The sequence below is a fragment of the Bos indicus x Bos taurus genome, chromosome 3 (genome assembly GCF_003369695.1).
Source record: "Bos indicus x Bos taurus breed Angus x Brahman F1 hybrid chromosome 3, Bos_hybrid_MaternalHap_v2.0, whole genome shotgun sequence".
NCBI lineage: Eukaryota > Metazoa > Chordata > Mammalia > Artiodactyla > Bovidae > Bos > Bos indicus x Bos taurus.
Genome location: NC_040078.1, coordinates 17059815 through 17202676, shown reverse-complemented (window position 1 = coordinate 17202676; position 142862 = coordinate 17059815). Strand labels below are relative to the sequence as shown.

Genomic DNA, 142862 nt, shown 5'->3' with positions numbered 1-142862 from the left:
AAAAAAAAAAAAAAGATTGGAAATATTAGACTTCAAACTGTACCTAGTAGCAAGGAAATAACACTCCTCCATAACTCACTGGTACAGTATTAGCAGAAGAAGGCATGCTATAACAGAAGATTTGAATAAGATCCAGAGTCTTATAGCACAATGCCAAAAATGTCTAGCACACAATAAAAACTGACTCATCATACCAAGAACTAGGAAAAGCTCAACTTGAACAAGAAAAGATACTATTGATACTAACACTGAAATGGTACCAGTTGAGGGGTTATCTGACAGGGATTTTTAAAGACATTATAAAAATACTTCAATGGGAAGTTACAAGCACACTTGAAACAAATGAAAAAAATGGAAAGTCTTGCCAAAGAAATAGATAATACCCAATGGCTCAGTGGTAAAGAATCTACCTGCAGTGCAGGAGACCCGGGTTTGATCCCTGGGTCGGGAAGATCCTCTGGAGGAGGACAAAGCTACCCACTCCAGTATTCTTGCCTGGAAAATCCCATGGACAGAGGAGCCTGGCGGGCCACAGTCCATAGGGTCGCTAAGAGTTGGACATGAGTGAGCATGCATGCATACGCATACACAGAAATTTTTAGAACTAAAAAAACATAATAACCAATTGTAGAATGAATTTTAGAATTGAAAAATATAAACCTCACTGGATAGGCTCAATAACAAAATGAGATGACAAAGTAAAAGAATCAGTGACTGTTCCCCCTCAGTGTAATGCTTTTCTTTTCTCTGATTTTTAAAATGTGTTCTTTTCATCTTTGGTTTTCAGTAATTTTGACTAAAATAGGCTAAATGCCATCTCTTTTGTATTTGTCCTGATTGGCATTCTCTGAGTTAATTTTGTCTGTGGTTTGATGTGTTTCATTAACTTTTAAATATTTATTAGCCTATCTATCACCTGACAGGTTTATTCTTCCCTTATCCTCTGCCTCTTTTCCCTTCTTTCTGGGACTCTACATATTTGTTGGCTAATCCCACAGGTCTTAAACACTCTGTTATGTTTTATTCATTCTCTCTTCTTCATCTATTTCAGTTTGAGTAATTTCTATTGATTTTTTTTTTTAGTTGCTCAGTCATGTCTTACTTTTTGAGACCCCATGGACTCCTCTGCCCATGGAATTTCCAAGGCAAGAATACTGGAGTGGGTAGCAATTTCCTTCTCCTTCTATTGATCTTTAAGTTCCCTGATTCTCCTGCTGAATTCAGTAAAGCTGATCTGCTGGATTTTTTCATTTCAAATATTGTACTTTTTATTTTAGAATGTCCATTTGTTTCTTTTGTAAGAAGTCCATCTTACTGCTGAGAATTTACATCTAATTACCTATTTGTCAGACTTTATTTTTCTGGGCTCCAAAATCACTGCAGATGGTGACTGCAGCCATGAAATTAAAAGACGCTTACTCCTTGGAAGGAAAGTTATGACCAATCTAGATAGCATATTCAAAAGCAGAGACATTACTTTGCCAACAAAGTTTCGTCTAGTCAAGGCTACGGTTTTTCCTGTGGTCATGTATGGATGTGAGAGTTGGACTGTGAAGAAGGCTGAGCGCCAAAGAACTGATGCTTTTGAACTGTGGTGTTGGAGAAGACTCTTGAGAGTCCCTTGGACTGCAAGGAGATCCAACCAGTCCATTCGGAAGGAGATCAGCCCTGGGATTTCTTTGGAAGGAATGATGCTGAAGCTGAAACTCCAGTACTTTGGCCACCTCATGTGAAGAGTTGACTCATTGGAAAAGACTCTGATGCTGGGAGGGATTGGGGGCAGGAGGAGAAGGGGACGACAGAGGATGAGATGGCTGGATGGCATCACTGACTCAATGGACGTGAGTCTGAGTGAACTCTGGGAGTTGGTGATGGACAGGGAGGCCTGGCGTGCTGCGATTCATGGGGTAGCAAAGAGTCGGACACAACTGAGTGACTGAATTGAACTGAACTGAACTGAACCTATTTTGACCATTTTTTCCTCTCAATTCTTTATCATATTGCTAACTGCTTTAAAGTCTGCTAACTCTACCTGCTGGTTAATTCTTGATCTACTTTTTTAGGGGGCTGTGTGTGGAGCTACATCTAGTAATGTTGGGACTTTTGGTTTTACTTTCTTTCTCTAGAAGACTGTTAATTTTTGTTCTGGCAGGCAATTACATTATTAGTAGATCACCCAAATTTTATGAAGCTGTTTTCCTTGCATTATAGCTATTTTATGGGGAAAATATGTATTTTTGTTTTCTTTTTTAAGAATTGTTAAATGTCTCACATATTCGAGAGGTGGTATTGTGTAATTACAGTCTTAAAATAATAATGAAACAAATAGCTCAATTAAAATCTACTCAACACACATCTTAAGAAATAGATAATAACCAGTAGTTTGGAAATCTGTTGGGTACCTCTTTCCAGTAACAACCTCTAATTCCACTTCACTTTGAATTTATGAAAATCATTTCAGTAAATATTGACAATATGTGTAATATATACCTATATCATATGTTCCATTTTGACCACATTTTTATGTTTACATAAATGAATTCATACTTTGTTATCTTCTATGATATGCTTATTTCACTCAATATTAAGTTTTGAGATACACCGATTTTGAAGCATAGAACTAATTTTCATTGACTTTCACTGCTGTATAGTATTCTGTGTTGTGCTATGCTTAGTCACTCAGTCATGTCTGATTCTGCGACCCCATGGACTGTAGCCTGTCAGGCTCCTCTGTCCATGGGGATTCTCAAGGCAAGAACACTGGAGTGAGCTGCCATGCCCTCCTCCAGGGGTTTAGTAGTCTACCTTTGGCTATAGCCCAGTATATTTTATTTATTCATGGTACTGTTGATGATACTGAATTATTTCAAGTTTTAGAATGCTACTGTAACATTTTATTATATATTTATTTGTTACATGTGTAAGAGTTTTTCTAGAATTGGCAGAATTGCCAGATTTTAGACACCCACTCCAGTACTCTTGCCTGGAAAATCCCATGGACGGAGGAGCCTGGTAGGCTCCAGTCCATGGGGTCGCTAAGAGTCAGGCACGACTGAGCTTCACTTTCACTTTTCACTTTCATGCATTGGAGAAGGAAATGGCAACCCACTCCAGTGTTCTTGCCTGGAGAATCCCAGGGACAGAGGAGCCTAGTGGGAGGCCGTCTATGGGGTCGCACAGAGTCAGACACGACTGAGGCGACTTAGCAGCAGCAGCAGCAGACTACATACATCTTAAACTTTATTCTTACCAATGCCATTTGTTCTTCAAAGTGGTTGTTACAATTTAAATCTCCATTAGGAGATGGAAATGGCAACCCACTCCAATAGTCTTGCCTGGAAAATCCCATGGACGGAGGAGCCTGGTAGGCTACAGTCCATAGGGTCACAAAGAGTTGGACATGACTGAGTGACTTCAGTTTCACTTTCACTTTTCACTTTCATGCATTGGAGTAGGAAATGGCAACCCACTCCAGTGTTCTTGCCTGGAGAATCCCAGGGATGGGGGAGCCTGGTGGGCTGCCGTCTATGTGGTTGCACAGAGTCAGACACGACTGAAGCGACTTAGCAGCAGCAGCAGCAGTGCTACATAAGAGTTCCAGTTCTTCCACGTCCTTATCAGTCCTTGATATTGTCAGATATTTTAACTGTTACTAATTTAGGCATGCATGCTAAGTCACTTTAGTCATGTCTGACTCTTTGTAATCCTGTGGACCATGGCCTGCCAAGCTCCCCTGTCCATGGGATTCTCCAGGCAAGAATACTGGAGTGGGTATCCGTGTCCTCCTCCAGGGGATCTTCCCGACCCAGGGATCAAACCTGAGTCTCCTGCAGCTCTTATCTTGGCAGGCAGGTTTCTTTACCACAAGGGCCACCTGGGAAGACCAATTTATGCATATCTTTAGGTTTTAACTTTAGGTTAATTCTGCTGTTGCTTTTCAGATGTCTCAAATTATATAGTTAGCTGATTATCAGCATAATAACTAATAAGACTAAGTTTCTTCATATATTTATTGGCCAGTGACGTTTTCTATTACAAAATACCTACTCATATATTTTTCCCATTTTTCTACTAGGTTGACTGCCTTTTTCTAGTTGAATCATAAGAGTTCTCTATATTCATGAACAGGAATTTGTATTCCTGGAGTGAAAGTCAGGTTATTGCATATCATTTTTGTGCACTTAGAATACTAATAATTTTCTTTAGCATTTTTGTATCTGTATACACTAAAGAAACTGGCTTGCCATTTTGTTTTATTGCCTATTTCTGGTTTTGATGTCAAGAATAACCTAGCTTTACAAAATGCATTCACATATGGGTCCTTCTTTCAATAAACTATAAGAATTTTTATACATCTAGAAATTTCTGGAACACTAGTAGAATATACTAATACTAATACCACACATCTCTTCTGAAGCAATGACCTCTGACTCCATCTATTTTGCCCCCATTCTCTGCTGAAAGGAAAATCTGACTTAATTGACTACAATTAAAAGAGGGTCATGCACACATTCATAATGCTAAAGATTAGCCTTTCTGGTCAGTTTCTTGTCTTTTCTGGATTTATCTATTATGAATGCTTTTACTTTTTTTGCTACTCTTCTCCTGGTCTTTTGCTCCACATTCAGAGCTCTGATTTCATACGCACAACAATGCAATAACAAAGACAAAATGTACAAAGCACTTTCACAGCTATATCCCTCTTCGACTCCTGTGATGTACACAGAGTGGAAACTATTGTCATTTTATAAATGACACTGAAGTCCAAAGTAGTCTAACTCATTTATCTAAGGTCACTCCTCAAGGCTGCATTTGGACCTGGAGCACTGGCTTGGATGACTTAAGATCCAAATCCCAAATGCAAATTCAAGAGAAAGCTGTGTGTGCTTATACAAGTTACTCAGTATCATCTCTGAACCTAAATTTCTCAAGTGTAAAAAAGAAGCGATGAACTAGATCTGCACTTCTAACTCTTTGTGTGCACATAAAACTTTGTTGTTTTAGACATGCACTCAGCCATGTCCTACTCTTTGTGACCCCGTAGATTGCAGCATGCCAGGCTTCCCCTGTCCATCACCATCTCCCACAGTATGCTGAGACTCATGTCCACTGAGCTGGTGATGCCATCCAACCATCTCATCCTCTGTCATCTCCTTCTCCTCCTGCCTTCAATCTTTCTCAGCATCAAGGTCTTTTCTAATGAATCAACTCTTCGCATCATGTGGCCAAAGTATAGGTGCTTCAGTTTCAGAATCAGTCCTTCCAGTGAATTGTTGATTTCATTTAGGACTGATTGGTTGGATCTCCTTGCAGTCCAAGGGACTCTCAAGAGCTTTCTCCAAAACCACAGTTCAAAAGCATCAATTCTTTGGCACTCAGCTTTCTTTATGATCCAATTCTCACATACATACATGACTACTGGAAGAATCATAGCTTTGACTGTAAGGACTTTTGTCAGCAAAGTAATGTCTCTGCTTTCTAATATGCTGTCTAGGTTTGTCACAGCTTTTCTTCCAAGGAGCAAGCGTCTTTTGATTTCATGGTTGCAGTTGATTTCACTAGCTGCAGTGATTTTGGAGCCCAAGAAAGTAAAGTCTATCACTGTTTGCATTGTTTCAAAGTCTGTCATCTATTTGCCATGAAGTGATGGTACCAGATGCCATGATCTTCGTTTTTTGAATGTTGAGTTTTAAGCCAGCTTTTTCCACTCTCCTCTTTCACTTTCATCAAAACTTAACCAAAGTGATAATAATAAATACAGATTTTCAACCTTTACCTCTCTGAGAGTCTGGAGTGGAACTTAGGAATTTAAATTTTAAAGAGTACCCACAGTATTGCTGATATGTATTGACTTAAAACAAATAGAAAGCCAATTATTTGTCCAGGAAAAATGGGTTTATTCAGGATCAGCAAAGAATTGCCATTTGGAGGTTGCAACCACAGCAAGCTATGTGCATGTCCCCACATGGCAAGAAGAGGAAAATGCTTTTCTAGAAGGGGGAAAGGAATTCGGGAGGGCTGTAGCAGAAAAGAATCCACTGGAGGAACTGAGAGTTAAAAATATAGTGACTTTTCATTGGCTAAGTTATGACAGTCTCTCATTGGCTGAACTCTTGCCAGGCAAGAAGAGGAAGTTTTTCTTTTTCCAGTGGGGTGCCACTGTTGTTGTAAGGCCTAGGAGCTCCCCGTTCTGGTCTCATAACTTTATTTTAAGTTTCTCTTTATTAATTTTCACACTCAGATGATCCAAGGTGCGTTCTTTAAAAAACACAGTTGATTTTACCTCAGAGTGCCTCCATCTCTGACAATGGCTTGTTCTAAGATTTGACCTTCATAGGGCAGGGATGTTGGTTAATCTAGTGTTTTGTATCTTGGTGGCCAGGGGGTGAGACACAGCAAAAAGCTTTCTCAATGTGGTGTGAGAGAACTGCACTAATTTCCCCAAAGCTCCTTTTCAATCACAAAATGCAGATAATCACTCAAACATAGAGGAAAATATGATATGAAATAATGTAGGTACAAGTGCCCAGCTCATTGTTGGTGCTCAAAAAATATTAATTTATCAAGAGAGTTTAAATGTGTGTTTTCACTTCTATTGTGAGCTATCCCTTCCTTTAATCCCAAGTCTTCAGCTTCTCTCAGAAGGCCACCCACACCTTTCACCTGCTTGCCCCACCTCACACTAATCCCACTCACACTCTTTGCTCCCCAATCATGTCAAATGCTACCCATTCCAAGATACTCAATGGTTTTTCTTGATGGTTTCATATGAACCCTTCTCATCCTTCACCTGGTTACTTCCTATTCTTCGAGGTTGACTTTCTCAATGTCCCAATCCCTCACCTATGTTACCTTAGGGCTTCATATACCTCCATGGTAGCACTTACCAGTCTGCATTGCTTGCCTATTGATATGTTTGCTGATAATCCAACATATTAGTGTTGGATTATCACTTAGAATAACCCTGACTGACAGATCAGTAAGAGTCCACACTGACCGATACCAGACTTGCCATGAGTGACAAGCCAATCTTTGTTGCATTAGGACTCTGTAATTTGGAGGGCTTTGTTAGCTAGTGATGGAGAAGGCAATGGCACCCCACTCCAGTACTCTTGCCTGGAAAATCCCATGGACAGAGGAGCCTGGTAGGCTGCAGACCATGGGGTCGTGAAGAGTCGGACACGATGGGGCAACTTCACTTTCACTTTTCCCTTTCAACATTGGAGAAGGAAATGGCAACCCACTCCAGTGTTCTTGCCTGGAGAATCCCAGGGACGGGGGAGCCTGGTGGGCTGCTGTCTATGGGGTTGCACAGAGTCAGACATGACTGAAGTGACTTAGCAGCAGTAGCAGCAGTTAGCTAGTGAAGTCTATCCTGACTAATTCAATTTCCAACCAACAGCATAGCAGAAAAGGTCCAAACATATATGGTGGAAAGTTCAAATTCATACAAAGAAGAGAAGGGAGTTAATATCTGACATCAATTCTGATGCGTGAGTTTTCTAACACCACCAAGTGATTCTCTGACACAAGAGTGTCCTAACAATTCAACTCAATTCTGACACTGAGTGTGTGAAAGTCACTCAATTGTGTCCGACTCTTTGTGACCCAGGCCAGAATACTGGAGTGGGTAGCCATTCCCTTCTCCAGGGGAATCTTTCCAACCCAGGGATTGTACCCAGATATCCCACATTGCAGGCAGATTCTTTACCATCTGAGCCACCAGGGAAGCTTCTGACACCATCTATCTGGAAATAGCATCACAGCTCACTGGTTAAGAGTCAGTCCTACAAGACTGCCATACTACCACCACTTCAGATGCCAATCACACACGCAGATTGTTGCCTACACTATAGATTGGAGGTTCCAATGACCTCCAGTTGGATTCAATTACTAATACCTTGCTAGAGTGGCTCCCAGAACTCAGAGAAGCATTTTATTTACTAGATTACAGGTTGATTCAAAAAGGTGTAACTCAGAAGAGCCAGATAGAGGAGATGCACAGGGCATGGTATGGGGAAAGGGTACAGAGCTCCTGTGTCCTCTCCAGGGTGCCACTGTCTGAAATCCCCACATGTTCACCCACCCAGAAGTTCTCCAAAGCCCAGTACTTCTGGGGATTTTATTTTATTGGAGTATAGTTGATTTACTTCCCTGATGGCTCAATGATAAAGAATCCACCTGGCAATGCAGGAGAGATGGGTTCAACCCCCGGGTCAGAAATATGACCTTGAGAAGGAAATGGCAACCCAGTCCAGTATTCTTAGAATGAGAAAGACTAGAAATCTCTTCAAGAAAATTAGAGATACCCAGGGAACGTTTCATGCAAAGATTGGCACAATAAAGGACAGAAATGGTATGGACCTAACAGAGGCAGAAGATATAAAGAAGAGGTGGCAAGAATACACAGAAGAACTATACAAAAGGATCTTAATGACTCAAATAACCACGATGGTGCAATCACTCACCTAGAGCCAGACATCTCGGAGTGCGAAGGCAAGTGGACTTTAGGAAACATCATTATGAACAAAGATAGTGGAGGTGATGGAATTCCAGTTGAGTATTTAAAATCTTAAAAGATGATGCTGTTAAAGTGCTGCAGTAAATATGTCAGCAAATTTGAAAAACTCAGCAGGAACCACAGGACTAGAAAAGGTCAGTTTTCATTCCATCCCAAAGAAGAGCAATGCCAAAAACTGTTTAAACTACCACACAATTGCACTCATTTCACATGCTAGCAAAGTAATGCTCAAAATTCTCCAAGCCAGGCTTCAACAGTATGTGAATGGAAAACTCCTAGATGTTCAAGCTGGATTTATAAAAGGAAAATGGAACCAGAGATCAAATTCCCAACATCTGTTGGATCATAGAAAAAGCAAGGGAATTCCAGAAAAACATCTGCTTCTGCTTCATTGATTATGCCAAAGCCCTTGACTGTGTGGACCACAACAAACTATGGAAAATTCTCCAAGAGATGGGAATACCAGACCACCTTACCTGGCTCTTGAGAAACCTGTGTGCAGGTCAAGAAACAACAGTTAGAACCAGACATGGAACAACAGACTGGTTCCAAATTGGGAAAGAAGTACATCAGGGCGGTATATTGTCACCCTGCTTATTTAATTCATATGCAGAGTACATCATGTGAAATTCTGGGCTGGATGAAGCATAAGCTGGAATCAAGATTGCCAGGAGAAATATGAATAACCTCAGATATGCAGATAACACCACCCTTATGGCAGAAAGTGAAGAGGAATTAAATATCCTCTTGATGAAGGTGAAAAAGGAAATTGAAAAAGCTGGTTTAAAACTCAACAGTCAAAAAACAAAGATCATGGTACCTGGTCCTATCACTTCATGGTCAATAGATGGGGAAACAATGGAAACAGTGACAGACTTTATTTTCTTGGACTCCCAAATCGCTGCAGATGGTGAATGCAGCTATGAAATTAAAAGACGCTTGCTTCTTGGAAGAAAAGCTGTGACAAACCTAGACAGTGTATTAAAAAGCAGAGACGTTACTTTGCTGATGATGGTCCACATAGTCAAAGCAATGGTTTTTCCAGTAGTCATGTATGGATGTGAGAGTTGTACCATAAAGAAGGCTGAGCACCAAAAAATTAATGCTTTTGAACTACGGTGTTGGAGAAGACTCTTGAGAGTACCTTGAACTGCAAGGAGATCCTAAAGGAAATCAACCCTAAATGTTCTTTGGAAGGACTGATGCTGATGCTGAACCTCCAATACTCTGGCCACCTGATGCAAAGAGCCGACTCATTAGAAAAGACCCTGATGCTGAGAAAGATTGAAGGTTGTAGAAAAAGGGGACAACAGAGGATGAGGTGGTTGGGTGGCACCACGAACTCAATAGACATGAGTTTGAGCAAGCTCCAAGAGATGGTGAAGGACAGGGAAACCTGGCATGCTGCAGTCCATAGGGTCGTAAAGAGTTGGACACAACTGAGCAACTGAACAACAACAACCAATATACTTCCTAGGAAATCCCATGGACAAAGGAGCCTGCTGGGCTATATAGTACATGGGGTTGCAAAAGAGTCAGACGGGACTTAGCAACTTAAGAACAACAATAGGATTGATTTATAGTGCTGTGGTGGTTTCAGGTGTTCAACAAAGTGATTCAGTTATACATATAGTCATTATTTTTCAGATTCTTTAGCCATGTAGGTTATTATAGAATACTGAGGAGAGTTACCTGTGCTATATAATATGCCCTGGGAGGTTATCTGTTTTGTATATAGTGGTGTATGTATGTTAATCTCAAGCTCCTCATTTATTCTTCCCTCTCATGTTTCCCCTTTAGTTCAATTCAGTTCAGTTCAGTCGCTCAGTCGTGTCTGACTCTTTGCGACCCCATGAATCACAGCACGCCAGGCCTCCCTGTCCATCACCATCTTCCGGAGTTCACTCAGACTCACGTCCATCGAGTCAGTGATGCCATCCAGCCATCTCATCCTCTGTCGTCCCCTTCTCCTCCTGCCCCCAATCCCTCCCAGCATCAGTCTTTTCCAATGAGTCAACACTTCACATGAGGTGGCCAAAGTACTGGAGTTTCAGCTTCAGCATCATTCCTTCCAAAGAAATCCCAGGGCTGATCTTCAGAACGGACTGGTTGGATCTCCTTGCAGTCCAAGGGACTCTCAAGAGTCTTCAACACCATAGTTCAAAAGCATCAATTCTTCGGCGCTCAGCCTTCTTCACAGTCCAACTCTCACATCCATACATGACTACTGGAAAAACCATAGCCTTGACTAGATGGACCTTTGTTGGCAAAGTAATGTCTCTGCTTTCAATGTGCTACCTAGTTTGGTCATAACTTTCCTTCCAAGGAGTAAGCGTCTTTTTTCCCCTTTATTAACCATAAATCTCTTTTTGTAATCTGTAAGTCTGTTTCTGTTTTGTAAATAAGTTCATCTGTATAATTTTTATTAGATTTCACTCATAAATGATAGCATATATTTGTCTTTGCCATGTCACTTAGTATGATAATCTCTAATTCTATCCATGTTGCTGAAAATTACATCATTTCATACTATTTTATGGCTAAGTAATATTATATTATATATATGTACCACATCTTTATCCATTTCTCTGTCAATGGACACTTAGGTTACTTCCATATCTTGGCTATTGTAAATAGTGATGTGCATGTATCAGAGTGCATGTATCTTTCTTATGTTTTCTCTGGATATATACTCAGAAGTGAGATCGGTGGATCTTATGGTAGTTCTATTTTTAGAAATATCAAATGTGTAATGGACACTTTATTACACAGGCTTGGTTGGTTAAACATTAGCCATTGGTGACTGAACTCATTTTCCAGCCCCTCTACCCTCCCTAGAGATGGGGGCAGCACTGAAAGTTTTTTTGTTTTTTTTTTTTTTATGGGGGGGCCTGGGCCCGCCCTCGACCCTGCCCCCTCCTGCTTTAGGTCCCGGTAAAAGGCCAGCACTGAAAGTTTTAACTCTTTAATTACATGGTTTGCTCCACTGGCAAGCAAACCCCAACCTTAGGTGCTTTCTGCAAGTCCCCTAATTAATATAGCAAAAACACTTTTAAAGCTCTCATCACAGGAAATTCTGAAGCTTTTAGGAGCTCTGTGTCAGAATCAGAGATGAAGAACAAACACATATATCTTATAAATCACAATGTTACAGAATATAACTTTATACTAATTGGTATCTGAACAGCTGTGGACTTAATTAAGTCCTCCTCTCCAAATTCAAATGTGGAAACCCTAACTCCCAATGTGACAGTATTTGGAGATGGGACCTTTGGGAAATAATTAAGTTTAGATGAGGTCATGAGGATGGGGCCTTTGTGATGGGATTAGTGCCCTTATAAGAAGAGGTGGGCTCTCTTTTCCTCTCTCTACCATGAGAGGACAAAGCAAGAAGGTAGCTGTCTGAAAGCCAGGAAGAGAGTTCTCCCCAGAACCTGATCGTGGTGGCACTGTTAGGGGAAGCACACTGACTGAAACCCACCCACCTTGCCCAGGCACAGTAGTAACCATTTGTGTGAGTTATTCTATTACAGGAGGTCCTGGTAAGGAACACAGAACTAATAAGTCGTCACTAACCAGAAGAGTTCAGGAAAGGTCAAAAGGAGACAGCATGTGTCCAACCACCTCCCAGAATCCTTCTCGCTGGCATCCATCTTGGCTGAGCAATCTGTGCACCACCAGGAAGAACTCTGAGTCAGAATGATTGGTCAAAGATAACCCAGAAACTAATCCCATTACCATAAAACCCAAGACTGTGAGCCATGTGGCAGAACAGTCCTTCTGGGTTCCTTTACCCTAATGCTCTCCACCTGGGCACCCCTTCCCAATAAAGTCTGTCTTCTTGGACAATTCATTTTTGAGTGTTAGCCCACTCTTGAGCCCTGGAAGGGGTCCCGCCTCCTGCAACAGCACCATTACTTCAGACTTCCAGCCTCCAAAACTGTGAGGAAAAAAAAAAAAATCTGTTGGCTAAGTCACCCAGTCTGTGGTATTTTGTTATGGCAGCCCAAATTGACTAAGACGTGGACTTTGTAACTACTTAGTAAATATCTCATATTATTTGATAAATGAATAAATAAAACCTTCCCTAAATTCTACAACTATCAGGAGAAGCAACACCAGAAAGTTCCCTACAAAACTGTTCCATCCGCTACTGAAGAAAGCATTTGGAGGTAATAAGCTCCTGATCACTGGGGATGTCAAATAGGGCCGCTTCTGTGGTGGATTGTACAGGTAAATGAGTAAGTTGTGTCCAACTCTTTGTGACCCCATGGACTGTAGCCCACCAGACTCCTCTGTCCATGGGATTTCCCAGGCAAGAATACTGGAGTGGGTTGCTATTTCCTACTTCAGGGGATCTTCCTAACCCAGGGATCAAACCCATATCTCTTTACGTCTCCTACATTAGCAGACCAGTTCTTTACCACCAGCACCACTTGTATGTGGAAATGTCATATACACATTTGTAAAATTGTCAGATGTACCAAAGAGCCAGTATGATGTGCCAGAAACAGCCCAAGATGTGCAGCAAAAATTATTCTATTTGGGGACTCAGGATATGCAAGGCTATGTGACCTATGTGACCTATGCAAGGACAGATCACTCAACCTATCTCAGTCTCTGTAACAAAGAGCAACAAAGTCCACCTCACATGGCCACTGTGGATCTCACAGCTGTGGATCTCGCCTGCCCCCTGCTGGTGAATGGCGGTACTGCACATTATTTTCCTCTTGGAGCCTCTGGCGGGCTACACAGTCCATGGGGGTCACAAAAGAGCTAGGTCACTGAAGAAGACCTAGCGACCAAACAACAACCCCAAGTTTGAGGTCTCCTTCCCACTCTAGCAAGTATTTGCCTCATTCAGTCTCAGGGTTGCACAGGCAGCCTCATGGGTGATTAGCATTCTCTGACAAAGGCTCAGTGGGATCAGTCACATTTTCCACACACATAAAAAAAGGGGCTGGGGGTACAGTGTCCCCTGTGTCCGTAAGACTAGAGGATATTATACTAAGGAAAGTGCACTGGCTTTGAAGTCAGCCAGGCTTGAGTCTGCAGAGCTGTGCCTTTTCCAGCTGAGCCACTTTGGGTTCTTCATTGGCACTTATTGAGAGCCACTTGGTTACCTACTTTCTGAGGCCACTTGGTCTTTTAAGAAAATATCAAAATATTAAGAGAAATAGAAATTCATTAGCTGAGACTTTTGAGTTCAGTGGGAGAAGGAAAGGGTGGGATGATTTGAGAGAATAGCATTGAAAGATAGGTTCAGTTCAGTTCCATCGCTCAGTAGTGTCTGACTCTTTGCGACCCCATGAATTGCAGCACGCCAGGCCTCCCTGTCCATCACCAACTCCCAGAGTTCACTCAAACTCATGTCCGTCGAGTCGGTGATGCCATCCAGCCATCTCATCCTCTGTCGTCCCCTTCTCCTCCTGCCCCCAATCCCTCCCAGCATCAGACTCTTTTCCAATGAGTCAACTCTTCATATGAGGTGGCCAAAGTACTGGAGTTTCAGCTTTAGCATCATTCCTTCCAAAGAATACCTAGGACTGATCTTCAGAATGGACTGGTTGGATCTCCTTGCAGTCCAAGGGACTCTCAAGAGTCTTCTCCAACACCACAGTTCAAAAGCATCAATTCTTCAGCGCTCAGCTTTCTTCACAGTCCAACTCTTGCATCCATACATGACCACTGGAAAAACCATAGCCTTGACTAAACGGACCTTTGTTAAAATAGATAACCAGGGGGAGTTTGATGTATGAGCCAGAGCATCCAAAGCTGGTGCTCTGTGACAGCCTAGAGGGAGGGAGGTGGGAGGAGGGTTACAGGATGGAGGGGAACCATGTATGCCTATGACTGATTCATACTGATGTATGGCAAAAACCATCACAATATTGTAAAGTAATTATCCTCCAATTAAAATAAATAAATTTTAAATAAATTATGTGTGTGTGTGTGTGTGTGTGTGTGTACTAAGACCAAAAAACAATTTCCTTTTGCTAAGAAGGTTGTCACTCCATCATTGTGGAAAACAGAGTAAATTTCTCACAGCCATGTTATAGACACAAATGAAGTTAAGGCCTGGACAGACTAGCTAAACTATCCAAAATCACCAGGTTTACTTTTATTTCTATTGTTATTGTTGTTAAACTGTGGGCATCACCTTAAACTCAAGGAAAAACCCATAATGTTAGAGGAGGGGATGGTAGGTGCAGAAACAGGAAGCCAAAGGAAAAGCTAGGAAGCTGTTTCCCATAGAAGAAGACAATTCTATTCCAAGGAACCCCCATGAGAGTCTCTAGCTAGGGACTAACACAGACTGAGCCCCCACCCACAAAGTATCAGCCAAGCAGTTTTAGTCTGAGGGTAGCCCTGTGTCTTTATCCATGGTGACATTCAGCTCTCATTTTCCCACTCACTCACACAAGCTAATAAGCAACTATGACATTCAGGAACTCAGCTAGACACGGAAGACACAGAAATGAATGGTGCACAGGTCTTAGCCCTTTCTAAGTTCAGCTTCCAGTGGGAATACAATCAAGTCGACCAACAATGCTTTTAGTTCATTAATCATGCCGCAAATGTTTATTGATCCCTTAAAAATTGAGGCTGTATTATGAAATATAACAGAATGTAGTCTGTCCTCAAAAGCTCACAGGGAAATTAGAGAAATAAGTCAAAATTCAACACAACTCAAAAAACAATAGCTCCCAGGGTGTCAGATGAGGGAATTTCTGTCTTGGATGACTGAGGAGGGATGAACAGAAGACGTGATGTTTGTGCTGGATTTTTAAGAACATTTATGTTACCAGGCAGAAGAGCAACGGGAAGAACGCCCAAAGAGACAGAACAGCACATGCAAAGCACAATTAAAGGCACTGACCTGAAGGGTCTGGTAAGTTCAGGGAACAGTTATGTTGGCTGAGTCAGGAGAGAAACAAGGGAATGAGGAAGGGAGTAGATGGGACTAGGGGAGCTGAGCATGCAGAGAGAAGGGCCTGGTGTGCCAGAACAAGAAGTTTCGACTGTATCCTGTGGGTAGAAGGAAACAGCAAGGCCTAACAGAGAGTTTTTTGTTCCTTTGCTTTCCTTTTGTTTTTAAGAAAGGTTATATCATCCATAGGATGAGAAATGAATAGCCAATAATATGACTCATGAAGTACTTGGGTGAGCAATGATGACATTAACTCAGGACTTGGCATGAGAAAGAAAGTGAGTAGAATGAGGGGACGTTTCTGAGCTCAAAACTAGAAGACTTCCAGCTCATGGCTTGTAAATAATAGTTCATATTTGCTGAGGCTTCTTATGCTCTTGGTTGATATTAGCACTCCATCTGCATTATCCCATTCAGTCCTCACAGTAGCTTAGACGTCGTGCACTAGTATATTCTATTTTGCAGATCTGGGAACAGAGGCTTAGATTTGGCTCTGTCCAGCGTATAAGTATTGAACCAGTAACAATACTGCCTTCCACAGTGGATGTGGGTGGAAAAGAGGAGGGAAAAGGGATAAGGAGTTTTCCAGCTTGTAAAAGGCTTTTGGGAAGGAAGGTGCATTCACTGTTGGGCATAGGCACCGGGACAGCGGCCACACCGGCCACTGCATGTGTGACATAGACGCCGGGACAGCAGCCACACCGGCCACTGCATGTGTGACATAGGCGCCGGGACAGCAGCCACACCGGCCACTGCATGTGTGCACCTGGGGCTCAGCAAAGAATCGTGGCTGGACCCACAGAATTAGGCTTTCTCAATAGACAAGAGATTAAAACTATGACAACAGGTGAGCTGGTCTGTGCACCAAGAGAGGAGACCGACAAGAAGGACAAGGACAGAACTCTGGAGAGTGCTGACACTCCAAGCAGCCGGAGGAAAGGGCCCTGTGGGGGAGGATGATCAGAGGCAGTCAGCGAAGCAAAAGGACAGCAGCAGAAGCGCGCCCCCTCACTGGGGCGCCTGTCACTTTGGGTTTTCTCTGCCAAGGAAGTTTGTTATAATCTGCAAACCTGGATTTCAGAATACAATTCCAACTATCAATCAAGTGAACAAAAAAAACACCCATGGCCTGTAAGCCCCTTGATGTTTCTCTGTTACTCCCAAGGTAAAATTTCAATGAAAACATTGAAATTACACCATTGTAGGGCTGATCTCTCAGAAATGCCACCTTTCATACCTCCCCTTTCATAAGAGCTTTGATTTCTGTTCTTAGGACCAACCCCAGCAAATGACAAAAAATAAGTCTCCCCTGATGCCACATTGAGCCGTTGGTGTAGAATGCTGTCAATATGTGCTTCAAAATCAGAAATACAATGTTTTCTTCAAACACAGGAAAAACAAAAAAAAAAAGGTCTGTGTTCACAAATGGTGGGACTGTCTATGTAGAAAATCCCAAAGAATTGACCCAAGAAAATAAATAAATAAGCATAGCATAGTCACAGAATATAAGGTTAATATACAAAAGTTAATTGTTTTCCTATATACCAGAAATGAAATGAAAATTGAATTATACAATTTACAATAGCAGCAAAACTGATAAATCATTTAAATATAAATCTAACTACATAGGCATAGGATGTACATGCAGAAAACTGCACAATTCTGATGAAATAAATCAAAAAATGACCTCAGTAAATGGAGAGATAGTCTGTGTTTGTAGATTAAAATTTTGTTAAGATGTCCATTCTTCCCAACTTGATCTATAGATTTAATGCAATCCCAGTCAATATTCAGCAAGCTAATTTAGAAATATTGCCAAACTGATTCTAAGGTTTAAACAGAAAGGCAGAAGACCCAGAATAGCCAACATAATAGTGAAGACTGTGTGGTACTTGCAAAAGAATGGATACATAGATCAATAGAACAGAAGAGGGAGCCTGGAAATAGACCCACACAGGTAAAGTCAGCTTACTTTTAACAAAAGAATAAAGACAATTCAATTAACAAGAGATTGTCTTTTAAAGAAATTGGGCTGGAACCATTAGATAGTCTATATGCAAAAAAAAAAAAAACCTAACCTAAATACAGACTTTACACCTTTCACAAAAATAACTCAATATGAATCCTTGACCTAAATGTAAAATGCAAAGCTATAAACCATCTGGAATAAGATAAAGAAAACAATCTATGTGACCTTGGGTTTGGCAATTTATTTAGACATGACATCCAAAGCACAATTCACAGAAAAAAACTTAAAAACTGGACTACATTAAAATTAAAAATTTCTACTCTAAGAAATGGGCTTCCCAGGTGGCGTTAGTGGTAAAGAACCTGCTTGTCAGTGCAGGAGACCTAAGAGACGAAGGTTCAATCCCTGGGTTGGGAAGATCCCCTGGAGAAGGGCATGGCAACCCACTCCAGTATTCTTGCCTGGAGAATCCCATGGACAGAGAAGCCTGGGGAGCTACAGTCCATACAAAGAGTTGAAAAGACGCTTACTCCTTGGAAGGAAAGTTATGACCAATCTAGATAGCATATTCAAAAGCAGAGACATTACTTTGCCAACAAAGTTTCATCTAGTCAAGGCTATGGTTTTTCCTGTGGTCATGTACGGATGTGAGAGTTGGACTGTGAAGAAGGCTGAGCACCGAAGAATTGATGCTTTTGAACTGTGGTGTTGGAGAAGACTCTTGAGAGTCCCTTGGACTGCAAGGAGATTCAACCAGTCCATTAGGAAGGAGATCAGCCCTGGGATTTCTTTGGAAGGAATGATACTAAAGCTCAAACTCCAGTACTTTGGCCACCTCATGCGAAGAGTTGACTCATTGGAAAAGAGTCTGATGCTGGGAGGGATTGGGGGCAGGAGGAGAAGGGGACGACAGAGGATGAGATGGCTGGATGGCATCACTGACTCGATGGACATGAGTCTGGGTGAACTCCGGGAGTTGGTGATGGACAGGGAGGCCTGGCGTGCTGCAATTCATGGGGTTGCAAAGAGTCAGACATGACTGAGTGACTGAACTGAACTGAACTGAACTGAGTGTCTTACCACTCTGTGAATGACAATGATAAGAGAATGAAAAGACAAATCCCATACTGGGAGAAAACATTTGCAAACCATGTATCTAATAAAGGACTTGTACCCAAAATAAGCAAAGAGCTCTTAAAACTCAACAAGAAAACAAACAATCCAATTTTTAAATGGACAAAGTACCTAAACAGACATTGCATGCACTAAAAAAGAGATACAGATGATGAATAAGCATATGAAAAGATGCTATCATTTGTCACTAGGGAATGACAAGCTAAAATAATAACAAGATACCATTACACATCTAATGGAATGCCTAGAATCCAAAAAACTAAACTGATGAGGATGTGGAGCAATGGAAACTTTCACTCATTGTTCAATGTATCGGGAACACAAAATGATACAGCTCTTCCGTCACAAAATCAGGGCTTCCCTTGTGGCTCAGCTGGTAAAGAATCTGCCTGTAATGCGGGAGACTTGGGTTTGATCCCTGGGTTGGGAAGATCCCCTAGAGGAGGAAAAGGCTACCCACTCCAGTATTCTGGCTTGGAGAATTCCATGGACTCTGTAGTCCATGGGGTCACAAAGAGTTGGACATGACTGAGTGACTTTCACTCACTCATTCACTCACAAAATTAAGCTTGGGCTTACCATATTATCTGGCACTCATTCATCTAGGGATCCAACTGATTTGAAAACATATCCAAACAAAAACTTTCATGGAAATATTTATAGCAGTTTTGCTCGTAATCAGCAAAAACTAGAAGAAACCAAGATATCCTTCAATAGGTGAATAGTTAAACAAAATGTGGTATGTCCATACAATGGAATATTATTCAGCAATTAAAAAGAAATGAGCTATCAAGCCAGGAGAAAACATGAGTGACCCTTAAATGTATATTAATAAGGGAAAGAAGCCAGTCTGCAAGAGCTATATCCTATATGCTCATATGACATTCTGAAAAAGGCAAAACTACAGAGACAGTAAAAAGATCGGTGGCTGCCCTGGGTCCAGGGTTTTGGAAGAGGAGTTGAATAAGTTAACTACAAAGGATTTTCAGGGAAGTGAAACAATTCTGCATGATCTGCATTTATAAATTATGACTGTGCATTTGGCAAAATTCATTGTATTGTTCAGCACAACGAATGCTCCTAAATGCATGCAAACCTTTTTTTTTTTTTTTTTAATCATTTAGGCACAATTCCAAGATAGAACACATGTATTTTCTTTAACCTAACGGTGTCCTTTGGAAGGACTGATGCTAAAGCTGAAGCTCCATTACTTTGGCCACCTCATGCAAAGAGTTGACTCATTGGAAAAGACTCTGATGCTGGGAGGGATTGGGGGCAGGAGGAGAAGGGGATGACAGAGGATGAGATGGCTGGATGGCACCACTGACTCGATGGACATGAGTCTGAGTGAACTCCGGGAGTTGGTGATGGACAGGGAGGCCCGGTGTGCTGCGATTCATGGGGTCGCAAAGAGTCAGACACGACTGAGTGACTGAACTGAGTTGAACTGAACTGTATCACAAATGTATGAAACAGCCTAAAGTTGGAGTATGAAACACTCCTGAAGGGAGTGTCTGCTGGGTGCAAAAGCAGGTGAGCGAGGCTGGAGTGCAGTGAGAAAGGGGAGAAAGAGTAGGAGATGTGGTCAGAGGCAAAACTAGGAGTGAGGTTAAGTAGGACCTTTCAGGTCATAGTAAAAGGACATTGGCTCTTACTTTGAGTGACATGGGAGAGAAACCATCAGGGGGTCTTGAGTAGAGGAGAGACAGATCTGACCTGGTTGTATCTTAACAGGTTCTCTCTGGCTCCTGTGTTGAGAATAGACTCCAGGGCTAGGGGACGGGCTTCCCCAGTGGCTCAGCAGTAAAGAATCTGCCTGAAGTGCAGGAGACACAGGTTCAATCCCTGGGTCAGGAAGATCCCCTGGAGGAGGGCACAGCAACCCACTCCAGTATTATTGCCTGGAGAATCCCATGGACAGGACAGCCTGGCAGGCTACAGTCCATAAGTGTCACAAAGAGTCAGATACAACTGAAGCGACTGAGCATGCATACTGGGGGGCAGCAGGGTCAGGGAAACCAATTAGAAAGTGGAGAGTGAAAAAGTTGGCTTAAAGCTCAACATTCAGAAAATGAAGATCATGGCATCTGGTCCCATCACTTCATGGCAAATAGATGGGGAAACAGTGGAAACAGTGTCAGACTTTATTTTTCTGGGCTCCAAAATCACTGCAGATGGTGACTGAAGCCATGAAATTAAAAGACACTTACTCCTTGGAAGGAAAGTTATGACCAACCTAGAGAGCATATTCAAAAGCAGAGACATTACTTTGCCAACAAAGGTCCATCTAGTCAAGGCTATGGTTTTTCCAGTGGTCATGTATGGATGTGAGAGTTGGACTGTGAAGAAGGCTGAGCACCGAAGAATTGATGCTTTTGAACTGTGGTGTTGGAGAAGACTCTTGAGAGTCCCTTGGACTACAAGGAGATCCAACCAGTCCATTCTGAAGGAAATCAGCCCTGGGATTTCTTTGGAAGGAATGATGCTAAAGCTGAAACTCCAGTACTTTGGCCACCTCATGCGAAGAGTTGACTCATTGGAAAAGACTCTGATGCTGGGAGGGATTGGGGGCAGGAGGAGAAGGGGACGACAGAGGATGAGATGGCTGGATGGCATCACTGACTCAATGGAGGTGAGTCTGGGTGAACTCCGGGAGTTGGTGATGGACAGGGAGGCCTGGCGTGCTGCGATTCATGGGGTTGCAAAGAGTCGGACACAACTGAGCGACTGATCTGATCTGATCTGATAGCATTTCGAGTGATAGGGGATGCTGACTAGAACCAGAGTGTAAACCAGGGAGGTGCTGAGAAGTGGCTGAATTTAGAATTGTAATCCTAAATATATTTTGAAGGGAGAACCAATCAGATGAGGGAAATGAGAGAAAGAAAGGAGTCAGTGATGGCCCCGAGAATCTTCGGCTGTGGCAGCTAGAAACAGGACATTGACTTGCTGAGCTGGGGGAGATAGCAGTGGGAACAGTTTCAGAGGAAAGAGCAGAGAGTTCAGATTTAGACATCAAAGTTGTCGATGCTACTAGAGATTCAAGTGGAGATACACGCAGTTAGAATTTGAACCTAGTCTTAAGGAAAGGTGTTTAGTCTATAAATTATAAATTCAGCAGGTATAGGTGATGAGTTAAAAGAAGGATTCCAAAAGAGCATTAACAGGAGGAGACAGAGGAGAAGCAGAGAGCTGGATTTTGATAGCAGAGGGGACTCAGCACCTTCTGAGGCTGATGTGAAGGAAGAAAAAATGTGAAGAACAGCGGGTGGGAATGTGGCTGCAATTTCGAGGTCACAGGAAGTTGAAAGATGTCTTGCAGGATGGGTCCCAGTTTTCTCTGCTGAGAGTAAGAGGGGATGGAAGCCTGGGGAAGGAAGTGAAACATGGGAGCATTTGTGACGACAGTGGGAGCAGAAGCTGACCAAGAGCAAGTAGGAAATTTGTCTCAGGACAGTGCTGGAAACCCCTCCAGGAGCTTGGGTGGGGCTCCTCTCCGACCTCCAAGTCTCAGGACGCGCTGTCTTGCCACTCCACACCCTGATGTGCTGATTGGTCTTAAAACCAGAAGTACCAGGACTCCAACACCCAACACACCTCTGCAGCCAGCACTTGCATTTGTAGCCCTTTTCCCTTCCTTCCTGCACCTGTGCTAGCTGGGCAACCTGCCTCCTCACCCAGCAGGTCCAGACATTCAGATCTGGCCAAGATGCACCAACTACACACCCACCAGGGACTTCCCATGCCCCGGCCCCAACCAGGAAGTCACCTACTGGCCCAACCAGAGCAGAACTCCAGTTTCCTTCTGTTGCTGTTTCCTCATGCACCTTCCTCCACCAAGAGCCTCTGGAATTAGAGCCCTTACTGGGACCCTTAGACCCCAAAATATCTCAGATCTGGAAAATGCCCAGGTCACCTGATTTAACCCCACAGTCACAAAAAAAGATACTGAGGACATTCATTCAGTCCCCAAGTATTTATTAGGCTACTATTATGTGTCAGGGGTACACCAGGGAGGTCCCTGTCCTCATAAAGCTAACATCCATTGAGGAAGATGGGTACAAATCAAATAACAATAGAATTAAAGATTCAGTTCTGAATCGTGCAGTGCTGGGAAAAGGCAAGTTTCTGAATGAGTGTATAGCTCATGGGGAGCAGGGGTGGAGGAGGGTTTCTCTCTGAAGGCATGATATTTAGACTGGGAACTGAAGGATGAATAGAACTTGATGGAGGGGTGGAATGGAGAGGGCAGGGAGGACATTTCAGACAGGGTTAAGCCCTGAGGTCCATACCCCATGACCACCTGACATCAGTTCCCTGGTGGGTGTCCTCCCTTACCTTGTTCCCACCTATCCCCTGATGAAGACCTCCCTAAGCTGAGGGTGGGGGTGGCAGGAAGGCAATATTGGTTGCCTTTAGCTTGCTCAGTGTGAGAGATGAGATTAGTCACTAAGTCGTGTCTGACTCTTTTGCAACCCTGTGGACTGTAGCCCACCAGGCTCCTCTGTCCATGGGATTTTCCAGGCAAGAATACTGGAGTGGGTTGCCATTTCCTTCTCCAGGGGATCTTCCTGATCCAGGGATCAAATCTGCATTTCCTGCATTGCAGGTGGATTCTTTACCACTGGTAAAGAATGGGTATTTTATACTTCAGCTTATGTGTAACATTGCAACTTCTCCCTCTCATTTTCCTTTAAATACTAATCTAGAAAATTTCATTATTACCTAAACTTGACAGAGTAGAAAACCAAGATGATTAAATAAGTATTGTTGGATTCACGGGAACTAGAATCTAAGCCAAGATTTCCTGTGATTTTTAAGCAACAGCCTGCCTTTAACTTCCTCAAACACTAGAAGCGTACAGATCATGAAGCTCCATCAACCCTCTACATGCCATGCATTCATCAGAAAAGTCCTTGTACGTGTCATATTTAGCTTATTATATAAATAAATGCTATGCCCATGTGCCTGCTTCAGTAACAGGTGAGTGTGCCCATAGTTAACTTGAAGAATTAAGGAGCCATGGTACTTACAATGTGAACCCCATCACATGCACACGAAAGCACTAAGAGAGGGAAGCTAATTAAGAACGGAGTTAAGGCATATGCTTGCCTTTAGTGAAAAACAAAAATAAAAATTCCAAATTTGGGATGCATGAGAATATTGGTGGTTTTTGAAATGATGCCTGTGGGTGCTCAAAATGAAAATAGGCTAATGATAGCAATGAACAATAGTATCTGCACACCACACATACACACACACACACACCCCACATACACACACATTCACACATTTCAGCCATAATTCCTCTCTCCCTCCAGCAGAGATTGAACGAGAGTATCTGTCACCGTGTTTGTGGTTGTCGTAATGAACAGCAGAGACTTGTAGCCAGTGGAGGTGGATTCCTGGAAAGACCATACAAGGCAGTAGTGTGCATGCAAGTGGGCACTCAGTTTAGTTCTGTTGCAGGAAAAGGGACCCCTTCCAGGGCCCGAAACTGGGCTCTTGTCTAACACTCGGAAAAGAATTGTCCAAGGAGACACATGCTGACAAAGCAAGAAATTTTATTGGGAAGGGCACCCAGGTGGAGAGCAGTAGGGTAAGGGGACCCAGGAGAACTGCTCTGCCGTGTGGCTCACAGTCTCAGGTTTTATGGTGATGGGATTAGGTTTTGGGTGGTCTTTGGCCAATCACTCTAATTCAGAGTCTTTCCTCGTGGTGCATGCATCGTTCTTGGGGCGAGGGGCAGAGTTGTTAGGGGAAGCACACTGATTGAAACCGCCCACCCTGGCCAGGCACCATAGTAACCATTTGCATGCGTTGTTTTATGACAGGAGATCCTGATAAGCAATGTGGAACTAATAAGCCACCACCAACCGGAAGAGTTCCAGAAAGGTCGAAAGGAGACACCATGTGTCCGTCCACTTCCCAGAATCCCTCTCGCTAGCATCCATCTTGGCTGAGCGATGCATGCACCACCAGGAAAGACTCTGAATTAGAATGATTGGCCAAAGACCACCCGGAAACTAATCCCATCACCATAAAACCCGAGACTGCGTGCCACGCGGCAGAGCAGTTCTCCTGGGTTCCCTTACCCTCCTGCTCTCCACCCGGGTGCCCTTTCCCAATAAAATCTCTTGCTTTGTCAGCACATGTGTCTCCTCGGACAATTCTTTTCCGAGTCTTAGACAAGAGCCCAGTTTCGGGCCCTGGAAGGGGTCCCCTTTCCCGCAACAGTTCTGGAGCATGTCTTCTCAGTCACTCATCTGTGAAATGGGGATCACAGTGCCCCCCTCACAGGTTCGAATGGGGCACTGTATGTAGGAGGACCTGGGGCTCATTGCCCAATATATGTGGATGTTTGGGGAATGATACTGAAGGATTTGAATAAAAATGCTGATGATGAAGAAGTAAATGATGACTCACAGAGGATGATAACATTAAAATTCAAAAAGATTTCAACAGAATTTTACTATGAAGAAACACTATTAAGAGCACACTAAATCAAAACACGCTAGAGTCCTGCATTTAGGTTGAAAAAATGTGCCTGCTGAGGGAATAATGGGGTGAGAGATGGGTTAACAGCAGTTATGATGGAACAACCCACTGGGTCAGTGGGGCTGTCAATGTGACCGAAAGGTAATACAATCTTGGACTGCAATGCTATTATTATTGATGTTGCTACAACATGAATTCAGAACTACATCATTTATATAGTTTTACATGTATCACCTTATTAATTGAAGAATATTGTTAGATCAAGGGAAGTAACTTCTCCAGTGAACCCTGAGTCAAGGGATCCTTGGGTGTTCTGTCCACTTCTAGTCACTAGCTGTAAAAATAGTATGAGCAACCAGAGGATAGCTTGATTTGTGCAGACAAAGGAACAGAAACTCAGCTCAGCAGCACCATGCATTAGCCGTGTAATCTTAAGAAAGTGACAGTCTCTCCAAGCTAAGCCTCAGCTCTTTCAGCTGTCAAATAGGAATGACGGCTCCTATCCTACTAACCTGTCTTGGGGATTAAATGAAATCACGTGTATAAGGTACCTAGCAGAGTCCAGAGAAAGGACCACTGAATGTTATTGGGAACCCAGCCCTCTCTATCAGCCATGTTTGGGTATCTGTTTCCAGGGTCTACTGCAATCTGGTTTGATCCCAGGCAAGTTGCCTCCTGGTCCCTCCATCTTCACACTCTGCATCCCCACCCCAATGTGATGAACCAGTGAGAGCTCAGTGGGGCCTGCAGAGAAACCAGCTACACTGGCCACCTGCTGTAAGACAAGTCAATAGACAACCACACCTCCTGTCCCCCCAGACCTTGGGATTCCATGTGTCTGGATGTTTCCTGAGCATCTGTTGCAGGGATAAAGTCAATTCTGACTCCATGTTGGAAACTGTTTCTTTGACTTGCTTTTATTGTTATAATTATACTCAATGGCTTGCCTGGAGGACCCTGCCCCTCTGCTTGACTGTAAACTAAAGCCTTTGTCAGGCTTATGGAGAGATAGTTTGTCCCTGCCCACCTGTGAATAGAAGAGACTAACACACCGCTTCTGAAGGCTGGACATCCCTTGGAGATGTTTTGCAAGACTGAAGACCCTTTCACTTTATTTCCCCACTGCATCTCCCTCTCTATTCTGCCTTTTGACTTTAGTTCCTCATTGTTTCTATCTCTCTGATCGATAAAAGAAGCTGGCATTCAGATCCCAATAAGATGGTTATTTTGAGGTGCTAGCCTGCCATCTTCTCAGTCTGCCAGCTCCCCAATGAAAGTCCCTTCTTTGCCGCAACACGTCGTCTCTCAGATTCATTGGCCTATCGCGCGGCAAGCAGAAAGAGCATGGACGCGATAAAACTACTATGCACCAGGAGCAGACAGACATGAACGCAGTGAGCATGATCTCCACTCTCGCGGCCCTTGTAATCTGGTGGGGAAGAAAGACAGATAATAAGATATGCACCTACACAAAGAGAAACACATGAAATAAATAAGGACAGAGTGCCAAAGAAGAAGAGAAGAGATTACTAATTTGGGGGCCTCGAGAGATGGACTCTCAGAAGAAGGGACATGTGAGCAGAGTGCTGAGGGTGCGTAAGAGATGCCCCAGCTCCCCTCTGTTGACTAAAAAAAATATAGTCACAACCTGAAAGTAGAGAGTTATTTTATTTTGTGGGATGTTTAGGACTCCAAGCCAGGGAGACAGCATCTCCATAGCTCTGAGAAAACTGCTCCAAGGAGGCAGGGGGGGACGTCTGGCTATATATAAAAGTTGGCTACGATGGGAGCAGGCAGTCTGAACATCAAATATCAGGTATCAAGTTAAGGAATTTAGCATTCTATATGGAAAGATGCAGTCCTCTGGGCTCACAGAATCCATTCCTTTCATATGCTTCTCAGCTATCTGGGGCCAAATCCTGTTTCCTTGTTTACCTTGCTTCTTGAAATCAGGGTGGAAGAGATGGGAGTGGGCAGGGTGGCAGCATCCACCGGATCACAGTTTGGGGAGCTCTCATTCACATTTGAAGGCCAGAAATCGCTAATGGCTATGCCATTTCTTGTTTATTAATATGGCAAGAGATATTTTCATTTCACACCTCTCAGCAGGCAGCTTCATCAACCTTGGGTGCAAAGGCTCTTGGCCACCCTGAGAGAGAACCCCCAGCTTCCCACCTTGGGGATGCACTTCTTAATCCAGCCCACTGCAGAAAGTCCCCCCAGAGTCCCTGCCACCCCTCTCAGGGTCTCACACCCCTGCCCACCACTCCTCCAGCTAATCACACCTTCCTCACCGAGCTGGCTCCTCTTATTAAAGCCCTGTCCTAAATCAGCTGCCCCAGCAGAACCTGCTGGGCCAGAAACACACCTGTCCATTCTTTGTGGCTCTAAGCTTCCAAAAAATGTGTGCCTTCCCCAGAGCCACCCCACCCTGGCCTTCCACCCCGACTTCCTCCTTTCCAGCAGGCCTGGCAGCCCTGGGACAGAGCAGAGCTTGGTGGAGGGCAGGGTCTACAGTACTCCAGCACCGAGCCCATCATCTCCTCCACGCCACCGCAGCCTAGAGGTTGATGAGAGCAAAAGAGAAAGGGCGAAGGCAGAGAGATACAGCAGTAGAAGGGTGTCAGAGAGAAAATGAGAGGTGTTGAGAGATGAAGAGGAAGGCAGCATTTGAAAAAGAGAGAGGGGGGAGGCAGGAGGGAGACAGCGGGACACTAGTGAGACACACAAGTGTGGGAAGAAAGAAGCCAGCGAGATGGAGGAAGAGCCAGGGAGCACAGGAGAGGCTGGGCAGAGACCTCGGGGAGGGAGCCTTTCCTGAAGGGCCAGCTCGTGGGGAGCAGCCTCAAGGCCCCACAGCGAAAAGGTTACAGAAGCCTCCAAGGGCTGGGGGAGCACTGGGGCTGGAGAAACTCTTCCCCCCAATCTCACACCAGTGGAGAGGCCACGAGAGTGCGGAAGCCACAGAGGGTTGGGAATTAAGATGGAATTAATCTGTGGCCTCTGATGTGTTACAAAAGTGGGTGGTTCCTGGCAGCAGGCAGACACTGGAATTTTCCACTCTGTGACAAACATCCCAAGACCAGCCCGGGGAAGGGCTGCCGCCCTTCTGGGCTGGGAACGCTGCCTCTGCTTGCCCTGCCCTGTACAGATGGGGCTCTTCCCTTTCCATTCCACAGACAGGCAGGTGCCACACCCCCACCCCAGTGCACCAGCTCTGGGCCAGGGAGGTGCAGGCACAGGTTCAGAAATCCAGGTCAGAAGGGAAAAGAGAGGGGAACAGCAATGAGCCACCAAGAGGAACATGCAAACGCCCCGGGCACCCAGTGGAGGGAGATGTCATCTCTGGTCTGGAGAAACAGGAAGCATCTGGAAAACTGGTGGAAGTGGGGGAGTCACAAGGAGTGCAGGGACAGGTGGGCAAAGGCCCCAAGGTGGGCAATTGCGGGAGGAGAATCTGCAAATTGCCACCTAAGTCTCATTCTGTGCAAAAGGGTAGGTTGGAGTGATTGTGGAAAGCCCTAAATGCTGTGCATGCTAAGATGCTTTACTTTATTCTGTCGGAAAGGAGGGGTCATATGTGATTTCAACCAGAGAGGTGCAAGAAAGGGGCTGTGCTCAGAATCTGAGGATTCCTAGGACTTCCCTGGTGGTACTGTTGTAGCCACACTTCCAGGAAACAAACTCAATCAGAAAGACAATGCAGATAGTGGAGTGCACTTTATTACACCGGAGGGCCCAAGGCAGAGTCTCTCTTAGCCAAGGACTGCTGATCAGTCTTTGTAAAAACCTTGTATACCCTAAGTGTATAAGGTTCACTGAAACTAGTCTGAACAAAGGAAAAAGAAAGATACAATCAAAGTTAACCCTGATTCATATGCCTTAAGCCTAGGTAGTTAACAAGACAATTATCAATAGGCTTGTGGTCATACCCCAATAAGCATAATAGAATGTATGATTCTATTCGGTTACACAGATAATTAGGGTATTCTTTTAGGCGATGGAGAGCCCTGGGGCTCTTCTTTCCGGGGGCCTGGTTTTCCAGTTGGTATGTTGTTTCCATAGATACTGGGCATATAGCTCAAAGTCCACAGTCTGGCCCAAGATGGAGTCCTGCTTTCAAGATAGAACCTGTTCTGTTTCCTCCTTCAGTACAGGGATTAAGACTCTGTAATCCCAGTGCAAGGGGCCCAGATTCAATCCCTGGTCAGGCAACTAGATCCCACATGCTGTAACCAAAGATTCTGCATGATGCAGCTAAGACCTGGCACAGCCAAACAAATAATCTCATCCCTTAAAGAAAGATCAACAAAGTTAAAAAAAAAAAAAGAAGAAGAAGAATCTGAGGGTTCCTCTTTTATTTAACTCACTGAATGAACTTAAGTCATCTGCCCTCTTTGGTTTCAGTTTTCTGGAAAATAGGCTTAAATCGAATTAGTATCCCAGAATCAGATAAAAGTTTTTGTGGCTTTTTTTTTTTTCTTTCTGAGCTTACAGTTGTGGAAAACAACTAACAGATGGGCTTAGAGGCCCTCCAGCCCTGAAAGTCCAGGGTCGTGAAGCCACTGTGTCCTTCCCGTACCAAGGGCTCCTTCACCTGTGCCCGACCTGTGGGGCTCCTCCCTGCTCTCACCAGCCTTTGCCAACTCCCCAGGAGGCTGAGACTGATGCCCACAAGGGTGTATCCCTCCTGCCAGAGTCAAACAGCAGTAACAGATTGCAACCACCACAACAGCAGCAACAAGAATACCATGATACAACCACTCAACTTTGGCAGGATCACATTATATCCAACCATGAGTCACAGGACTCTAAATTCACTTAATCCTCACAGCTAACCTCTGAGGAGGGATGTTAGTATGAACTCCACTTTTTTTTTTTTTTTTTTTTGGCCACCCCTCATGGTTTGCAGGATCTTAGTTCCCTCACCAGGGATCAAACCTGGGCCCCAGTAGTGAGAGCTAAACATCAGACTACCAGGGAGTTCTCTGAATCCCACTTTAAATAATTAAAGGGGAGCTGGAAAGAATTTCTGCACACAAAGGACTCTGAAGAGGCAACTGAGTGGAATTGGCTGCCTCAGGATTGACCTTGAAAAAGCATTTTCCTACTGAGTGCTCTGGTTTCACCTAGATTATGTGTATTTAAGACTAATAAAAGTAAATAATCTTGAAAAGACAATAATTCAGACCCTGCAATAATGCTGATTTGAGGAGGCCTTGATGAGCACTGATGGAGATGGGGGTGTCTGCAACCCACCACCACTCCCACCCCCAGGAAAGCCTGCCTGGGGCAGGGGCTGGGGAGGCTAGTGAGACCCTCAGGCCAGGAATGTGCTTTGAATCAAAGGCCAGAGACCTTTGGAGGGTGGTAAGAAAGGCAGAGAAAGCTGGAGGGCAGCTCTTTTCTTGGGATCATTTCTCATCACACATCCACCTTTTTGGCCACTCCCTGTAGGAAGGGCTCTGAAACTCACCCTGGAAGTTGTAAGAGAAGGGGAGACACACTGTGGCAAGTTGGGGAGGTTTCACCCCTAAGAAAGGACTGGGTTGACCAGAGCTTCTGGTCCAGTGACTCCCATCCCAAGGGGGTCTCCTCCTAGAGCAGCCTTCCCTCTCCCCCTGGCTCTGTAAATCAGAAAGGGGCATTGAGACCCCCCAGGCCTACTTGACTCTCTAGATAAACAATTCCTTCCCCTGCTTCTGTGCCCAGGTGGCCTGAGGATAAAGTGAATCCAGTGAGATTGGGGGACAGTCTTTGAAAAGCATGAACAGCTGTGAAAATGCAAGGTTGAACCTGCTTTGTTCTAAGAGCTGTGAAACACTCTAAAAGCAAAGACTCGTGTGAATACCAAAGGAGGGGGTGGGGAGTCCGTGTTTCTCCCCTTCTTCCTCCTTTCCTTGTTTCCAGATCAGGAAAAACTAACCACTAGCAGGGATTTTCCAGTTCCTGTGCTTCTAGTAAAGAGCAGTCAGTGTTTCCCCCACCTGAAAGGATGAGGCTTCACTTGGGGCAGGAGGAGCCCAGGGAGGGAGGCTGCAGAGCCCCCAAGCTCTGAGTCCCACTCAGCTTGATGCCTAGCGGACCCAACCAGGGAAGGACAGAGAGCAGTGCTGTGTGGACACAGCCTCTGCCCTCAGGGAGCTCTGGGAGGATGGGGACACGGGACTCTGGAGACAAAATAACCACTGCAGTTGAGCAACCAGAGCAGCTCTGAGTCTCAGACTGGGAGGCAACAGAACAGAGAGAATGCTGGTGGGATGATGTATCATCCAGCAAGTCTTCCCCAAAAGGGGGATGATAAGCACATTGGAAAGGGGAGCAAGGACTTGGTCCACTCATTCATTTATTCATCCATTTCTCCAATGAATACTTGTAGCACCTTCCCTGAGAGCTCAGTTGGTAAAGAATCCACCTGCAATGCAGGAGACCCCGGTTCGATCCCTGGGTTGGGAAGATCCCCTGGAGAAGGGAAAGGCTACTCACTCCAATATTCTGGCCTGGAGAATTCCATGAACTGTGTAGTTCTTGGGGTCACTAAGAGCAGGACATGACTGAGTGACTTTCACTTTTCAGACACTGCTGAAGAACTGAGGACACAGACACAAATGAAACTGGACAAACTCACAACCCAGTGGAGAGAATTTCTATAAACAATCACTGCCCTGAAATAAGGGCTGCATCCGAATATGGACAAGGTCGTGTGTGAACAGAGAGGAGGGGCTGGGATGTTGACCTGGATCACGTGTGAGGCTAGGAGCTGCCAGGCAGACGGTGAGCGAGGAAAGGAACAGGCCGAGCTGACTCCATCTTGAAAAAAAAGGAACCTCCATCTTGCATTTTCAGTGAGCTTTGGACTATGTGCCTGGTAGCCATGGGGCTAACATACCTATGGCCGAACTGGCCTCCTGGACTGATAAACACCAGATTCCATACCAAGATTTCCCGTCACCAAAAAGAATGTAGTAATCCCCTGTGTAGTCAATCACCTTAATCTTTATGGAATCCATTGGTGTAGGCTTTAATGCATAACCAGCTGACCCTTCTGATGGTGAATCATGGCTGTAACCTGATTGTATCTCCCTTTAACAGTTTACAGGCTAGGTTTAAGGAATCTGGGGGTGTGGACTTGAGTAGTAGACTTAAGGTATATAAGGTTTTCACAAAAGTCGGTCAGCATCCTTGGCTAAGAGGAGACTTTGCCTTGGGCCGGCTGGTGTAATGAAACAGCACTCCACTATCTGCATTGTCATTCTGAGTGAGTTTGTTTCCCGGAATGCATGGCTACAACATTGGCAGGGGAAGGCACACCAGGAGAGGGGTGTGTACAAAGGGACAAAAAGGCTCAGCTGGGTGAGGAGGTGGGTGCTGGGGAGAGGAAGGTGAGGAGGGAAGGAGGCTGGGTGCAGACTCAGAAGGCCGGAATGCCCCACTATGGAGTTTGATCATATGGAACTGATCCTACTAGTTAGGAAATGATCATACTAACCTGAAGCAGAAGAAACAGGATGGGGCTGGCAGGGAGGGGTTGCAGGTATTGAGCCAGGATGGAAGGTGAAGAAGGGGAGGCTCAGAAGCCAGGGTTGGGAAGGGGGTGGTATTGGAAGGAACTGGGGTTCCCTCATTGTCTGAAATGAGGCCAAGTCTTAATGATGTTGTACAAAGCCCGTCCAGGAGACAGAATATCGGTCACATCGCTGTGCCCCACCAACAGGTAGTTGGGGACCAGATACCCCTTGACCACGGAACAGTGGATCAGGCTCTGAGCTGCCTCCAGCGCTGCAGCATTCGGTGGTTTTTCTGCAAAACACATTTAGCCAAGCAATCACTAGGGTCTCAAGGTTACTTGCTTTGGGCAGGGACAAGCACCTAGCCCAGTCTCCCTCTATCCCCGTCAACACCATAGCCAACAAATTCCTGTAAGTTTCTGCAGCCAGGCACATTGGGAAAGCAAGGTCATTGTGCTCCCTGATTCTGCCTTCTAGCAAGTTCAAAACCTCTCTGAAAAATAACTGCAGCTCAACACACCACTTCTCAACAGTCACCACAGGGCAGACATGGCAGCACCAGACCGTCCATTGCTTGTCCATAAAAGATAGTGGTGCTCCCCAATGCTGTTGCCATGGCTACCAAGGAAGAAGCTACATTTGCCACCAGTGCTATGAAAACACCAAAGTTTGCAAAAGATTTTTTTTTCTCTCTTGCTCCATGCTTGCATTGGGCATGGCTCTAAAGACAGATAGAACCGGGTATTGGTACAGGTGGATTTGGAGGAAATGTTCTGCCTGAGAGGGACTCCTGGGGACCTGCCTCTTGCACTGAGAGTCCCACTGACACTGTCGGGCACCACAATGCATCTTATCCCCATTGCTTCCCAGATATTTCACATAATACTTCATCATCCAGAGTCCCTCTGCTCCATGTTGACCCCTTACCTACAAAGTTGCCTATGAAGGCAATTCCTAGGCCAATATCGTTGTATCCGTATGTGTGTGAGCCTTCGGTATGCCAGCCAACTCCTTCATACACACCACCATCCTGGCCCACAAGGAAGCTAAGGTCAGGAAAAGGAAAAGGAGAAAATTACTCTGGAGAGAACTGGCTTCATTCACTCCTTGAATCATCAATTCATCCTTTCATCCACTTACTATTATTACTATTACCATTACTATACTCTTACCGTATGTGCCAATGTGAACAGAGACAAAAAGGCAAAAGAAAAAAAAATAAATAGTCCCTGAACCTAAGGAATGAAGACAGACAGTGTCAAGCAATGATGAGAGCAGCATCAGTCCACTGCCACATGGTTACACTAGTAATGAAAACTGATTTGTATTCTGATCCTGTTGGCCACTAATTTCTTGATGTTTTCTCTTCCCTGGTTCTCCTCCCCTGGGACTCTGGTCTCATCCCTTCTCTCTTCTCACTCAACATATTCTCCCTGGACAACCATCCAGTCTGATAATTCCAATTGTTGTTGTTTTTTAGTCACTTAAGTTATGTCCAACACTTTTGACTGCTTTTGACTCATATCCGCTCATGGCCTGTAGCCCCCCAGGCTCCTCTGTCCCTGGGATTCCCCAGCCAAGAATACTGGAGTAGGTTTCCATTTCCTTCTCCAGGGGATCTTCCCAACTCAGGGACTGAACCCGCGTCTCCTGTGTCTCCTGCTTGGCTGGCAGGTTCTTTACCACTGAGCCAGCTGGGAACCCATAGCTCAATTACAAGCTCTAAAAGCCAACATGTCCAAACAAACCCATCTTCTTCCACAATTTCCTCAGCCAGAAAATTGGGCATCAGACTGAATGCCTCACTCTCCCTCTCCGAGCCCCATCCAATCAACATTCATGGCTTGTCAACTATTTCTCCTGTTTTAAATTTCTCCACTTACCTCTATGCCAACAGCTGGTATGCTGTTCCAGGTCACCATCACCTGTTGTCTGAATTACTGCAAAAGCTGTCTGCCCAGAGTTTTACCTCCTGGCAATCCATGCTTAAAACAGCCCCCAGAGTGGTTTTGCTAAATACAGATACCATCATAGGGCATGGATTTCCAGTTGCCTTTCAAGTAGAGTCAGCCTGTCAGGACCAATGCCCAGGCCCCTGTGCTGTGGCTCCTGTCAGCCCCTCCAGCCTTCCCTCTCACCAGTCCCCTCTTTGTAGTCTGTTTTAGGTAGGAGTTAAGCTTCTTTGTTGGAGAAGGCAATGGCACCCCACTCCAGCACTCTTCTTGCCTGGAAAACCCCATGGACGGAGGAGCCTGGTAGGCTGCAGTCCATGGGGTCGCTAAGAGTCGGACACGACTGAGTGACTTCACTTTCACTTTTCACTTTCATGCATTGGAGGAGGAAATGGCAACCCACTCCCTGGAGAATCCCAGGGACTTCGGGGCCTGGTGGGCTGCCATCTATGGGGTCGCACAGAGTAGGATACGACTGAAGTGACTTAGCAGCAGCAGCATCAAGCTTCTTTGTGGGCATCCCAGGTGGTGCTAATGGTAAAGAACACGCCTGTCAATGCAAGAGGTATAAGAGACACGGGTTTGATCCCTGGATCAGGAAGATCCCCTAGAGGAGGCCATGGCAACCCACTCCAGAATTCTTGCCCGGAGAATCCCACGGACACAGGAGCCTGGTAGGCTACAGTCCATAGAGTCTCAAAGAGTCAGACATGACTGGAGCAACTTAGCACACAAGCTTCTTTCATTTGTGCTCTGTCTGGACTCCAGGCCCTTGTATATGCTGCTCCCTCTTGCCTGGAACACTCCGTATCCTTCTTTGCCTGACTGACCCCCACTCTGTACCCATGTCCCAGGGTGGATGCCTCTCCCTGCTGAAGCCCTGCTGTGATACCGTTCAGTCCTCCAAAGTCTTGTTAGAGGTCTACCCTGGGCACATTCTGTTACTCATGCATCCCAGTGCCAACACAATGTCATGACCTGTTTATCCTCTCTCCTCCACAAGGGAAGGAGCCAATTCACCTCGCTGAGCACCAAGCACATAGCGTGCATACGTGCTCAGTGGCTTCAGTTGTGTCTGACTCTTTGAGAACCCATGGACTGTAGCCCACCTGTCTCCTCTATCCATGGGTTTTTTCGGGCAGGAATACTGGAGTGGGCTGCCATTTCCTTCTCCAGGGATTGTACCTGCATCTCCTGCATTGCAGGCAGATTCTTTATTGCTGAGCCACCAGGGATACCCCAATAAATATTGGTGAAAAAGTAAGAAATGATGAATGGGAGGGCCCTTTGTCCATTCTGAGCACAGTTGGTGCCAGAGCAACAGATGCTGTATCCTGAGGCTGCAGTGGGAGTGAGCATCATAACAGGCTTCCAAAGTCAAGGGACAGGAATCAAGCCAGTCCCCAAAGGATGAATGTGAAAGGAAACTAACATTCCCTCAGATCCTGGCATTTTCCATTTGGAATTTCCACATTTAATTTTTTATTAACTAAGCTTAATAACCATAGCAAGGCTGTGGAAAACCCTGTAAAATGCAGCCATAGTTTTCTCCTATTTACAAAGGCTGTTTTTAAAATGGGAGTTCAGAGGAGAAAGGCAGCCATCCCAGAATGAGACATGTGCTTACTCAGTCACGTCCAACTCTTTGCGACCCCAAGGACTAGAGCCCACCAGGCTCCTCTGTCCATGGGGATTCTCAGGCAAGAATATTGGAGTAGGTTCCCATGCCCTCCTCCAGGGGATCTTCCCAACCCAGGGATCGAAGCCAAGTCTCCTTCATTGCAGGTGGGTTCTTTACCATCTGAGCCACCAGGATATATACAAAAGTAAACCCACCTGAGACTTCATAAAATTTGTTGTGATTAACTCACAGCTTCCCTGTAGCTCAGTGGTAAAGAATCCACCTGCCAACGCAGGAGACACAGGTTTTTCCTTGATTCGGGAAGATCTCACACACTGTGGAGAAACTAAGCCCATGAGCCATAACCATTGAGCCTGTGCCCCACAGCAAGAGAAGCCACCACAAAGAGAAGCCTGCATCGCAACTAGAGAATAGGCACCCCCTGCTCCCCACAACTAGAGAAAACCAGCACAGCAAGGAAGACCCAGAAAGTGAAGTCACTCAGTCATGTCCGACTCTTTGCGACCCCATGGACTGTAGCCTACCAGGCTCCTCAGTCCATGGAATTTTCCAGGCAAGAGTACTGGAGTGGGTTGCCATTTCCTTCTCCAGGGGATCTTCCCAACCCAGGGCTCTAACCCGGGTCTCCTGCACTGCAGGCAGACGCTTTACCATCTGAGCCACCAGGGAAGCCCATGAAGACCCAGACCAGCCAGTAAATGAATAAATAAATTTTTTTAAATTTATTCTTTTATAGGTTATCACTGAATCACTTTGCTGTATACCTGAAACTAACACAACATTGTAAATCAACTAGATGCCAATAAAATTAAAATTAGTACTAATAATTAAAAGTTATCAGACTTTTATCTAACCCTAAACTTCTTCAAGAAAATTCCAAGGGAATGCCTAAGAAGCTTCCCACTGTTCTACTAGCTTACTGTGTTTCTTAATTATAGACTTGGCATTAAAGGAACCGAAAGAGAACATTTTTTTTTCACTTTGTATTATCAAACAGATAAGGTATTGTTGCCCTACTGCAGAGAGGAGGCAAAAGAAGTCCAGAGAAGTTAAAGTTTCCTGTGTCTATAAATGGAGTAAGCAATACCAGAGGTATTGCAGGATTCTAACATCAGAGAGAGCAAGTTTGGGGTTTGGCTCAAGGGCAGCAGGGGGTGAACAGGGTCTGGGTTTCTGGCTGGTTGGAAGGGATTACATTTAAAAGGCATGGTCCATTGACAGCCTCCTATAAGTGTCTCGAGCTCTTGGTTTATCACTATTGTTTTAACATCTTCCTTTCAGAGTCTTCCCAACCACTCATGGAGAACATGCCCAGGGGAGATAACTAAACCTTGGCTAGGCTCTGAAGAATGCTCAGGCCAGAATCCTGCACAAATAAAAAGATGATGTCTAATGTAAAGCGCCTGGCACAAAGGAAGAGCTTGGTAAACACCGGCTCCCTCCCCAGGCCTTCCTTCCAATAGCCCTGAAGAAAAGGAGGGTCACGTGTGTACCAGTCGCACTTACTGATATCCGATGTCACAGAAGTCCTTTGCGTCAATGTGGTAAGATTGTATATCTCGGACGCGGATCCGACAGTCCATGGATACATTGCAGGTTGCCCCAGCGGTGTGGATGATGACAACATATTTGGCTGGGAGGCTCATTGTAGGGCAGTGTGTCTGTCTGGCTTCCCAAGCTGACCTTGTGATGATGTTGGGGCAAGCTGTGGTGAGGGGAAAAAACAATGAGATGCGAATTTGCCTGTTCCCACATGTGGACAATCTCACAACTGCAGGCTGGTAACTCCTCAGAATCCCCAACCTGTGTTAGTGGCACCCACTAACACAGCTTAACATGTGAGATTTTGTGGGATTCTGGGAAAGTCTAGATAGGGATTGTCTGGGTCAGGCAGCTGGAGCCAAGGGACAGAGGCAAAAGTCAGGTTCTGATAACAACTATGGAAATCAGCATGTGAGCAGAAGGGAAAAGACTACTGATATCTACATGCTTGAATATGCACTGCAGATAAATGCAGATATGTGTACTTATAAGACAAGACCAGTGTGCAGAAATCAGCTGACTTTCTGAACTGATCACATGCATATGGTAATTTAAAATCTCTAAAGAATTCTACACATGTAAAACTGTTATTAATGAAGACAACACCAGTCTGAAAGCAAGACAAATTTTAAAGATTTGCAACTTGAAAAGCTTAATGAAAAACATTCTTGAGTCCTAGGCAAGACCCACTCTAGCAGAGAGTGTTAAACTATTGAAAGTGCTTATAATTGTACTGGGTTTAGGTTGCTGCTTGTCTTTCCAAAATAGTGCATGATTTTTATTATCCGACTTCTTGGACTATTCACACTCATGGCAGTGTAATCTGTGAACCCAAGTTTTTCTCTGTGTTGTGGTCATGTGGAAGGTTGGCTTGTTTTGCTTTTAGAAGGAGGTGTGTGTGAGCGAGGGAGAGTATGAGACAGAGATTGTGTGTGTATGTGTATTCATGTAATATACACAAATATATATATTTTACCCCACTCCATTTCCATGCTTTATTCTTCTCCATAACCCTGATGTTACATCTAACATCATATACCTTTTACTTATTGATTCTTCATTTTCTATCTTTCTCTACTTAAATGTGCAGTTTCATCAGTTTTGTTCACAGCTGCACCCTCAGTACCTAGAAGAGTGCCTGGTATTCAGTAAACACTCGTTGAGTGAAAACATGTGTACATATATATTTATGTCAAGAATGGTTCCATGGCTATATGGTTCCAGTGGAAAGGAGAGGCCAGAAAGGTGCCCTCTTAGAATTTTCCAGATCTCAGCAAGAGATGTTCTTGGTCTGAGAAACCAATGAATATCAATAATAAAAGGCATTCCCTACTGTTGCTGGGTGGTAACTGGGAGGAGGATGAGGCAGAACGGAGAGGCTTTACCTTTCCTGGGCATCAGTGGCTGATGAGGGACCAGGCAGCTCTCTGCTTTCAAGAGAAGTGGCTGAATATACCTGGGGGATAGGTGACCATTTTTTATGGCATAGAAGATCAGGTCCTCTGCGGCTGATAAGGCAGTGGGGCTGGGACTGCTGCCTGAGAGAGGACGACATGGAGCACAGAACTATTAGCAGAAAGTTCCAACCTGGTCTAGATGTAGAGGGAGGATAAGTTGACCCCTTGAGCCTAAATGACTGATGGATGAGAAGAGAAAAAACCAGTCCAGTAGCCAGGACAAAGAGGCTAAGAGACAAAGAAGTACTTACACACAGCTCTTAGAAACCAAGTTGGTGACTTCTTCCAAGTGCCTTATTTATCCACTCTATCACTATGTGGAGTCACTCGGAGACAGTGAAAGCTACATGTAGGAGGCCCACCTGACCAAGTCAGGAATGCCCTCGCTTGGAGGAAAAGGTGACTGTATTTATTTAATAGCTTCCACAATCAGACATGAGGCCAAGTGCTCTTCACATCCATTAACTCATGTAATCCTCACAGAAAACCTCTGATATAAATGCTATTACTAGCCCTACTACTTGGAAGATGAGGATCCTGGCAGATGCCAATTAGTTGTTGTTGGCTCCTTTTTTTTTTAATTGATTTGTTTTAATTAGAGGCTAATTACAATATTGTAGTGGCTTTTGCCATACATTAACATGAATCAGCCATGGCCTACTCTGTGCTCTCCTGTGCTTTGCAGAGGACTAGAAACCTGCAATGGCACCCCACTCCAGTACTCTTACCTGGAAAATCCCATGGATGGAGGAGCCTGGTGGGCTGCAGTCCATGGGATTGCTAAGAGTCAGACACGACTGAGCGACTTCACTTTCACTTTTCACTTTCAGGCATTGGAGAAGGAAATGGCAACCCACTCCAGTATTCTTGCCTGGAGAATCCCAGGGACAGGGGAGCCTAGTAGGCTGCCATCTATGGGGTCGCACAGAGTCGGACACGACTGAAGCGACTTAGCAGCAGCAGCAGCAGCAGCAGAAACCTGCAAACTACATTTCCCAGACTTCCTTGCTTGCTGGCCACTGGTTGGGCTCTACCAATGGGAGACACTGGAGGCAGAGAGAAGCCATGTTTTTCTGCCTCCGCCAGTTCCTAATTATCAACTTCAAGGCTTCCCTGATAGCTCAGTTGGTAAAGAATCCGCCTGCAATGCAGGAGACCCTGGCTCAATTCCTGGGTCGAGAAGATCCCCTGGAGAAAGGAAGTATTCTGGCCTGGAGACAAAGAGCCGAAGACGACTGAGCGACTTCCACTTTTTTCAGACTCTCAGAGTGATGGCAGTAACTATGAGCTCAAGCAGTATCAGTGGTGGCTTCAGCAACCTCATGGGAGTACAGACCAGAGAGGAGAAAGAGAACTCCAAAAATGCCCCATCATAGAATCCAAGGGAGAAAAGAACTTCAAGAGAGGGGCCATCATCAGAGAGAACAACATGATGTAGGCTGAAAAGACAAGAGTCGGTGATGGAAGACAGTGTAGACAACTCTTGGTAGAGGGCCAGAGGGGTGACCATTACCTAGATTATTCCCAAAGAATGCGAGGCCCAGGGAGATGTTGTTGTAGCCCTGGGTGTGCATGCCTTGGATGTTCCAGCCAACACCTTCATACACCCTGCCATCGTTCCCAACCAGGAAGCTGCCAGGCAAGGAAACATGATTAAATGGAAAATTTCTGTAACAGAAAACTTCTCACCCATCGTCAGAATGCAAAAAGTTCTAGAGGCTCATATGTTACAGTGACCTAACACTGAGACCGAGTGGAATAATGCATTTTAAACTTCCAAGAGATGCAGGAATATGTCTTTAATTTTCTTGTGACTTAGTTTACCTGTGTTTCCCAGAATCTCAATTTAAAAAGACTCATTTGGTTCAAAGTAGAATTTCAATGTGTGACTCTCAAGAACCTGAGAACTTTAGTTCAACATTTTTCAAGGAGAATCCATTCGTCATGTTTTTAAATTATAGGACCAAGCACTTGTACATTGAAAACAGTTGACCAGAATTTAGGGATTCCTTTAAGTTAACGTTTTCTTCAGTTTCTCCTTAGGAATCCCTAAGCTCTTTTTTATTGCAGAAATTTGGTTAGGATGTTCCTTTTCCCAGTTTAGTTTTTGAGGCCAAAGTATTTTTTTTTCCTTCTACCTCCTCTTCTCTTTATAACTTTCTTGTCTTCCACATTCCAGTTGCAGTCTTAAAAACTTTATTTTCACAACTCTTACGTGTTCAGCTTTTAACAGGTCATGAATTTCCACAGCAAACTGAGCACAGAAAGAACATTTCCCCGAAGTCACCAAAGACCCCGAATGGAGTGGAACAGACCTCCTAGTGGAACAGACCTCCTAGCCTGCAGTGACATCGGCCTGAGAACCAGGTGGGGGCCTCACTGTGTCCACCGTGTCCCTGGCTTTGCCACAGTACTTTCAGCTACTAAGGTACTCTGTCCCTGCAGCCTTTGGTGAGCCCAAAGTGAATAGTCCCTATGGCTACAGCAACTGCATCGTACAAACTAGAGACTGCTGCACTGTCACCCCAGAAACCTGGCTGCGAGATGCAGTGGCTGAAGCAGGCAACCCAGCAGTGCCACACCGGCAGAGTTGCGGGGGCACTCGTGGTAGGCTCAGCAGCTGAGCTGTAGTGAACACGGCACCCACAGAGGGCAGACGGGAAGACTCCAACCCTGGCCCTCGGGGGCTCTGGTGACCACAGTGGGGGCTTCCAGCTGCTCTTACTTATTTGCAATCTCAATAAATCAAGGATAGGATGTGGGTTACCCTTTCCAAAGTGGATAATTCAGAAAGCATTTATACTTGTCCTTAGAATTCAGGCAAGAAGAGAAGGGGATGATAGAAGATGAGATGGTTGGATGGCATCACCAACTCAATGGACATGGGTTTGGGTGGACTCCAGGAGTTGGTGATGGACAGGGAGGCCTGGCGTGCTGGGGTTCGTGGGGTCGCAAAGAGTCAGACATGACTGAGCAACTGAACTGAACTGAACTTAGAATCAGGGAGGAGAGCACCATTCCCTCTCTCTCTCTCCTTCTATAAAGAAAAAGGGGAAAAGAGGAGGTTGTGGGCATCCACTCCACTGATAATCCTCAGAGAGCATACTCAGTACACAACACAAGCCTCTCCTCGCCTCACACACTTACAGGCCCTCCTCCCTGCATCCCCAGTGGTACGTCTCCTGTGGGATCCCAGTCTCACTGTGAGGGGGCCCTTCAGGGTACCTGGTGGAGAAAGCCCTGTCTGTGAGCAGAAGTGGAACAAGGCAGGACTAGCAGGCAGCCTGGGAAGAGTTCTGAGTTCACACTCCTTCTCTGAGTGACTTTCAGCAAATTCTCTAACTTCTCCAGACAGCATCCCCCTATGACACAGGGGTGGTAAATATTTCTCCAGCCCATTCCTCAGTGTGGCAGGGAGAGCCTACTTGAGTAGTACTTGTAAAGACCTTCGTAAATTGAAATGTTCTTCGAGCATCAAGAGGGAGACTGTACTTATCACACAACCTCCCTCACTTCTTTCCTGGAACTCCTAGCGGCCAAGACCACATCTGAATATGTGGCTCACGTTGGTCCTCCTCATGACCCCTGGGAGACTTGGATTCTGTTTATATTAGCATTTTTTATTCATTAGAAAAGCAACATGAATGGGAAATTAAGAAATGCAGAGAAGGGGGAACAGGAGACCCCTCAAAGGGAGAACTCTAACGTGGGCTCCAGGGACCCCCCCAGCCTCTTACTTGTAGGCCACATCACACCAGCCTTTGGTGTAGACGGAACGGGACTGCAGGCCCCTCAGCTTTTGACTGCACGCGTTTTGCTCCTCACATTCCATCCCTGTGATCTGGTCCGTGATGACATAGGCCACAGGCCGGGTCAGCTGGGCCCTGCAGGTCAGGGATCTCGCTCCCCACTCCTTGCGGGAGACAATGGTGGGCACACCTGGGGGGAGGGGAGAGGGGAAATAGACTGGCATGCTGAGGCCCTGCCATGCCCTCCATAGGCTGTCCAGGCCATCCTGAATCCTCTGTGATGGGAGAGGCCCCAGAAGGAGGCCTGCACCACCTCAGCCTCCCCTTCCCTTCTCCATCTCTTGTTTGAAAGTGAAAGTAAAAGTGTTAGTTACTCAGTCCTGTCCAGCTCTTTGCGACCCATGGACTGTAGACCACCAGACCAGGCTCCTGAGGAAAGTTCTGCCACTCTCCTCAAACCAGCAGCTCCCCAGCCAGAGCCTGCAGGAAGCCCCATGAACACTGGGGTGGGGGCTTCCCTCTTCCAGATGAACATGCACTGTGGGCAAGGCTGTGAGAGCCCCACCCAGGACCCCAGGACCCCCGAGGGCGCCCTCAGTATCCTTACTTGGGAGCTCCCGGGAACTGCCTGAGCGAAGTGGTATCTCTACCCTGAGAGCTAGAGACTGGGATCCTTGTCTTTTTTCCCTGGCTTTCCTCTCCCTTCTGGAACTCACCTTTGCCCAAGGACTCAGGACAATCCATGGGAGGAGTTGTGGTTCTACCCTACCCCATCCACCCCACCCAGCCATAGTGATGTTCTAAGAAACACTTCTGTCTCCCTAAAAAGCCCCAGGCAGCCCCTCCAAATGCCTCACCATTGTGACCTGTGTGAATGAGCTGTGAGATGCCAACAAACAGGTCCAGAAGCTCCTGTGACAGCCCCCTGGCTTGGGTCTCGTTCCAGGACAACTCCAGGGAATCCCCTGCGAAGGAACACTGCGCTTGGTGCTGGTCCTTGGAAAATACCTGGACCAGCTCAGAAGCACAGGCTCCATGTTCCTCCTGTGACCCCACAGCCCACAGCCTCTCGGTCTCCCCAGATAACTTCCCATCTGACCCACCTGACTTCCTCTAGGAGACAAGAAAGAGGAAAACCACAGATGCATCTGGCCTCATCCTGCCTCTCACATCTGCCCCAGTGAGGTCTTTCCCCCCTCCCACCCTCCCCAGCCTCCCCAAGCCTCCCTTCATTTCCAGTTCAATGCAGTCTCTCTTGTCTTCTCAGCTGGCCAGCTCATTCCCAGTTCACCTGTATATGTATTAATAGACCAGAGGGTCACATACCAAGATGGTCATCTTGGTATGTATTCATATGTTAAGCACCTAGTGATCCAGGCAAGGTTCTTGAAATACAGAAATTTACAGATCATTGTGACTGCCCTACCAACTTAATTTTTTTTAAGATAGGATTAATGGAGGATTAATCACCACAAATGGGCTTCCCAGATGGCTCAGTGAATAAAGAATTCCCCTGCAATCCAGGAGCCTCAGGTTCGATCCCTGGGTCTGGAAGATCCCTGGAGGAGGGCACGGCAACCCCCTCCAGTATTCTTGCCTGGAGAATCCCATGGACAGAGGAGCCTGGTAGGCTACAGTCCATGGGGCAGCAAAGAGTCAGAGCACAACTGAAGCGACTGAGTGCGCACACACACACACACACACACACACAATCATCACAAACATGCCTCATTCCCCTCTGTCTGTTCAGTACCAGAGGTCATGGGGGCACTGTCACTGGGACAACAGTGTCGCCCACAGACCAGTCTGTAGTTAACAAAGCATGTTCAAGGGCTCTATCACATTTGTGGCTTAAAAAATCTTTGTGAAATAAACAAAGCAAATTAACTACTCCCTCTATACAAATGAGAAACTGAGGCTCAGAGAGGTTATTTGTCTAAAATGCTATGGGTTTTAAGCTGTGGACTTGGATTCCAAGCCAGGCTGTCTGACCCCAGACCCATGTTCATAACCACTGGACTCTGCATCCACCCCCAAATTGTCAGATGACCAAGAGCAAGTCACTGCCACAATGGGGCCTGTTGCCCTGTCTACAAGACTAAGTTGTTAAGGGTCTCCATCGTGGTTCTGAGATTCTGTCCTTCTGTGAAATCATCAGGAGCAAATGCCTGACCATGACGCTGATACCAAGCTGTACCGGGCAGGCTGGAGAGGCTGCTGAGGACTGGAGCCTGTCTCAGCTGGGGTGGGGACACCTGAGCTGGGCTCCGATAGGGAACACAGCTGATGGGGAGGACTTATCCTGGAGAGGATAGTTTACAAACAAAACCAGGCTGGAGCTGATGCCAAAAGCACTTGTGACCTAGTAAAAGAAAACTCACCCCAGGCTGCGAGATCCAAAGCAGACAAGACAAGAAACCATAGCAGCATCCTCATGAGGTCCTAGGTCACCAACAGGGAGAGTATGGATCACAGCCCTGGGAGAGACACCGATAGTCAGACTAATCATCCTCACCCTTCAAACAAAGCACCTACCAGTTGCATGGCCCCCATCTGCCTCCTTGCCAAACTGAGAACCTCCTAAGGACCAGCACCTGGTGAGGCTTCTTAAGGTCCTCAGGACAAGGCTGACCCTTAGCAGATGCTCAGCAAAGGTGAGCTAACACCTCTGTCTAGCCACCAGCCTACTATTACCCTGAGAAGTCATGGTCCCTCCTAGGAGCCCGGTGCCTCATCTACAGATTTCCAGCACAGATAATAACAATTTCTAAAACTCTTGAGTAGCTATTTGAATAAACTCTGTGTGGACATTTTTACATCTTAGTGCTGCTATTTTATATTTAATTCTTATAAAATTCCCATAAGATATTAGTAATCCTATTTTTAAATTTTTTTTAATTACGAAAGTATGATAACAGATTTACAGGAGGCTTGGAAAATACAGAACAAGGTTACATATAGTTCCACTATATATTAAATTATTTTTTAAGTAAATAAATTAAGACTTTTAGTTGGAGTTTCAATATCAAACTCTCAAAAATTAACAGACTGAATATACAGAGACAGAGAAGGCTATAATAGGCCTGAAAAGCCCTGTGAATCAACTGAACATAATTGAAATTTATACAATTTTCACACAACAGTAGGACACAAATTATATTCAAGTTCTCTTAGACTGTAAGCTAGGAGAAATACCCAGGGACATAAACAAGGTGCAAAAATTGCATGGTCTTGAAATCATATGGAGTCTGTTCTCTTATTACTGTGAAATTATCATAATCTCATTTTCACATGTGAGAACACTGAGGCTCAGAAAAAGCAAACTACAGTAGAGGCAGGGGTGGGCTTCATTCGCAAAGATTCCTGACAGACGCTCACCTAACTTCTTCTCAAGAGAGAACGATACTAATAGCAGCATTTGCCAATTACTGATCACATCCTATATTCCAAGTATTTGCTGAGGTAGTGGTGGTAGTTTAATCACTAATTCATGTCCAACTCATGACCCCATGGACTGTACAGCCTGCCAGGCTCCTCTGTCCATGGGCTTTTCCAGGCAGGAATATGGAGTGGGTTTCCATTTCCTTCTCCAGGAGGACTTCACAGTTATTCATTAAGTGACTTCACAGTTATTCATTAAGTATCTTCACAATGACTTATGAGACCTGTACTTATCATCAGGAAACTGGACTTCAGAGAGGTTAAGTCACTAGCCCAAAGTTACCCAGTTAGAAAGGGCAGATCTGTCTGATTTGAAAGCCTCTGCCTGGAATTTCTCCACAATCTACTTGAGTTTCTGATGATGGAGATTCACAACAAGGGTCCAGGAGGTTAACCTCCAGGATTATTATGTCCTTTCCATTGCAGAAATATTTTCTGCTGTGTCAGGCAGAAATGAACTGCTTGCTTAAACTCAATCCAAATAAAATATCGACTCCCAGTGATGTCAACCAAAACATCAACAGTTCTCCCAATTATCCTACTAAGAAACTGTAGAGGGAGGTTTGAGATCAAATGGGGTAGATGACTGCCCTCAAGAGATTTTATGTTATCATCAGTAATTCCCAGATGGAAAATGTTTAGAACCCCAGTTTAAAATGAGCATCCAAGAGCTTCCTGGATCAGGACAAGCAACCTCTCAGCCATTAACACCCAGGAATCCATTCATTCAAGAAAACTGTGTCCTGATGACAAATGAGCCCTCCACAAAGGAAGGCAGTCACCTAATGCGGGAAAGTGTTGAGCTTTCCTCTTTGGTCAAACAAGAGGCATGGATTCACTTGCCCAAAATGGAAGTCCCATAGGCTGGCCTCCCAGGAAAGAAGCTGGCATCTTGCAAAACTGCCTAGACACCAGCAATCAATTCTGGTCAACAGGAGGTCTAGACTCTGGTCATTTGATCATGGTGCTTCCCCAGCCATGAATGATAATGTAGTGAATGCTGTCCCGAGCTTGTCACATCACACAGCTGAAGAAGAAAAGCTTGAGCCCAACCCCTGATCATGCCAAGGCAGGAATTTCTGGTGTCTCCCACCCCTACCTCTAATTGCAAACACGGAGCCAGCAGGACAGGCTGCAGCCACAATTCGCCCACCATGGCTCACATTACTATGTATTCTCTGTACTTAAAATGAAGATGAAATATTAGAACAGGAGACAAGTGAGATATAATAGATAAGGATTCCAGGCTAGTCAGAAAGGAAAGAAATTGGGTAGAGGTGATCCCAGGATCCACAGCCTGGGCAAGAAAGATCCAGGCATGGTGGAACCAAACCCATTTAGAACAATTTAGGTAGAGGGTTTTCTTATTTGGAGGAAGAGTTCAAGAGTAGAGATCAGGGGGACTTTCTCCACCATGTTAACTTTGTAACCTTACAGAGTCCAATCCTTCAGATAATAGAGGGGGTTCTCAAGAAGACACACACACACACACACTAAGAAATACCTGTGGATCCCTTGCTGTCCCAGTCCCACAGTCAAGCTGCAGCCGGCTCACCCCTCATTGGCTGGCAGGGCCTCCTTTCAGACTTGGCCTCTGGCCCTGCCCTCCTCCTTGGCCTTCACCCTCCCAGGCACTAGAGGGCACTCTCTCCCTGGGAACAGAGGATGGGCCCTAGCTTTCCAGAGAGAAGAGAAAGGCCAGGAGCCCTAACAAAAGGAGGAGGGTGGGTAGGAAAAGGAGGGCCAGACTCTGCTCAGTCCACAGTCTACAGCATGGAGAGGGAATCAGTGAGACCAGACAGGTGCTGACAGCAGGGGACCCGCCCTGTGAATAATCCCAGGTACCTCCTCCCTGGGAAAGGGTGCGGCTGCCTGAGGCTCCCCAGCTGCTTCCTCAGCCCCAGCCTCCAGGAAGCCCTGCCAGTCGGTTATCCCTTGCATGGGCTAGGTGTGTGGAATCCAGAGAGGAAGAAGACAGGGTCCCCACCCTCAAGGAGCTCAAAGTCACAAGTGGGAGGCTAGGCCAGCACACCAACAACCAGCCTACAAAGCAGAGGCTGCACCTGACTGCTTGGAGACATGCTTTACTGGGCTTGCATATTATTTTTAGTTTTGCATTTCAATTAAGATAGACAGTATTGATTTAAAATAAAATATTGAGATATATAGGAGTCTTAGCTTGAGGTACCATAAAATACCCTAGACTGAATGACTTAGACAGAAATTTATTTTCTCACAATTCTGGAGTCTAAGAGTCCACAATTAAGACTCCAGCATGGTCAGTTTGGGGTGAGGGCTCTCTTCCTGGCTTGGAACTGTTAGGGGGAAAACTGGTTGAAACCACCCACCCTAGCCAGGCACCATAGCAACCCATTTGCATGAGTTATTTTATGACAGGAGGTCCTGGTAAGAAACACAGAACTAACAAGTCATCACCAACCAGAAGAATTTGGGAAAGGTCAAAAGGAGACGCCACGTGTCCTACCAACCTCCCAGAATCCTACTTGCTAGAATCCATCTTGGCTGAGCAATGTGTGAGCCACCAGGAAGGACCCTGAGTCAGAATAATTGGCCAGAGACAGCCTGGAAACTAATCCCATCACCATAAAACCTGAGACTGTGAGCCACATGGCAGAGCAGTCCTCCTGGCTTCCCTTACCCTCCCACTCTCTGCCCAGGCACCTCTTCCCAATAGAGTCTTTTGCTTTGTCAGCGCATGCGTCTCTTCGGACAATTCATTTCCAACTGTTAGACAAGAGAGTACTCTCGGGCCCTGGGATCTTCTCACTGTGTCCTGACCTAGTCAGGGGAAAGAGAGAGCGAGAAAGCTTGCTGATGTCTTTTCTTATAAGGACCCTAATCTCTTCATGAGGGCCCCACCCTCATGATCTCATCTAGCTCTACCTCCCAAAGGTCCCATCTCCAAATACCATCACCTTGGAGGTTAAGGCTTCAACACATGAATTTTCAGGGAGACACAATTCAATCTATTTTGTTGTTCAATTGCTCAGTCGTGCCTGACTCTTTGTGACCCCATGGACTGCAGCACGCCAGGCTTCCCTGTCCTTCTCCATCTCCTGGAGCTTGCTCAAACTCACGTCCATTGAGTCAGTGATGCATTACAACCATCTTATCCTCTGTCATCCCCTTCTCCTCCTGCCTTCAATCTTTCCCAGCATCAGGGTCTTTTTCAATGAGTCCGTTCTACACATCAGGTGGCCAAAGTATTGGAGTTTCAGCTTCAGCATCAGGCCTTCCAGTGAATATTCAGGACTGATTTCCTTTAGGATTGACTGGTTGAATCTCCTTGCAGTCCGAGGGACCCTCAAGAGTCTTCTCCAACACCACAGTTCAAAAGCACCAATTCTTTGGCTTTCAGCCTTCCTTATAGTCCAGCTCTCACATTCATACAGACTACTAGAAAAACCAGTCTATAGCAAAATTCAATCTATGGTAACTGGAATATGAGGAGATCCCTCTCACAATCCAGAAATCGAGAACATATATACATTGATTGATGAAACAAACATTGAGCTACCAGGGTGACCCAGTGCTCCTGACACCATATTAGGAACTGGGGATATGCCAGGGAGAGAAACACACCCTGTGTCTGCCCCATGAGGTCTATATCCTAGGGGGAAAGAGAGACACAAAGCAATCGAATGAACACATCTCTAATGATGATGGCGCTGTGCTGAAAAAGCAGGGCACTGAGCACGTTTGTGAGAAAGTGATGCTGGATTGGGACATAAAAGATGAACAGATGTCTCCCAAAACTAGAGGGGAAGAGTGAGTGCATATGAGCAGACCCTGAGGTTCACAGCTCCATGACTCTTAGAGCACAAACCACCTCCCTCCAGCCCTCTTCTTCTCGCAAGGAAGGATCTCTCCTCTTGAGGAAGGGAGGAACTTGGTGAATCCGTATGTCAGTTCCCTGGCAAGTTCTCCCCACTCCAGAGCACCTACAGATGAAACAACCATGTACTATGTGAAAGCAAGAGCTTCACCTTTAGTCTAAACAGCCTAAAGATATGTGGACATTTGATTCTTTATCTTATTATATCCACAGTCTTCTAAGTTCTTACAATGTAAGTTCCCATCCCTTCTCAACTAGCCTCGCCCAAGGTATTTCAATATCATCATTATTTGATGTGAAAGTAAAAATAGAATGTATAAATTTGGCCTCACAGTAACTAAGATCTAAGCCGAGCTTCCCCAACATTTCTGCAGTGATAGGCACACTCTGAACTGTCCATAGATCACATATGTATCTTGTATATTTCTTATCCCAGACTTGGAATCAATTATTTCTCCAAGAACCTCTGTCCTCCCATCACAAGTAATGATCACCCGACAGTATCCTTTACAAGTGTCATGTTATAAGGGTAATACTAAAGGAAACACACGCGGCTCAGGAACTGGTTAGTGTCTGACATTACTTTGAGGGCCTTTTCACCAACCACCAGGAAATTCACACTTGACATGTGAACATCTGGTGAAGTTTGGTGAAGTTTCTCTACCATTTGGTTATTCACTTGTGTTCTTTGTATAGGAAGAGCAGAATGGGGGCTTTTTTCTTTCCCCTTTTTACAGCTTTTCAAATAAATAAGTGGATTCAGGTTTTCCAAAGGTGATCGGTTAGGCATTTTGTATCATTATGAACTTATGAATTTAAATTTAATGAGCTCAGACCCATAGAAATTATTGTTGCTCTCAAAGCTCAGCTTGTCCCATTGGGTAGATAGTAGACATTGGAATTCTCCCATTAGGCAGCAATCTCCCAAGACCTTTTGACCCAAACTGAGAAAATGTTTTTTGGCTTCATTGTTATCTGATATGAGAAAATGTTTCACACTTATCTTGCACATTTTCTATCCCCAGACACAAAATCAGTTGTTTCTCCAAGAACTTTTGATTTCTTTTATTGGGATATTGTAATTTCAGCTCACAATCTGGTGCTAACTTATTGCTACTGGTTTGATCACAGTTTCCAGACCTTTCACCAGACAGTGGTTAAAAACGTTAAGATGAAACACTTCATGAGTTCATAAGTACCTCGTGAGTTTATCCTTGTATTTTCAATTCAAATCCAGGGCTCTGGTATATTACTTAACCTCTTCTTTTTCCACCCTGAGAATCTTACTTTCAAAAACACTGGTGATGATGGAATTAGAATATCACATATTTACTCATTTGTTTGATCCCACATCTCACAGTAAACTTTCATGCAAAAACAATACAAAGATTAGCACCAACAATATAATTACTAAAATAGCTTAAAAGCAAATTTTCAGACACTCTTCTCATTCCCTCCACATTTTTTTTCAGTTCTATAATCTGCTGCATTGTTAGCACTCACAACCATTACATACTATACTCTCACTTTGATAATCTTCATTTAGTCTTAATTTACAAATACACATACATTAATATTTATCTCTGGTCATTATGTTAATGTCTTATTTTGGTTGTTTGAGGTCATTATCTTGTAGATTCCTAAGGAAGGGCTCATGAGACTATATTCCCAGAGTTCTTACATGTTGATGAGGCTGTATCTGTGACCTTTGTATTTGAAGCTCAATTTTATTGACTATAAAACCCTTGGATCACATTATCACATTTTTTCCTTACATTTTAAATATATTCTTCCATTTTTTCCCTAGCTGAAAATGTTGTCATAAGTCTGATGACATTTTTCTCTTATTTGTCACATTTTTGGTTTTTATCCTGAATGCCCAAAGGAAATCTTTTATTGAAAACCCGTTAGTTTAATACACCCTGTAATTCATCTTTTTAAATCATTTTTTTAAAATACAAAGCAAAGTAAAAGCAAATTTTCAAAACTTTTTTTTCAGGAAGGTTTTCTAGAATTACAGTTTTTGTATTTGTCCTATTCCCTTATTTTCGTTTTCTTGTTTAGGAACTTCAATTATACATACCTTGTAACTTCTTTGCTTATCAACTATATTGGTTACTTTCCATCTAGTTGTTTTACTCTCGTTTTTTATTTCTTTTGGATTTTTAATTTTTTTCCTTTATTTGATTTTCGTTTTCTTCTAAGGTATTATCTGTTATGTGCATTTACTTTTTATCTTCCTTATTTTACCTGGTCATTTCTGAAATGGTTATTATATTTCTTACTCTCTCATGAGTTCTATTACCCAATTTCTCATATTTTACACTTGTAGTTAATTTTTCTTTCCTATCTTACATGATTTTCTTGATATTTTTAGCTGGATCTGAAATGCTAGTTTATAAATTTTTATCTCTGAGCATCTCCTGTGTGGGGAGGTGCTGGGTGGCCTGTGTGGACACAGCCTAGGCCTGGGTCTGGAGTAGTGCATGGTCCTGTCCTCACAGGGGTATGGGAGGATGGGGACATGGGACCCTAGAGACAAGCAACCAGAGCCGATTCTGAGCCTCAGATTGGAAAAGAGAGTGCTGGCAGGATGAGGGGCTGCCCAAGGTCCAGCAAATGTTGCCCAAAGAGGGTATGTCCAGCAAATTGCAAAGGGGAGCAGGGACTTGGCCCACTCCCCTTTATTCATCCATTTCTCCAAAAAATATCTGTCTCATCTTCTGAATTCTAGACACTGCTGAAGAACTGAAGACACAGACATGAATGAAACTGGACAACCTCACAGCCCATTGGAGAGAATATCTATAAACAATTACTGCCCTGAAATAAGGGCTGCATTCAGATTCAGGCAAGGCAGCGTGTGAACAGAGAGGAGGGGCTGGGACATTGACCTGGGTCACACTTCATGAAGCTGGGGGCTGCCAGGCAGACGGCAGGGGAAGGCACACCAGGAGAGGGGTGTGCACCAGGGCACAAGAAAGCTCACCTGGCTGAAGACACAGGTGGCAGGGAGAGGAAGGTGAGAAAAGAGGGAGACTGGCCTAGGCTCAGAGGGCTGGGAACATCCAACCACAGGGTTTAAGGGGCTCTGGGAGATGCTGGCAGGAAATGATCATACTAACCTGAGGCAGGAGGGACAGGATGGGGCTGGCAAGGAGAGGATACAGGTGTTGAATCAGAATGGAGAGGAAGGGGAGGACCAGCAGGTGGGGTTGGGGAAGGGGATGGGGGTGGGGACGGGAATGGTCTTGGGCGGAAAAGGGGCTCCCTAGTGTCTGAAATGAGGCCAAGTCTTAATGATGTTGTACAAAGCCCGCCCAGGAGACAGAACGTTGGTCACATCACTGTGCCCCACCAGCAGGTAGTCGGGGACCAGGTGCCCCTTGACCACGGAACATCGGATCAGGTTCTGGGCTGCCTCCAGCGCTGCGGCATTGGGCGGGGAACCTGCAAAACACAGCAGACTCATCAGTTATAGGATTCCCAAGCTTGTTCCAGGGCAGGACACACTCCCAGATCCCCCTAACCCACCTTTACCACCAAACTGGTACATTTCACCTTGCAGACAGATAGAAACCAAGTCAAGACTTTAGATTCCTCAGCATCAAAGTTCTTCCTGAGCCAGAAGAGCAGAGCCTGAGATACAATATGCAATCGTTCTGGGGCTGTACAAAGCCTTTAGCCTGGTAGTTCTACAGGGGACAGTCTAACCCCCCAGGGGACCTTTGGCAATTTCTAGAAACACTTTTGGTTGTCACAGTGAGGGGGATGTTGTAGGTATCCAGTAGTTAGAGGCCAGGGATGTTGCTAAGTATGCTACAGTGCACAGGGCAGCCCCAATGAATTATCTGACCTGAAATGTTGATAATGCTGTGGTTGAGCAACCCTGCATTAGCCATGGAGTGTTTTCTTCACCTTCACATTCCCAGCATCATCCCCAGGCATATTCCTGGCTCACCCCTTCCCCTATCCAAAGCCCGATTTAGTATTAGCCCCCAGGGACATAGCCTTCTCTTCCCAGAGATTCCACAAAAGGCCCCTGAGCTTAAACAGACCCTGATCAAATCTCTGAGCAATGGCAATTCTCAGTGTGCACTCTGGATGCAGATATGGGGCTCGTCTGTGTGTTTGGCAAATAAGGCAAGTGTCCACACGTGGATGTCATGGTAAAAATTTATCAGAAACATACACAAAAATCTTCTTTCCTTGTCTAATGTGTCTTGGATATCAGAAGAGAGAGGCATTTACTTGGGTGTGAAAGATGTAAATTTAGGGTGGAATTCTGTCTCAGAGGCCACCTCTCACACTGAACTTAGTTCAACATCAGATCTGAGGCGGGCAAGTCCAGCACTGCTTGCTGCTGCTGCTACTGCTAAGTCGCTTCAGTCGTGTCCGACTCTGTGCGACCCCAGAGATGGTAGCCCACCAGGCTCCTCCGTCCCTGGGATTCTCCAGGCAAGAACACTGGAGTGGGTTGCCATTTAAATCCAGCACACACAGCCACTAAAATGATACCTGTGTCTGACACCACTGTCTTTCATGCCAGATGCTTTCCCTCAAATACCACACAATGACCACTACTGCCAGAAGCATCCACTTACCAGAGAAGGTGCCCATAAAGGCGAGGCCCAGGGCAATGTCATTGTAGCCAGAGGTGTGGGAACCTTGGACACTCCAGCCTACTCCTTCATAGATGATGCCATCCTGGCCCACAAGGAAGCTAGAGGATAGCCAGGGGAGATGGAGAAGGGCATGAAAGAGAGGCACTCTGAGACTGTTCCATTCATTCATTCATTCTTGTCTACTCATCAGACATTGATTAGCTTATCAAGTTTTAAACACTGTAACAAAAAAGGAGTCCTTGCCAGTGTCATGGTGGTCAGCCAGCTCTCATGGGCATTGATCTCCCACCATGGTTGATCTCAGCCTACCAATGATTTGACAAAAGTCTTAACAACAATCCTCTCTCATGAGCCCATGGGCCTCAGCACAGCACCACTGTCGCAGGTAGCTCACAGACTAGGAAGAGTGACAGCTTTCAACCCCTGCAGCCCTACCTCACCAGTGAAACTGCTGCCCCCAGATGACCTACACCTCCCCTCGACTAAGGTCACACAAAGAACACTTCCCCAACCTTGCCTTCCCTGGCCTCTCTGTTCAGGAGGTCCTGCCAATCCCTGCCTCTTCAAACACTCTTAGTTTCCGTCGCACCACACTCTCCCAGTTGCTTCTTCTCTGGCTGCTCCTCATCACCTCATCTTCCTGTGTCCTTCCCTGCACCTAGGGGGTTCCTTGGGATGCAGCCTTAACCCCCCTCTTCTCACTTGACACACTGTCCCAGGACTAACCCATCTACTTCCTTGGTTTCAGCTGCCATCCGGAAAGACCATGAACCCACACCTGGACCCACCTACTCCCCTTGCTGGGCTCCTGGTCTTGGTGAGAAATCCCACCATTCCCTCCTCCTACTGGGAATAATTCTGCATAGCAGGGCCCAGCAAAACACATCCTGATGGGCAACAGATGTTGGAGGAAAAGTTTCCTCCTGTCTTGAAAACGGTGTTACTACCAGGGATTGGAGAGAGGAGAGGCAGTCAGCCCAGGAGTACATATCAAGCAGTGGTAAACCCATCTAAGGCAGGGTCCCTGCACATAGCTGTTCTGGGCTTGGGGACAAGTAGGGACTAAAATCCAGCTCCACTAGGGCTCCTTTGATTCACATGCACAAATATGCCATCTGGGTTACTAGAGACCCACCCTAAGATTTAAAATTCTGTGCAGTTGTTTCTGATAGGACTTGTTGTTGTTTTTCAGATGCTAAGTCCAAGATATTAGATAGTATCTAACCCCAAACATCTTATCTTCAGTCTCTGAAAGCATCCTTCAAAAAGTCTCCACTCTTCTATTAGGTCAGTGTGTTCTTTATAAAAGGATTACAGATGTTGCCATTAGAGAAATCCAAAGGTATTGTCTGGACAGGAGAACACTTCCCCGACCTTGCCTTCCCTCACCTTTCTGTTCCAGAAAGAAACAAAGTGGAGTCACTCAGTTGTGTCTGACTCTTTGTGACCCCATGGACTGTAGCCTTCCACGCTACTCCATCCATGGGATTTTCCAGGCAATAGTACTGGAGTGGGCTGCCATTTCCTTCTCCAGGGATCTTCCCGACCCAGGGATTGAATCTGGGTCTCCCGCATTGTAGACAGACGCTTTACCATCTGAGCCACCAGGGAAGCAGCTATGCTATGCTATGCTAAGTCGCTTCAGTCGTGTCCAATCCTGTGCGACCCCATAGACGGCAGCCCACCAGGCTCTCCCGTCCCTGGGATTCTCCAGGCAAGAACACTGGAGTGGGTTGCCATTTCCTTCTCCAATGCATGAAAGTGAAAAGTGAAAGTGAAATCGCTCAGTCGTGTTCGACTCTTAGCGACCCCATGGATTGCAGCCTAACGGGCTCCTCCGTCCATGGGATTTTCCAGGCAAGAGTACTGGAGTGGGGTGCCATTGCCTTCTCCGACCAGGGAAGGTCCTGCCAATTCCCACCTCTTCAAACATTCTTAGCTTCCATTGCACCACACTCTCCCAGTTGCTTCTTCTCTGGCTGCTCCCCGTCACGTCATCTTCCTGTGTAAGGAAAGATGTCCTCCCCAAGGAGGCTGATACTTTCCAGATGCAAAGGAGAGTCTAACATGAGGGAGACAAACTTCAGGTTGGTGCTGAACTGAGATACAGAGCCTAAGCTGAGGAGTGGGAGGTGATTATGTGAAAAAGGCATAATCTTTAGATGCTCCTTTCTACTGGTTTTACAATCTTCCCTGCATTTGATGTTCTATAGTACCTTTTCAGCAGAGCCTTGGTCTCCATCATGTCAATATCTGATCGTTCAAAAGGACACACAGTCACACTACTGTCCATAAAGGAGATAACCAACAACAACCTACTGTATAGCACAGGAAACTATACTTAATATTGTGTGGTCATAACAAACGTCCTCTCCAACAACACAAGTGATGACTCTACACGTGGACATCACCAGATGGTCAACACCAAAATCACATTGATTATATTCTTTGTAGCCAAAGACGGAAAAGCTCTATACAGTCAGCAAAAACAAGACCAGGAGCTGACTGTGGCTCACACTATGAACTCCTATTGCCAAATTCAGACTTAAATTGAAGAAAGTAGGGAAAACCACTAGAACATTCAGACATGACCTAAATCAAATCCCTTACGATTATACAGTGGAAGTGACAAATAGATTCAAGGGATTAGATTTGCTAGATAGAGTGCCTGAAGAACTATGGATGGAGGTTTGTGACACTATACAGGAGGTGGTGATCAAGACCATCCCCAAGAGAAAGAAACACAAAAAAGGTGAAATGGTTGTCTGAGGAGGCCTTACAAATAGCTGGAAAAGAAAAGAGGCTAAAGTCAAAGGAGAAAAGGAAAAATATACTCATCTAAATGCAGAGTTCCAACGAATAGCAAGGAGAGATAAGAAAGCCTTCCTCAGTGATCAGTGCAAAGAAATAGAGGAAAACAATAGAATGGGAAAGACTAGAGATCTCTTCAAGAAAATTAGAGATACCAAGGGAACAATTCATGCAAATATGGGCATAATAAAGGACAGAAATAATATGGACCTAATAGATAACATAAGCAGAAGATATTAAGAAGAGGTGGCAAGAATACACAGAAGAACTATACCAAAAAAAGATCTTCATGACCCAAATAACCATGATGGTGTGATCACTCACATAGAGCCAGACATCCTGGAGTCAAAAATCAAGTGGGCCTTCAGTTCAGTTCAGTTCAGTCACTCAGTTATGTCCGACTCTTTGCAACCCCATGAATCACAGCACACCAGGCCTCCCTGTCCATCACCAACTCCTGGAGTTCACTCAGACTCACATCCGTCGAGTCGGTGATGCCATACAGCCATCTCATCCTCTATCGTCACCTTCTCCTCCTGCCCCCAATCCCTCCCAGCATCAGAGTCTTTCCCAATGAGTCAACTCTTCGCATGAGGTGGCCAAAGTACTGGAGTTTCAGCTTTAGCATCATTCCTTCCAAAGAACACCCAGGACTGATCTCCTTTAGAATGGACTGGTTGGATCTCCTTGCAGTCCAAGGGACTCTCAAGAGTCTTCTCCAACACCACAGTTCAAAAGCATCAATTCTTCGGTGCTCAGCTTTCTTCACAGTCCAACTCTCACATCCATACATGACCACTGGAAAAAACCACAGCCTTGACTAGATGGACCTTTGTTGGCAAAGTAATGTCTCTGCTTTTGAATATGCTATCTAGGTTGGTCATAACTTTCCTTCCAAGGAGTAAGCGTCTTTTAATTTCATGGCTGCAGTCACCATCTGCAGTGATTTTGGAGCCCCAAAAAATAAAGTCTGACACTGTTTCCACTGTTTCCCCATCTATTTCCCATGAAGTGATGGGACCGGATGCCATGATCTTCATTTTCTGAATGTTGAGCTTTAAGCCAACTTTTTCCACTCTCCTCTTTCACTCTCATCAAGAGGCTTTTTATTTCCTCTTCACTTTTTGCCGTAAGGGTGGTGTCATCTGCATATCTGAGGTTATTGATATGTCTCCCAGCAATCTTGATTCCAGCTTGTGCTTCCTCCAGCCCAGAGTTTCTCATGATGTACTCTGCATATAAGTTAAATAGGAAGCATCAATACGAACAAAGCCAGTGGAGGTGATGGAATTCCTGTAGAGCTATTTCAAATCTTAAAAGATGATGCTGTTAAAGTGCTGCAGTAAATATGTCAGCAAATTTGAAAAACTCAGCAGTGGCCACAGGACTGGAAAAGGTCAGTTTTCATTCCAATCCAAAAAAAGGCAATGCCAAAGAATGCTCAGACTACCACACAATTGCACACATCTCATACATTAGCAAACTGATGCTCAAAATTCCCCAAGCGAGGCTTCAATAATATGTGAACTGAGAACTTCCAGATGTTCAAGCTGGATTTATAAAAATCAGAGGAACCAGAGATCAAATTGCCAACATCTGTTGAATCACAGAAAAAGCAAGAGAGTTCCAGAAAAATATCTACTTCTGCTTCATTGACTATGCTAAAGCTTTTGACTGTGTGGATTACAACAAACTGGAAAATTCTTACAGAGATGGGAATACCAGACCACGTTGCCTGCCTCCTGAGAAATCTGTATGCAGGTCAAGAAGCAACAGTTAGAACCGGACATGAAAAAATTGACTGGTTCCAAATTGGGAAAGGAGTATATCAAGGCTGCATATTGTCGCCCTGCTTATTTAACTTAAATGCACAGTACATCATGAAAAATGCCAGGCTGGATGAAGCATAAGCTGGAATCAAGATTGCTGGGAGAAATATCAATAGCCTCAGATATGCAGATGACACTACCATTTTGGCAGAAAGCAAACAGGAACTAAAGGGCCTCTTGATGACAGTGAAAGAGGAGAGTGAAAAAGCTGGCTTAAAACCCAACTTTAAAAAAGCTAAGATCATGGCATCTGGTCCCATCATTTCATGGCAAATAAATGGGGAAACAATGCAAACAGTAGAGACTTTCATCAAAGCCATAGTTTTCCCAGTAGTCATGTATATTTGGGTTGGACCATAAAGAAAGCTGAGCACTGAAGAATTGATGCTTTTGAACTGTGGTGTTGGAGAAGACTCTTGAGAGTCCCTTGGACTGCAGGGAGACCAAACCAGTCAGTCTTAAAGGAAATCAGTTCTGAATATTCATTGGAAGGACTGATGCTAAAGCTGAGGCTCCAATCCTTTGGCCACCCAATGTGAAGAACTGACTCATCTGAAAAGACCCTAAAGTTGGGAAAGATTGAAGGCAGGATGAGAAGGGGATGACAGAGGATAGGATGGTTGGATGACATCACCGACTCAATGGACATGAGTTTGACCAAGCTCTGGGAGTTGGTTATGGACAGGGAAGCCTGGCATGCTGCAGTCCATGGAGTCTCAAAGTGTCAGACACAACTGAGTGACTGAACTGAACTGAATAACTTATTAGGGAAAAGAATCTGAAAAAGAATATATATGTATGTATAAAACTGAATCACTTAGCTGTACACCTGAAACTAACAAAACATTATAAACAGCTATACTCCAATTAAAATAATAAAGACACACATTTTGAGAATGTGCTCAAGGGAGATGACCACCCCTTAGCTACATCCTAAATAAGGCCTACCCAGGGCTTGGTGAGGAATCCTTCAGTGAGAAGGACCACCTCTCCTATGCTGCTGCTGCTGCTGCTGCTGCTAAGTCGCTTCAGTCGTGTCCAACTCTCTGCGACCCCATAGATGGCAGCCTACCAGGCTCCTCTGTCCATGGGATTTTCCAGACAAGAGTACTGGAGTGGGTTACCATTGCCTTTTCCGCTCCTATGCTGGGCTCTCAGTAAATATTAGCTCCTCTTCTCACTCCTTTCACAGGCTCAGTATCCACCCCCATGGGAAGAGAAGCCTTCACAGCCTCAGGCACACTTACTTGTACCCAATATCACACGACTCCCATCTATCCATGAAGGAGGACTGGATATCTTGGACCAGCACACGGCATTCATCAGACTTGTTGCAGGTTCGCCCCGCGGTGTGGATAATGATGACATACTGAGCTGGCTGGTTCATCTTGGGGCAGTGGGCCTCCCTGGCATCCCAAGCAGACCGCTGGACAATAAGTGGGCAAGCTGTAGTGGGGCAAAAAATGGATGTGAGGATTTATTGTGCCTGCTCAGGTCACCCACCTCACTACTGAACATCCTGCCCACCCTCTTGGCATCCTGCCCTGACCATGACTACGGACCTGGAGAGCCCAGCAGCTCCTGGTGGCCTATCTGGGAACAGGAATTGCGTTCAAGATGCAGGAGCTAAGAATCACCAGTTACAACCCCAAAAATCAGAACCCAAAGGACAATGGGAATGTTGATCTTGAGGGGACATGGATGCTTTATCCCAAGTGCAAAGTATACTTATTTATCTGAACAACTGTCGTGTGTGTGTGTGTGTGTGTGTGTGTAACAAGGTCTTTTTGGAGAAATCAATTGAATTTTCATCTGAAAACATGTCTTTAAGAATCACTTGTAACCTGTGGCGGATTCATTTTGGTATTTGGCAAGACTAATACAATTATGTAAAGTTTAAAAATAAAATAAAATAAAAAAAAAGAATCACTTGTAGTCCACAAAACTCTGTCAGTGTAAGCAATTATTAACACTGACAGATGACACCATCCAAAGGCAGAGACCAAACTCACTCCAAGGTCTAATACAAAATTCCAATTTTCTTTAAAATTCTATTTAAGTCCAAGAAAAGGTGAATAGTGCCTATTAACTATACTGTTTGTTTAGGCCACACCATGTGGCTTGTGGGATCTAAGTTCCCTAACCAGGGATCAAACCGGGACCCCCAGGAGTGAAAGCACAGAGCCCTAACCACTGGACCACCAGGAAACGCCCTTCTAATTGTCCTGGTTTTGATGTTGCTGCTTGTTAAACTCCAAATCTGCTTTTAATCTTCCTTGAATTATGTTAAACTCTTCCTTTAAGTCAATACAAGTAATACCTTAAGCTCTTTGGTCTATTAATGCAGCTCTATTGATAATTTTTGTATTCAGAAAGGTGTGCATTTGTGCCTTGTGTTTGTATACCCTATCCCTCGCCAGGCTTTTTCCCCCTCATAGCACTTTCACCACTTCACCATGGAGCACACCAACTATCTCACTTGTTTGTGTTCTTATTGTGTTCCTCTACCATCTTGATGGAAACTTCACGAGGGCACTGCTGTTGCACGTTTGCTCTCTTGATACATCCTCAGTGACGTGCAGGTGCTCAGTAAGTAACTGATGTAGAAATGAGTGAACACACGGCGGACTATGCAGAGTGCCATGCCTCTATCACTCTAGGAATCTGAGGGGCAAGTAGGTGACCTGGAGGGTCCCTCTCAAGGTTTGCCAGCCCTAATGTTTCAGAGAGTTGGGTGACCAGTTGCCTATCAGAGGACTCCAGTGAAAAAGACAGCTTCTTCAATAAGTGGTGCTGGGAAAACTGGACAGCTACGTGTAAAAGAATGAAATTAGAACACTTCCTAACATCATACACAAAAATAAACTCAAAATGGATTAAAGGCGTAAATGCAAGGCCAGAAGCTATAATGTTCTTAGAGGAAAACATAGACAGTACACTCTTTGACATAAATTGCAGCAAGATTCTCTCTGACCCACCTCCTAAATTAATGGAAATAAAAACAAAAACAAACAAGTGGAAACTAATAAAACTTAAAAGCTTTTGCACAACAAAGGAAACTAGACAACATGAAAAGATAAACAGCAGAATGGGAGAAAATAATTGCAAACAAAGCAACTGACAAAGGGTTCAGTTCAGTTCAGTTCAGTCGCTCACTCGTGTCTGACTCTTTGTGACCCCATGGACTGCAGCACTCCAGGCCTCCCTGTCTGTCATCAACTCCTGGAGTTTACTCAAACTCATGTCCGTTGAGTTGGTGATGCCATCCAACCATCTCATCCTCTGTTGCCCCCTTCTCCTTCCGCCTTCAATCTTTCCCAGCATCAGGGTCTTTTCAAATGAGTCAGCTCTTCACATCAGGTAGCCAAAGTATTGGAGTTTCAGCTTCAACATCAGTCCTTCCAATGAATATTTATTTCCTTTAGGATGGACTAGTTGGATTTCCTTGTAGTCCAAGGGACTCTCAAGAGTCTTTTCCAACACCACAGTTCAAAAGCATCAATTCTTCAGTGCTCAGCTTTCTTTATAGTCCAACTCTCACATCCATACATGACTGCTGGAAAAACCATAGCCTTGACTAGATGGACCTTTGTTGGCAAAGTAATGTCTCTGTTTTTTAATATGCTATCTAGGTTGGTCATAAATTTCCTTCCAAGGAGCAAGTTTCTTTTAATTTCATGGCTGCAGTCACCATCTGCAGTGATTTTGGAGCTCCAAAAAATAAAGTCTGACACTGTTTCCACTGTTTCCCCAGACAAAGGGTTAACCTCAAAAATACATAAGCAGCTCAAACAGCTCAATATCAGAAAAACAAGCAACCCAATTAAAAAAAAAAAATGGCAGACATTTCTCCAAAGAAGACATACAGATGGGAAATAAACACATGAAAAGATGCTCACATCACTAGTTATGAGAAAAATACAAACCAAAACTCCTGTGATGTATCACTCATATCAGTCAGAATAGTCATCATCAAAGAATCTACAAACAGTAAATGCTGGAGAAGGTATGGAGAAAAGGGAACCCTGCTGCACTGTTGGTGGGAATGTAAATAGATACAGCCATTATGGAAGACAAATGGAATAGTATGCAGACTCCTTAAAAATCTAGGAATAAATCTACCATATGACCCAGAAATTCCACTACTGGGCATATACCCCAAGAAAACCACAATTATAAAAGACACAAGTACCCTAATGTTCACTGAAGCAATATTTACAACAGCCAAGACATGGAAGCAACCTAGATGTCCATCAACAGATGAGTTTGTATTAAAAGAAAAAAAAGGTTGTGGTACATTTACACAATGGAATATTATTCAGCCATAACAAGGAATGAATCTGAGTCAGTAGCAGGGAGATAGATAAAGCTAGAGCTTCTTATACAGAGTGAAGTAAGTCAGAAAGACAAAAATGGGTATCATATAGTAACATATATATATGGAATCTAGAGGAATGGTACTGATGAACCTAGTAGAGAACAGACTTGTACACACAGCAGAGGACGATGAGGGTGGGACAAATTGAGAGAGTAGCATTGATATATATACACCATCATCGGTAAAACAGACAGTGGGAAGTTGCTAAATAACTCAGAGAGCCCAGCCCGGCACATTGTGATGACCTAGAGGGCTAGGGGGTGGGGAGGGATATATATATAATTATGACTGATTCACATCATCTTATGGCAGAAACCAACACAAAATTGTAAAGCAATTTTCCACCAATTAAAAAATAATTTCAAAAAAAAGAACAACTCCAGTGAGAGCCTGACTGAAAAAGTCACATCCAATGACATTTGGAAGTGAGTGGGAGTAAATGGGAGGGAGGTCCAGTAAGACTCAAGGTCTTAGGGACTTCCCTGGGGGTTCAGTGATTAACACTCTGTACTTCCAAGGAAGGCAACCTGAGTTTGATCCGTGGTCAGGGAACTAAGATCTCATATGCCTTGCAGCACTGCCAAAAAAAAAAAATTTTTTTAAGACTGAAAGTCTTACCTTCCTTGAGACTTGCATTCTGCTGAGGGGACAGGCAGCTCTCGCCTTTCACAAGGAGTGGCTGAACATACACGGGTGACAGGTGGCCCTTGTAGACAGCAGAGGAGATCAAACCTTCCATGGCTGACAGGGCGGCAGGGCTAGGGCTGTGGCCTGGAAGAGAGTGATCCTTAGGAAGCCTCGATCTGGCCTGAGTTGCAGAGTTCTGTGGGGGAGGACGAGATGTCTTGCTAGCCCCCACATAGCTGATGAAGGGGGAGGAAGGGAAACAGGCTCATCCTGAGCGTCGGACAGCTTGGAACTCAAAGGTCTGTCTGGACAGAGCTTTGGTGATGAGAAAGACCTTTCCCAAAGACCCACTGAGACTTCATTCATCTGTCTCCCTGAGAAAGAGCTGGATGGCAGCCCCATGTTCACTAATGCCCCCTGGCTGCATTAGGGTTCCCATCACTAGGGCCCTTCCAGGCATGTGCCAGCCTCTCTGTCTGCTGTGACCACTGTAATCCTCACATCAAGCCTGTGAGGCAGATGCTATGATGAACCCCACTATTCACAAACAGGAACTTGAGGTTGCCAAGAAGTACTGAGCTCAAGATCCCACAGCTCACAAGGTAACACCCAGGGGCAAAGAGTGGTCACAGAAACCAGCCAAGTTGAACATCGAGACTCCTCTGGCAAACCAGAAGCTGCCCTGGAGCAGAAATGGAAGGGATGAGCTTGTGTTCCTCTCCTTATGGCTATGTCACCTGGGTTACTTACCTCTCTGAAACTTAGGCTGTACCTACTGTAATTGTCAGAGAAAGCAATGGCACCCCACTCCAGTACTCTTGCCTGGAAAATCCATGGATGGAGGAGCCTGGTAGGCTGCAGTCCATGGGGTCACTAAGAGTCGGACACGACTGAGTGACTTCACTTTCACTTTTCACTTTCACGCATTGGAGAAGGAAATGGCAACCCACTCCAGTGTTCTTGCCTGGAGAATCCCAGGGACGGGGAAGCCTGGTGGGCTGCCGTCTCTGGGGTCGCACAGAGTCGGACACGACTGAAGCGACTTAGCAGTAGCAGCACTGTAATTGTAATCATGAAACTTATCTGGGCCATCTCAAAAGATATTGAGAGGGGGCCATGAGAAACTAGACGTGCAGAGGCTTTGCTAAACTGTTGTTATTTAGTCGCAAAATCATGTCTGACTCTTTTGAGACCCCGTGGACTGTAGCCTGCCAGGCTCCTCTGTCCATGGGATTTCCCAGGCAAGAATACTGAAATGGGCTGTCATTCCCTTCTCCAGGAGATATTCCCAACCCAGGAATTGAACCCTCATCTCCTGCATTGCAGGTGAGTTCTTTATCACTGAGTCAGCAGGGAAGCCCACTTATTAACTGAAAACATTCAGAAATTCAATGGATGTATGTTGGGATGCAGGTGGGCAGGGTGGCAGTAAGACTAGAGGACTGTGAAGGGGACTTGGGTTTGGAATCCCAACATGGCTTTTAAAAATTGCACAGAAAATCTCAGAGAGAGAGAGAGAGATGGAAGGAGGAAGTGGCTGGCCAGAAGCCAGGCCTGATGCTACAGAAGCATCTGAGCTAGAGAGAAGGTGTTCTAGTCTTTGATGCAAGAGTGAGAGTTGGAGCCCGGATCCTCCCAAGACCAGAGCGGGAGCAGAACTAGGGTGTGGGAGGAAGGATGGAGAGCCTTCCCTGAGGGGTGGCCAGAGAGCGAGGAGGCGGGGAGGAAGCCAGAGCAGGGGGAGGAAGACCGTTCACAAAAGTCAGGGGAGAAAATTCCAGGAGAGGGTGTGAGGAGGGTGGAGAGACAGTGTGAGACAAAGAACTAGCTAACTCTATGGAGAAGGACAGCTGGGGTGACCATTACCTTTGCTGGTGCCAAAGAAGGCAAGGCCCAGGGAAATATTGTTGTAGCCCTGGGTGTGCACACCTTGGACATTCCAGCCAACACCTTCATACACCCTGCCATCATCCCCAACCAGGAAGCTGTGGAGAGGGAAATCCAGGCTTGGTGGCTGGCCCCAGGCACGCCCCTGCAAGAGGAACCCCAACCTAGCTTCCTAAGGGAGAAGGGCCAAACCAAGTTCATTAGAGGGATTGCATGGATTCATCCGAGACAATGGATAGACAAAGTGACTTACACTCATCCTTAGAAGGACCACTCCCACACTCCTCATCCCATCCCCAGTTCAGATGCTGGGTTTTATATAAATCATCCTGCACACGTGAAAGGGAAGGGGTCCTGGAGCTGCCACCCAGAGGCTCCCCCAGACCCAACCAAACAATGTAAGATTCTTCTTGGCCTCTACACTTCCTCAAACATGGCTCTCCTCCTGCTTCCAAAATGCTGTGTGTCTGTGATCTCCACACAGGCTGTTTGTGTGATTTCTCTCGGCTAGGGTAACCTCTTACATAGACTTCCCAGGAGGTAGCACCTCAAACAAGGATGTGGACGCAGGCAGTTTATTTGGGAAGAGACCCCAGAAGCCAGACTGAAGGGGCCAGAAGAGTGAGCCAGGAAGAACCACGACAATGTGTGAAGAATTGGGTTGGCTTCCCCATGGACACCTGGGGCTCAGCACCCCGTTCCTTGACATGTGTCCTTCCAAGGAGAGAAGTACTTAAAATTGCCCCTTCAGAGGGCTGGGGACTAAGAAGTTAGCCACAAAGCCTGCCCTCCCGGGGGTTCACCGTCAGGGGTTTGGATGAAAGCGTGAAGCAGAAAAGCAGAGAGATGCAGGTGCTCTTGAGGTGGGAAGCCATTCCCACACACAGGAATCGTCCACAATGAACTGACATCAGAGGTGGGTGAGGAACTTGGTCCTGGGCACTGGGAGGGCCTGCTAGAGTGACCATCAGGGGAAGACGTGGATGCCTCCCTCAATAAGGTGAAAGCCCCAACACGCACTGTAGTGGAAGGATCAGAGGGCAAAGGGGCAATCCTGAGTCAGCTTGGGCCACATAACTTAGCAGCAGTGTGACCTTGATCCCCTTCCTTGGTCCCCCCGCCTGTAACATGGAGATGGTGACACCCACCCAGCCAACCTCACACTTTGTCAGGGGGCAAACACACCCATGCACCCACATACAGGGAAGCCATTCCTAACCTGCGATGTGCTCTGTGAACCATTAGGAGGCGAACAGAAAGTACAGTCATCACTTAAAACTTCCTTGCTTCCTTTTAAGAGAGCTCAAAGTCAAGAACCTCACAGAAAATTTCAAAGGCTTTGGAATTTTATAGGATATTTTTTCATTGCCCTCATTATTAACCAGCTACAACCACAACCCAGAAAATGAGGGAAACAGAGAAGAGAGGGGTGAGGGAGGCACCCTTAGGAGCGCTGGGTCACACGCCCCCAGCCCAGCCTCTTACTTGTAGGCTACGTCACACCAGCCGCTGCGCACGTGATGGCCCTGCAGCTCCCGCAGCCTCTGACTGCACGAGGTCTGGTTTTGACAGTCCAGCCCAGGAACGTGGTGCGTGACAAGGAAGTCCACCGGCAGGGCCAGCTGGGCACTGCAGCCAATGGCGTCTGCCCCCCACTGCTTGCGAGACACCATGGTGGAGACACCTGCAGGGGAGCCGTGCGGGTGTCACTTGGCACACCCTGCTCCACTGTTGCCACCTTGGGCCCCTGGGCCACATGCACCAGCTGAGGCCAATTCTGCCCCATGGTGGCTGCAGAAGAGCTGCAGGAGGAGGCCTTCTGTGGTCAGACAGGCACAGACTCCTCTCCTTGCCTCTGTGTTTCCATTTCACTACTCACACCAATGCAGGGACTGCGCCTGCCCAGAGCAGCCTAGGTGCTTGGCCCCCACACCTGGATGACCTTCTCTGGTTGAGGGTCCCTCCCTGCTCTGCTCCAGGAAGACTTTCATGTCACCATTGCCCCAGGGAAAGCCCCCAGGGGCCCCTCTCAGTTCCACCCCAGCGCTACTGCCCTCCATGTGCTCCAAGCTCACTGACAGTTTCTTCTGGGACTCTGCTTCTTTCGCCCTGCTCCCAGCGCTCCCGGAGGGGGGCATTTCCTCCTCAACCTGGGGGGCCCTCCAGGCAGGGCCAGTGACTCCCCTTCAGTCTGAGGACTCCCGAGGGCAAAGTGCAAGTCTCCAACCTCAGACTAGGGGGCCTGAATGCAAAGACTGCACCTCCCCTTCCTGGGTTTCTGGCCCCTCCCAGCAGCACTCCCACTTCCCCTTTCCCCCCTCTTCCCTCCCTGCCAAGGCCTAAGACAACCCACCCAGGTGTTCCTGTGTCTCAGCCCCAACCACCCCATCCCACCATTAAGTGCCTGGTCCCAAGAGAAACCCAGCTGGTCCTCAAACCTCCTCACCACTGAGACCCCGTTTGTCTTTTTCAATGAGCTGGGAGATGTTGCAAAGCAGGTCCTGAAGTCCCTTGGACAAGTGTTTATCTTGTATTTTATCCCAGGAGGAATCACCTGTAAAGGAACATTCCATTTCGCATCAGCCCTCGGTACCAGTCCTTTCCGTGGGGGGGCTCCTCTCCACAACCTTCTGCCTCCCCAGATCTCTGAGTCCTTTCAGAAAGCCCCTCTGGGGCCAGAGGACCACCTCCAGCAGTACCATGAGGCATGGTTTTCTCCAACACCAGCTCCAGGTAACCTAGGAAGTTAGTTAAACAGACAAGGGCAGGGGGTCGGAAATACTGTCCTTTTCTCATGAGCCACATACAACTGGCAAAATCAACAACAACAAAAACCACCTGGAAATGCATCCAGGCTCTTCAAAACCACAGTCTTACCTTGTAAGCATTTTGCCTAATGGAAGCAATGGGACAGATTGTGCACAGAACGGACTGGAGTTCCCTGCACAAATCAAGTCAGTTCCTCTGGGATTGATTTTGGGGGCATTTGCTATGCCCATGCTCCTGTGGGAGGAACTTTGGGGATTTCAACAGATTCCCGCCCCGAAGGAACTTTCTCTTACTGACAACCATAAACCCCAGTCATAGGCTGACATAATATTGCAAATAGAATCATTGCCCCATTGCTCAAGTGCTAAGTCCTTCCAGTGCATTTTCCCATTCTATTCTCACGATAAATAGAGATCATAACCTTATCTCAGGCTTCAGGTGGGAAAATTAAGCTTTCCAGAGGTGACTAACTTGTTTAAAATCATTGCTGGAGGCAGGGCAAGGATTTTCACCCAGGTCTATGGACTCCAAGTTCTGTGCTCTAAATGCAAAGCTGTCCTCCTCCTGCTGCTCTGGCTTTCTATCAGCCTCCTAAGGGAGAGCAGGCATTTAAAGATTTCTTGTTACGAGACTGTAGGATGATCCTTCTTAGTTACTCTCTAAGCCAATGAAGAAAACTCACCCCAGGCCCCGAGACCCAGAGTGGAGAAGACAAGAAGCCACCATAGCATCTTCACGTGATTCCAGGACACGGACAGGAGAGGCCTCGGCTCTACGAAAGACAATGGTGGTTACCCCAACTGTGCTCACCCCTCAAATGGGGCACCCACCCTACTGCATGGCCCCTTCTGCCCTCCTGAAGGTTAGCACCTGAATAGGCTTCTCTGGGTCCCCAGCACACGTCAGGCACTCATTGGATGGGGAAACACTCCCATCCTGTTTCCCTGGGCAACCAGATCTCATTGAGTGCCTACCATGTGTGAGGCCTGAGTAGACACTCGCACATGCTTTATTTAATCCTCGCACCAAGCCTGCAATCTAGGGTTGCTAACCCCCACTCTTATAGAAGAGGGCTATAAGGTCCAGGGCTGAAAGTGAAAGTGAAGGTTGCTTAGTCATGTCTGACTTTTTGCGACCCCATGGACTGTAGCCCACCAGGCTCCTCTGTTCATGGAATTCTCCAGGCCAGAATATTGGAGTGAGTAGCCATTCCCTTCTCCAAGAGATCTTCCCAACCTGGGAATCTAACCAAGGTCTCCTGCATTGCAAGCGGATTCTTTACCAGTTGAGCTACCAGGGACCGGGGGTAGCAGAATGGAAAAATACAAACTCACTTCGATGGGTCTAATGCAGAGAATTTCTTCCCAGCTGGGGATAGACTGCGATTGGGAAGAGGAGTGTATATAAGAGTTGGAGCGGGGGTTGGGGGGTGGTCCTATTTCCAGAGCAGAGCAAAAATCCTGATCTTTACACTCCATCTGGTAGAGTCCAGTCCTTCTGATAAGAGAGGGCTTCTCAAGAAGAAACATAGCTACACACACACACACACACACACACACACTTAGAAATACCTGTGGAAATACCTGTGGGTCCCTTGCTATCCCAGCTCCACAAGTCAAGCTGCGGCCGGCTCACCCCTCATTGGCTGGCAGGGCCTCCTTTCAGGCTTGGCCTCTGGCCCTGCCCTCCTCCTCGGCCTTCACCCTCCCGGGCACTAGAGGGCACTCTCGCCCCGGGAACGGAGGCTGGGCCCTGGTTTTTCAGAGAGAAGAGCAAAGCCAGGAGCCCTAAAAAAGGGGGGAGAGGAGGAGGGCCAGGCTCTGAGCGGCTCCCTCTAACCGAGAAGAATCAAGACCAGACAGGTGCTGACAACAGGGACCCGCCCTGTGAATAATCCCAGATACCTCCTCCCTGGGAAAGGGTGCGGCTGCCCAAGGCTCCCAGGAAGCCTGGCGAACCCAGGGGTGCCTGTGGGACCTGGGGGTCACATCCTGACCTCTGGGAACTTTCTGCCTGTGGGGACAGATCTGCTCCAGGAGTCTGAAGGTTCTGGATGGAGGTTGCTCCCCAACCCCCACCTCCCACCCCTTTCCATCAGCCCCACCAGCAGCGGCAGATAAAGTCGAAAAGTGTATCCCAGAAGGTGACGTGCATATGTGCTTATCGCTAGAACTGATTCCCACTCTGTGGCCAAGGGGCCCATTCACCCACCACCCACACCTCAGCATCAGACTGTCACCCACCCAAAAAGCCTCCCACAAGCCAAGACACTCCAGCCCCTCAGCCGCTGTCAGCCCAAAGCCACAGTTATCACCTCACATGTTCCACGTTTACTTGCAGTCTGAGGCTCTGGTGTTGGGAGCCCTTGAGTCTTCGTGGAGGAAACTTCACGTGACACCTTGTGTGCATGCCATAGGACATGTGTCTCCATGGGGACCTGCAGGAGCTCCCTCCGCTCCATGGGTGGAGCAGCCTCCTGAGACCACTGAATGGACCCTTTTGAGGAAACACCTCAAATCTGGACAGGTTGTCCTGAGTGAAGCTATGGAGTCACCCTGAGGCCTGGGGTCCCCAGAAAACCTCCCTCAGAGGGGCCCCTTGAATACCTTAGTTCCATCTACTGTTCTCCCTTGTGGACCCACAAAGGCCCAGGGCTGGGAAGAAGGGCTCTGGGGTGGTGGGCAGCAGAGTGGGGCGTTTCTGGTCTCATCTTGGGCCACCGGAGCAAGTGGCAGCAGCCCCAGAGATACTCGAGGGGGAGGGAGACCTGCAGCCTGGGGACTGACACCGCAGGGCCTGGGGCTTTCCTGAACCTGTGGACTGTCTCCCAGGCCTCCACCTCCCAGGCCTGACCCACAGTGAAGCTCTCAGAGAGGAGGCCTGTGGCCCCCAGAGCATCAGGTTAGGGAGAGGAGAATGGTTCCATTCTGCAGATGGGTTTGGGAGGTGGGAACCCTGAGGAGAGACTGGGTGGGTGGTGGCTGCCTGAGAGAGGAGGGCGAGCAGGTGAGCCCAGGTCCATCCTGAGACCAGAAAATTCTTGGAGACTAACAGGCTGAGGGGCTCCCTGAGGGAAAAACCCTGTTCTGAACAGAGGGTGTCAGGAGGGGGAAGAGAGCAGAGTGGGCTGCTGCTGCTGCTGCTAAGTCGCTTTAGTCATGTCCGACTCTGTGCGACCCCAGAGACGGCAGCCCACCCGTCCCTGGGATTCTCCAGGCAAGAACACTGGGGTCGCACAGAGTCGGACAAGACTGAAGTGACTTAGCAGCAGCAGCAGCAGCCCACTCCGCTCTCTTCCCCTCCTGACACCCGCTTAGGACCAAAATCCTACCTGGCCTGCTAAGTTGACCAGCCCCACCCTGGTCATCTCCCCCTCTCTCACCCTCCTTGGCTACCTTGCTGAGGGTCCTTGTCTCACTCCTCACCTGGGCCAGGAGGCCCCACATCCAGCCTGGCTTCTTCCAAGAGACCTTCTGTGGAAAAGAAGGAAGGAAAAAGAAAAGCAGACAGATAACACAGGCTGCTTCAAGTAACGTATTGCCTGAGACAGTGGTTCTCGAAGAACGTTCCAAGGAACCTGGGGGTTCCCAAGACCCTGCAGGGGCTCCATGAGGTCATGACTATTTCCAGTCATGATATAACATTGCAGTCCATGATAATACACCCTGAACCACCCACCACAAGAAGCCTCCCACCAACCAAGTATCCCCAGATCCTCCCCTTCCTCGCTGCACTGATATTTACCCCAGTGACCCTAGAACAACAGTGGGTCAGACTATTCGTACGTTAGCGGGCACCAGGGAGGCGGCAGCACACTGCACTAGCAGCCCCTGCGCTTCTCATGCTGTATTCTTTTCAAACGAAAATGTGAAGCGATGGAAGCTATTCATTTCATTCGATCTCAACCATGATCCTCTCAAGGAAAAGCACTTGCGTGATTGAAGAGTAAATTGAACTAGCCACTTTTTTCATAGAAACACCATTTTTACTTGAAAGAACAAATAACAGCTCAATTATGGATACTCATGCTACAGTATATAAGGCAGACATCTATCTTGAAAATAAACAGAGTTAAACTTTTACTTCAAGGAAAACCAGTAGGATGTGTTAGTGTAATAAAACTGGAACTTTCGAGCAAAAATTAGAATTTGAAAAATTTGGCTCTGCTACCATGAGTTTGACAGTCTCTCAAAACGTAAAGATTTTCATGATGAGATCAGTGGTTTTATCAATAAATGTGATTTTTACATATGTCTATATATTAGATAATGAAATGTGCCAGCATTTGGAAGATGTGGATAACCCAGTGAATCAATCTTTTCCAAGTGACCAGTATATTAAGTTACAGAGTCATAGGAGACCTATTTATTTTTTTTATTTTATTTTTTAACTTTACAATATTGTATTGGTTTTGCCATATATCAAAATGAATCCACCACAGATATACACGTGTTCCCCATCCTGAACCCTCCTCCCTCTTCCCTCCCCATACCATCCCTCTGGGTCATCCCAGTGCACCAGCCCCAAGCATCCAGTGTCGTGCATCGAACCTGGACTGGCGACTCGTTTCATATATGGTATTATACATGTTTCAATGCCATTCTCCCAAATCATCCCACCCTCTCCCTCCCCCACAGAGTCCAAAAGACTGTTCTATACATCAGTGTCTCTTTTGCTGAGGAGACCTATTTATATTTCGTGATAGACCAACGAATTCTAATGTAACAAAGAATTGATTAATATGGTCTGAGATTCTAGGACAACCCTTTCAAAACTTCCACTTGTTGAGTTTTGGTGAATTATCAAAGAAGAATATTCACAACAAATTTTATTGTAATTATTTATATAAGTGTAGGCTCAGTCATATCTGACTCTTTGCAACCCTATGGACTATAGCCTGCCAGGCTCCTCTGTCCATGGGATTTTCCAGGCAAGAATACTGGAGTGGTTTGCCATTTCAGCAACAACTTTTAAAGACTATTAATATATTCTCCTCTTTCCAACTACTTATCTGTGTGAGGCTCGATTGTCTTCAAATCTTCAAACAAAAAAACAAATACCATATATTAACACATATATATGGAACCTAGAAAGATGATGCTGATGAACCTAATTACAGGGCAGCAATGGAGATGCAGACGCAGAGAGCAGACCTATGGACATGGGGTGGGTTGGGGTGGGGAGGAAGTAGAGGGTATATGGATGTATGGAGATGTATGGAGAGAGAAGCATGGAAGTGTACATGACCATATGTAAAATAGATAGCCAGTGGGAATTTGCTGTATGACTCAGGGAACTCAAACCAGGGCTCTGTAACCACCTAGAGGCCTGGGATGGGGAAGGAGGTGGGAGGGAGGTTCAAGACAGAGGGGGCATATATATACCTATGGCTAATTCATGTTGATATATGGCAGAGACCAATACAATATCGTAAAGCAACTATCCCTCAATTAAAAATAAATTTTAAAAAAGAAAAAGAAAACAACACATACAACAAACTGATTACAGAAGTAGGAAAGTCCTTTTGTCTTCATATAAGCCATGCATTAAAGAGGTGTGCAAAAATGCAACAAAAGATATAATTTTTCTCACTAGCCTTTTTTTGAAAATATAATTATGTCTCACTTTAAAAATATGTTACTAGATAATGGGCTTACTGATACTATTTTAAGTGAATTAATAAGTATTTTAAATTGTATAGTATTGTATATACTAGTAGATGTAACCCATATAAACAAAAACTCTTAGATACTCAATAATCTGTCAAGTGTCAAAGGGCCTTGAAAACCGAAAGGTTAAGAATCAGGGCCCAAGAAATGCAGCAGGCTGTCCTGACACAGATAGGCCACAAGGAGGCAGCACGAACTCTGATCATCCCAGGCTACCTACCGTTCACCCGCGGAATCTCCTTCATCTCCATATCTTCTTCACCCCTCCCCACTTCCTTGTTTTCCTTCTCTGCATTTTCCCGAGCTGCACAACTTCTTAATTACAGGAAATGATCATCTTCTCAGCGTAGTTTCTATCAAAGCCATGTCAGTCACATATTACTCTGCAACCGTTTATCAGATGCCTCTCAGATGACGTTAATCTTCCAGGGATGAGTAAAAGGAGTTAATAAGCTAGTGAGGGAGAGGGACCCCAAGGTCAGCCATTAGAACGCCAACGTGGTGATAATGTGACAGCTCTTTATTTCCTGTTTCAGAGGGATTCCCGCAAGGCAGAGGAGGTCAACAGGGACACGCTGAGATATTCATCAGGAATTTCTGGAAGGCTCTGGAACTTCAGGGACGCACTGAGAACAAAAACCAGGTTCCACAAGAGATAGGAGAGAAGGACTGGAAAAACGGGAGCCAGGGAACAGAAAATGGGGAAAGAAAACTCCCCAGAAATCACAGAGATTATGAGTGAAGACAGCAAGAAGGAGTCAGGGGAAAGGATTTAGACTTGGGACCCCTCTTGGTCGTAGCCTCAGGGGTGACCAAGCTCACTGATAGGTCTCGAGCTGCTGAGCGTCTGCCTGCTCCCTTGTTTGCTTGTGTGCTTTTAACACAGCTGAGGAAGCCATGCCCCCTGTCCAGAACCAGGAAAACTGTCCCAGTTCATGACCACTCAGGCAGCTCTGAATGTCTCTCTACGAGAAGACCCCACTTCCCACCACTGTTTCCTTCCAACCTCTGGCCTTGGTTGGCAATGAGGAGGCTGGGTGGGATCTGGGCACTTATTGACCAAGCCAGAAATAGCCAACCCAGGTCACAGCCTCTACAATCAGCCTCAGCCTCACCCAGGCCTGGGTTAGCCTGGGACCATGAGGTCTGCCAACCAAGGCCTTTTTTTTTTTTTTTTTTTTGCTGCACAGGCTCTGAGTTCTGAGATCTTTGATCTTCCTTGGGGCATGTAGTGTCTTTCAGTTGTGGCATGTGAACTCTTAGCTGTGGCATGTGGGATCTAGTTCCCTGACTAGGGAACAAACCCAGGCCCCCTGCATTGGGAGCATGGAGACTTAGCCACTGGACCACCAGGGAAGTCCCCTGCCCCTGCCACCGCCTTCTGTCATGAGGGAACTCACTGCCAAAGCAGGACCCCCAAGTGAGGACTCCCTTCTGTTTCGAAGCCCTGTCCAGCTGCTCACTCCACCAACCACCGACCCTCCTCTCCTCCTACCCATTCACTTCCATCCTAACTAACACTGCATGGTCCCAGCCAACATCTCTGCAGAAAGTCACGGGGCAACAAACAGACCTGTGTGTATTTCACACTCACTCATTTCCCCATTCCTGCATTTATTAATTCAACAACTGTTCATTCTACATTTACCGAGCAGGCTCTTGCTCCATCCTGGAACCGCAGAGGTGATTCAGGCCACATCCCTGGTTCGGGCAACCTCAGCAGAGTGGAGGAGAGAGACCTGAAACACAAGAACTTCAGGCGTTGCCCTGCAACCATGCTTTGTTCAGGGCATACCATGTTTCATAGCTAATGTTTTTATTTTCCTTTCAAAGTAGTTGACAAATCTTATAAGCAAGAGTTTTCACAGAAAAAATCAGATTTCCTGAACCTTTGAAAGGTCCGTTAAATGATCCACTCTCTCACGTGCTGCCTTCCCTTGAGGTTGAGTAACAGCGGCCCCCTCAAGTGGGGAATGCTGTCCTTTGCCACAGTCCCCACCACTCTCTAGTCTCTCCAACCCTGAGACCCACATCTGCTGTCACAAGTCACACTACGGATGGTGCTCTTGGTGCTCACCAGCCCACACTGCTTCACCACTTGGCTCCAGGACTCTAGCTCCTGTGAGCTTGGGTCTCGGATCCTTGGTCCAGAGCGAAACATGCCCTGATAGAGGCAGCAGAGGGCGCTGTGGATGCACACAGAGGGGCACCCAGGTGAACTTGCCCCATAGCCTAAAACAGAGATTCCCTAACTGAGGAGGGAACCGCGCAGGATGGCTGCAGGCTGTCGTCTGCACCACCTCCATCAGCTCAAACAATGGAGGCAGACCCCTCGCCCTCTTAAAAGCCAGAGCCAGACAGGTGCAGGAAGTTCAGCCATCCTTGTTGGGCTGCCACAGCTGGAGCCAGAGTGGGTTGGCCACCTCAGGGGTCCTCAGCCCACCACCAGCCCCTGGCTATCACAGGTGGGAAGCACAACCTTGGTGGTTGTTGAGAGAGGGGTCCCAGAAGAGAGGCAGCCTGCTTCCTACCTCACTCAGGGGGACAGGGGCGTGGGGTGGAGGGGAAGTGGACCAAGCAACCAGCTTCCTCCCAAACCAGCTCCAGGCCAGGGCTGGGAATTTCACAAAAAGTCAAAAAGAGCTCTGTGAACACTTCCTGTCCTGGCCCAGCCCCCTTCCTGGCAGTGAAACAGCCCAGCCTGGGCTTACCACATAGGCTCATCTATGAAGCAATCTTCGCACAAGAGGGCTGAGTGTCTCCATCAGTGGTGTATAAAAACTGGGCCCACATCTTGCTGTCAAACCCTTCTGCGAGGCTTCTCGGCTTGGGTAAGTGAGCTGCCAGCTACCCCGGGGCCGGAGCCTGCCCACTGACTCTTCACTCCCCTTCCCCATCTTCCTTTCAAACCTGGACGCCCTCCTTGATTGACTGCTCACTTTAAAGCTTCCTTCCCTTTTTCTTAGGTCATGCTCTGCTGCAGTCTCCTATCCTCAAAGGCTTCTTTTTGGGCATTCCCTAGACATTCTATAAGCCATTCCTCTCATGTCTGGAACTGGGTCATCTCCCAGTTCAGTTGCAGTCCCCAATTTCTTTTCATTCTGTATTTTCCTCTTCATTCCTGTGTGCGGACAGTAGGAGGGTCCAAGGAAGCTTGACAGTCTTCTAAGCACCCAACTCCGTTGCTCAAACAGAAGGCGGGAAAATGGAGGACAAAATGTCACAAATGGAAAGCAGCATAGAAACCATCATCAACATCTTCCACCAGTACTCTGTACGGCTAGGGCACTATGACACCCTGATCCAGAAAGAATTCAAACAGCTGGTGCAAAAAGAGCTGCCAAACTTTCTCAAGGTAAGGCTGGATTCCCGGCAGACCTGACTCAGTCTGGGCTAAGGATGGAGAATGGGGATACAGTCAGCAACCAGCAAGGAAAATGTTCCTGCCCCTCGACCCAGCCTCCAAAGGCAGTGGGCTCCGTGTTTAGAGCAGGATTTGGACCCTGTCACTAGAGGCGGTCCACAGTAGCTGGTCCCAACAGCCTGAGCTTGTGCAGTGTGCTGGGTTCCGTCCCAGGCGGGGCACGTAGTGGCCAACAGGGACCCACTGTCTTGAGGGGAGAGACTTGTGGCAAATGTGTTGACCAATCAAGAACACAGAGAGATTCACTGCCAAAAGAGTGCTGTGGGCAATGTGGACTGGGCAGGAGACAGGGAACTAGTTAAATACGTGAAGGGTCCCTGCAAGGCGGTGACCTTTGAGCTGAAACCTGAGTGTTGGGAAGGGGCTAGGGGAAGCAAGTGACAACGACCCTTGGAAGGAAGCTAATGAGCCTCCAAGCGTCAGATGAACTTAGAAGACCCAAGAGGACTTTTCTAATCCAAAGGCTCTCAGGTAGGAAACAAATAAACAGCGTGTGGGAAGGGACCCAGCCCAGCACCAGTGTGGACAAAGCGCTCCATAACATGTTAGTTTATTTCCCTGATCTGAAAATGATCCGGCAGCTCTAAGAAAAGGAAGATTCATTCCACTGGATCTTTTTGTTTTCTTTCCAAATTTGGTGACTTGGGGGACACAGATGCTGTGCTCAGAAGGCTGGGACATGTAAGTCCCAGTCTCAGTTCCATTTCTGGAGCAGGATAGCCCAGAATAGGTGGCCAGCCCTGCCTGGGCCCCCCCCCCCACCTTTGTAAGGTGGAGAATTGCAGTAGACAGAGTCGGGGTGATGCTGACAGCTCCCCGCAGGGGCAGAACTCAGCAAGACAGACTCTGGGTCAGGGGGGACAAGAGACGATACAGCCAAGATGTTGTGTGGGCAAGATTCTCTGTGTGACCCCTACTCCACCCCATCCACCACCCCCAACATACAGAGCAGATAGGCCAGGAGTGAAAGCCAGGTCCCTGCCCGGGGGCTGCTCAGGAGTGACGGCTCTGCCAGGACAATGGCAAAGGTACAGAAGAGGAGATCATGGTGAAGCATTGCAAGAGGAGACTCAGCAAAAGTGCCCAGCCAGTGGGTGGCAGAGCTGGAGCCCAGGGGGGCCTGGATCCTCCCCTCATGCCCTTCCTTGCACACTTATCACACCATCTCATTTCCTTCAGATGCTTTCCCACCCTACAGGTTGAAATGAGGGTCACTAGCCTGGAGAGGGAGGGAGGGGAGGCTGTGAGAATGGGACAAGTCTAGGCTCTGGGTCAGATTGTAATGTGGGTGTCCTCCCTTCCACTCCCAAGCCTTGGCAATCTGCACGAGCTAGTTACCCTCTGCAAGACCATTTTTGCAAGTGTTCCTCAGGGAATTCCAAGTCTCTCTATAATTGTCGTAAGAACCCAGTGAGGAGACATCACCGTACTTACTGCGTGACCTTGGGCAAGTCACTTGACCTTGGATCCTCTCCTGTATAAGGGAGAGAATAGTGGTGCCCGGGTTATGTGCGGAAGGAATTAGAAAGTATCTAATAGATGATGAAACTGAGGCCTGGAAGCCCAGTGTCCCTATGCCTCTGCCATCGGGTCACTTGCAGTGCTCTTACCTGTCCCCAGCCCTGACCACACCCAGCCCTGACACCCTGTGTCTCCCACCTGCAGAAGCAGAAGAAGAATGAAGCTGCTATCAATGAGATCATGGAGGATCTGGACACAAATGTAGACAAGCAGCTGAGCTTCGAGGAGTTCATTATGCTGGTGGCCAGGCTGACGGTAGCCTCCCACGAGGAGATGCACAACACCGCACCCCCAGGACCAGGCCACAGGCACGGGCCAGGCTACGGGAAGGGTGGCTCAGGCTCATGCTCTGGCCAGGGCAGCCCTGACCAGGGCAGCCACGACCAGGGCAGCCATGGCCACGGCCACGGCCACAGCCATGGAGGTCACGGCCACAGCCACGGCGGTCATGGCCACAGCCACTAATCAGGAGGCCAGCCACTGCCCACCTAGGGCCTCAGGGCTGCCTTCGCTGTGGGGCAGGGTGATGGGGGTGAAATAAAGTCTTCCTCCGAGTCAGTGCTCTGCGTGCTTCTTCCCCCTCCCGCCTCCCAACCTGACCTTCCCAGAAGTCTGGGCATCAGACAGTCCTGGGCCTTAATTGGGCCTCAACTTCTTCATGCAGTAATAACAAAAAAAAGAAGCAGAGAAACTGTGAATCTCTTCTGGGTCCCTTGGGCTCATCTCCTGAACCATCTCCTCCCCAGTGACTCCAGACTCCACTGCTCAGGTGCCCCTTACTCATCCCAGCTCAGGACCTCCCAGTGAAGTTGGCCATTGTCACCACAGAGAGAAATAGGTGTCATACCTTCCCCTTGACCTTCCAGCCATGTCCCAACCCAGCCCTACCCCCTCTTTGCCCAATGCTGCCCACACAGCCCTCTCCTACTAGAACCTTGAGTGTGTGAGTGCTGTGTGCTGTCATGTCTGACCTTTGTGACCCCATGGACTGTAGCCTGCCAGGCTCCTCTGTCCATGAGCTTTTTCCAGGCAAGAATACTAGAGCCAGTTGCCATTTCCTTCTCCTGGGGATCTTCCCGACCCAGGGGTCGAACCCACATTTTCTGCATTGGCAGATGGATTCTTTGGCACTGAGCCACCTGGGAACCAGAACCTAGGCCTCTGGAAGTCCTCCAGATGTGCACACAGACAGAGCGTGTCTGAGGAAGAACGCTGGAGTCAAGGACAGATGGAGTTCTAAATCCATGGGGGTGTAGGGCATCTCTAGCAGATGCAGCGTCCTTCCTGTGGACACAAGGGAAGGCGTGCACACAGGTGGGGAGCAGGGCCCTGGCCCCAGGAGGATGGGGGCGTGAGAAGGGCCCAGCCTATCCGCTAGAAGAAACCAGAGCCATCCCTGGGTCTGCAGCCATGAGGCCGAACCACTGCCATGAGGAAGGACACTGGGTCCGGGGAGCCTCCCGGGCCTGCAGGTTCTGATCTTAAGATTCCAGGTCAAGCTGAGCTCCTGGAGGGGTCGGGAGTTCCTCTGGGCCTCGTTGGTAGCTAAGAGCTCAGGTCAGCAGAAGCCCTGACTGCCCTGTGACCCTGCAGCCTGGCCTGGCTCCCAGGTTCCCTGCCTCAGCAGCCTCCAGACCCAGGCGCTCACCTCAGAGACACCCAAGTGACTCCCCTGCCCTCACTGCTTGCCCTGCACGCAACCTCTCCCGGGTCATCACTGGCCTGGGGTGAGCCTTCCAAACACCAGAGCCCGAATCAGGGTCGTCCTCCTGCACTGTGCTTTCAGCAGAGAGAGAACTCTGGCAGGATTAGGATGGGGCACAGGGCAGGAAAAGATGAACAGCATCTGTCCCCTGGGTTACAAGTAAAGAAAGTGAGGCATAGTGTGCAGAAGGGTCAGACAGTGGTGGTTGGTGAAGATGGCAGAGAGCCTTGAATCCATCTTCTCTGCAGCCTGGAGCTTGCAGCTCCCTCCCCAGTGCTGAGCACGAAGCAAGGAACCAGGCTCAGATTCCAGCTCCCTGCAGCCTGCCTGCCATGGACCTTACAAATCCTGTTTTAAGAGTCTTTGCTATGGCAACAGGGATGTCAGGGATCCTGCTTGAGAGTATGGGGGTGTTTCCAGGAAGCACTCCAGGCTGTGAGCTTGGGGAGCAGAGTTCAGAAGGTCCCAGTCCCTTCCCTGCCTAGGAGACCCCATAAATGGGGAGACATCTCCTGACAGCCATTCTAAGCCACCCTCAAGTCCCTGCTGTGCAGCTTGGTGCAGGAGAAAGAGAGCTGGCCTGGCAGCTGGGAGGTTTTTTCAGTCCCTAAGTCACGTCTGACTCTTTGCAACCTCATGGACTGTATATAGCGCGGCAGCCTTCTCTGTCCTTCACCGTCTCCCGGACTTTGTTCAAATTCATGTCCATTGAGTCAGTGATGCCAACCAACCATCTCATCCTCTGTGACCCCATTTTCCTCCTGCCCTCAATCTTTCCAATGTCAGGGTCTTTTCCAATGAGTCAGGTCTTCACATCAGGTGGCCAAAATACTGGAGCTTGAGCTCCAGCATCAATCCTTCCAATGAATATTCAAGGTTGATTTCTTTTAGGATTGACTGGCTTGATTTCCTTGCTGTCCAAGTGACTCTCAAGAGCCTTCTCCAACACCACAGCCTGAAAGCTCAACTCTTTAGTGCTCAGTCTTCTTTATGATCCAACTCTTACACCCATACATGATTACTGGAAAAACCACAGCCTGGGTACTGGCCCGGACTAGATGCCTCGGATAGAGTAGGCTCCCCTATCCCGTGCATCCACCATTACCTATTGCAGTGTGCCAGAAGTATGTCTTTGACTTTGCTTCCCCACTGCACTGGGAACTCCATGAGGGCAAGTCATGGCATCTGCCTTATTTTCTAGTTTATTCCCAGCCCCTGGAGTAGTGACTGATACACAGCAGGTTCTCAAACAATACTGACTGTACAGCTGTCCTAAAATACTCTACATGCTCCACAATCCCTTTCTGGGGGGTAACGTCAAGAAAGGAGGGAGAAGAAGTAGGATTAAAACCAGCAAAATGTCCCCAAAGCCTCGATCACCAGGGGAAAATATTGAAGGTTCTGTATATCATTATGGCATCTCCAACGGGAAGATAAGGGCAGTGAGGGGATGGGATTCTGGAGCCCCTCCCCAGCTTTATTCAGTTCTTACCAGTTCTGCCTTCATCTTCTGCACACTAGAAGCTTTCACCTGAATAAAGTAGTTTGTTCTGAAAAAAGTTTGAACATTACTGGTTTAACCCCACCTGTCCCACCCTCACACTTGAGTGATTCTCTCCCTGCCAAGAAGTTGGCCCCAGCCTGCCCTAACTCCTCCGGGAAAGGGAGTGTCCTCCTTTGGTGCTGACACTAAGACTTTCTTTACACCAGCCAAAATCCACCTCCTCGTGCCTGCTGAGCATTAACCATGGTTTCCTCCCACACCACTGGGGGCACAGAATAAATCTAACTCCGTCTATGCACACAGCTACCCAATCAGTTCTTCAAAACATTTTCCCTAAATCACATCCCGGCTATCCCCAGGCTCTGCACAATTGCACCAGGAATGCTCTCCTCGCCTTGAGGTCTCTAATGAGTCCCTTAATGGCCATGAGGGCCTAGAGCCTGTGTCACTGCCCACCCCCCCCCCACCGCCCCCACTTTCCTGACCACCCACCTTCCTCAAACACACGGGGGCTTGTTCCTCCAGGCCCGTAGGACTCTCCAATATGTCTGCACGTGCACTAGGGAACTGTAACCCCTTATCTAGAAGCAGGGGCAATGGCGACTGCCTCCAGGTCAGCATGGAATAAACTCTCAGGAGCACTTTGAATGAGCAAGGGAAGGTATGATGGTCCTAGGGCCCCGTGGAGCTGGAGGGTGACGTTGGGGCTGTCTTGGGGAGAGGGTGAGGTGGGGACCGCTTTGGGCATGAGGGGTGTACTGATGGTCTGGCAACCTGAAGGCCAGAGATGATGGAGCAGCTGGGCTCAGAACAATAAGGGACAGAGCTTCTTAGACACCAAGGGTTCCACTTTTGCCTTATCTCTTTGTTAGCTCGGTCTGAGAGGGGCAGGCTGCTCTAGATCCCAGGGGGGGAGGTGGTAGCAAACCGCTCTTGCAGAGCCCTGTGAGATCTTGTTAAAAGAGCTGACCTGAAGGAAGGGTGACTTAGCTTCTCCTATTCCAAAAACGTGGTTCTATGGAGTAGAGGGGAGTCATCTTCTTCCCTCAGACAAAGAATGAGAGCATCAGGGTCAAGGTTAAGATTCCCATTCCAGGTGAGAAATGCTGACTACCTCTATGATTGAGTTCTTTCAAGAAACAAACACTTTGGGGTTTCCCCAGCATTATGCTGATTGAAGAACAGAAAGCCTGTTGTCAGATGCCTGTCCCCCGATTCCTATAAGAGGGAGTTTCCCTCCTTGGCAGAGAAACCTGAACTTCTGCATACCTTTCTGGGAGGGGTGAGGAAGTACAGGGGCACCCCCCACTGCAGGACACTGCACGGAGGCTCAACGATGCTCAGAATATGCTCTGGGACGTGGGCGGTGCCCAGAGGCTCAACGATGCTCAGAATATGCTCTGGGACCTGGGCGTTGTGAAATGCTTCCAGAACTGGGCATGGAGATTAATTCGTTTGTCACTCACTTGTCTTCTTATTCACTCGAGAGACGCTAACTACACACTTATTGTATGTCAGGCTCTGTATAAGGCTCTGAGGGGCCCCTGCAATAAATAAGGCTTCACTCTGTCATTTAAGGAACTCCCAGGACTGCAGGGCTGACAAGACAGTCTCTTAAATGAGTCTGATATAGAAAATCAAAGGTCAGAGAGGGATGAAGTTCTGTGGGGCTTTGATGGGAGGGCTGCCGTTCACCTGGGTGGTCTCCTGGAGGGCTGAGTTAAAGCTGCTGGCTGCAGGCATCCTCAGATGAAGCTGCAAGTGCTTCAGAAAAAGATCACATGTGCAAAGGCCTGGATGTACAAGAGAAGGAGGTGGGAGATGAAGAGGAGAGCGGGGAGATAGAGGCCAGGGAGCTACACTTTCCAGAAAACAGAGGGCAGGAGCAGCAGTGGAGATTTGGGGAGGGAAATGATATATACATACTTTGGAAAAGTCTGCTGTGTGGGGATGATTTGGGGCAGAAGTGAGACAGGTTTGGAGGCAGCATGATGGTCCAAGTGAGGCTAGGAGAGCCCGAGGTGGTGCTTCTCAGAGAAATGATGCTTTCAGCCAGGATCTCAAACTACCTGGACCATGTCAACAAGGCAAGTGTATCTCACCACCTCTACAGGAAAAAGAAGAGGATTGTGTGATGTTTCCCAAGACCTTGCTGGGAAGGAAGGCCTCAGCTTTCACCAGCCGGCTGAGGCAATCTTACACAAGCCTGACACAAGCCCTGCCATGAAGTAAACTCCAGAATCCAACCTCAATGCCCTGTCCCCTCCCACAGTTGCTGAAAACCTGTGTTTTAGAAAGCCCTGTGTCATGGATTTTGACACTTGAATTACCAAAGTGACAGCAGGTCTGAAACAATTGGTTGCTCAACTCCTGCTTCCCCTTGGGACTCGGGCTAAAACAATTCCTCTACCCCAAGACTCTGGTCAATCCCCTGGCTGAACTAGACCCCTAGCTTCTGTCCTCAGAGGTCCCGGCCTGCACACGTCAACCAGGGAAAGTGGTCACCGGGGTAGGGGGAGAGACTGGCCTCCAGTGAGCATTCCCAGGGTTTCCCTGTTCTCTGTGAGTTCCCTCACTCTTGCCCATGAACCCAGAATTGTCTCATGTACGGTGAGATTGCACAGTGAGGAGGGGGACTATTGCCAGTGTTGCAGGAAAGGGGGATCTCTTCCAGGGCCCTAAAGGGAGCCGTTGTCTAACACTCAGAAATGAATTGTCTGAGGAGTCACACGTTCCGACAAAGCAAGAGACTTTACTGGAAAGGGGCACCTGGGTGGAGAGAAGCAGGGTAAGGGGACCCAGGGGAACCACTCTGCCACATGACTTGAAGTCTCGGGTTTTGTGGTGATGAGGTTCGTTGCTGGGTTGTCTCTGGCCAGTCTCTCTGACTCAGGATCTTTCCTGGTGGTGCACATGTGGCTCAGCCAAAATGTATTCCAATGAGGAGGATTCTCGGAGGTCAGTAGGACGCTCATCTCCTTTTGACCTTTCCTGAAGTCTTCTGAGTTGAAGTGGCTTGTTAATTTCATGTTCCTTCCCAGGACCTCCTGTCATAAAAGAACTCACAGGAATGGTTACCATGGTGCCTGGCCAGGGTGGGCAGTTTCAGCCTGCGTGTTTCCCCTAACACCAAGACTAAGGCAGGCAAGGGGTGAAGCGGAGAGTGGTGGGTGTTTGCACCAGGGCAGCAGGATTCCAGCATAGGGCGCAGGGCAGGGCAGCCCACTTCCATCCATCCCCCTCCTCTCTTCCTTCTCCTCTTGGTCTGCCGTCTCTTTCTCTTCCCTTCCTACAATATTCTCTCTGTGTCTCTTTCTGAATCTCCTTCACAAGGCGCTTTCTGCCTCTTGATCTCAGGCCTGAGGTGCAGTCTCAAGTAAGTAGGGTATTGTCAGGGAGGGGAATGCCTTTGAGGTATAATCAGGGTCATATCTCACCAGGGATGCTGCTACTGCTAAGTCACTTCAGTCGTGTCTGACCCTGTGCGACCCCATAGACGGCAGCCCACCGGGCTCCCCCGTCCCTGGGATTCTCCAGGCAAGAACGCTGGAGTGGGTTGCCATTTCCTGACACCTCCTAAACAAGATGTTCAGCTTCTGAGATGCCCGTTAACAATGGAAGGAGATTACAATGGGAATCAGTTATAGATAGGGCTGAGGGTATTGAGCCTGGAAAAGAGAAGCTGGAGGGGGTTGTGACAACTGCCTTCGAATATTGCTGAGGTCTGGAGAGAGGGGTCCTCTCCACAGCGAGGACTCCAAAGCCCTCTGTGATGGGGTGTACTTGCCGTAGGGTCCCCCCACCCTCCCCACCGCCGCCACAAGCATCTCACTTTCATTTTATAAAAGCTGTTGTTCCCCTCAGTTAGTAAACAGTAACTTGATCCTACTAAACCAATAGGCATCACTGAATAACGGAAGGGGCAGGACACTGCCACAAGCTCACAAAACACAGCAGGTCCCAGCTCGGCTGGAGTTTCTGCTTAGGGAAAGTCAGGCAAGAAACAAGTCAAGGAAGAAAGAACAGATCATTGCAGGTGCGGACGAGTGCCGCAGTAAAAGGAAGACACGCTAGAACAACTGCTAACTGGGCTGGGGAACCAGACAGGGCTTCCCAGGAAGGTGACAATGAGAATGAGACCTGGATGACAAGAAGCACTGGACAAAGTCTGCAGGGTCTTCACCAGGTAGTGACGCACTGTGACTTATGTTTGGGCATCACACTGGCTATTGCATGGACAAGGGACTGGGGACCCAGAGTAAAGGAGCACAGGAATCAGGCTGGAGGCTGTTATAGGGACTTACTGAGCCTGATGTTTGTGTCAAACACTTTGCAGGTCCCCTGCCTTCAAGGAACCTTTAACCTAACAGGGGCAAGAGACACCCAAATAGCTATTTTCCATATTAAGTTGTGGCCGTAAAACAAAGGCGATGAGAAGCACAGGGTGCCTGGGAGCACAGAGGAGGTGCTTTTCATTAGTCTTCTTGGGTGGAGCAGGTATGGGGAGGAGGGAGGATTAAGGAAAGATTCCTCAGATTAATGCTGAAAGGGCAAGAACTGAACTTCTGCTTACCCGGGGCTGAGTTAAGTAACAAGGGAAATCAGAGAAGCAGAGGAAGTCGGCTCTTGCCCATCAGATTTTCACAATCTGGTTTGCTTCCTTTTAATATTGAAGACTTTTACATATGGGCCAAGTTAAATGACAAGTCCTAGCCATGCTAGCCCCAGAGGCTCTTGGTGGCCATCTCATTGAATCCAGATTCTTCTCCTGACTTCCAAAGTCCCAGTGTGCAAGTAAGCTTAGCTCACGGTGTGTGGCAGTGTGCCGGCCCAAGACATCCTCCTGAAGGGCAGGGGTGCACTCAGAGCCCCTGGAAGGTGCACTTTGTGTCCCTTAGCTCACAATATGGGCTCAGTCACACAGTCGTGTCCGACTCTCTGTGACCCCATGGACTGTAGCCCACCAGGCTCCTCTGTCCATGGGATTTTCCAGGCAAGAGTACTGGAGTGGGTTGCCATTTCCTTCTCCAGGGTGTCTTCCCAACCCAGGAATTGAACCCACGTCTCCTGCATTGGCAAGTGGCCTTCCCATATAAATTAGTATTTTACTACTAGTGTTAATACCTACTGAGTGCTTACTTAGCATCAGACGCTGTGCTAAGTGCTTTGCATGTTTTGTTAGGTTATCTAATCCTCACTTCAACTCTGGGAAAGATGCTGCTGTTATTTCTACTTTATTGATGGGGAAACTGGGGCTTAGAGATTTTAAGTAACGAGTTCAAGGTCTCACAATTAGTAAAAGGTAAAACTAGGATCTGAATCCAGAAATATAACTTTAATCCTCATACTTAGGCCACCATCATTTCTTTGCCCAAGAATACCCTGCTTCCCATCTTTCTAGATCTTACTTAAAGTTCTCCATCCCATCCAAGTATCTCAGAACATTAAAGTTGAATTATACCTGAGTGTCCACCTAGTCTGAACTCTTCAAATGAATTTCCAAAACTCCTTTGAATTCTTCAAATATGAAGAAGACAGAGATCCAGAGAGGCAAAGTGATTTTCCCAAGGTCAGTCAGCAAATGAGGGCTTTCCCTGAGTGGTCCTCCTTTCTCATTCAGTGATGGAAGCCTTCATCCCAAGACTGCCTTCTCTGGGTCCTGAATTCCTTCATCTTCTGCCAATCCTACTCCATCCCCATCTTCATCCTCTGCCCCAGCCTCATCCCCAGGAGAGGTCTCCACAGGTTCCTACTTTCCACAATCCCTTCCAGCCTCAACTTGCCTCAGATCCACATCACAGACAGAGTGCTTTCCTCTGATGGACAGTCCAGCGAACCTCCAACCCTGGGGCCTCTGGGGCCAGGACTTATCACTTCCTGGCCTCAGTCCTGAATCCCAGCTTTCTACACATCATCTCTGCCCGGCTTTGCACCAAAATACAAAACCACCCCTGCCCCAATGTGAAGTTTCTCTTCTCACTTTTCCTCATATCGGTCATACCTGGGCTCCAGCAAGTTATCTAATCTTTTTAAATGGTGTCATAAACTCTGCCCTCCTGGCCTGTTCCTGCTGCTGAAGAGGAGGAAGATGTGTCTGTCAGAGCCTAAGGCTGTGCCCTGGATGCTGCTTTCACGGTATCCCAGCCTGCTCAGGCTGCTATAACAAATGCCCTAGACCAGAGGTCCCCAAACGTTTTGGCACCAGGGACCAGTTTCATGGAAGACAATTTTTCCATGGACAGGGTGTGGAGTTGGTTTTAGGTTGATTCAAGCACATAACATCTGTTGTGCACTTTATTTTTAATCTAATTCTGCCACTGGTCTGACAGGAGGTACCAGTTCACAGCCTGAAGGTTGGGGAGCCTTGCCATAAACTGGGTTGCTTAAACAACAGACATTTAATCTCCCAGTTCTAGAGGCTGGAAGCCTGAGATCAGGCTGCAAGTAGAGCTGGGGGTGTGGTGAGGGCTCTCTTCCAGTCTTGTAGACTTGCTGTGTGCTCAGATGACCTCCTCTCCATGTGTGCTCATAGAGAGAGAGAAATCTTTATTCTTCTTCTTATAAGGGCACTAATCCCACCATGAAGGTCCCACCCTCATGACTAATCTAATTACCTCCCAACGGGCCCATCTCCAAACACCAACACACTAGGGGTTAGAGCTTCAACAAATGAATTTGGGAGGGTACACGCACCCATAATGTGCGGGTATTCTAACCACTTAACAAAATGGACCTCTTGACATCTGGACTAAAGGGGCATGCCATCTATCCCAGACCTGACTCAGCACTCGACAGGGGATGGTAGACAGGGAGGCCCCCACTAACTTCTTCCCATTCAGATGGATGCACTTTTCACTAGGGAACCCAACACTTGGCCCCTAGGGAGATTACTCCATGCTCCTTCCTGTTTTCCCCTGGACCTTTTATAGGGGATCAAATCAGTAGCCTATTAATTTCCATGAGTTTTGAGCAAACTCCCAGAGATAGTGAAGGACAGGGAAGCCTGGTGCACTGCAGTCCATGGGGTCAGAAAGATTTGGACATGACTGAGTGACTGAACAACAATGATCTCCATTCATTCATTCATTTTTTTTTTAACTGCACTGGGTATTTGTTTCAGGATGAGGGCTTTTTGTTGTGAGCCCTGTTGTGAGACCCAGGATGGTACCTGGGTCCCCTGCTTGCAATGGAAGGCAGATTCTTAACCACTGGACCACCAGGTAAGTGCCCATAAGTTCACTTCTATAAAAGATATTTCTGAAATAACTGCTGCATGCCAAGCACAGTGCTGATGACAGAGATGCTGCACCTACGTGCACACACCCCCATCAATGCAGGAGACAGACATTAAACAAATAAGCACCCAGTGGATACAGAATCTCAGCAGGAGAGAAGAGCCCAGCAGGAGAGCAACACAGTCCTAGGGGAACATGTCACGAAGAACCTGGCCTAGATCAGCGTGGGGAGGGAGTCTGGCCTGAGAAGTCTTCCCTCCCCCGTACCTCATGCTTGCCTCCTGCTCCGGTCTCCCTTTTCCCCACACCTTTTATCATGCCCCAGGTTTCATGATCCATACAGGAAGAATAAGTGAAATCAACTCACTTGCTTGCTCAAAACCGCCTGTGACTCCTTAGCACACTTGGCACCAAGTCCAAGGTCCTCCCCACAGACTGTAAGCCCCTGCTCCCTACACCTGCTTCCTGCAGGCGCTCATCTCCCACCAGCCCTGCCTCAGCTCTGCACCCGCCATCGTGCTGGCCATCGGGCAGGTCAGGCTCGAACCTGTCTCAGGGCCTCGACCTCTCTCTACAGGACTCTTGACCCCAGACATCCGCAAGCTGTGGATCTTTTGCAGCTTTTGCATCCTTTGCAGATCTCTGCCCAAATGCATCCCTCTGTCAACATATTTAAACCAGGAACCCTGTCCTTCCCTCTACCCTATATTCCTTTGCTTTAGGTTTCTACATATCTCTTTTCATTACCTACCAGTGTATCACAGGATGCACTGGCCTGCTAATACTTAGTCGTTTGTCGGTTGGTTCATCTTCAATTCCCTCCCTATTAGAATGAAAACCCCAGAAGGATGAGGACTTCATGTCTTTGATCTCTGGCTATTATAGATGCTCACTAAATATTTGTTAAATAAATGAATACATGAACAAATTAGAGAGATTTAATAAATTGTTGGTGAACAAACGAGCAGACAGAGAAGCGGGTCTCGGAGGTCTAAACGGGGCTTGTCAGAACAGCAGGGGTGAGGAAGGATCAAGTTTGGTAAAAGAAAAAAAAAGGACACAGATTCTGCTAAGAACTTTGCCAAAGTACGTTTATTAATTCTCTCTTCCCTCAGGTAAGGCAGCCTCAGGGAGGAGAAGGGTAAGTCTTCTTGGGGACACTGCTGGAAAGAGCTTCCTACTCTTTGTGGATATCTATGTGGGCTGTTTTCAGCACCCTGGACACCAGGACTACGAATTCCTCAAAGTTGACGGTTCCGTCTTTATCGGCATCCAGGTCTTGGAATATTTTGTCAATGGTAGGTTGATCTTTGGTGTTCTGGGAGAAGAGAAAGCAGGGTCAGTGAGTTCCCCTTTCTTTAGGCCTCGCATCCCTCAGAACTCAGCCCAGGGCAGCCAGGGAACAGTAACTCATGATCCAAAACTATGTGGGAGAATCCAATGTGAGAAAATGAAAGGCAGACAGAAGCAGCTGTCTTAAGCCATCCTAGAACCAAGTCTTAACCTAGAAGATGTTGTATAGTTCAATAATCCAACCCCGCCTGGCCCTGCCTCTCTCCACTTTACCGAGAAAGGAAGGCATGATCTAAGGTGATGGAGAGAGCTATTCAGAGAGAGCGGTGGGCCCCTGTACCGCAGCTGGGAGGGGCTGGGGAACATCCTTGGAAGCACAAACTGGGGTGAACCCACCCCAGTCCTTGCCCCCACCATCATCCTTCAGACCACTGCCCTCAGCGCAAGGGGGTGGGAAACTGCCAAGAGAGGGGCCTCCCATACCTGGAGGGTTTTGGGAAGTTCCTTTGTGATCAGCTGCTTCAGCTCACGCTTGTTGAGGGTGTCGAAATGCCCCACCCGAACGGAGTACTGGTGGAAGATGTTGATGATTCCCTCCAGGTGATCTTCCAGCTTAGTCATTTTACCAAACTACGTTCACCTTCAGGAGACAAGGGAGGTCTAGAGCAGCGCCTCCCCAGCCCCACGCTTCCACTGTCTCCTCCTTCCTCATTAATGGTTTAGACAAGGGCTACTATCCCGGGTCTGCTGCTCTGTTTGACCCACGGTGAATGTTCTTATTTGTGGATAGAATAGGGGAGAAGGACATAGGGTACCGCCTAAAGTATCAAAGAATCAGCCCTAACTGCCACCTGTTCCATGGGCCCCCGTCTCCTGGCGAGTATAATTCAGAGAGTGCTGGTCACTCAGGCTCACCTGGGAAGGGTTCTGTGGTTGCCAGGCTGTTTCCTTTCCCCAAGTGATGGTACTTTAGGGTTCTTCCACATGCCGGCCACCCCTCCCACCTTGGCCATTCCCAAGTCCTGAGACTGGGTCTTCCCATCAGAGCAAGAGCTGGTACCCTTGGTCCCAAAATGCAGTCAGCCAGAGCGGGTTCAGAGGGCAGTGAGTTGTGGCTCCCACCATCCTGCCAAGTGACCCCCGAGGGCTGAGTCGAGGAAAGGACACTTACCCCTCTGCACAGAAGTGTGGAATGCCAGGAGAGTGCACAGCAGTGGTGAGGAGCCCTGGGGTAGGGAGGTTTTTATAAATCAGGCTGCACCTTTGACCTCTGGTGAAGAAACATCTCTGATTCATCTTGGGCTGAGCCCTAGTCGATACTCTTGCTCAAGAGAAGCTTCAGACCTATGGCTTTGACTGCAATGAAGGCAGCTCAGATTGCACCCATGGCACATGCCACCTGCCACCCCCCGTTCAGCCTGAAACAGAACGCCCATCCCTGCCACACCCACACTTCCCCCACCCCATCGCCCCAACACACACACACACACACACACACACACACACACACACGTGCCCACCGTGTTTCTCAGTCCTGGGGCAGGACGCAGCCTGCAGGTTGAGCTCTGTTCCCTGCTTCCTGTTAAGAGGCTAAGAAAACAAGTTTCAACACCTACATAGCTCCTACCCAGAAAGGGAAGGGCTGGGGAGAGGCGTTTGCTAAGTGTCTGTACAACAAAAACGAGAATGGTAATAAAAAAACAATCAAAGTGGATGTGTAACCCTGAAACAGGAAAAGGCCACTGGTTTAAAACTAAAGAAATCTATCCCAAGGGTCAGGCAGGTTGGGCTGTGGGAGCAACAGCTGCCCGAGCAGGAGGGCGCACAGCTGTGTGTGCACCGCGGGCGTGGACGCTCCGCTCTCCTCCCCTGTCGGCGGCCCCATTGTGCTGCTTTCGCAGAGCAGGAACTCTGGCCCAGGCTGGCTGCCCACGGCCCAGCGCTGGGAAGAGTACGTACAGAGTTATTTCCTCTTCGTTGTGTGCTGTTTAGTTTGCTCTGCTTTTGACAGTTTTATTTTATTTTTGATGCCCGCTTTTGGCCGTGTAAACTATTTCTGGTAATTACATATTTTTATTTATGAATAAAGAATGCCATTTCTCATACCAAAAAAAAAAAAACCTAAAGAAATCTGAATATAAAGCTTAGAACTCAGTTGATAGTAAAGCGTCAAGAGTGATTGATTAATTGTAACTTATGTACCACGCTATGTAAGATGTTAACAATAGGGGAGGCTATGCAGGACTATGGGAACAACTAAAGCTGTTTGTTTTAAAGCCCGAAGTCTTTGTTTTTGTTTTTTGGCCATGCTGCCCAGCTTCCGGGATCTTAGTTCCCCGACTAGGGGTTGAATCCAGGCCACAGCAGTTGACAGACCAAGTCCTAACCACTGGACCACCAGGGAAATCCCCTCCTTTTAAAAGTGGGCATGTGTTGGCCACTCACGTCATGCCAGGCACTGCCTTACACAAAACCTCACCTAATTCTCCAAACAGCCTTCACTCCAACAGTGGGGTGAGTGCTAATGGTTTGCTCATTTGAAGATGAAGAAAAGGATTTTGGAGAGGTTAAGGAACTTTTCTAAGTGCCAAATTCAAGACTGTTTGCTTTCAAAACCTTTGCCATTTTGTAACTGTTCTTTAAAATGAGAATGGTTGTTTTTTCTTGTAAAAATAATACATGCTCATACCTTTTATAGAAAAAAAAGACTAATTTTTGGAAAATGATGCCATCTTGTATCTGACTGATCTTTTTCTTCCTTTTTTTTTTTTAACACAGTCAATTCTTGATTAGCCTTTTTAAAAATCCTTTCTTCTGCGCTCCTCCACAACCCCCAACTCACTGTGCCAGACCTGGCCACAGAGAGGCACCAATTCCGTGGTTGCCTTCCAGGAATTTGGAGTCTGATGGGTTCAGACACCTTCCTGATCATAACACACACAGTTCACCGCACATGGAGGTTGGAGATTTCTGAGCACTAATCAGGCCAAGACTAGTGACTTGGATTCCACACTGGAATGGGGCCTGCACCCCTCTATGAAGTTAGTTAAAATACCACGACAACAGTGGGGAACCCAGCACATTAAAGAAAATGTTAACTAACAAAAACGTGAATTCTTTCTAACTCTTCTAACCTCAATGAGAAATAAATACATGCTCTAAAGTAGAAGATAGATCTTCAAAAGAATTAAACTGAATGTGATCATGTAAACACCTTGTCGATGTATATTCACTAAATTTTCATAATGCATGGAAACAGTGAATTAAGTTGATAAATCTGAGTAAAGCATATATGGGAATTTCTTGTACTGCACCTGTAATTTCTCTGTGAGTTTGGAATTATCAAAGTAAATTACATCAAACTGAAATTATATCCAAGTTTAAAATCACCCACAAAGTACTCAGAGCAGCTGAAATGACTTTGTTAGTCACACTCAAGACATGGGGAGGGGCACACACAGAGCTGAAGGTGAGGCAGGGTGATCAGAAGGGGCAGGTTGCAGCCCACCAAGATGGGATCACCCTCCAAGTTATCCCAGAGCCAGCTCTGGGTAGAGACAATAAATATGAGTGCCTGCCCTTACATAAGCACCCTCTCTAAAAGACGCTTCTCTGGGAGGGAAACACACTCCCAGGTAAGCAAGGAGAGGGGGGAAAAGAGGATGACATCACTTTAAGGCAGTGGTCCCCAACCTTTCTGCCATCAGGAGTCGGTTTTGTAGAAGACAATTTTCCCATGGACCAGGGTAGGGGGATGGTTTCCGAATGATCCAAGCTCATTACATTTATCGTGCATTTTATTTCTATTATTATTACATCAGCTCCACCTCAGATCATCAGGCATTAGCTTCCAAAGGTTGAAGGCCCCTGCTGTAAAGGATGGGAAGTTCTGGGTCTAAAGGGATTCCATTCCTGGAGATGTGGAAGCAGGCTCAGATCAACTCTAACCTCTGAGCAGTGGTGAGCAGAAGGGCAGCGTGGGTTCCTTCACCTGGCAAACACCTCCTAGCCCTTCATATCTGCTGGTCACTGCTGGGCAGGCACTTGGGAAAGCAGCCACAAACAGAACAGACATGAACCTGCCCTCACTGAACAGCCTAGGGAGTTCTAGGATGGGAAAGGCTCTCTGATAAGGTGGTGATGGAGCTAAAAAGGGCAGGGAAGCAATTGCTTCTTGTTGTTTGAACAAAATAATCAGCCTTATCTTCAGTTTTGGCAAGTGGACAAAAATCTTTTCTGTCTGTAAGGGAAGGGAGACTTCTCCCTCAGTTTTTTCTAGAATGCAAAGCTAATCATTGGAGCATTTTTCAGAAAGGATCCAAGGGTTTTCAGGAACTGAGACACCAATCCCTCTATGCCTTCCCCCCACTTTACCATCACAATTCCCAAATTTGGCTATTAGAGAAGCTGTCAAGTTGGGCTATGATGACCAGGATCAAAGCTCCAAGGTAGGAAGAGGTTATCAAGGATTCTGAAATAAAATCTTTTTGAAACCTAGCCTAGTGATCTCCATTCAGTACTCTAGACTCCACTACATGCTTTGTAGTAGCATGGTTACCATGGCAACAGGTACTGCCTAAATGAGGACCCAGACCACCCCTGTAGCACATCTCTGCAGTAGTGGGCTAGCAATTTGTCCCTAAAACTGCCCAGACCAGGAGGTTTCAGTGGCCACACCTTACAACCACAAGAAGCAACTGCTTTGGGGGAGGCAACTAGTGAGACCCTAGATCCCTATCTCCTTGGCTTGTGAAGGCAGAACAGATCCTACCGATGGACTAAGAAAGCCACTGGAGTGTTTGGGCATTTCAGGAATGGGGAGGCTGCAGAAGGAAGAGAAACTAGATGGGTAGGAGCCAGATGGCAAGAAAATAAGAGACTTGTAGTGCTGTGTTCATCCTGAACTGAGCAAATCATGTCACAACTCTATTTTGAAATCACATCCAGATTACTCAGTGTCATGGGCTACTTTACCCCTTCTGAATTAGACAACCGATGTTGATACAAGGCTGTGATTATGTTAGGAAATTGGGTGTGGCAGAGCCTGTCCAAGGTCACTGCTCCCTTTCTTTTTACTTTTTCCGGTGAAATTAACTCTATTTTTTAAACAGCTTTATTGAGGCATAACTGATATACAAAAATTGCACATATTTAATGTGTAAAACTTAATGAATTTAGACATTTTCAAACACCGGTGATACCATCACCACAATCGAGGTCAAAAGCACATCCATTACCCCTGACAACTTCCTTGAGTGCCTTTGGCTTTGTTTTTGGTTTTTGTGGTAAGAACACTTAGGGTGAGATTACCATCTTAACACACACTCGAGTGCACGATGTTGTTGTTGTTCAGTCACTAAGTCGTGTCCAACTCTTTGTGACCCCAAGAACTGCAGCACACTAGGCTTCCCTGTCCTTCACTATATCCTGGAGTTTGCTCAGACTCATGTCCATTGGGTCGGTGATACTATCTAAGCATCTCATCCTCTACTGCCCTTTTCTCCTTTTATCCTTCCCACCATCAGAGTCTTTTTCAGTGAGTCAGCTCTTCACATCTGGTGGCCAAAGTATTGGAGTTTCAGTATCAGTACTTCCAATGAATATTCGGGGTTGATTTCCTTTAGAATTGACTGATTTTATCTCCTTGGAGTCCAAGGGACTCTCAAGAGTCTTCTCCATCACCACAATTCAAAAGCATAAATTTTCTGGTGTTTAGCCTTCTTAATGGTCCAACTCTCACATCCATACATGACTACTGGAAAAACCACAGCTTTGACTACATGGGCCTTTGACTATACCACCAAAGTGATGTCTCTGTGTTTTAATATGCTGTCTAGGTTTGTCATAGCTTTCTTTTCTAAGGAGCAAACATCTTTTAATTTCATGGCTACAGTCACTGTCCACAGTAATTTTGGAGCCCAAGAAAATAAAATCCACCACAACTTTTTCCTTTCTATTTGCCATGAATTAATGAGACCAAATGCCATATTCTTAGTTTGTTGAATGTTGAGTTTCAAGCCAGCTTTTCACTTTCCTCTTTCATCCTCATTAAGAGGCTCTTTAGTTCCTCTTTACTTTCTACTTTCTGCCTTTAGAGTGACATCAGTTGCATATCTGAGGTTGTTGATATTTCTCCCAGGAATCTTGCTTGATTCCAGCTTGTGATTCAGTGCATGATACCATATCTTTAACTGTAGGCACTATGTAGGCACTGAAGCTGAAGCTCCAATCCTTTGTCCACCTGATGCGAAGAACTGACTCATTGGAAAAGACCCTGATGCTGGGAAAGATTGAAGGCAGGAGGAGAACGGGATGACAGAGAATGAGTTGGTTGGATGGTATCACTGACTCAATGGACATTAGTTTGAGTAAACTCTGGGAGTTGGTGATGGACAGGGAGGCCTGGCATGCTGCAGTCCATGGGGTCCCAAAGAGTCAGACATGACTGGGTGATCTGAACTGACTGTGTTGTACAGCAGATCCCTAGGTCTTTTTCATCTCCCAGTACTGTAACTTTATACCACTGAACAGTAGTAGTCACTGCTGCCCAGGAGGATACAGTTCGAAGGGGTGAGACTGCTTGAAGAACTCCAGATGAGCGCTTCTTTCTTGTTTTTGTTCCCCCGCTTACTACTGCATTCCATATCATTTTGAGACATGCAAAAGACTATACATAGCATATAAGTTCATTACAAGGCAAAATAAAGCAGCAAATACCTGTGAATCTATAGGAAGCCTTTAGTACTCCGGACAGAAACCGAGTGATTAGTAAAGTATTCCAGAAAGCAGAGAAGGAAGAAACTAAATAACTTTTTTGTTTGCTGAAAAATGTAATTCTCTGAGAGTCACCAGGCACGCTAGCAGAGTAGCCAAGAATGCTTTAAGAATGGTTGTTACTAGCCATGTCCATGGACAGATGAGTGGATAAAGAAGATGTGATATGTGCATACAATGGAATACTTCTCAACCATGAAAATGAATGAAATAATGTCATTTGCAGCGACATGGATGGAACTAGAGATTTTCATATTAAATGAAGTAAGTCAGAAAGAGAAAGACCAATACCATATTGTATCACTTATACGTGGAATTTAAACTGTGGCACAAATGAACCTACCTATGAAACAGAGACAGACTCAGGGACGTAGGAATAGACTTGTGGTTGCCAAGGGGGAGGGGTGGGGGAGGGGTGGGCTGAGAGTTTGGGATTAGCAGATGCAAACTTATGACATAAACAACAGGGCCCTACCGTATAGCACAGGGAACTGTATTCAGTACCCTGAGAAAAATCATAATGGGGGGGAAGAGAATATGTGTGTGTGTGTGTGGCTGAATCACTTAGCTGTACAACTGAAACTGATACAGCATTGTGAATCAACCATATGTCAATTTAATAAAATAAAATGCCTTTTAAAGAAAAAAAAAAGTGATTTGCTCCTACAAAAAAAAATCCGTAATTTTTAAAAATTTTTATTTATTATTTTGGCTGCCCTGGATCTTTGTTGGTATACAAGGGCTTTCTCTAGGTTGTGGCAAGCCGGGGTCACTCTCCAGCTGCAGCTTCTCATGGTCATGCCTTCTTTTGCTGTAGAGTGTGGGCTCGCAGAGCGTGGGCTCAGTTTAGTTGTGGCACATGGGCTTAGTCGCCCAGCAGCATGTGGAATTTTCCAAGACCAGGGATCAGACCCACGTTCTCCACATTGGCAGGCAGATTCTTAACCACTGGACCACCAGGGAAATCCAAAATTATTTTAAATAAAGCAAATACTACATATTGTGCTGGGTAGGGGGTGGGGGAGAATGATTTGTTAGCTTTTCTACCTCAGACTGAATTTCTTAAGACTCTGAGCCCCTTCGTAGAAGGGGGCAGGCACACATTGCTTGGATCAGTGGGTTCTGGGAATGAGGCTACACTGAGGCTCTGACCCAACCTAGAGCGATTGGTGGAGCCAGTCCGCTGTGAAGAGGGACTGTGGTTGATGAAAGCTGACATTACAGCCTCAGGGGAGCATGCATTCCAGGCAGGACTGGGAACCTGGCTGAAAACTGTAAGAGAAAAAAAAAGAGATGAAGGAGGTCAAGAGGCTCTGCAAGAACCATATGGGCTTCATGTAGAAAAAGCGTCCATAACTGGTGGAGAAGCAGAGGCCACAAAAGGTGTACTTGGAGCTGTGCAGAGTTACATGGCCCCAGTGGGATTTCCCAGAAACCTGAGAAGGTGACTGTTGTTGCTAGACCCTGTGCTCCAGAAACTGCTGGAGGAGGCATCAGGGCCCAAGGGTGCACCAGGCAGGCTCGACCTGTTCGAGTCAGGGGAAAGGGGGACACCTGTCACAAAAGTCTCTGGGCTGAGGCCCTCCAGACTGACTTGTGTCCCAGAAGTGGGGTGGGTGGGGGAGCAGGCAGTAATTTCTGGTCCATAGAAGGAGGGAAAAGAGAGACAGACACATCTCACTGGAGAAAGCAGCTAAGGGCCCCATACAGGCCAAGGCACCTGACTGGGACTTTGAATTCCACTCAGGGCATCAGCCAATGGGAAATTCCAAAGCTCTGAAGATAGGTCTGAGAAGGAGCTTTTTCTGAGACAACCTCTAAAAACCTTGAGAAAATGAAAATGGCCATCCTCTCACCTATCTGTGAATAAAATGGCTATTTTCTGGTGACCTGATCCCATATGGTGAATCTGTCTATAGTGTCCCAGAAGCTGAGGCTGACATACACGGGAGATGAGGCCTCTTGAGAAGTTTTCAGCCCCACAGGATTCAGCTCAGTAATCACCAGGGCCTTTTCCTACCCCGGTGCAGAAACACTAGAGGAAGACAATAAAAACTCAGGTCGGGGAAAGGCAGACATCCAAAAGAAATTCAGCAGAGGTCTCTGCTCCCTCCAGCTGCATCCCCCATCAGAGAACAAGCGAGGAAGCGAGAGGGAGCAAGGGCCACCCCTTCCCAGCCAGGAGAGCCCCAGAACTGGAGAAGTCCACAACCCTATAAGTGAGAACTGCGTGAGTGATGGATCAGCCACAAGTGTCCAAATACAGATGGATTAAAGCCTGAAACAGGAGCTGTTTACCTGCTTTCAGAATAGGGAAAACAGAGAGCTATCTTGAAGCAGTTCTGCTTTGCTCTGTGGGGCAATGGCACTGAGATACGTGCCCTCTGACCCTCCCCCATCCCCACCCCGGTAGGCAGTTAGTCAACATCACTGCTGGCCCAATGGGGAAGAGAAATCTCCTAGAGATATGAGGCAAGAGAGACATTTGGCCCCAGTCGGATCCACAGCAGGAAAACTTTCCTGAAACCAAATTAATATGGTGAGCAAAAGGGGAGATCATGCCAGTGACAAAGGAAACACAAGAACAATAAAATTGATGGAAACTCTTCCAAACCCAACCTTCCCATGTGCTTTGGGTGGCAGTGTCCTCTACAGCGGCCGCAGTGCCTGGCCTTTATAGAGGGCTTCCCAGCAGCTTGCTAGAAATGCATCATCCACAGAATTGTGCAGATGGCCTTCAACATCAGCTTTTATAATGAATAGAAGCAAACACAAGAGACTACTGCTGTTCATGAGAGCAGAATGATCCTCAGACTCCCCACTGGCCTGAGTGAGCCCCAGGCTCAAGAAGCAGATACCAGACACCCTCTTAGTATGATTTGTGGAAACTTGAGCAGTTAACTGGGAAAATAAAAACAGGTAGTTGTAAATGATCATACTTATTGCATTTGGAAGTTCCTTGGAAGATCCTCATCTGCCTTGTGGATCAATTGATTTTCCTGGAATTTGGAGCCAGTTGCGTTTTGAAACAGTAGCTGGAATTGTGTCAGAAGTCTGGTTAATGGGGCAGATGTGATGTTGACTGTCAACTGTCTATGCTGGAACTGGCTGAGTTTGAAGGATTTGTACAGGATACCTCCAAACCCTTCAACAGCATGGAATAGTTGGCAGAATATTTCTGGAGTAAAAAGAAGGCAGATTAAAGCATTTTTTAAAAATTATTGAAAAAGTAATTCTCTGTGAGACCCAGAATAGAAAACTGAAGAGGGGAGTGCGTCAGAAATGATTTCTGAGGTTCCTACTTCAGACTGTAAATTTCTAAATTTCTGAACCTTTTCCTAGAGGAGAGGATTCAGTATTAATATCTGATGACCTCTGGAGTCCCAGAGTATAGCACCCTCTATTCTGTGAGTTTTGAGTGAACTCCAGGAGATGGTGATGGACAGGGAGGCCTGGCGTGCTGCGATTCATGGGGTGGCAAAGAGTCGGACATGACTGAGCAACTGAACTGAACTGAACTGATTCTGCTCCAAGCCTGAGTGTTCCGGATGCAGGCTGCAGAAAAAGCCCTTCAGCCTCCAAAGAAAACTAAGAAACACCAGCTAATCAGTGTGTTTTCCAGTAATGACATTAATAGCCTCAAGGGAAGAACTAAGTCCAACTTGGCTGGACACATTCCTGAAAAAATATACAAGAGTAGCAGTTATTCAGATGGAGAAACAGAGGAGGTGATGAAATTCAGAGACAAGAGTGCCCCGTGGGGTATTGGTTTGCTCCACAAGCTCAGTGTCTCCAGATGTCCCATTACTTCTCATTTAGTTTTTCTTGTCTTATAGCACTGGCTAGGGCCCCACAATACTAATATTAGATAGAAGTGGTAATGGAGGCATCCTTGTGTTTTTCCTGTTATTAAAAATTAATGTCTGTGGAAACAGCCTAAATGTCCATCAAAAGGTGAATGGATAAGGAAGGCGTGGTATATATTTATATATATTGTGAAATATTACTTGGCCATGAAAAAGAATGAAATGGTGCCATTTGCATCAACATAGAGGGATCTAGAGATTATCATACTAACTGAAATACATCAGACAGAGGAAGACAAATATATGATATTACTTATCTGTGGACTCTTTATAAAAGGATACTAACAAATTTATTTATGAAACAGAAATAGACCCACAGACATAGAAAACAAACTAATGGTTACCAAAGGGGAAGTAGAGGGGAGGGATAAATTGGAAGTTTGGGATTAACATATACACACAACTATACAGATGACCAATGAGGACTTACTGTATAGCACATAGGAACTATACTCAATATTTTGTAATATCCAATGGGGGAAAGGAATCTGAAAAATAATATATATGTATGTATAACTGAATCACTGTGCTATACACCTGAAACTAACACACCATTGTAAATTAACTATACTTCAAAAAAAAATAAATGTCTAATGTTTTTCCTTTAAGTATGACATTTATGATGGGGTCTTAATGAATTACATTATAGTGGAGAGTTCTAGGACCAAAGCAGGAAAGAAATCCAGAGCATTTTATTTGTGTTTGATATTTTGCTCTGGAAAGCACAGAAGAGAAATATGCCATAACAAAGCAAGATGCTGAGCAAGCTGAACCGAGTGGAGCCCTTACTGGGCTAGGCTGATGAAGAATCTCTGACTCTGGATGCAGGATATAGTTCTATGCTTTCTGCTGCTAATGAGGTCCCTTTAGGAGGAAGAAGAAACTTCTGCCCACTGAAAGAGCAATGGGTACAGATCATTTGAAAGAGTTGCTAAAGGTCTATGCCCTGACCTAAGCAGCCAGTTCAGACCATGATTTTGCAAACAAGACAATTATTCACATGGAAATTTTCACCACTCCTAAAACTAGAAGGAAGACTCCTTAACCGAAAAGGAGGGACAGTCCCTAAGAGCTTATGGAACACAAAATGTTAATCCCCAGTTCTACAGTCATTGTCTGGAGGATTGCTCATACCAGGAAAAAAAAAATAACCACAGTAATTCAGGCCCAAGTGAGGGTGAGGACCTGGAGACAGAAGAAAGAAGTCCAAGAGAGAAAGTCCGTCCCTGTAACTGCAGGGGGCAAGGACAAAGAGACCAAGAAGGGCAGAAGAGGAAGGGCGGGCCCTCTGCAAACACAGGTTGGAAATCAACTAGAAGAAAAGCACTTCCATGTCTGAACTGGGGTTTCCTGCCTGGAGACACCCGCAGATCTAATCCTAGCTTTGCCATTTGCCAGATTAATAAATTTTGCTGAGTTTCTTAACTTCTCTGAACCTCCTTATGTGTAAAATGGAAATAGCAAGTATCAGTCTTATAGGGGTGTTATAAGAAACAAAAGAGATAAGCTATCACAAAGTCTAGTACTTAAAAGCAAAATTATCAACAAATATAGTGAGCCTGTGTCAAAATTCTTGTTTTAGTTCATTAATGAGAGAATCAGCAAAGATTTTTAAAAGCTGGTTTGAAGAATATTTGAGAATATATAAAGACATTCAGGAAAGGAATGACTAAGATTTTTAAATATGACTCAAGGTTTAATAGGGAGATAAAAATCAAAGCAACAACCTCAAATGTGAATGTCTTGATTTTATTTTTATGATGACTGTATCTATAACAGTTCCTGTTTCCAAAGCTAAACACTGGAATAATACTGAATTGTCACTTAATTTAAGATAAGTAATTGCTTCTAATGACTATTTTGTTTCAGTGTCATGTATATATTTGAGTTTTTCTCTTTTGCATAATATTATTTGAACAAATGTAGATAGTTTATATGGGGCTTCCCAGGTGGCACTAGTGGTAAAGAACCCGCCTGCCAATGCAGGAGACATAAGAGACACAGATTCAATCCCTGGGTCAGGAAGATCCCCTGGAGAAGGGCATGGCAACCCACTCCAGTATTCTTGCCTGGAGAATCCCATGGACAGAGGGGCCTGGTGGGCTACAATCCATGGAGTCGCAAAGAATCGGACATGATTGAGCGACTTAGCACACACACACATACAGAGCTCATATGCTGCCTTTTTCAATTCAACTTTGCATGGCCTCAAAGTCGGCTATGGAGTATGTCTCATGTGGAAATAAATAGAGGTTTAACATCTCTGCCAAGCTATAGAATCATATTACCACACCAAGCAGATGTGAACTGCCTACTTCTTTATCCATTGTGACCTGTTAACCAAACATACTGTGCTGACCATGTTACACTTCCCAAAGTGCCAGATGATGGAAGGTTAACAAGCAGCGAAGACTTGCTTCTACTCAGACAAACTCTAGCCTGAGATCAAAGATTTAAGCAATCACCATTTTGTCTTTCTCCAGGTTCGAGATGATTTTTTTTTCCTTTCACACTGCCTTCCAGAAGGATAGCACCTTCCCTCTCCTTCTGGACTTCCCTTGTAGCTCAATGTTAAAGAATCCACCTGCCAATGCGGGAGACGAGGGTTCTGTCCCTGGGTTGGGAAGATCCCCTAGAGAAGGGAATGGCTACCCACTCCAGTATTCTTGCCTGGAGAATTCCATGAACAGAGAAGCTTGGCGGGCTACAGTCCATGGGGTCACAGAGAGGTGACACAACTGAGCAAATAACACTTTTTTCCCTCTTCTCAGCCCATCTGAATTTAGGCTGAATTCCCTAGGTCAGGAGGCCAGAATCTAGGCTGATATCTGGACCCAACCAGAATCACTGTGGCTCCCAAGTAGAAGGATGTACAAGGAAGTCTTCTCCTCTGGAATAAGCTGTCTGTTCAGCTCCTAGACACCAGTTGCCCAATTCCAAATACTCCCCGTGCTCTTTAATAATTCTGTCACAACTGCAAGGCACTTGGCTGAAGTCAGGAGTCTTGGGTCTTGGGTGGGGAGCCTGGGTGGAGAAGTGGGATTTCAGACAAGTCATCCTTTAAGGCCGGATCTGCCTCAACTGGTGAGCCAAGTTCTTTGTGGGTTCAAAATGACATGAGGCTTCCTACTAAACCACCTATTTCTCAACTTTCCACCACCTTGTTCTTCTTTTGCTGCTGCAGCAACAGGAAACTGAAACACCTTGCTCTGGGCTACAAGCCCTGCCTGACTCTGCCCAGTAGGTCCTGTAATGGGCACAGCCTTGTTTGTACATGACAGTCTGCAAGCCTGCCTCCTCCACAGACCTTCCAAAGATGGCTTCACTCATCTCCACCTCATCCTTCAGGTGGCCAGTGCCAGCTGGTCTACCTCCCACATTCAACCATGAGCTTGGGTATCAACCGTTTGACATCTCAGGGTCAATACAATTCTTCACAATCACTGGCCCATCACTTATGGTGAAACTCCAGAGGGCATTCTGGGCTGCCTTCGCCATGGTCCTCTGAGAGGACTCAGAGAAAGTGGACTCATTGGACTTTCAACCAGCAGAGCACAGTTAACAATAGTAAAGCCCCCACCATCACCCCACCCAAAAGAATCCATTAGCAACAAGTCTAACGTGCATTTTCAAGGAGAGTGAAGCACTGGGATATGTTGCCCCTCACCCTCACTCAGACACATACAAATATCCACACAAATACACACACACACACACATATACACACCACCACCACCAATGTGGATAACTGAGGCAGAATGGGGCTGCCCTCTCCTTTTGTGCATTCACCCATTATGTTCCCTAAATATTGAGTGAGGCCTGGGATGCTTCTTGGTGAACCATGACAACCTTTCCCATATTCTTTGCCCTGGGCCACGTTTGGACAAGCTGCTCACGTTTAAAGGTGCCTCTCAGAACTGCAGTGAGAGCCTCCTCCATGTACAGAGTGTGTTCACACTCCTGAGTTGGGTGAGAGTCAGACACGGCTGACCGACTGAGCACGCACACACTTGGCTTTGGGGAATAGATAAAGAGATCCTCCAGGAAAACTGAGAAGGAAGAGCTTTTGTCTCCAACCTTCCCACGCCTGCACAGAGGGAGCCCACCTCCATATTTAGTGACTAGATCCCCCATCCCATTCTATGCCCCAGTCTCAGTTCTCTGCTGACTGCCAACCATTTTCACTAATACATTAGCTGATAACAAAGCTAGCTGGTAATTAAAGACTTGCTCTGTGAATAAGGGTTTAAGCTGTAATCTTTCCCTGTTCATTTGCATTTCTGTATGAGTAAACCCTACCACAAAGGAAAAGCCCAGTGATCTGGGGTGAGTAATCTTCAGCATTGGGACCCAGTTCATCTGAGTGGCATTTTCTTGAGTGAGGGAGAAACTTGCTTCTCCTGAAATCCAGGGGGTGGGGGGGTGGGGGGTGGATTGGCCAACTCCTTTTCTCCTCCTGGGGTTGAAGCACTTCCGCCTTCACCAAGGGTCCCCTCCTTCCCCCACCTTCACCCTCACAGAGTTGGGTTCCTCTACAGCCCAGGCTCCTGGAGTTAGAGGCACACAATCATCCCAGGGAGGGTGGAAGGCTCCCTGCTGTTTATGCAGTGGTTCAGTGCCTGATGCACACAGAGGGACTCCAAGCCAGCATCCATCTCCTGGGACACAGTGCCCCCTCCCCAGCTTCACAGAGCAGAAGAGTTGTGAAGGGGTGGGGCAGCAGCAGAGAAACTAATTTAGCCCTTAGCAGCACATGTTCCCCACCCGCTACCCACCCCACCGAGTCTAGCCACAAACAAAACAACAATAATGGAAATACACACTCTACCTTTCATTACTAAAAATACAGAAGCCAGAACAAATGTTATTAACATTTGAGGGGTGTCTGCATCCTTTTTTAGTGATGAAAGACTCAGAGGAATGAGCATATACACATACAATCAGAATGGTGTACTCAACTTCAGTTCTGTTCCAGAGATGTACCATGCGTGCAAGCTTGCTCAGTCATTTCAGTTGTATCTGATTCTTTGTGACCCTATGGACTGTAGCCCGCCAGGCTCCTCTGTCCATGGGGACTCTCCAGGCAAGAATACTGGAGTGGGTTCCATGCTCTCCTCCAGGGGATCTTCCTGACCGAGTCTCTTACATCTTCTGGGTTAGCAGGCAGGTTCTTTACCACTAGCGCCACCTAGGAAGCCCCAAGATGTACCATAGTAAAGTAAAGTCGCTCAGTCGTGTCCGACTGTTTGCAGCCCCATGGACTGTAGCCTACCAGGCTCCTCTGTCCATGGGATTTTCCAGGCAAGATAGACCAAGTCAAAATCCCTGGTGCAGAGACTCTGGTGACAGCTCCCAACCCCCTTCTCCATAACTAACATCACCACCCCTTCTGCTAAGTGAGGACAACGGTAAATGTCCCAAAGATGCAGCATGGAAACTCAGCTTGCTGGCTGGGTTCTGGTGAGAGATGCCCATTCATTTTCCGGCCCTCCTGTTTCACCAGACCCTTGGAAACCCGGAGTAATGACGGGGAGATTATTTTAGATAAGTCACTGATTATCGAAGCATTCACCCCACAGGAAAACAATTGAATACCTTATTCTTCACATTGTGTTTTATTAATGTATTAGCCTATCTGGACTTTCCTTTATTTTTTAGTATCTATTTATTTATTTCACCGTGTTGAGTCTCAGTTGGAGTTCCAGGCCTTCTCGCTAGCTGTGGCTCGGGGGCTCTAGAGAGGATGGGCTCAGTCGTTGTGGTGCGTGGGCTTAGTTGCCCTGCAGCAGGTGTTATCTGCTGGACCAGGGATCAAATCCATGTCTCCTGCATTGGAAGGCAAATTCTTAACCACTGGGCCACCAGGGAAGTCCTTTCTTTATTATTGAATAAAGTTAAGAGGTTGGAAATGGAGAGAGAAGGAAAGCTTCCTAAACCTCTTTAGAAGAAATTACAAGTGCGGAGGCCAGGGGGCTTATTAGTGTTACTTAATGTAACATCCACCTAAAGTCACACCACAGCATAGAATTACTCTCTCTCTCTCCCTGTCTCTCTCTCTCTCATACACACACACACACACACACACACACACACTTCTACATAGCTATCTCCCTAACTTCCTAAAAGTCACATCTAAGACATTTTGCTGGAAATTAAAATTTAGAGAATACTCTGAGTTTTCTTTATGTCACCCTGTTCTCAAATCACCCATGTCATATATCACGCATATCACTCATACTACAACTATAACATCTTGGACTTTCTAGAATCCTTAAATCCTGGAACTCAGGACTCAGGATTGTGGGGCTGGAAAGGCTCAGGAATCGCCTGGGAAGAACACAGGGAGGAGAGCAGACTGGTGGCAAGCACAGAGGGCTGCTGATAGATGGGTAGCGGGGGCAACACAGGTTCGTTTCTCTTCCTTTGGGTTTTCCAACCCTCCCTCCACCCCCACAGGAGCCTCATTCCACAAACAGAAAGCGCAATCAGGAGAGACCTGAGGTATCAACTATTTTATTACTCTGCAGGCACGAGTCCAGGGGCCTAGCCCCAGGCCCAATAGGTCTGCTATTCTTTGTGAATTTCTTCATGGGCTTCCAGGCCCACCTTTATCACCAGCACGAGGAACTCCTCGAAGTTAATTCCACCATCCTGATTGATGTCCAACTCTTTGAACCAAGTGTCCGCATCCTTTTTCTGTGAAGATTGGAGAGAGAGAAGTCAGAGGGTAAAGATCTCAGGGAAGCTGAGGTATGGCTGTCTGTTCAGAGCCACGCAGGTGATCAGTGACCCAGGGCTTCATCAAAGCCAGGCCGAGAACCCCAACCACACCCAGTTCCTCCTCACCTTCATAAATTTAGGACACTCTGTCTCTAACAGTTGCTTCAAGTCATCCCTATAGACGGCGTGGTAATTCCCTTTTTTCAGGGAGTACTTGTGGTAGACGTCAATCAGGGAGTTAATGGCACACTCCAGATCCGTCAGCATGGTGTCCAAGGATTTGCCCCACCTGGAAGACGGAGCACCCGGGCAAGCCCGAAGTGGGCAAGGTGCCTGTGGGGACACTCAGGAAGCTCCTTCCCCAGGGGATGGCTTTGCCTTGGATGACACCATCCAAGTAGCTAAAGCCAGCAGAGGGCTATGGCTACAAGGGGAAGGGGTGGGATGATGTAGATGAGGGTGTGGGAGGCAGCAGGGTACCCAAGCACACACAGTGCCTGCCAGCTCTCCCCATGGCCTCATCCTCTGCCCAGGAAGGGCCCAAACGTGCCCTCACTCAAAAGTCCTAGAGCCCTCGGCCCCTTCTTCAACCCCAGGCTCATGTTCCTCTGGACCCTGTCCAGATACCAGCGAGCTTTCTCTCCCCTCCTCTGAGAAGGCTGCTGCACTCCTCAGCCCACCCCAGGGGAAGCCCTCAGTGACGGACAGACCACAGTTCCACTTACCAGGTCTCCCCAAAACAGAGTTGCCAAAAGACATGCAGGGCTCAGTGTCGGCTCCCTTTTATAGCAGCCAGGATTGGCCAGCTGCCCAGGGCCTCGGGCCACTCAGAGGCAGCTACTCCCTTCCAGTGTTGCTACAGCCTCAAGTTTCCCAACAAGGAGAATGGGGCAATCACCGTGCAGAATGAAAAGTCCTGAGGGGGAGCACAGGAAAGGTAGAAGGAGGAAGGCAAGTGCCAGGCAGTGATGCCCAGGAGGAGAAGCCAGGAAGAGGGCATGGTAAAGATTCTGCCTGTGGGCTGCTAGCGTCCCCTGGCATGGCCAACCATGGAAGCTCGCTCCTAAGTCCCTCCCACTGTTGCTGTGGTTATTTGCAAGGCTTCCCTGTGCATCTCGGAAATAGAACTGAAGTTGAATGCCTCATTTTAAGTGCATGCACATAAGCTCATTCCTCCACAGCATTCATCACATTGTCAAAAGGGTCCAAAGGCCTCCAACAGGTTAAGAACACTTGTCCTAGTTGCTGGGTTTTTAGTAACGGAAGGTAGAGTATTTCCATTATTGTTGTTATGTGTGTGGCTGGACTCAGTGGGGATGTGGGCTGCTAAGGGTTAAGTCCGTTTCTCTGCTGCTATCCCCACACCTTCACAACACCTCTGGGTGGGGCAGCACTGTGTCCCAGGAGATGGACTCTGGCTTGGGGTCCCCCTACGAGCATGAGGCACTGAGCCGCTGCATAAACAGCAGGGACCCTTCCATCCTCTCTGGAGTGATTATGTGCCTGTGACCCCAGGAGTCTGGGCTATAGAGGAAAACAACTCTGTGGGGGTGGGGAAAGAGGGCACTTTTGGAGAAGGCAGAAATGCTTCAACCCTAGGAGGTGGGCGATTCCCCCAGGATTTCAGGAGGAGTGAGTACTTCCCCCCAACCTGGGTTCCAGTGCTGAAGATTTGTGATCATTTCTCTTGTACAGAGTACTTGACATTCGTGTAACCTATTCAGACCCTCAGAACATGCCTATCAGAAAGTCGGGGCACAGAGCCCCCTCAATCTATACACACGGAAGCCGAGACCTAGAAAGGTGAAGCGGTTCACACAGTTTCGCAGTGCAGATGTGTCAGAGCGCAGACAGGATCCCAGGCTCCAGGGCATGATCTGATAAGAACATGACTCTGCTGAGAAAGCCCCTCCCATCTCTCCATCCTTCATACATTGAACCAATATTTTCCTTATGCTTCTCCAAGGCCTAAGCCATCATCGCCTCCTAGAGGAAGCAGATGGGATTAGCCTCTCTCTACTTCATGTTCCTGCAGCCCTTTGGGCTTTATTCTGTCATTAACTTTGTAGCTGGGTGACCTTGGGCTAATTACTTACCCTCTCTGTGCTTTAGTTAGCTCAATTATTAAATAGAGATTACAATAAAGTCTACCTCCAACCTATAGGAGAGAATATTTGCAAATCGTATATATGAGAAAGGGTTAATATCCAGAATACAGAAAGAACTCCTACAACTCAACTCAAAAAGAAAACCAATAACCCAATGAAAACTGAGGTGGGAGGGAGGTTCAGGATGGAGGGGATATATGTATATATGTATACATCTACTGCCAACAAAAACAGAAAATAACAAGTCTCGAAAGGGACGTGGGCACTGCTGGTAGGAATGTAAAGTAGTGAAGCCCCTGAGGGAAAATAATAGAGTGGTTCCTCAAAAAATTAAAAACCAAATTACCGTTTGATGCAGCAATTCCACTTCTGGGTATATACCCAAAATAATTGAAAGCAGAGTCTCAAAAAGATATTTGTACCCTCATGTTCACAGAAGCATTATTCACAACAGCCAAAATGTGGAAGCAACCCGAGTGTCCATCCACAGATGAATGGATAAATAAAGGTGGTGTGTACATACAATGGAATATTATTCAGCCTTTAAAAAGGAAGAAAAATCTTGACACATGATACAACATGGGTGAACCATGAGGATAGACAGTGAAGTAAGACATTCAAAAAGACCAGTATCTCCATTTATATGAGGTACCTGGAGTAGCTGAACTCATAGAAACAGAAGTAGAGTGGTGGTTTCCAAGGTCTAGGAGGAGGGGGCTGTGGGGGTAATTATTTATTGGGTATAGAGTTTCAGTTCCAAGATGATGAGCGTTTTGGAGACCAGATGCACAACAAAGGGAATACATTTAACACGACTGAACTGGACACTTAAAGACTGGTTAGGATGGTAAATTTTATGTTAGAGAGATATATATATATATATATATGACTTCCCTGGTGGTTCAGATGGTTAAGCGTCTGTCTACAATGCAGGAGACCCGGGTTCAATCCCTGGGTCGGGAAGATCCCCTAGAAAAGGAAATGGCACCCCACTCCAGTACTCTTGCCTGGAAAATCCTATGGACGGAGGAGCCTGGTAGGCTGCAGTCCATGGGGTCGCAAAGAGTCAGACACAACTGAGTGACTTCACTTTCACTTTCATATTTATATAGCTCAGTCGTGTCCGACTCTTTGTGACCCCATGGATTGTAGCCCAGCAGGCTCCTCTGTCCATGGAATTTTTCAGGCAGGAATACTAGAGTGGGTTGCCATTTCCTACTCCAAGGTTATATAAATATATAAATATATATAACCACAATTTAAATATTTTAAAATCCTAAATGCTTCCACTCCCCCAAAATAAAATCTGCCTGATAGTGTCGTTGTGAGCATTAAAAATAGATGCAAAATATTTATGACTTGTGGGCTTTTATTAATAGATATTATATTTTAATTAAAAGTTTCTACACAAAAAAACACGTGAGGCTTTTAAAGCAGCACATAGTAAGCCAGCACTGTGTGAGCGTACACCATGATCACTGCCCCGTCGATAAGTCCGACTCCCCAGCTGGGCTGTGAACCCTTGAGGACCCAGACTGGGTCACCTGTGTCTGCCTCCCTAGGACCCAGCTCAGTGTCAGCTATACACTATAACAGCAACGACAATCAACAAGAACAAACAATAGCAAAATAATGATTGGTATTTATTGGGCTATTACCATGTGCCAGGAACCACTGTCATTGTTTAAGAGCTTTATTTACATCAATCCATTTAACCCTCATATAATCCAATGAAGTATGTTCTATCATAATTTCCACTTTACAGATGAGGAAACTGAGGCCCATAGAGACACAATGTTCAGAGCCTCAAATGACCTGGGTGACATGACCTACTGTGACATCATCCATTTCCTGCACTTGACTGGAATACCTCTCTGCCAATAAAGTGCTTCTCATCCTTCCTGACCCAGTCCAGGCACCATCTGCTCTGGTCCATTGCTGACTCTCTGTCCCCCACCTCTATCAACGCTGAATGAATCCTCACATCCATGCTACCAAGCTCTTCTGCATCACGCATTTGCTCTGCTATATTGGAGTTCATCTGTTTATTGCCTGTCTTTTCTTTGAGACTAAGGGCTCCTTTAGAGCAGAAACCCCATCATATCCTGGGGTCTGGTACATACTAGGTACTCAATTAATACTTACTGAGGGAATAAATGAATGAAGAATTGAACACTTGATCGAGCCCTTATCCCAGGCAGAAATTCCCTTTATCATACCCAGCCACTTTAAATTATAGTGTTTGGGGAACAAAGGAGGATATAGACCCACCCACCAAATACAGTCTGCCTTCCTTGATAGTCAACCTCCTGATAGGAAAATAGGGCTGTTTATGACGTCAAATACGACAAGTTTTCAACCAATGATCAAGCACTCGGCACCTACCTTCGGTTGTCCAGGCCCACTTCTCAATGACCTGCACAATCACATCTTAGCCCAAATAGCACATCATATTTTCAGAGTGTTTTTGCATCCACTAACTCATCTGATAGCACTGTGAAGTGGACATCACAGATATAACTCTCCCTGGGTGACAGATGAGGAAACTGAGGCCTGAGGTCCTACGGGCTTTGTTTTGGTGCTTACATGCCAAAAGCACACTTTAGAACAAGCTGGCTTCTTCTGAGATTCTTCTTCGGGTTTGTTCACTAGCCCAGGATGGCATTCACGCTGACCTCTCTCAAGGAGGGTGATGGCGAGATTGACGGAGATGATGTTTTTCCAGGCCCCGACCCCTCAGGAGATGCCTGCCTTGAAGCCACTCCTGAGAACATCCGGGTGGAAACAGCTTCCTTTATCCAGAAAGGACAGAAAACAGGCCCCAGGTCCAGTGAGGGAATCATAAACCGTGATCCCCTCCAGCATCGGGTGCTTGTCAGTGGAGCCTGCTGGTCAGCAAGGCCATGAAACATCGCCCCAGAAAAGCTCTCCCTGGACAGGCAGCCTTGGGGGCTTCCGGGAGAGCAGGAGCCAGGCTGAGCTGACCCGGAAGGAGATAGTGTCAGGAACTGGGCAAGCACAAGGGGAAAAAGGTAGCGCCTGTAATCAGACTGGCGGACATGGGGCAACCTGGGGGAACGGAACTTAGTCCTGTTTACAGGAAAGAGCTCAGTCTTGGCTGTGTGTCTCAACACCAGGCCCAAGCCCGTGGCTAAGGAAATGAGGACAGAGCATGCAGGGCCGGTGGAGAAACCCCCAGGAAGGGACAGGAGGGCTGGGCTGAGCCGCCGCTTTGTAATCAAATGCCTGTGCAACCCAGTACATTTCAGGTGAGACAGGCAGGGAGGATCCACCTGGGCCTGGGGCAAGGGTGGCCTGCGTCACCCTGCCAACTGTCTCCCAGTCTCTGGATGTGACTAAGGGCCTGCACGAGGCAACGTAGACCCTGGTCATGGGATTCCAGCCCACAGGCCCCACTCCTGCACAGCCCCAGCTCCACTCTGTGTGCTGACGTTGGGCCATGTCACAGAGATGACAGGACGGGGTCCCTGTCTTGGAGGAGGATACAGACAGCCACACATAACCTCAGTGCAGCAGGATAAGCACTTCCACAGGGGAGGTCCAGAGGGAAAGTGGGGCCAGTGGCACTGACCCCTAGATGATGAGAATTGAAGATCAGCCAGTATGTGAACGTGGCGTCCACGGAGGGCCTGCTTCTGAGCGCCACTGATCAGGAACAAAGGCCTCCAGTTTGGCCTGCAGGGCGCTGCTCCCCATGTTTGGTTCACAGGTCCAGTTGGCAGAGGGAACCAAACCAGGTCCTTTAAATAACTTGATTGGGATATCCAATCACCTGCATAGGGGTTCAGAAAATTACCCATCACTCCTTCAAATAACTCATTGTTTCTATCACAGTGCACTCAGGACATGGGTTCTCAGACCATCCTCAGAGAAGAAACCCACCAAGATGGACCCAGCAGGACCTAAAGGCAGACGAGACCCTCCCCCAAGAGACTGTGCATCAACTTCCTGGGCTTCCAGGGAGAGACAAAAACAAACAACACAGAGAGAGGGCAGGGGCAGGTCTGAGCTGGGAGGGATGAGGGAGTCACAAATAGCCCAGAGTCAGAACAACACCCATATCCATCATCATTTATTTATTAACAAAAACAAAACCAAACCCTCCTCTCCCCAGGAAGCTTTCCCTGATTGATAGTCACCCACATTCCACTCATCAGTCTTCCAACTTTAAGTTTGACCCATCTCTGACTCAATGTCTGGAAAACCCACCTCACAATCTTCCCTCACCGACTGGCCATGGACCTGCCACCCATGCCAATTACCGGCATCATCTTCCCCACCCTGTCCTGGGCCCTTCCAAGTCCCAGCTGCTCCGCCTTTGTTGGGGCTCTCTTTTGAAGCTGGGAGAACTTCTTCCCTCGTGGCTCCTGTCCAATCAGGTATGTGTAGTGAATGAGTGACCAGAACATCAGTGGTGAGGCCTGGCTTCCTTGTCAGAGAGCTGACTCCCCGAGAGAAGAGACTCCACCCTCTCGGACAAAAAGCTGGGGGTAATGGCTGTCTCCCTGCTCAGAAAGGGGTGCCTGGGGGCAGGGGCTATCTCCCCACTCAGACAGGGGCTCCTGGGGCAGGGGCTATCTCCCCACTCATACAGGGGCTCCTGGGGCAGGGGCTGTCTCCCCACTCAGACAGGGGCTCCTGGGGGCAAGGGCTGTCTCCCCATTCAGACAGGGGTTCCTGGGGGCAGGGGCTGTCTCCGCACTCAGACAGGGGCTCCTGGGGCAGGGCTGACTCCTCCCTCAGACAGGGGCTCCTGGGGCACAGACTACCCAAAATGACTGATCCTCAGAGTAGGACCAAATCTTTCTTTCTGGGCCCAGAGCAGATCCACGGAACCAGGAACTGAGCAACATCCAGAAGTCTTTACAAAGTTGCTTTATTCTCTTCCCTCACAGCGTTCACTGCGCACACACACAGACACACACACACACACACAGCTCTGTCTTCAGCTGCCCACAGCTAGGTCACACCTGCTCCCTAGGCAGGCCCCTGCACTCCCCCTAATAGAGGCTGTGCTGGGTGCAGTAATGGGCACACAGCTGCCGGTGGTACTGCAAGTGGTAGTCCTTCACCAGCTTGCCCAAGATGTAGAGGAACTCCTCAAAGCAGATCTGGTTGTCCTGGTTCTTGTCTGCCGCCCGGAACAACTGTGTGATGTAGTACGGCTCCTTCCGGCCCTGAGGAGTGAGCAGAGGGTCAACCATGCACCCCAGCACCACCCTGCAGTGAAGGCCAGGCGCTCCTCGGCCTGCTGGTGGGAGGACAGGGGCAGTTGGTGAGAGAGTGTGGCCTGGCCCTGTCTGGAGGGGGGTTGCAGGAGACAACTCCTCATTCAGTCAGTGCCCAGGACCCTCTGTGCTGCAGAATGTTCAGGCAGCAGTGTCGGGGGCACCTCAGCTAACTGGACCTGGGGCTGTGTGGGAGACAGAGAGTACAGGCAGGGCTCCATGTGCTGGTTGACTGGGCACGCCCAACACAATTCACCTTTGCCCATCATCAGGGGCTCTGGGCTAAGTCGGTTCAGTCATATCTGACTCTGTGCAACCCCATGGACAATAACCCGCCAGGCTCCTCTGTCCATGGGGATTCTCCAGGCAAGAATACTGGAGTGGGTTGCCATGCCCTCCTCCAGGGGATCTTCCCAACCCAGGGATTGAACCCGGGTCTCTTGCATGGGCAGGCCGGGTCTTTACCACTAGCGCCACTTGCCTATCTCTCCACTAGCTAAAGTGCCAGCTCCCCTGCAGGGACAGCCCAGCCCAGGGGCGTCAGGGTAGAAGGCTATGCCTTCCTCCTCCACAGTGGGAGCCTCCAGGGCAGAGCCCCCTGCCCCTCATGTCTGCATCTCCAGAGCTACTGCTGGGCCAGCACCAGGTGGGGTCAGATATCTCCATGCAGTGTCATCTGCCTGGGAACTATTTAGGACTCTGTGCCCGTGTCACCTCCAGAAAGCACAAAAGACGGGAAAGGCCAGAGCTAGGGGCCCTGGAGTTGCTGGGACGTCCCAAGTATGCAACGCTCAGGGCTGGCATAGGGAGGAAAGGGGCATTTGAGGTGGAAGGGACAGCAGGGAGGAGTCCAGCTCAGAGGGTAGGTGCAGGCAGGAGGCTCACTGAGCAGTGGGGGTGAAGCAGGTGTCAGCAGGATTTCATTGGTGGGCACAGGAAAGCTGGGGTGAACCTCTCAGAAAGCCTCCAGGAAGGAGGTCGCTGCAATTGTCAGCAGCCATGGGCCTGGGAGCAGTCCTCATCCCTGTGGAAATTCTCCCCTTCCATCTCCCCCATGGCCCCACCATCTACTTATTGTCTTATCTCCTCCGCAAATTTGGTTGACCTGAGAAACGGGAGGCCTCCAGCCTGGGGCAGGCACGTCCGGCTTCCCTCCTCTCAGACCACGGCCCAGGCTGCTACGTTTGCCCAGTGAGTCCTCCAGTGCAGGTTCTGGGGTCCTTGCACAGCCGCATGACATTGGCAACTGGCCTTGGAAAGAAAAGGTTTTCCCAGAAACAGGGACTAGCCAGTCACCCTGGTCCCACTGCCCTGTGACTCTCGAGGCTGCACTCCAATAAACAGAGGGTGAGGCTCTCTCCTCCAACGTGTCCCAGAGGCCGGCAGGGGACATGAGATATGACCAGGGGAAGTGCCTCTCCTGGAATGGAGGGCCTTGAGTTGGGCACCACCTGAAGTACTCTGGACGTGACAGTCCAGAGACCCCGGGGCTGGGCGCCAAGGGCCAGGAGACAGATACTTCTGCCAGCTTTGCAGTCCCCAAGGAGCTGGGTAGTCACAGGGCTGGGGCTGATGACAGAGGAGAGGCACAAGCCTGAGGAGGTGGCTGAGCCCAGCCTGAATTCCAGGGCTGGGCCCCCAGGCTGCTCGGAGGGACTCTATTGGCCTCTCAGATGGAAGAGGAAATGACATTCCCAGCCCCGCAGGTTAGCAGCAGCCACCACAGCCCAAACTGTCCTCCACTGGGACCAGGAGGTGGATGAGAGAGGCTTGGATAGACCCCAGGAGAAGGGCCTAGGGTTCAAAGGTCAGGTGTGGGGCAAGGTCGCTGACCGAACTAGCTTGTGGGCAGAGGAAGGATTTAGGTCCTTTTCTTTCCAGAAGCAGGTCAGGCAGAAGAACAAACAGGTTTGGGGTTAGGACTGAGTTTCAGGGATTAGCTGTGTTTGGTCTGGAGTGGGGCCAGGCAGAGAGTTTCAGGAGAGGGAAGGACAGAAAATAAACCCAGGCTGGGCCACGCTTCTCCCACAAAACATCCTGCCCTCCACCCTCCCACACGCCCCCTCCTCTAGCTGGAAGTGCTCCTAAGAGATGGCTTCCTGCACCTTCACCCACCCCAATCGCTTCCAGCCCCACAAGCAACCCCATACTTTATGTATCCGCACCCAGCCCCACGCACCAAGGTCTCCATGAAGCGGGGCACATTGTCCATGAGCAGAGCCTTCAGCTCCTCCAGCGACAGTGTCTCTGCATCCCCTTCCCGGGCAGCATACTCGTGGTAGCAGTGGATGATTTGGAAGAGGGATTCCTCCACTGGTGTGTCCGTCATGGTGGCTGGGCCTGGGCCCAGGATGGGGGCAACTCAGGAGATGCAGGGGGAAGCAACTGGGGACAGTGGAGAATCTGGGGGCAGGGAGCACAGCAGAGCAGGCCAGGCAGAGGCCAGGCCACAACAGGTGGGTGCTTCCTCCAGGAATCTTCTGCCCACCTGTGTAAGGGCCCCTCTCTGCCCTCCCCACCTGACCTCTTGCAAACTTGGCTCAGCCTCCCTGCCCTGCAGGAAACTGCCACAAGCTCAGGACAGGGCTCTGTCCCTTCCCCGAGCCAGCAGCCTTCCAGGAGACAGGATCTGTGTCCTGTGTCCCACTCCCAACCATGCCCTCAGCTTAGGAGCCCTCAAAATCGAGAAATCAAGGAGCCCTCAAAATCAAGAATGAGAAGAAATTAGACTCTTGGAAGCAAGATGACATATCCCAATGGAAATATTTTTAAACCCCTTGAGAAGGCAAGATACCCACTACCATAAACTATTTTGTAACACAAACAAAATATTGAGATAACTGTCCTACCCAGAACCCCAGATGTACTCAAATATTGTTTTCCTTTTGAGGCTTAATACAGACGGCACAGGGACCCCCATCTTGCTCCCACTCCTGCCCTGACTGGCCCTCTTTGAAGGGGTCTGTGTGCCATCTGCATGCCCCCGGGGCCCCCAGAGTCTCTGTGTGTGGGGCTGTTCAGTGCCCAGTGTCAGGGGCAGGCAGGGGTGCCACGGCCTCTCCCAGTCACCCCAATCCCCATCCAGGTGCTCTACATGGGTGAAGGCAGGTGCCTTCAACCCCCTGCTCCCCACTTCCTTTAGAGATGAGAGCCCTGTTTTCAGGAGACAGGGCTGTCCAATAGTATCAGCTGTCCTCCCTGGATTCTGGGCAGGTAAGATTCAGGACAACTGGTTCCAACTCTTAACAGAGTCAGCCAGGCCCTGGGCAAAGCAGTTTATGCACAGTATCCAATGCAATCCTCACAATGACCTTATAAAGTAGGCATCACGCCCCCACCCTATCTTCCTGAGGAGGAAACGAAATCCAAAAGGCCTAAGTAAATTTCTCCAAATCACACAACTGACCATTTGGAGCTGGAATCAGTCAGTGTCTTTGGGGTTATAAGACATGTTTTTCTTTTGGAAGTCCTTAACCCTTTTGAGGCCACAGTATGCTATTGGGACATCCATCTACAAGGCACACATCCTCCAAAATGGGTAAGAACTCCTTTCAGCTATCCTGGACCTGTGTAGGATATCCTGGACCCACACAACCCAGCCCACCCCCACAGCTCTCTCGGACCAGGCGCTGACCTGTTGCTGCTGGGGTGAGGCTGCTGCTGATCCACAGTCTTGATCTGTTTTATCCTAGAGACTCCTCAGTGCTCAGGCAAGAGGCAGTTTGAGAGCAGGGGCTCCTCTGCCAAGTCCCACATCCTGCCCATCCTCAATGCCTCCAATTATGGTAGCCAGTGCTGTGACTCTTAACTGGTTCCTCAGCAGCACGACTGAGCCTTAATTGCATTCCTGAGATGACATCACAGGACACTGCTTTCTATGATTAACTCAGTTTCAGGGACCCACCTGCCCTCAGAGCCTGATCTAAAGCATCTCAGAACCACAGAAGATCATGTTATCCATCTCCCCACCTCAGAGCTCATCATCACAGCTCCAGGGCTCATTTGGGGTCAGACACACAACTTAAATACAACTTTGGGGATGTCCTCCCACAGTTAGCAAACCCCCAAACTCCAGAGTCACGAAGCACATTCATTCATCCAACAAATATTTCTCAAGCAGTAGGCCCTCTCTAGGCAATAAAGAGTAAGACATGAGGCCAAGTCACAGGGTGGGGACGTTTGGAGGGGACAGAGTCACACACAGTCAGAGAGCACTGTGAACACTCCTAGTTTAGGGGCATAAACAGGGTACCCTGGGCACCCAAGGAGCACCTCTGCCTTCCTGGAAAGCTGAGGAAGGTTTCCTCGGGAGATGCTATTTGCTGTGGCACTTGAAAATATGGTTGCAAGGAGATGCATGGAGAACCAGGCACTCCAGACAGAGGAAAAGGCTTTGCCCAGGGGCAAAGGCTCAGGTGCATGAGAGAGAGTGGCTTGCTTGGGGGGTGAAGTCCACAGGGTATCCAATGAGCAGTTAGAAGAAACAAGACTGGAGAGGTAGGATGGAGACCAAATGTGAATGGCCCTGTGTGCCAGGCTAGAGCTGCAACTTTATCCTGCGCAAAGAAAGTAGCTGACGGGGGATTTTTAAATGGGTTGGGTGATGGGTGAGAGGTGACAGAAGTAGTAAGGACACCTTTATGACCAACCTAGATAGCATATTGAAAAGCAGAGACATTACTTTGCCAACAAAGGTCCGTCTAGTCAAGGCTATGGTTTTTCCTGTGGTCATGTATGGATGTGAGAGTTGGACTGTGAAGAAAGCTGACCTCCAAAGAATTAATGTTTTTGAACTGTGGTGTTGGAGAAGACTCTTGAGAGTCCCTTGGACTGCAAGGAGATCCAACCAGTCCATTCTAAAGGAGATCAGCCCTGGGTGTTCTTTGGAAGGAATGATGCTAAAGCTGAAACTCCAGTACTTTGGCCACCTCATGCAAAGAGTTGACTCATTGGAAAAGACTCTGATGCTGGCAGGGACTGGGGGCAGGAGGAGAAGGGGACAACAGAGGATGAGATGGCTGGATGGCATCACCGACTCAATGGAGGTGAGTTTGAGTGAACTCCGGGAGTTGGTGATGGACAGGGAGGCCTGGCCTGCTGTGATTCATGGGGTTGCAAAGAGTCAGACATGATTGAGTGACGGAACTGAACTGAACTGAACCCACTGCAAAGAGGGAGTGATCTACTCTAAAGGGGTCCTGACGTGTAAGCTTGGCCTCCATTCAGGTGCCGTCTGGCTGACAGGTTCTTGAGTGACGGGTGAACTGCCTCACCTCCCCCCCACCCCGACCCTAAGCCTTCTCTCTGCCAACCCCTTCCACTTCTGTCTCACCCATGCATCTTCCATGGGAGGAGTCACACAGGCTGATGAGTAAATCTTCCAGAAGGGAGCGCCAAAGGACAGTTAATTAACCAGAGATTGTGTCTTGGCATGCCTGAAGATTTGAGAGAAAAATAGGTATATAGTTAAAGCAAAATGTTTTCCAGTTTACAGGGTGAGCCTTCATCTGACCAACTTAATGATTTCCTGAGCAAACAAGTGGTTCATCAACACACGTTTATATTTTGAAAATAAAAGCAGGGCTCAAATTTCTAAACAGTAAAACAATTTGGCAATGCCAAGCTGAAGTCACAGAGATATGTTTGATTCAGCCATCATTCTCCTGGGAATTTATTTTACAAAAGTAATCAGACAGACATTTAAAAGCAATAAATAAGAAAATATTCACAACTCTGATATCTATAGACAAGGGACAAAATAGAAGTGAAAACCTTGAAAACAACTACTTATCAAATTTCAGATGGAGATACATCCTTGGACAATCCCCACATGATAATTTGTTACTCAAAAGGAACTCCAATTTTGGCCCATGGCATGAAGTGGGTAGAAGGTCATTTGCAGCCGTCTTCACCCTGCCTTTGTTCAACTTGGGAAAAAATGGCTCTCTATACCATCGGACTACACAGTGATGACCTCCTCCCACAGCTCTGGGGTAACTATTTTGTCTTATTATTATGCTGTGGGCATCCTCTCACACTATTAATCAATGCGAGCCCAGTTTTTAATAACTGTGGAGTGATCATTTGTTTCATGCATCAAAATTTATTGTATTAATCTATTATTGGCAGACATTTAAAATACTCCAAGTCTGTCCACTTTAATCAACTCTTCCTTAATGTTGATATTTCTTCAGAATTTTGGCATCTGTGCTAGATTCTGGGAAGAAGGGGAACAGAAGTGAATTGATATTCCCTTCCCCTGCCAGAGCCAACACTCTGTATCCACCCAAAGCCCACCACCAGAGCCACCACCCACATCTCATTACAACAAGCAAGTCCCTAAACACTAGCTGCACAGCCAACCCACACATACACACACCTGAACACAGACATCACTGCTGCAGAGAGAGCTCCCATGTACTAAACCCGAGAGGGCTCCCCATGACTTCCTTCTGTGAGAGAAAAGGCCCACCCCAGCAGCCTTCCCCACCCTAATATAAAAATCAGTAGACTGCTTTACAGTGCTGCATCAGACTGCATGTGTCTAGATATTTACCTTTACCTGTGAGATTGATGCTGGCCTATGTTTTCACATTGCTGTTTAGTGAGTTTTCATTTAGATTGAAGAACTTTCTTAAGCGTTTCTTGTGAGGCAGTTCTACTGACAACAAAGTCCCTTAGTTTAGTTTGTCTGGGAAAAGAAAAAAAAGAAAAGCCTACGATCTAATGACTTCATGGGTGAATTCTACCAAACATTCAGAAAAGAATACCACCAGTGCTTCTTAAACTCTTTCAAAAAATAGAAGAAGGGGAAACACTTCCAAACTCAGCTCTTGAGCATCACCCCAATACCAAAATCAGGTAAAGATTCTACAAGAAAATAAAACTACAGGCCAATACCCCCTGATGAATGTAGATGCAAAAATCCTGAGTAAATACTAACTAACTGAATTTAAAAATACATTTAAAGGATCATGTACCATAACTAAATGGGGTTTATCCCAGGGATGCAAGGATGGTTCGATGTGTGTAAGTCAATCAAGGTGGTATAATACATTAATACAATGAAAGGGAAAAAAAACATGATTATTTCAATAAATGCAGAAAAAGTGCTTGACAAAGTTTAACTTTCATTTACAATTAAAACTCTCAACAATGTAGGTATAGAAGCATCTTATCTCAACACAATAAATGGCATATATGAGAAGCCCACAAGTAACTCCATAGTTAATGGGGGAAAAACTGAAAGCTTTCCCTCTAAGATCTGGCATAAGGCAAGGAGGCTTACTCTTGTCACTTCTTATCAACATAATAATGGAAGTTCTAGTCAGAGAGATTAGACAAGAAGAGGAAATAAAAGGCATCCAAATAGGAAAAGAAGAAATAAAAGTATCTGTTTGCAGATAGAAAGATGATATACATAGAAAACACTAAACAACTACAAAAATCCTGTTATAAATAATAAACTAATTCAGTAAAGTTACAGGATATGAAATAAACATATGAAATCCACTGTATTTCTATACCCAAACAATAAACTATCCAAGAGGGAAATGAAGAAAATAATCTCATTCACAACAGCAACAAAAAGAATAAAATACTTAGGAAACAATAAGAGGTGAAAAACTTGCACTCTGAAAACTTATAAAAATATTTATCAAGGAAATTTTTAAAAACACAGACAAAAGGAAAGACATCCTTTGCTCATGGGTTGGAAGAATTAATATTGTTAAAATGTCCATTCTAACCAGAGTGATCTATAGATTCAATGCAATCCCTATCAAAATCCTGGTGACATTCTTTATAGAAATAGAAAAACAATTCTAAAATTTGTATGGAACTGTAAAAGACCCTGAATAACCAAACCAATCTTGAGCAATAAGAACAAAGCTAAAGACATTTGATGATTTCAAAATTCATTACAACACTACAGTAATCAAAACAGTATGATACTGGCATAAGTATCATCTATAAGACATATAGATGAATGGAACAGAATAGAGTCCAGAAATAAATCCACACCTTAAAGTCAACTGATCTTCAACAAGAGTGCCAAGAGCACAAAATGAGGAAAAAATCAGTCTCTTCAATAAACGGTGTTGGGAAAATTGAATATCAACATGCAGAAAAAGGAACCATGATCTCACCATATACAAAAATCAACTAAAAGAAGGATTAAGGACTTAAATGCAAGTCCTGAAACTGTAAAAACTACTAGGAAAAGACATAGGGGCAAAGCTTCTTGATATTGGTCTGGGTAATAATTTTTTAATATGAACCTCAAAATCACAGGCAACAAAAGCTAAAATAGACAAATGGGATTGCATTAAATTAAAAAGCTCTGTACAGCAAAGGAAACAAGCACAGAGTAAAAGGAAACCAGAATAGGAGAAAATATTTTCAAACCATATATTTAATAAAGGGTTAATATCAAAAATAAATAAGAAACTCATACAACTCAACAGCCAAAAAACTAATGTCCCTCGGGCAAAGAATCTGAATAGATATTTCTCAAAAGAATACATACAAATAGCCAGAAGGTATATGAAGAAGCGCTCAACTTCAATAGTTGAATAAGAAATGCAACTCAAAACCACAATGACATAAAACCTACCTGTCAGAGTGGTTACTATCAGAAAGACAAAGATAACAAATGCGGGTGAAGATGTGGAGAAAAGCAAATCCTCATATACTGTTCTGGGGAATGTATATTGGTACAGACTTCATGGAAAATAATGGAGGTTTCCTCAAAACTCAAAAATAAGATTACCTATGATCCAGCAATCCTACTTCTGGATATATATCCAGAGGAAATGAAACCACGATCTCAAAGAGATATCTGCATTCCTGTGTTTATTTCAGCATTATTCATGTAGCCAAAATACACTAAAACCTAAATGTCCATAGACATGGATTCCTGGGGGTACAATGGTTAAGAATCCACCTGCCAATGCTGGGGACACGGGTTCGATCCCTGGTCTGGGAAGATTCCACATGCCAATCAGCAACTACGCCCCTGCATCACAATGACTGAAGCCTGTGTGCAGTAGAGCCCACCCACACACTACAACTACTGAAGCCCACACGCCTAATGCCTGTGCTCCCCAACAAGAGAAGCCACCACAGAGAAGCCAGTGCACCACAGTTAAGAGCAGCCCTTTTGTACCAGAACCAGAGAAAGCCTACAGGCAGCAACCCAGCACAACCAAGAATAAATAAATAACTTAAAAAAAAAAAAAAAAAACAACTCTATAGACAAATGAACGGACAAAGAAAGCATGATATGTGTATACAACGGAACAGTGTCTGGCCATTAAACAAGAAAGAGGTCCTGCCATTTTCAGCAACATGAGTGAGCCCCGAGAAGGTTACGCTAAATGAAACAAACCAGGCACAGAAGGACAGACACTGCATGATCGCACTATATGTGTAATCTAAAAGGGCTGGAATGCGAAGTCAAATGGGCCTTAGGAGCATCACTGCAAAGAAAGCTAGTGGAGGTGGTGGAATTCCCGTCGAGCTATTTCAAATCCTGAAAGATGATGCTGTGAAAGTGCTGCACTCAATATGCCAGCAAATTTGGAACACTCAGCAGTGGCCACAGGACTGGAAAAGGTCAGTTTTCATTCCAATCCCAAAGAAAGGCAGTTTCAAAGATTGCTCAAACTACCGCACAATTGCCTCTCACACGCTAGTAAAATAATGCTTAAAATTCTCCAAGCCAGGCTTCAGCGATACCTAAACCATGAACTTTCAGACGTTCAAGCTGGTTTTAGAAAAGTCAGAGGAATCAGAGATCAAATTGCCAACATCTGCTGGATCATCAAAAAAGAAAGAGAGTTCCAGAAAAACATCTATTTCTGCTTTATTGACTATGCCAAAGCCTTTGACTGTGTGGATCACAATAAACTGTGGGAAATTCTGAAAGAGATGGGAATACCAGACCACCTGACCTGCCTCTTGAGAAACCTGTATGTAGGTCAGGAAGCAACAGTTAGAACTGGACATGGAACAACAGACTGGTTCCAAATAGGAAAAGGAGTACATCAAGGCTGTATATTGTCACCCTGCTTATTTAACTTATATGCAGAGTACATCATGAGAAACGCTGGGCTGGAGGAAGCACAAGCTGGAATCAAGATTGCCAGGAGAAATATCAATCACCTCAGATATGCAGATGACACCACCCTTATGGCAGAAAGTGAAGAGGAACTAAAAAGCTCACTTGATGAAAGTGAAAGTGGAGAGTGAAAAAGTTGGCTTAAAGCCCAACATTCAAAAAACTAAGATCATGGCATCCAGTCCCATCACTTCATGGCAAATAGATGGGGAAACAGTGTCAGACTTTATTTTTCTGGGCTCCAAAATCACTGCAGATGGTGACTGCAGCCATGAAATTAAAAGATGCTTACTCACTGGAAGGAAAGTTATGGCCAATCTAGACAGTGTATTGAAAAACAGAGACAGCACTTTGCCAACAAAGGTCCATCTAGTCAAGGCTATGGTTTTTCCAGTGGTCATATATGGATGTGAGAGTTGGACTATAAAGAAAGCTGAGTGCCGAAGAATTGATGCTTTTGAACTGTGGTGTTGGAGAAGACTCTTGAGAGTCCCTTGGACTGCAAGGAGATCCAACCAGTCCATCCTAAAGGAAATCAGTCCTAAATATTCATTGGAAGGACTGATGCTGAAGCTGAAACTCCAGTACTTTGGGCACCTGATGCAAAGAGGTGACTAATTTGAAAAGACCCTGATGCTGGGAAAGATTGAGGGCAGGAGGAGAAGGGTACAACAGAGGATGAGATGGTTAAAAGGCATCACCGACTCAATGGACATGGGTTTGGGTGAACTCCGGGAGTTGGTGATGACAGGAAGGCCCGGTGTCCTGAGGTTCATGGGGCCGCAAAGAGTTGGACACAACTGAGCGACTGAACTGAACTGAAGTGAAAAGGGCTGAACTCAAAGAAAAGGAGTAGAAAGGTGGTTACCAGGGAATTAAGGGAGAGGGAAATGAGAAGACAAGGCTGTGGTCCTAGTGTGATTAGATTGACTAGTTTTCTGTGATTATGGTTTCAGTGTGTCTGCCCTTTGATGCCCTCTTGCAACACCTACCGTCTTCCTTGGGTTTCTCTTACCTTGGATGTAGGATGTCTCTTCACAGCTGCTCCAGCAAAGCGCGGCCGCTGCTCCTTACCTTGGACGAGGGGTATCTCCTTACCTTGGACAAGGGGTATCTCCTCACCACCGCCCCTCCTGACCTTGAACGTGGAATAGCTCCTCTAGGCCCTCCTGCACCTGCGCAGCCACCACTCCTTGGACGTGGGGTTGCTCCTCCCAGCCACCACTCCTGGCCTCAGGCTGGGGGTAGCTCCTCTCTGCCGTTCCTGCACCATCACAGCCTGGCACTCTCAGCCGCTGCCCCTGACTCTCGGCCACACTATGTGCGCTGTCGCAGCTGCCCACCTATCTCAATGAAACTAAGCCATGCCTGTGGGGCCACCCAAGACGGGCGGGTCATGGTGGAGAGGTCTGACAGAATGTGGTCCACTGGAGAAGGGAATGGCAAACCATTTCAGTATTCTTGCCTTGAGAACCCCATGAACAGTATGAAAAGGCAAAATGATAGGATACTGAAAGAGGAACTCCCCAGGTCAGTAGGTGTCCAATATGCTACTGGAGATCAGTGGAGAAATAACTCCAGAAAGAATGAAAGGATGGAGCTAAAGCAAAAACAATACCCACTTGTGGATGTGACTGGTGATAGAAGCAAGGTCCGATGCTGTAAAGAGCAATATTGCATAGGAACCTGGAATGTCAGGTCCATGAATCAAGGCAAATTGGAAGTGCTCAAACAGGAGATGGCAAGAGTGAACACTGACATTCTAGGAATCAGTGAACTAAAATGGACTGGGATGGGTGAATTTAACTCAGATGACCATTAAATCTACTACTGCGGGCAGGAATCCCTCAGAAGAAATGGAGTAGCCATCATGGTCAACAAAAGAGTCCGAAATGCAGTACTTGGATGCAATCTCAAAAACGACAGAATGATCTCTATTCGTTTCCAAGGCAAACCATTCAATAAGACAGTAATCCAAGTCTATGCCCCAACCAGTAACGCTGAAGAAGCTGAAGTTGAACAGCTCTATGAAGACCTACAAGACCTTCTAGAACTAACACCCCAAAAAGATGTCCTTTTCATTATAGGAAACTGGAATGCAAAAGTAGGAAGTCAAGAAACACCTGGAGTAACAGGCAAATTTGGCCTTGGAATACGGAATGAAGCAGGGCAAAGACTAATAGAGTTTTGCCAAGAAAATGCACTGGTCATAGCAAACACCCACTTCCAACAATACAAGAGAAGACTCTACATATAGACATCACCAGATGGTCAACACCAAAATCAGATTGATTATATTCTTTGCAGCCAAAGATGTAGAAGCTCTATACAGTCAACAAAAACAAGACCAGGAGCTGACTGTGGCTCAGTTCATGAATTCCTTATTGCCAAATTCAGACTTAAATTGAAGAAAGTAGGGAAAGCCACTAGACCATTCAGGTATGACCTAAATCAAATCCAGAACGATTATACAGTGGAAGTGAGAAATAGATTTAAGGGACTAGATCTGATAGATAGAGTGCCTGATGAACTATGGATGGAGGTTTGTGACATTGTACAGGAGACAGGGATCAAGACCATCCCCATGGAAAAGAAATGCAAAAAAGCAAAATGGCTGTCTGGGGAGGCCTTACAAATAGCTGTGAAAAGAAGACAAGCGAAAAGCAAAGGAGAAAAGGAAAGATATAAACATCTGAATGCAGAGTTCCAAAGAATAGCAAGAAGAGATAAGAAAGCCTTCTTCAGCGATCAATGCAAAGAAATAGAGGAAAACAAAGAATGGGAAAGACTAGAGATCTCTTCAAGAAAATTAGAGATACCAAAGGAACATTTCATGCAAAGATGGGCTCAGCAAAGGACAGAAATGGTATGGACCTAACAGAAGCAGAAGATATTAAGAAGAGATGGCAAGAATACACAGAAGAACTGTACAAAAAAGATCTTTATGACCAAGATAATCACAATGGTGTGATCACTCACCTAGAGCCAGATCCTGGAATGTGAAGTCAAGTGGGCCTTAGAAAGCATCACTACAAACAAAGCTAGTGGAGGTGATAGAATTCCAGTTGAGCTATTCCAAATCCTGAAAGATGATGCTGTGAAAGTGCAGCACTCAATATGTCAGCAAATTTAGAAAACTCAGCAGTGGCCACAGGACTGGAAAAGGTCAGTTTTCATTCCAATCCCAAAGAAAGGCAATGCCAAAGAATGCTCAAACTACTGCACAATTGCCCTCATCTCACACGCTAGTAAAGTAATGCTCAAAATTCTCCAAGCCAGGCTTCAGCAATATGTGAACTGTGAACTTCCTGATGTTCAAGCTGGTTTTGGAAAAGGCAAAGGACCAGAGATCAAATTGCCAACACCCGCTGGATCATCGAAAAAGCAAGAGAGTTCCAGAAAAACATCTATTTCTGCTTATTGATTATGCCAAAGCCTTTGACTGTGTGGATCACAATAAACTGTGGGAAATTCTGAAAGAGATGGGAATACCAGACCACCTGACCTGCCTCTTGAGAAACCTGTATGCAGGTCAGGAAGCAACAGTTAGAACTGGACATGGAACAACAGACTGGTTCCAAATGGGAAAAGGAGTACGTCAAGGCTGTATATTGTCACCCTGCTTATTTAACTTATATGCAGAGTACATCATGAGAAACGCTGGCCTGGAAGAAGCACAAGCTGTAATCAAGATTGCCGGGAGAAAAATCAGTCACCTCAGATATGCAGATGACACCACCCTTATGGCAGAAAGTGAAGAGGAACGAAAAAGCTCACTTGATGAAAGTGAAAGAGGAGAATGAAAAAGTTGGCTTAAAGCTCAACATTCAGAAAACTAAGATCATGGCATCTGGTCCCATCACTTCATGGCAAATAGATGGGGAAACAGTGGAAACAGTGTCAGACTTTATTTTTCTGGGCTCCAAAATCACTGCAGATGGTGACTGTAGCCATGAAATTAAAAGACGCTTACTCCTTGGAAGGAAAGTTATGACCAACCTAGATAGCATATTCAAAAGCAGAGACATTACTTTGCCAACAAAGGTTCGTCTAGTCAAGGCTATGGTTTTTCCAGTGGTCATGTATGGATGTGAGAGTTGGACTGTGAAGAAAGCTGAACACCGAAGAATTGATGCTTTTGAACTGTGGTGTTGGAGAAGACTCTTGAGTGTCCCTTGGACTGCAAGGAGATCCAACCAGTCTGTCCTAAAGGAGATCAGCCCTGGGATTTCTTTGGAAGGAATGATGCTAAAGCTGAAACTCCAGTACTTTGGCCACCTCATGCGAAGAGTTGACTCATTGGAAAAGACTCTGATGCTTGGAGGGATTGGGGGCAAAAGGAGAAGGGGACGACAGAGGATGAGATGGCTGGATGGCATCACTGACTCTATGGACGTGAGTCTGAGTGAACTCTGGGAGTTGGTGATGGACAGGGAGGCCTGGCGTGCTGCGATTCATGGGGTCGCAAAGAGTCAGACACGACTGAGCGACTGAACTGAACTGAACTAACTGAAATGGGAAGAAGTTGGTCAAGGGATACAAAGTTTCACACATGCAAAATGAGTAAACTCTAGTGTAAGTAAATGTGGCTACAGTTAACAGTTCTTTACTGTACACTTGAAATTTGCCTAGAAGATAGACAATAAGTGTTCTCATGCAGGAAAAATAAATAAATAAATATATATATATATATTTATTAATATTATATATGTGTGTGCTCAGTTGTGTCTGACTCTTTGCGACTCTTTGGACTGTAGCCCTCCAGATTCCTGTCCATGGGATTTTCCAGGCAAGAATCCTGGGGTGGGTTGACATTTCCTCCTCCAGGGGATCTTCCCTACCCAGAGAACGAACCCACATCTCTTGTGTCTCCTGCATTGCAGGCAGATTCTTTACTGCTAAGCCATAGGCGAAGCAAATATATATAATATATATGATTAATATGTTATTTAGATTGATTATGATGGTTATTTCATAATGCATTATGTATATCAAATCATCAAAATGCACACCTTAAATATTACCATTTTTGTCAAATATTCCTCAGTAATAAATTATTTAACATTCTGTCTTCTAGAAGCTCATAGTCTGGAGGTAGAGACAGACCCCTACAGAAATCTTCAAGGTAGTGTACTTAGAAAAGAACCACAAATTTGGTGCCAAACATGTATGCCTATCACCACCAGGACACAATCCCAGCCTTCACAAACATCCCAGCTTTCAACATCTTTCCGATTGTGGAGCCCAGTCATTGAAAACGACACCTCGTGGCAGCCAGCAGTCACTGCATCAAAGGACTTGGGTTGAAAAGAAGATTCACCCCCATTGGCCTTGAGGGACTCAGGGTTTTAGATAATTCAAGGATAGGTAAAGACCCCAAGAGAATAATATTAGATTTCTGGTTGGGTAGGGAGAGGAATTCAAACAATTACTTTTAAAAGTAAATGAATATGGCCACTTTAGTACCCAAGATGATGAATCTGATTCAGTTCAGTTCATTTCAGTTCAGTTCAGTCGCTCAGTCATGTCTGACTCTTTGCAACCCCATGAATTGCAGCACGCCAGGCCTCCCTGTCCATCACCAACTCCCAGAGTTCACTCAGACTCACATCCATCGAGTCCGTGATGCCATCCAGCCATCTCATCCTCTGTCATCCCCTTCTCCTCCTGCCCCCAATCCCTCCAAGCATCAGAGTCTTTTCCAATGAGTCAACTCTTCACACAAGGTAGCCAAAGTACTGGAGTTTCAGCTTTAGCATCATTCCTTCCAAAGAACACCCAGGACTGATCTCCTTTAGGATGGACTGGTTGGATCTCCTTGCAGTCCAAGGGACTCTCAAGAGTCTTCTCAACACCACAGTTCAAGAGCATCAATTCTTCAGTGCTCAGCTTTCTTCACAGTCCAACTCTCACATCCATACATGACCATTGGAAAAACCATAGCCTGACTAGATGGACCTTTGTTGGCAAAGTAATATCTCTGCTTTTGAATATGCTATCTAGGTTGGTCATAGCTTTCCTTCCAAGGAGCAAGTGTCTTTTAATTTCATGGCTGCAGTCACCATCTGCAGTGATTTTGGAGCCCAAAAAAATCAAGTCTGACACTGTTTCCACTGTTTCCCCATCTATTTCCCATGAAGTGATGCCCAGTCATTGAAAATGACACCTCGTGGCAGCCAGCAGTCACTGCATCAAAGGACTTGGGTTGAAAAAGAACATTCACCCTCATTGGCCTTGAAGGACTCAGGGTTTTAGATAATTCAAGAATAGGTAAAGACCCCAAGAGAATAATATTAGATTTCTGGTTGGGTGGGGAGAGGAATTCAAACAGTTACTTTTAAAAGTAAATAAATATGGCCACTTTAGTACCCAAGATGATGAGTCTGATTACACTGGTTAAATATGAGGCTCCATTTGGGATTTGGCCAGTTCTCATTATAAATGAATGAATGAACAAACGTTAATCACTCAGTCGTGTCCAGCTCTTTGCGACCCCATGGACTGTAGCCCACCAGTCTCCTCTGTCCTTGGGATTCACCAGGCGAGAATATTGGAGTGAGTTGCCATTCTCTTCTTCAGGGGCTCTTCCCAACCCAGGGATCAAACCAGGGTCTCCTGCATTATAGGCAGATTCTTTACTGTCTGAGCCACCAGGAAAGCCAAACTTTCTATTTTACAGGCCAATTTTATGTTTATAATTAGAGCAAACTGATATCATAGTCAGTGACTTCACTGGTACCTGAAACGTGGGATGGGCTGTGCTTGAAGGGAGCTTACAAGATGGTTTGGAATCAGGGGGGATGCTTAGGATGAAAGAGAACATAAGTGTGATAGTGATAGGCAACTCAGTTTCTTTACTATATAGAAAATAAGAATAGTATCAGAGTATGGGGAGCGCCTTCTGTAGGATTAACAGGTTTCTAGAGACTGGCAAAATAACTAAAAGTATAAAATAACTTTAAAAATGCCTCCTCTGTGCTGAGTACTGTCCCCATGGACTTTCCATCTGTCTCATCTTTATAACAGTTGCTGATCAGGAACCTAAGGAAAAACAGGGTTAAGGAATGTGCTCAAGGTGACTCGGCTAGTAAATGCAGAAGCGTGATTCAAACACAGCTCCATGTACAGCTCCATGAAGCCCATACTTAAAAAAAAAAAAGCTTTATTGAGACATCGTTGACATATCATTGACATATAAAAGTTGTATATATTTAAAGTATACAACTTGATGTTTTGATACATGTATACTTTGCAAAATGATCACCAGAATCAAGCTAATTCACACATCCATCACTTCACATAATTACTATTGTGTATATGTGTTAAGACTTAAGAGTTATCCTCTTGTGGTATACTTGTAGTAGACTACAAGTATACAGTACAGTATTGTTAACTTTTATCACCATGTTGTACATTAACTACTATATCACCTTGCTTCTAAATAACAAGAGATCCAGCCGGGGAAGAGTCCTGCCAGTAGAGTGTAAATCTAATACAAAAGCACACTCAGATGGGAGCCAGTCTGATGTGTTCAAGGGTCAGAAAGAAGACCTGGAATGATGTAAAAGAAAAGCAGAGAACGAGAGAGAGAGATATGAGAGATAGGCACTGGTTTTAACAGAAAGCAAGAAATGAGAAAAGATCAGAAGAAGGGGGGACTTTGAAAATTTGGAGTTTATGCTAAATAGCATGGGAAACCACAGAAAGTATATGCTGTGCTCAGGAACTAGAAGACTATGCTATGTTAAAGCTTTCAGTTCCCCCCAAAGTGATCTATAGACTCAGGGCAATCCTATCAAAATTCTAGCCAGAATTTTTATAGCCATTGACAACTTACTTTTTTAAAAAAGGATGGGACCATTATATCTACTACTGTGGGCAAGAATCCCTTAGAAGAAATGGAGTAGCCATCAGAGTAAACAAAAGAGTCTAAAATGCAATACTTAGATGAAGTCTCAAAAATGACAGAATGACCTCTGTTCATTTCCAAGGCAAACCATTCGATATCATGGTAATCCAAGTCTATGCCCTGACCAGTAATGCCAAAGAAGCTGAAGTTGAAAAGTACTATGAAGACCTACAAGACCTTCTAGAACTAACACCCAAAAAAGATGTCCTTTTCATTATAGGCGACTGGAATCCAAAAGTAGGAAGTCAAGAGATACCTGGAGTAACAGGAAAATTTGGCCTTAGACTACAGAATGAAGCAGGGCAAAGGCTAACAGAGTTCTGCCAAGAGAATGCACTGGTCATAACACCCACTTCCAACAACACAAGAGAAGACTCTACACATGGACATCACCAGATGGTCAACAATGAAATCAGACTGATTATATTCTTTGCAGCCAAAGATGGAGAAGCTCTATACAGTCAACAAAAACAAGACCAGGAGCTGACTGTGGCTCAGACCATGAACTCCTTATTGCCAAATTCAGACTAAAATTGAAGAAGGTAGGAAAAGCCACTAGACAATCAGGTATGACTTAAATCAAATCCCAAATGATTATACAGTGGAAGTGAGAAATAGATTTAAGGGACTAGATCTGATAGAGTGCCTGATGAACTATGGACTGAGGTTCGTGACATTGTACAGGAGACAGGGAGCAAGATCATCCCCAAGAAAAAGAAATGCAAAAAAGCAAAATGGCTGTCTGAGGAGGCCTTACAAATAGCTGTGAAAAGAAGAGAAGTGAAAAGCAAAGGAGAAAAGGAAAGATATACCCATTTGAATGCAGACTTCCAAAGAATAGCAAGGAGAGATAAGAAAGCCTTCCTCAGTGATCATTGCAAAGAATAGAGGGAAAAAATAGAATGGGAAAGACTAGAGATCTCTTCAAGAAAATTAGAGATACCAAGGGAACATGTCATGCAAAGATGGGCTTAATAATGGACAGAAATGGTATGGACCTAACAGAAGCAGAAGATATTAAGAAGAGGTGGCAAGAATACACAGAAGAACTGTACAAAAAAGTTAATCCTGATGGTGTGATAACTCACCTAGAGCCAGACATCCTGGAATGTGAAGTCAAGTGGGCCTTTAGGAAGCATCACTACAAACAAAGCTACTGGAATTCAAGTTGAGCTATTTCAAATCCTAAAAAATGATGCTGTGAAAGTGCTGCACTCAATGTGCCAGCAAATTTGAAAAACTCAGCAGTGGCCACAGGACTGGAAAAGGTCAGTTTTCATTCCAATCCCAAAGAAAGACAATGCCAAAGAATGCTCAAACTACCGCACAGTTGCACTCATCTCACACGCTAGTAAAGTAATGCTCAAAATTCTCCAAGCCAGGCTTCAACAATATGTGAACTGTGAACTTCCAGATGTTCAAGCTGGTTTTAGAAAAGGCAGAGGAACCAGAGATCAACTTGCCAACATCTGCTGGATCATCGAAAAAGCAAGAGAGTTCCAGAAAAAACATCTATTTCTGCTTTATTGACTAAGCCAAAACCTTTCACTGTATGGATCACAATAAACTCTGGAAAATTCTGAAAGAGATGGGAATATCAGACCACCTGTCCTGCCTCTTGAGAAATCTGTATGCAGGTCAGGAAGCAACAGTTAGAACTGGACATGGATCAACAGACTGGTTCCAAATAGGAAAAGGAGTACATCAAGGCTTTATATTGTCACCCTGCTTATTTAACTTATATGCAGAGTACATCATGAGAAATGCTGGGCTGGAGGAAGCACAGGCTGGAATCAAGATTGCCAAGACAAATATCAATCACCTCAGATATGCAGATGACACCACCCTTATGGCAGAAAGTGAAGAGGAACTAAAATACCTCTTGATGAAAGTGAAAGTGGAGAGTGAAAAAGTTGGCTTAAAGCTCAACATTCAGAAAACTAAGATCATGGCATCCAGTCCCATCACTTCATGGCAAATAGATGGAGAAACAGTGACTGACTTTATTTGGGGGGGCTCCATAATCACTGCAGATGGTGACTGCAGCCATGAAATAAAAAGACAATTACTCCTTGGAAGGAAAGTTATGACCAACCTAGACAGCATATTCAAAAGCAGAGACATTACTTTGCCAACAAAGGTTCATCTAGTCAAGGCTATGGTTTTTCCAGTGGTCATGTATGGATGTGAGAGTTGGGCTGTGAAGAAGGCTGAGCGTCGAAGAATTGATGATTTTGAACTGTGGTGTTGGAGAAGACTCTTGAGAGTCCCTTGGACTGCAAGGAGATCCAACCAGTCCGTCCTAAAGGAGATCAGCCCTGGGTGTTCATTGGAAGGAATGATGCTAAAGCTGAAACTCCAGTACTTTGGCCACCTCATGTGAAGAGTTGAGTCATTTGAAAAGATCCTGATACTGGGAAAGATTGAAGGAGAGAGGAGAAGGGAATGACAGAGGATGAGATGAGATGGTTGGATGGCATCACCGAGTCAATGGACATGAGTTTGAGTAAACTCCAGGAGTTGGCTATGGACAGGGAGGCCTGGCGTGCTGCAGTCCATGGGGTCGCAAAGAGTTGGACACGACTGAGTGACTGAACTGAATTGAAAAAAGCCTAGAATAGCCAAAGTGTTAGTTGCTCAGTTGTGTCCAACTCTATGCAAACCCATGTATTGTAGCCCACCAGGCTCCTCTGACCATGGGGATTCTCCAGGCAAGAATACTGTAGTGGGTTGCCATTCCCTTCTCCAGGGGATCTTCCCAACCCAGGGATCAAACCCCGGTCTCCTGCATTGTGGGCAGATTCTTTACTGTCTGAGCCACCAAGGAAGCCCCAAGAAGGGCCAAAGCAATTATGAAAAGGAGAGTTGGAGGATTTATAACACTAGATGCTAGTTAAGGTTTATTATAAGAGCTGCCATAACTAAGACACTGTGAATCTGGTTCAAGTATAGTCAAATAGACCGACAGAATAGTAAAAAAAAAAAAAAAAAAAAGCCAATAAACAGAAACCTCGATTAAGTAGAGTTGGGACACCAGCAGGGGGAGCCCTCAGACTGTGACAATGGCAGAGCCTGGTGGCTCAGCCGGTAAAGCGTCTGCCTACAATGCAGGAGACCGGGGTTTAATCCCTGGGTCGGGAAGATCCCCTGGAGAAGGAAATAGCAACCCACTCCAGTATTCTTGCCTGGAAAATCCCATGGACGGAGGAACTTGGTTGGCCACTGTCTATGGAGTCGCAAAGAGTCGGCCACGACTGAGCAACTTCACTATCACTATTACTAACATTAAGAAAGACTTCTTTCCTGTCGAGGACTTAACTTTGGAAGAGGCCTATTCTCTTTTATTTTGCTGCAGTTTCCCTCTTCACTTGATGTCAGGAACTTGCCCATGACTCTGTGGTTGCAGACTGAACTGCAATTTGCTGCTGATCCCAAAGAAATACAGCTTTGCTGGAGAAATATCTGGTAGTCTATTAGTTTCAGGTCAACAGAACTAAATGGAGAACGGAGAAAAAGACATACGTAATATAATATACTTGTTCTATGACAAAAGAAGCACCGCTGAGCCATCGGAAAAGGAAAGCTTTTCAATACATTGGACTGGGTTAGTTGGATACTCATGTGAAAAAAAAAAAAGAAACTTGACCTCACAAGTCATCAAAAATTCCAAGTGGACAGTAGGTCTAAAGGTGAAAAGTCAAGGAATAAAATTCTTGTAACATAGGAAAATATCAAGACCTTGGGGTAGGTAGGCAAAGATTCCTTAAACAAGACAAAAGGAACACTATTCCCACAGGGGTGCTGGGATGGTAAGTTGGGCTCAGGAGCAGCCAGGCAGGTGCTCAGTGAACCCAGATTCTCTGAGGGCCACACCAATGCCTCTAGCCCACCTCACTCTCCTCTGGGGGTTTCTGAGCGACAGACCCCCCGAGACCCAACTATACCCCGCTCATAAAGATAACTAGATAGTCAAGAAAATGGTCTTTCTTCAGACTTTTCCTCTCTGACTGATTTGGGCTTCTTTTCCATGCATTTGTGGAAAAGGGTGACCAGGTCCCTGGTGGCTTCCTTAGATACAGTGTGACTCGCCTTTTCTGTCAACAGGCTGAGGCTGACAAAGCAGGGGCGTGGGTGTGTATACCAAACTGAGAACCTGTAGGAAAGAAGAATGAGAGGTGAGGGCTGTGGAGGGGGTAGAAATAGAGCTAAAAAGAAAAACCACAGACTTGCTTTTCCTTTGATCCAGATGATTTGGTAGGAAGCTCGGTAAACAGGAGGGATGAGGGATGAGGGCTGAAGGCCTAGGGCTGTGAGCCCAGGAGAAGACGGTGCTCGCCATGGAAGAGTTGGAGTAGGGGAGCCAGGCTGAGCTGTGGGGTTGGGAATTGTAGGTTCTGGGTGCAGGGTACACAGGGCTGAGGAGGGGCTGTAGAGATAAGAACGACACCCCTTGGAGCCAGAACCTACAAATCAGTACCCAGCTTCCTCTACTGCCACCCTAACTTGTCATCTTATCACCCACTAACCCAGGGCCCTTGAGTCTGGGGTCCTCAAGGGATGACCCAAGCTATGGTCAGGACAGAACCAGAATTCTGAGGGCACGCACCACCCTGCTTGGAGGCTTATATCATGGGAAAGGTCACATCAAGAATGAGCGGGACAGGCTCAAGGGGCATACTAGGGAACCGACCCACCCACATAACAAAGTCATTGTAGGGCACTGGTTTTAACAGAAAGCAAGTGGAGGCAGAGGCACCTTCCTTACATTCCCACCCTTGTACACAAGGCTCAGGATGGAAGAGAGAGAGAGAAAAGGAATGATTCATTAGAGAGCAAAGTCTCCAGTTTCTGCAGAAGGGTTTGCAGCTAGCTTCTGTTGGTAGAAGGGCTAAAAAGAAAAGGATCTTGGCAAAGAATTTTTCAATCAGCATAAGGACAAGCACTTAAAGGACAAGACAGCTGGCCTTTGGGTGGAGGATTAAATCAAAAGGCAGACATAGTTATTTTAATTTATTTTTTATAGAAGTATAGTTGAATTGCAATGTTGTGTAAATTAATGCTATACAGCAAAGTGACTCAGTTATACATATATAAACATTCTTTTTCATATTCTCTTCCACTATAGTTTATCACAGGATATTAAATGTAATTCCCTTTGTTATACAGTAGGACCTTGTTGCTTATCCATTTTATATATACCAGTTTACATGTGCTAATCCCAAACTCACAAGTTATCCTTCCCCCACAGGAGCACCCTTCTCCCTTGGCAACCATAGTCTATTTTCTGTGTCTGTGAGTCTGTTTGTCTTTCATAGATAGGTTCATTTGTAGAATATTTTAAATTCCACAAAGAAGTAATATCATACGGTATTTGTTCTCTTTCTGACATGTCACTTAGTATGATAATCTCTAGTTGCATCCATGCTGCTTCAAATGGCATTATTTCACTCTTTTTCATGGCTGAGTAGTATTCCATTGTATATATGTACCACATCTTCTTTATCCATTCATCTATCAATGGATATTTAGGCTGTTTCCATGTCTTGGCTATTGTCAATAGTGCTGCTACGACCATCAGATCAGATCAGATCAGTCCCTCAGTCATGTCCGACTCTTTGCGACCCCATGAATCTCAGCACGCTGGGCCTCCCTGTCCATCACCAACTCCCAGAGTTCACCCATACTCACGTCCATCGAGTCAGTGATGCCATCCAGCCATCTCATCCTCTGTTGTCCCCTTCTCCTCTTGCCCCCAATCCCTCCCAGCATCAAAGTCTTTTCCAGTGAGTCAACTCTTCACATGAGGTGGCCAAAGTACTGGAGTTTCAGCTTTAGCATCATTCCTTCCAAAGAAATCCCAGGGCTGATCTCTTTCAGAATGGACTGGTTGGATCTCCTTGCAGTCCAAGGGACGCTCAAGAGTCTTCTCCAACACCACAGTTCAAAAGCATCAATTCTTCGGCACTCAGCCTTCTTCACAGTCCAACTCTCACATCCAGACATGACCACAGGAAAAACCATAGCCTTGACTAGACGAACCTTTGTTGGCAAAGTAATGTCTCTGCTTTTGAATATGCTATCTAAGTTGGTCATAACTTTCCTTCCAAGGAGTAAGTGTCTTTTAATTTCATGGCTACAGTCACCATCTGTAGTGATTTTGGAGCCCAGAAAAATAAAGTCTGACACTGTTTCCAGTGTTTCCCCATCTATTTCCCATAAAGTGATGGGACCGGATGCCATGATCTTTGTTTTCTGAATGTTGAGCTTTAAGCCAACTTTTTCACTCTCCACTTTCACTTTCATCAAGAGGCTATGACCATAGAAACGCATGTTTTTATGTCCATATCAGCACTGTTGAATTCTGTTTTTGAATTATAGTTTTATCTGGACATATGCACAGGAGTGGAATTGCTAGATCCCATGGTAATTCTATTCTTTTCTAAGGAACGTCTATACTGTTTTCCACAGTGGCTGCACCAACTTACATTCCCATTAAAGTGTAAGAGGGCTCCCTTTACTCCAGACAATCTCCAGCATTTGTTATTTGTAAACTGTTTGATGATGACCATCCTGACCAGTGCAAGGTGGTATCTCGTGGTTTTGATTTGTGTTTCTCTAATAAGTAGCAATGGAGAAGGCAATGGCACCCCACTCCAGTACTCTTGCCTGGAAAATCCTATGGATGGAGGAGCCTGGAAGGCTGCAGTCCATGGGGTCACTGAGGGTCAGACACGACTGAGCGACTTCCCTTTCACTTTTCACTTTCATGCATTGGAGAAGGAAATGGCAACCCACTCCAGTGTTCTTGCCTGCAGAATCCCAGGGATGGAGGAGCCTGGTGGGCTGCCATCTATGGGATCACACAGAGTCAGACATGACTGAAGTGACTTAGCAGCAGCAGCAATAAGTAGCAATGTTGAGCATCTTTTCATGTGCCTATTGGCCATCTGTATGTCTTCTTTGGAGAAATGTCTCTTTAGGTCTGCTGTCCATTTTTCAATTGGTTTTGTTGTTATTGTTGATGTTGTTGTCAAGTTCTGTGAGCTGTTTGTATATTTTAAAAATTAAGCCCTTGGTTGGTCCCATCGTTTACTAATATTTTCTCCCATTCTGCAGGTTGTCTTTTCATTTTGTTTATGATTTTGTTTGCTGTGAAAAAGGTTGTAAGTTTGGTTTGATTCCACTTGTTTATTTTTTCTATTTCTAGTCTTTGGGAGGTTGATCTAAGAAAATATTGGTATGATTTATGTCAGAGAATATTTTTCATATACTCTCTTCTAGGAGTTTTATGTTGTCACGTCTTATGTTTAAGTCTTTATGCCATTTTGAATTTATTGTATTTTTGTGTATGGTGTGAGGGTGTGTTCTAACTTCATTGATTTACATGTGTCTGTCCAACTTTCCCAACATGACCTGCTGAAGAGACTGTGTTTTTCTTTTCCCATTGTACATTCTTAACTCCTTTGTCAAAGACTAATTGACCATAGGTGTGTGGGTTTATTTCTAGGTTCCCCATTCTGTTCCATTGATCCATATGTCTGTTTTTGTGCCAATATCATGCTATTTTGATTACTGTAGCTTTGTAGTATTGTCTAAAGTCTGAGATGATTATACCTCCTGCTTTATTATTTTTCTTCAGGTTTGGTTTGGCAATTCCTGCTCTTTTATGGGTCCATATGAATTTTAGGATTATTTTTTCCAGTTTTGTGGAAAAAATCATGGGTAATTTGATAGGGATCACATTAAAACTGTAGATTGCTTTTTGTGCATGTGTGCATGCTAAGTCACTCAGTCGTGACTAACTCTTTGTGATTCCATGGACTGTAGCCCACGAGGCTCCCCCATCCATGGGATTCTCCAGGGAAGAGTACTGGAGTGGGTTGCCATTCCCTACTCCATTTCTTTGGGTACTATGGCATTTTTAAATTTTTATTGGTGTATAAGTACTTTACAATGTTGTCTTAATTTTTGCTGTATAACAAAGTGAATCAGGTACATGTATGTATACATGCCCTCTTTTTCAGATTTCTTTCCCATTTAGGTCACCACAGAGTACTGAGTAGAGGTCCCTGTGCTATACTGCAGGTTCTCATTGATTCTCTATTGTATACATTTGTTGTTCCTGTTGTTCAGTCACTAAGTCACACCTGATTCTTTGCCACACCATGGACTGCAGCATGCCAGACTCCTCTCACCTCCACTATCCTCCAGATTTTGTTCAAATTCATTTCCACTGAGTCAGTAATTCTATCTAACCATCTCATCCTCTGCTGCCAGCTTCTCCTTTTGTCTTCAATCTTTCCCAGCATCAGGATCTTTTCTAATGAGTCAGATCTTCACATCAGGCAGCCAAAGTATTGGAGCTTCAGCTTCAGCAACAGTCTTTTCAATGAATATTCAGGGTTGATTTCCTTTAGGATTGATTGGTTTGATCTCCTTGTAGTCCAAAGGACTCTCAAGAGCACCACAGTCCAAAAACATCAATTCTTTGGCAATCATCCTTCTTTATGGTTCAACTCTCACATCCATACATGACTACTGGAAAAACCATAGCTTTGACTACACAGACCTTTGTCATCACAGTGATGTCTCTGCTTTTTAATATGCTGTTTGTTTTGTCACAGTTTTCCTTACAAGGA

The 142862-nt window shown here is 46.3% G+C and overlaps 6 protein-coding genes across 9 annotated transcripts; 1 reads left to right on the top strand and 5 right to left on the bottom strand.

Moving 5' to 3' along the window:
- Positions 1–31622: 31622 nt before the first annotated feature.
- PGLYRP3 (peptidoglycan recognition protein 3) lies at positions 31623–45333 on the bottom strand. The gene is made up of 8 exons (XM_027538323.1): positions 45285–45333; positions 43761–43868; positions 42892–43093; positions 40668–40786; positions 39083–39235; positions 37662–37860; positions 33489–33607; positions 31623–32853 (listed from the first exon to the last, which is right to left on the bottom strand). Exons 1-8 carry the CDS (start codon positions 45331–45333, stop codon positions 32675–32677), a joined length of 1128 nt encoding a protein of 375 aa, XP_027394124.1. The 3' UTR covers positions 31623–32674.
- A 5923-nt stretch (positions 45334–51256) lies between these two features.
- Positions 51257–69857, bottom strand: PGLYRP4 (peptidoglycan recognition protein 4). Its single transcript, XM_027538322.1, has 8 exons — positions 69809–69857; positions 68823–68911; positions 67843–68054; positions 66337–66455; positions 64462–64614; positions 60713–60911; positions 54805–54923; positions 51257–53650 (listed from the first exon to the last, which is right to left on the bottom strand). Exons 1-8 carry the CDS (start codon positions 69855–69857, stop codon positions 53472–53474), a joined length of 1119 nt encoding a protein of 372 aa, XP_027394123.1. The 3' UTR covers positions 51257–53471.
- Positions 69858–77516: 7659 nt separating this feature from the next.
- On the top strand, positions 77517–80298 carry S100A9 (S100 calcium binding protein A9). Of its 3 annotated transcripts, none has more exons than XM_027533127.1 (3): positions 77517–77626; positions 77931–78150; positions 79885–80298. In XM_027533127.1, exons 2-3 carry the CDS (start codon positions 78001–78003, stop codon positions 80203–80205), a joined length of 471 nt encoding a protein of 156 aa, XP_027388928.1. In that variant the 5' UTR covers positions 77517–77626; positions 77931–78000; the 3' UTR covers positions 80206–80298. The 3 variants fall into 3 exon arrangements, with proteins under 3 accessions (XP_027388928.1, XP_027388946.1, XP_027388937.1); XM_027533145.1 differs by having other exon boundaries at positions 77522–77626; positions 77990–78150; XM_027533136.1 differs by having other exon boundaries at positions 77523–77626; positions 77934–78150.
- Positions 80299–91248: 10950 nt separating this feature from the next.
- Positions 91249–93203, bottom strand: LOC113886722 (protein S100-A12). Of its 2 annotated transcripts, none has more exons than XM_027533104.1 (4): positions 92998–93203; positions 92649–92703; positions 91961–92117; positions 91249–91502 (listed from the first exon to the last, which is right to left on the bottom strand). In XM_027533104.1, exons 3-4 carry the CDS (start codon positions 92096–92098, stop codon positions 91362–91364), a joined length of 279 nt encoding a protein of 92 aa, XP_027388905.1. In that variant the 5' UTR covers positions 92099–92117; positions 92649–92703; positions 92998–93203; the 3' UTR covers positions 91249–91361. The 2 variants fall into 2 exon arrangements, with proteins under 2 accessions (XP_027388905.1, XP_027388913.1); XM_027533112.1 differs by having other exon boundaries at positions 92649–92747; positions 92998–93039.
- Positions 93204–108614: 15411 nt separating this feature from the next.
- On the bottom strand, positions 108615–109866 carry S100A8 (S100 calcium binding protein A8). The gene is made up of 3 exons (XM_027538321.1): positions 109563–109866; positions 108964–109126; positions 108615–108813 (listed from the first exon to the last, which is right to left on the bottom strand). The coding sequence occupies exons 2-3, from the start codon at positions 109102–109104 to the stop codon at positions 108685–108687; spliced, it is 270 nt and encodes an 89-aa protein (XP_027394122.1). The 5' UTR covers positions 109105–109126; positions 109563–109866; the 3' UTR covers positions 108615–108684.
- Positions 109867–115966: 6100 nt separating this feature from the next.
- On the bottom strand, positions 115967–118523 carry LOC113882897 (protein S100-A15A). Its single transcript, XM_027526095.1, has 2 exons — positions 118374–118523; positions 115967–116143 (listed from the first exon to the last, which is right to left on the bottom strand). The coding sequence occupies exons 1-2, from the start codon at positions 118521–118523 to the stop codon at positions 115967–115969; spliced, it is 327 nt and encodes a 108-aa protein (XP_027381896.1).
- Positions 118524–142862: the final 24339 nt, after the last annotated feature.

Coding starts and splice junctions, on each gene's coding strand:
- LOC113886722 (XM_027533104.1), bottom strand. CDS start 92,098: ATGACTAAGCTGGAAGATCACCTGGAGGGAATCATCAACATCTTCCAC. Junction 91,503..91,960: donor AACTTCCCAAAACCCTCCAG/GTATGGGAGGCC, acceptor CTCTTCTCCCAG/AACACCAAAGATCAACCTAC.
- PGLYRP4 (XM_027538322.1), bottom strand. CDS start 69,857: ATGCTATGGTGGCTTCTTGTCTTCTCCACTCTGGGTCTCGGGGCCTGG. Junction 68,912..69,808: donor TCTGGGTCTCGGGGCCTGGG/GTGAGTTTTCTT, acceptor GTTCCTTTACAG/GTGATTCCTCCTGGGATAAA. Junction 60,912..64,461: donor GAATGCAAGTCTCAAGGAAG/GTAAGACTTTCA, acceptor GCCCCACTACAG/CTTGCCCACTTATTGTCCAG.
- S100A9 (XM_027533127.1), top strand. CDS start 78,001: ATGGAGGACAAAATGTCACAAATGGAAAGCAGCATAGAAACCATCATC. Junction 78,151..79,884: donor AGCTGCCAAACTTTCTCAAG/GTAAGGCTGGAT, acceptor TCCCACCTGCAG/AAGCAGAAGAAGAATGAAGC.
- PGLYRP3 (XM_027538323.1), bottom strand. CDS start 45,333: ATGCTGCTATGGTTTCTTGTCTTGTCTGCTTTGGATCTCGCAGCCTGG. Junction 43,869..45,284: donor TTTGGATCTCGCAGCCTGGG/GTGAGTTTTCTT, acceptor GTTCCTTCGCAG/GGGATTCCCTGGAGTTGTCC. Junction 32,854..33,488: donor CTTCATAGGCAACTTTGTAG/GTAAGGGGTCAA, acceptor TGTGTTTTGCAG/AAAAACCACCGAATGCTGCA.
- LOC113882897 (XM_027526095.1), bottom strand. CDS start 118,523: ATGACGGACACACCAGTGGAGGAATCCCTCTTCCAAATCATCCACTGC. Junction 116,144..118,373: donor CCCGCTTCATGGAGACCTTG/GTGCGTGGGGCT, acceptor CTCACTCCTCAG/GGCCGGAAGGAGCCGTACTA.
- S100A8 (XM_027538321.1), bottom strand. CDS start 109,104: ATGCTGACGGATCTGGAGTGTGCCATTAACTCCCTGATTGACGTCTAC. Junction 108,814..108,963: donor AGTGTCCTAAATTTATGAAG/GTGAGGAGGAAC, acceptor CAATCTTCACAG/AAAAAGGATGCGGACACTTG.